Here is a 144,179-nt window from a genome sequence, read left to right as displayed (position 1 = left end):
ATTGCACAGAGACAGAAATTCAGTCTATGTCCCACCTCCTTCACACAGACACTTTAATCCAGTACTGTCATGCCCCAAGAAAACACCTTAAACATTCAAAATACCTACTTTAGCCTCTGAGAAATGCCAAAAGGTACATGTCAATGTAGAATAGTCACTTCGTAGGCTTTGAACATTTTTGGGACATTTTCCATGCACCTGTGCTCTTACTGTCTGTAAATGCTAACAAGTCTCTGACAGTTTAAACTACAAGAGAACTAGCACACGCTTTGCTGTGCCCAAATGTGCTGCTGAACAGGAAGTAGTAAGAAAACAATGTTTTAACAGCCGTGAATGTGGCACTTTTATCTGCTTACCAGATACTTCTTTAAATAGAGATGCAACCACAACACTGTTAAACTGAAAGGTTCAGTAGTTGAGTGAGCTCAAATTCACTACTTCAATGCATTGCTGACCACTTTTCAAGGTCATTATTTCACAGTCATTATTTCAAATCTTCCTCTTAGCCTACACGCACACTACTTAGATTTAAGCAGTCATTCAGCTGCACTGCAGAGATAACTTATTGGTAAATACATGCAATCACAGATTAAGTTGAGGCAGGCTCATACACTTTTATATTTCCTTGGCAGACGTGCATGACTTGGCAGACATATGCATGACCTGCACTTGACTCCCAGTACAGTGGTTCTCCTACTGCCCTCTGGCAATTGTGTCATGCTAGAGGAACTGTGTCCCTCTGGGATAAAATGCAGAAAGGATTTTAGAAGAGAAAACCATGTAGTTCAAATGTTTTTACCTGCACTGTCATGGCAAAATGAGGTGGGAGCAGACACATATGCATCAGTCTGACTTCTAAGAGAATCCCCAACAAGACGGCCTAGACTAGGTCTCCATCAGGTTTTAAAGAGCTCAGAATTTCTCTTGTACCCAGAAGGATAGGCCAAGGTCCAGTTAAGACCCAATATGAACCGTACTGTGTTAATATAGGCTTCATAGAGACAGCATTCTGAGTCACAACAAGTCATTAGCTGTGATACCAGTAGTTCAGTAGAGCACAGGTTTTGTTTTCCTCAAAGCAAGGATTATTTTCCTTCCGAATTGTAACTGGGAACACTTCACTCAAAGTATGACTCAGAATCACAGAATATTCTGGAGCAAGTTTAACTCATTGCAACACAGAAGACAAGCTTCTGACATTCTCTCAGCCAAACGCTTAAGCCAGAAATAAGGGATGAAAAAGTCCACTATGAAGACTAAGCTGGTTAAAGGAGACATGGCAAAACAGGAGTCAGATTAATCACTTTAGTAATGAAGATGATTGAGGAGTCAGGTTTATTAGCTCAGCCTTAGTGCTATAGCAAGGGACTTGGTCTGTTCAGGGTGATTCTCCGCAAGGCTCCAGGCGATGTACGCATGATTTTGGATTTTCTACACTAACTCTAACAGAGCCACATAAACAGAAACCATGGCTCCAACAGCCACCAAAAACTTTTAAAAGAAAAAGCTCATTATTTTAGAGGTACTATCTTGTTCACAAATTCTTCTTGCACTCTGGTCAAAGTTTATAGAGTTGTAAACTTGCTAGCAAGCACAGAGTTGAGCCTACTGGCTTCACTGGGGTGTCTCACTTGAGAAATAATTGCAGGGTCAGGTCTTTGGTTGACCAGGTGAAAATATGCGCCCACACTCTTTGTATAAGCGTGTCAAGAGGGAATTACAAAAATCCTAAACCCAGGTAAATGGATTATAGCCACTTTAATGGGAAATTCATTCTTCTTGTAGCTATTGAAAGAAAAATCACTAGAGATTGCACCTCTCTTGAGATACAGTGTCTATCTGAACAGAAAATAAATTCTATTGAAGTCAATGGAAAAGCCACACTTTATTTGTGCAGGTTTTGGATGAAGTGGCATCTGTTCTGTTTTCTCTCTGCTAGACATGCAGGGACTGCTCTGCTGTCTCACAGCATGTAACACAAAAAAACCCCACCCAAAGCTGCACAAATGTTCAGTGTTAGCTTTCAATGGAAACTTTTCAGTGCAGAATTACCAAGATAAGAAATTTTGTCTTTACAGTCCCTGATAATATGGTTTTATAGCATTCAGAAAAAAAACCCCTGTGGTTTCCCCACAGGAAACCCATCATACTCCTTGTAATAGGAGCCATAATTTCAAGGGCAGTTAATGAGATAACATTTTACTTAACACTGGTTTAAGCAGTGAATAAAGACAGCACTTTTTCTACAAGGCACAAATGACACTGATTAATTTTTTAATTTTATCATTAAGCACAATATTAATCATGAGAGTCAAAATAGCTCTCTGCAGCCTTGAAAGGCCTTGCTCTTTCTGGCGGCTATTTTACACCAATCTCTCTCCTGTGGCACCATTTCTCATTTGTGTTCAGTGCACAAGGAGCAGCACCAGGTCTGCACCTGCAATCTAAGTAAACAGCCACATGCTAAGCTTAAGAGTTCTACTTCTCCAATATATTTGTGAGGTTAGAACCAGAACAGACTCCACTTCAGCATAAGCTCTACTCAAAACATGTCTGCTGTAGTTACTTTCTCCAGCAAATCCTGAAGTTTCATTATAAAAATATAATCCCACTTCAAACAAATATAATTTACATCTTCCAGGAATACCTCCACTTTTCAAGACTTTTACTACAAACAGTGTCTTTTTCATTCTTTGCAAGGGGGTTTCCACTACATCACTTAGCATTGAAAATGATGTCATTTTTCAAAGAAAGGTTGTAATTTGAGTAGTAATAGAGAAAGCAGGCATTTGAAGCCTGATTCTGTTGTCAACCATGAAACTTATTTCACCTTCAGGAAGATAGCATAAACATTCATTCTGTGGTCTTAGGAAAGCACAACTTACTGGCTACATGCATACATTACAAAAATGTGCTAATGTACTCTTTGACTCTATTTCAGCCCAGATTTTGTCTTTCATATACATCTGTGCACACACACTTTCTCCAAGATCTTAAATAGCCAGAGCTATTCCCAGCCAAGTCAGATGTCCACTTGAGACAGATTCCTATCTTGGGGATACCAGCAGCATATATTTACCAAAGATCATGTAAGTAGCTAAGCAGTCAGAGGTAATTTCCCAGAATATTCACCCAGCAGTTCATATCTTTGGGACTTGCAAAAGAGGAGGAAATGTCTTTGTACGCAATAGATGGGGATGGAGTAGTATTACCTTGTGACTTGTCTTTCTAAATATAGAAAGGCATGATTTGTCCTTGTCTTTGTTATCCTGAATATAACAGCACTTTGAGTACTGGCTCACTAAGTTTTTTAATGTAGTGCTGATACAAAGGACAAGAAAAGAAAGTAAGAAGTCTTATATTCACAATGGATTTTACAGCCTGCAGCGCGTATTTTCTTGCTATCTGACTGAGCTTTCAGTCTCTTGCAGGCTGCCCAAAATAGCATGCCAAGCTCACGTTCAATCCAATAGACTTTGGTTCTGCAGCCAGTCAAAGCTGATATGGTACAGCAATGATTTGCTCCTGGAGAGCAGATTTATTAACACACCACCAGGACTACAAACCCAGAAATCCCCTGCTGCATTCTCAGCATTCACCTTTCCATTATGCCCCTAATTATCTCCAAAGGAGTTTATTCCTTGTAAGCTTCTTGTTCAGGCTGATAAGCATTTTATTCTAAATCCTCTGCAGATTTAGGATTTACTCCTCGTGCTCTTAGTTGAGAAACTAAGCAACTGTCTCCGTTTGCACAATGTACATGTCCCACTCTCTCCAGCTTCTCTCTCAGTTCAGTATCCATTTATAAGAATTCCCGCCATTTTCAGTATTTTTATATTAATTCCTCATGCTCAACTCACTTCATTATGACAAAGCTTTGAGTTGTTAAGGGTCTATATCACCCCTGGACTCAAATAGAAGGGTATGTATTAATTGAGACTAACCTGTTCCTTCATGCTAATCCAGTAAATTATTTCTTAAGCATTGATCTAAGGCAGTTAAAATAAAATAATATTCCAAAGTAATAGCATCCCAAGTAAACATACACAGCACAGGACATTTTCTCACATTAGAGCCTTTCTTGAAGAGCAAAGTTTTACATTGTTCCTTAGGCTACACTGAGGACTATTTCAATGTACATATTCCAAAAAGACAAACATGTTCATGTGATTCACTTTTTTTCATAAGAAACCCTTCCTACTTTTGCGTTATGCATAATTGGACATAAAACTGTTAGCTCTGAAGAAAAACCAAAGAAACACACTAACCCTAAAACCTCAGAAGTTAGCAGAAAGCTTCTTTGGCAGTGCTCAGACTGCAAGCTTCCTCTGGAAGAAGCTACTCCAGTTCTGAGAATAAAATGGCTTCTCTACCAAAACACAGACATTTAGTTAAATTTTAAAGATAAATACACACAGTAAGCCACATGCTGATTTACCCTTTCTTTTCAGAATGGAACTGGATCGTGGGCCCAGATTAATAGACTTTAAAGGATGGAGGGACCATATTATGTTATTCTAACCTGACCTTCAAGAGCTGGCGATGTTATAATTTCTTCATCATGCCTGTGATTCCTGTCTTAGCTAAACTGTAGGCTCTCAGCAGTGCATTTTCAGACTTGGTTCAGAAACCTCAAGAGATGAAGAGTCCCATAGCACTACTAGGTAAAATATTTCTGTAATTTAGTTTAGGAGGCATTTAAATACTTTTGTTGAATTCAACACAACATCAAAACCGGGAAGACTTAAAGTATGGATCTCATATGAATATTACAAAAGTAAGTTTGTATCACATAAGTGGAACTAACAGTCCTGTAGATGTTCTTCTGTGGCAAGACAGATGGATAATAAATACAAGTGCACACATAAATATTTTAATTCTCTCTTAGAGGCAAACACTGAAGGAGACTGTGAGTTTGCAGGTGAGCTTGCAAAAGCCCAAACCACATTTCCTGTTTGTAAGAAAGAAGGTGAAAAAAAGACTGGGGGCCTTTAAGGTTGATGGCAACTCTGGAGGCAGATCCATGCTGCCAGGTCCGAAACCAAAGAGCATCCAAGGTCTGCAAACATAACTTGATTTCCTGTTGGACAAAGGGGCGGGGAGTGTTCCTAGAACCAACAAAACCAGGTAAGCCCTATCTTTTAGTTATAAAATTGTAAACAAAAGAGCAGTAAAACGACATTACGGCAGATTACCAGCCTTGCAAGAGGGTTGCTCAGGGTTTTAAATTAAAATTATTAATAACATCTTAAACCTTCATTAATTAAGACTGGTTAATGAAGACTAAGCATTGGCATTAGCTTTTTGCTGAAAGTACTTACTGTGCTGTGGGCCTTCTTATTTTACAATACACTGTTTCCTTTCTGAAGTATGAAGTTCATATTTTATAAAGCAATTAGTTGTGCACTAATTAATTGCAGTTTAAGGAATCTTTTCCAGGGAATTAATCCTATATTAAAAGCTCATACAGGTGGAAGCATCTTTAACACTAATTTAATATTCATCAGTCTCTTAATGGGTTTCTTTTTCTAAGGGTCATTAGTACAAAATATTATTTATATCAACATTTAATTGGAAGGGGGGGGAAGACAGTTTTATCTCATCTTTGACAAATTTGCAGACAAAACCTACAGGAAACAAACCATTTTGTGCTCCAGAGCATCAAATCTGGTAGTGATTAATCTGCTTCTATGAATGACGAATTGATACCATAAACGGCATGTCCAGCTGGATGGTATCTATATTCCTCGCCTCACATTCCTTTTCAGTACAAAAACCTGGTAGAAGTATGCTATCCTCCTGTTATCCTCTGTGATGGATTCTCTAAACAAAATACATTAGAACAAGAAAGAACGAAATGTAGTACTCCTGCTACCTATTCCTATGTTGTTAAGAGGACAAACATGTAACGTGAATTGTTATATCTGGCCCCTTTTCTCAAAGGTAAGTACATGATTATGTCCACTCCTTTGAGTTGCATTAAATTGAACTGCAGAAATTCATTCAGGAAAGATTTGAATGTTTTGGAGACTTTTGTTTGTTTGGTAAGGTTTTTTTGTTTGCTTTTCCCCCCTCATACCCCTGCAGTTACAGTATAATGAACCCTGCAAAGAGAAAACCAAAGAACAAATAACCAACATTCTATTTATTACCATATCTTGTCTCTGTTGGTGGAGAAAATTGTCAACAGATTTAAAAGAGAGAAAAAGCACATTTAACCATGTATTCATAAAGTCTTTTGCTTGCTCATATGTTTTGGTGTGAATATGGTACCTTCAGTTTATAGCAATGTAAAATGTACTAAAAGGAGGTGAGTAACCCTATCCCTAAAGTCAGAAAAGTAAAAACATAATTCAAATGAAACAAATTACCTAAAGTAGATGTTCTATTTGGATGCAACTCCAAGTTTAACCTGCTTTCCCAATAGAAATGGAAGAACAGCAGCACAGGAGTATATCATTAATACTAGAAAAATTCCGATTTTAGTTTTTCCAAATACTGTCATCTTTATAGTCATTAATATACTACTTCCCCACTCACACATCCCAAATTCTTCTAACAATGAAACAAGAATTGTTGTCCCTCTTATAAAACCTTTGGTTATATGATCTTTTTTCTTTCACAGAGCAGCACAATACTTTAAGAATAGCTTCGATATTATTTCTTGTAACGAAATACCACGACTCTTAGCTTTTCTCATTACAGATTATTGCAGAAAACCCTGATGAGATTTGAGCTTATCCTATTAGAATCATAGTGTACTATTCCCAAAGGAATAATTTTTCTATATGACTTTTTTCTGCAGAAAACAACATTTTTAAAAATATTCAAATTGATGGCTTGAGTGAGAATGCCTCTGAACACAGTTGCATGAGTTCTTTGGAATAACTATATACTATGCAAAAAATAACAATCTGCTTTTGCTACATCTGAGAATAGATTTTGTGAATGAGAATTAAAATTAGAGAATAGAACAGAATACACTATTTTCAGAATAGAATAAATAAAAAGACACTATTTTCAGAATGGAATGTAATTAGTCAAATAGACTTCTCTTTCTGCTTATTTCTCACTCACCATCCACAGTCTCCTTATCTTATTTTTTTCTTTAGCACAACCAGTTAACTGTGACAGGTTGCATCTGCTGTTATACATATAAGGACAGCGGTTTAGTTATCTGCGGAAATAAATAGTCCTTCTCAGTTATTCAGCTTTCCTTCTACTGCTGCTGCTGTCAAACTAGTTGCTATTTAAATAATTCAGTTATAAATATAAATAACTAGCGTATTGGTAACAACAATAAGAACAAGAACACCTGGGAAAGACCTGGGAGTTGTATATCTGTAAAGCGAAGATATAAAATCAAAATTTCTCATATTTTATGTCTAGATAGTAAGATTAACTTGAAACTGATATTAGAATGGCATAAAATGCTCAGAACTGCACACTTATGTCTCTGATCAAGGTCTTTACTATGGTTTTATAGGGTAAATTAAAACTGCTGTTGCTTCCATAATATAAGTAGTCTTGTCTGAGAATCAAATAGCTTGTATTGCAAAGAGAAAAAGTTTAAAAAAAAGAAGATATTGAAATCACGTATATGTTTGTATACATTTTACTGCAACAGAAGCAGATGTTTGACTCAGAGTTGTGGAAAATAAATTTAAAAATAAACTAAGCAGTGTTCATGTAGGAGGAAATTTAAATGTTGGTTTCTTAGTCTCCCCACATCCATGAAGTTTTCTAAGTCATGCTTAAGAAAGAACTATAATTGTGAGATTTAAAACTATATGTTTTATTAGAAATCAAAGTTTCATGTCTTTGGTTTTCCTAGAATGTTTTTAAAGTTCTAGAGAAGTGGGATTGCTCAAATACTGCAGAAGTTAAAATTGAAAACTGAAAAGAGAAATAGTTTTTTCCAAACTTTACTATTTTCCAGATGATAATTCCAATTTAAATCAGAAGCTGAAACAGGAAAATAATACTTGTCATCAAAAAATGGGTCTCCTCCTGCACTTCAGTTAAGGACTGAAAACATTCAAATTGAAACTATGAGTTCTCCTTCTACCCTGGAAACATCAGGGAAAAATAGGACTCCTGAATAAGAAAGATAAATGACACCACTGTGTATCAAGTTAAAGGAACAACCTTAGATTGGAACTGTACTTTAGGCATCTGCTCACTGTTTTTATTCTAATGAATCACAGGCTTGTGGCTTCTATCACAGTTACACGTGCTTCCCTTCTCACTGCTTTTGCTCCCTGGTAAAAGACTTTGTAGGAAAAAAATACAAAATGAACATAAAAAAATGGAAAACAATTACATCAGAAAAGAAAAAAAGGACAGGAAAGAACGAAGGATGAATGATTATTTAGGCACAACATTGAGACTTGAAATTTCTTGCCTTTGACAGACTTGTAGTTTTGGACTAGTAGTTTTGTACAAAGGATGCAAATGTTGAGTGACCAATTGTAGAGTAACCAGGTTCCAAACAATGCTGATTCTTGACTTATCTTGATAACATCTTCTCTATGTAGGACCTCCCTTTCTTTTAATTCCTTCTCTGAAAAACTGGAAAAATATATAGCTGCTTCATGGAGGTGGTGTCTCTCCTCATGAATATCTGTACCTCATCGCAAAAAAGTGCCTCTCAACGTGAAAAGTAGTATTGCAGTGACAGAGAGCCCTCAAGTGCCTTTGGGAGAACTTGAGTGGGAGAAAAGAAAGGAATGGAAACTGGATGTTTAGTTTAAAAGGAAGGATAAATGGCCACTGGAAGTACCAGGTGGAAAAATCAGTTACAAATCTGCCAGAAAGTCACAGCTTAGTTGCTCTGTTCTGTTCCTTTTAAAAGAGAAATCTGAGACCTGCATCCTAGTAGCCCATGTGATTTGTGACTTTTTACTATCAAGGTTTATCTTATCTTGTTTCATCGTCATAAAAACATCTGGGGCTTGAAGTAAAACAAATCTAAAATAGCTTTTGCAACAGCATAACGAGGGAACAAAACCTGTAAGGAGCAGTTCTTAAGATGAGCTGGAGCCGGTCAGCCAAGGAACAAAGCTCTGTGTCCTCAGCAGGAGCAAATGCATTGCACCCATCCCTGGCCAGCAACATGGAAATGTGTATTCCTGTGCTCCTTTGCCTCAGATTTCCTTTAAGAAGCAAACAAAATGTCAGCCTCCTGAAGGAATCCACGTATGTCCAAAACAACTGAGTGCGTTAAGGATCAGTGTCATCCAATCCCTCCCTTTGACTGCTCTGCTCCAGCTAGACTTTTTTATTCAGTAGAGGAGGTCATTACTTTTTGGGCACCAGGCTTTATTTCAAACACTCCAAATCTAGTAGAATATGAGACATGCCTCAGGGGGAAAGCAAAGACTCTAATTGCAAGCTCTTTTCACTCGTGTATTTGGCTCAGTGTTTCCTCTGTCAAGGAGGGTTTCACTGGCCATTTGCAGCAATGCTGAAAATTCTGGCCATTAGACCATCACAAATAAGCTATTTTCTTCAGCATGGTTTGTGATGGAAAATTCGTATGAGCTAGATTGATCGAAGAATTAATTAAATGACGAAATAGATTCGATGCATGGGAATTCTTCCCTGTGCTTACAACAGCACTCCGAGGAGAGGCAAGTTCAGTGCTAAAGGAAACTTTGTTCAATTAAATTGGCCCACCTCTTACAAGGTGATTTTCCAAGAGCTGTTTGGGCTTTTCTCTGCAGAACTTCTGGGGCGTTCACTGATTCCCAGCTGCTGCTTATCCTTTATCACCACTTCCTCTGCTTTCTCAAGCAAGAAAATGAGTACAAGTAAGGGGTTTTAAATAATGGCCCATCTTCGTGAACGAAGATTTGGGGAAAGGTCTTTTTACCTTTCCAGCCTGCGCAATGGATTTTTTAGGTGAGACACAGCCTGCGCTGAACTGAGCCCACCCTTTAATCCTAAGGTTCATCTGCCGGGGCCAAGCAAGCTTGGACAATGGCAGTGAGGTCCTCAGGACGTAGGTTTGTTTAGAGTGTCCTTCTCATAGATGGATGGCCACACAGGGCTAACGACCTCCATCAGGCCAGGAGACTGGGATTTGAACCCGTGGTCGCAGCAGTGAAAGTCCTGCACGCTAACCACTAGGCCACCAGGGGTTTTAACATCAAGAAAACAATGCAAGAGAACAACAAACTTTTGATATTTTTCTGCAGGGATTGTTAAAACCTTATGGTCTTAGTATTATTCAGAGATATTTCCAGTGAATTTGTTTTGACTGAATACAGAACTACACTAATGAACTCTAGAATTTAGCCAAAAATTTACTGCAAAAAGTTAAAGACAATTACAGAATTAATTTCAAAGCTATTCAGTAAAACAACTTTTTTCTTTATTAATTTATGATTTTTATTGTATCTTGCAGGCAAACCTTCGAAAGAATTCCTATGAAACAGTAGTTCTGCTAACAGCTTATTGATCTTGCTTTCTTGTTATTTTAGCATCTGGTTTTGATATTAACTATTTAACTTGTATGGCAATGGCTGTCACAGAGTAAACACCAAATAGCAGCTTCAATTACAGAAAGTAAAAATCAACCAAGAGCAAAGAATATGGTGAAACTATAAGACAACACAAATGATAAAATTATTTTCCTTCAGTTACAGAAATGGGCTGCCATTTTTCTGTCTGGGGAGTTTTGGCCTTCCTGAGTTTGGCTCTCATTGTTTCATTGACACTGAACATTTTACACTATTTGAAAAAGAAGAGAGGTAAGAAACATTGTCTCTTTATAAGGAATGGAGTTTCAATATTTAAATTGTCTGTAGAGAAAGCCATCACTGCTCAGAGATTTCAAGCCAACAAATTGATTAGTTTGAAAAGTTTTCCTTTGGCAAGAATCATTCTAGTAGAGAGCATGTAACTTTTAAAAAATATTAGGAGAGTCAGGTACAATTACAGAATGATTGCTAACTGCCCAATCTGCTGCTAGAAACAGCCACTCAAGCCCATTCTTTGAAGACAAGCCAACAGAACATGTACAAGGGAAAGAATTTAGTTCTAACTAATTTTTTATTTTTAAATTATATTTTTAATACCTGTAATTTTATTTTTTTAAAGTGTACTTTTCATATAATTATTATTTATCCCTCAATTTGAAAATTATTTTAAGTAGCTCCTCCCCAAATTCTTGAATGCTCATTAGAATTTCCGATTTCCTATACATTTTATGCTTAATCTATGTATTTTGGAAAAATATTCTAATTGCTTTTCATAATGGGATTCTAATGGAACTCTTAAACCAATGTGCCACTCACAATAAGAAACTAATTTGTTTATGTTGGAAGGTGACTACAGTCATACTCCAGTTTTGGTTGAAATTATCTATGACTTTTTTGGTAGAATTGATTATGCCAGTGGAACCTCTCTTATGCATACAAATCTAGGAAATGTTAGGAAGTTGTATAATCCTCACCATTCCCTTAACACAGGGAAAACTGCACCTGTGCTATACAGGTATGGGTGGGCAGGCAAACATTGGTGGCTTCAACTGCACTAAATGCACATACATATATAATCTACATAAACAGCAGGCCTTTGCTTATAAACTGAATTCACCAAGTGTAAGAGAATCAGGATATTAAAAGAGCTGCTGGAGCATTTTTGGATGGGTGGGGGGAGGGGTGTGGGTTAGGCTCTTTAGGTTTATTTTGTATTTTAGGGCCACTATGCAGATATTTCCATGAGTTAAAAATCACAGTCATTTACAAAACTAACCTTGACCAAGGTTTAGGTTGGATTAGCTGATGCTGCACTGCTCATGGAATCGGAGCTTACTGTGGTAAGCAGAGGATAGAAAGTCAGGCGTTTCTGAGTTATGAATCAAGCTCTAGCAACAAACCTTTGTAGCCATTGCCTCTCTGTTTCATTTTCTTCATCTGTGTGAATCACAAGATACCTTTCAGAGATACAAGAACTAGTAAAATAAATACACCTTCAATTGTAATATAAGCACACGACACACCTGCCTAGACAGAGAAAGAGATGAGGTAGACATAGAAGGTGGAGGAAGAAAACACGTGTTACAATACATTTTTAGGATATTGTAACCTAATGTAGACTTTGCAGCCATAGTACAGGGTGTTAACACAAACATTTCTTGTATTAGACAAAAGTATTTGAGAAAAGTACAGGGACGACTGAAGAGCCAGAACTTTCAAATGTGTTTTCTAAACTGAAATCAAAAGCATGTCCGCTGAGGCAATTATCTGAAGTGTTCTAAAATAGCACATTTCATATTCTCTTAACTTCTTTTTTTTTTAAACAAATTTTCCAGCTAAAATGCATAAAGACTACAAAGAGAACAATCAGAGGTAAGTTGGATAAAAAAATTTTCTTTCTCTCAAGGGTGAAATAAGCAATAAATAAGGACAGATGGCTTTGGAGGGATGACATAGAGGAAAATTCAGTATCTCTTGGAATCTGCCTGGAAATTTTGGAGAGAATAGCTGTGGAAAAAAGTTTTCCAAAGAAAATCGGAAAAAAAATTTATGTGGGAGGTACATCCTGCAGTCATTTTATCAACAATGAAATAATTGCATGCTAATACTATAATTTTGTCTATTGAAGGGAGTGCGAGATACTGAACTAAACCACCATTTACTATCACTTAACCTCAAAATCCCATAATAATTTAAAAGAACTCTCAGAAAACAATGATAAATTATAGTCTGATAGTTAATACTTCTGGAGCAACAAATTAGTTACGTATTTACATTTCATAACCATCTTTTACAAATGATGCCCTAAAGCAATGAAACAGAAGTTGGGAAGTCTCTGTCTATTGCTGCCTGTTTAGCTGAAAAATACCACTGAAGAAGTGGTGTTAGATAGCATGGCTTCATTCCCTTGATGAGACACAGTATAGGGATGCAATAGAAAAAAGTGCTTCCCACTAAGAATTCCCATTTTACAAACTTAGAAACATTTTCAAGGAACACAAGCTGAACTGTGCTTTGGTCTCCTCTGTTTGTGTTGACATAAGAGTGTGGACCTTTCTTAAGAACATCAACCCAAAAGACACATGCAGTGCTTTAGTTTGTATTGCAGAGTGGTCTCAGAGGACATGAATTGGGTTCCTTTCAGTGATCATTAATATTTCTAGACCTACATGAAACAGTAGCTTACTAGTCTTGAGATAAACTTTTTACTCACCTAAGCTACAGGAAAAAAGAGTTCAATTATTGGCTAGATAACAAATCTCTCTTCAGAATATGCACATTGCCATTTCTGCCCCCTCCAGTATTTTTGGTCTTGTTTATTAGATCATATACAATCTGCTATGGAGATATATGTGTATATCTCTCTCTATATAGAGATATAGATATATATATACACACACATACATGATCTAGATATTGGTACATGTGCATTAAATGTTTATTAGAGTAGAATAGCGGGGTCCTAAATAAAGCATATTCTGTGAATTAAAAGTATTTTTCCATTCCCTCTGTAGCTATGATGACGATCCCACAGAAGATTACCCAGTTTATGGCAATCTCAATCAAGATATTTTAGGTAAGATGAACATGTGTCTATTCAGTGGCTATAATAAATATAAGATTAAAAACTGACTGACCAACATATTTTGCATTTCTCAAATGCCAAGCTTGAGAATCTACATCTTTTCAACCATTAATATAATTAAAAATATTACCACCTACTTGGGATAGAAATGCAAACCATCATACTACATTACTATTTGTAAGAACAGATCTCATACTGAATTTTATTTTTTATGGTTCAAATGGTCCAGTTAAGCGAAGTATCTCAAAACAAAGAGCTTGTATATATGTAAAGCTGCACCAATTGAAAAACCAGCTTGATCCATGCATGTTAAAGCAATCTAGACCACACAGCACTCATGGTCCAAAGCCAATGTTCCCACAGAAACAGGCAGAAACAAACACATACCAGTTCTCTGCTGTAGCTATCCAAAGACCATCAGCAACATTGACAAATATGCTGAAGCCCAGTGGCTGAGTGTTGGGCAGACAGCTTTGCTTTGCTTTACTGTGTTGAAGTTGATAATCCTTGGCAGAGAGATACCATAACAAAGGCAGTAATATCACATAACTGCAGCTAGAGCTAGATATGCTGAGACTATGTCTCTTGAAGCGCTTATGGTGTTAAAGCAGTATTTAAGTAATATGAACATAACTTTTTTGCAAGCCTTATTTGGGGTTAAGCAAAACTAAAGTACTGAGCTGCAGGGAAAAAATTAAAAAAACAAACCCAACGTTTTCATACATGGTTTGCATACATTTATCTAAGTCAACGCTCAAACGGATTGACATTGCAAAAGTCTGAAAAATGTAAGGAAGTAATCTGCTTTACTGATGGCTAAAATGAGATATGAAATAAGAAAATAACTTGCATGAAATTTACAGAAAACTGGAAGTAAATTCAGGAATAGAATTTAATCACCAGCTGTTGCAAGTCACAGCCCCTTTCTCAGCCAAAGAAAGGCTGCCTATGCTGAAAAATACACCAATATGTGGTTGACCCTTAAATTGCAAGAAGTCTTCCTAGCACTCTAAAATGATGCCCACTTAGTGAATTATGAGAAACCTCCCACCCATGAACAGAAAATGATTTTCATTTCCACAGTATGTGTCTGAATTTCTTAGCTATTTGCCTGTCTATACCTAGAGGGAGAGATCTGTGTGTGACTTCAAAACAAAACAAACTTCTACCAAAGAAAACTGGGGGAAGTGAGTTCTGTAATGGAGAGGATCTGCTGATCTGATCTTTTAAGACTCAGTAATATAACTTAATAACTAAAACATTTTTCTACTTTGATAAGTTACAGAAGAATGTTGTTATGAGCAGATGAAGTCCCAACCTCAGAGGCCAGTTAACCAGCCACAGGTATTTTTAATTTTAATTTTGGATTTCTGAATTAGGGTGCTGTGGTCTGTCTCAGAGTTCCTGTGTTTATCCCATGACAAAAATCTTGACACTATCACAAAGATTACCATGCATTATTGTCTCAGTTCACCAAGGTATTTTGGCACAGACTTGATCCTTCAATCTGAATCATTAATGCAGACGCAGGAAAATTATGGACAGCTCCAGTCCACGCATATGGCATGATAAATTTCTGTCACAGACATGCAGATCAGGTTGAATTAAATTTGCATCTACTGCCATGGCGTATGAAAAGAATTAATTTTATTTATTTGTGATATCAAACTGAAAACACAAGCTGTATCACATGATACTCATGAATCTGAGTGGCTTTCTCCTGTCCAGCACAAAATCTATATGCCTCAGCAAGTGAAAATAGAAAATAACGGTTTTCTATTGATTTGTATTTTGTTGAGATACCTAAGAGCATGGAAGCTTCAACTGAAATTTGCCTGTAGTTGAAGCATTCCCAGTATCAATTTCCTGAGTTCCATGCATTTCGCTAGGATCAATTTCCAGCCTCTCTCTCAGGATATTTCCAGCAGGTAAAAATATCTTTTCTAATCTAGACATTTGTTTTCATTAACTTCATGAAAACAGAATAATCTATGAAAATTTCAATGTCAATAGTTATAGACAGTCTGGTTTGAAAACCAGAGAAGCAGGGAAAAGATACAAAAGACATACATTTTGCACTGGAAATGAGATCATCTGTATGGATGAGAATCATCCAACTTTGGTATTCTGCAGAGGCAAAACCTGTGAATAATATTGCTAACAACTGGATTCTAACTAAACAAAAGCGAGAAGAAAAACAGATCTAATCATATCTTGCATCCCAAAGAACTTGGACTGATTCATAACCTACCCTTCTTCCTAATGAGAATCTTTCCTATGATACCTTGAAGAACTTTTCCTTATTGTCACTATGGGCCATTTACCATTAGGTTATGTTGATGTGTTTTCTAGGCTCCCACATCTTAATCGTTTGTACTTTTAATGGCTTGTTTTACAGCTAGTTTGGGCATATTTCAGCCACTATTATGATTACAGTGTAGACATACTCATAGTCTTACGTATAATTTTAAAGCAAGGATAACTACTGAATGTTAAAGTGAATTTCCTTTCAGGTGGAATCTGCCAGTCAAATGTGTTATGCCTCGCTTGATCACAGTGTCAAGGGAAAACGCAGAAAACCAAGGAGAAAGAAAGATCCTTCATTAGAGGAAGATGAAGAAGAAAGATCATCTAACCCCACCATGATGGCTTCCAAAGTGAGCATTTACCTCAATAGTGAGCAGTTGGCTGCTGAAAACACAGCAAACGTAGAAGCCATTCATGATGATCCCATCAGGTTAATGAGCTTGATTCATACAGCAAAAGGAGTGGCTTCCTGAACTGAAGTGGCTTCCTGAACCAAAAATGTAATCACTAAGTGAGATGTGCTTTTTCATTCTGGAGGAACAGTGAATGACTAGAGATCGTCAAACTGTCAAACTGTCATACCAAACAATGATTTAAAATGGGTAAGTGTTCCAAAGTGTCTTCCAAGCATATTTAAGGACTAAGCAAGAAATAAGAATAGGTCCAGACTGCCGCTTTGAAGGATCTGCCCTTCTGAGGACAATTTGAAAGAGTTGTGGAATCTGATATTTCAGCAAAAAATAATCCTGTGTTCTAAACAAACATCAGCTTTCAAACAGTCCCAAAAGACCCACTTATTGTCTGTAGAGCTTTAGCAGAGTACAACTCTTCTATATAGGTTTTATCAATACTTTTGAAAGGAAATTTTTTTCATACTTGCACACTTGGTGGTTTAGTTGTTTTACCAGTTAAAAACTGATCTGCTGTTCCATACTGTGTACTTTCCCGCTGTGACTGGTTTATGGTAATAACACAATCTATCTAAAGATAATTGGAGAATAATTTAACAGCTTGTTTAAAGTAGTAATTGTACATTTCACAAGATTTAACAGTATCTTTATATATCTTCAGTTTCCTTTAGAAATACCACTATTAGTCTCAAATCTCAACTCCTCTACTAACTGCAATATTGTATCCAACTATATTCAAGAGTCCACAAAGATATTATCAAGTTATTTGTAAAAATAAATCACCTAGTGAGGATTTCTTCCTTCTAATACTCTATGTTATGTTTACATTCCTATTGGGTTTTACATTGCCATTCTTACTAACTATTTTACAAAAGCAGAAAGAGCTTTTCATTTCCCCAAACAATTCACTTACTGTGTGCACATTCATCTTAAGACTTTAAACTCATTAAATGGTTTATATGGTTTATATTAAATTTTATATTCTAGGAGTCATTAAGTAGTTGTAGCAGAAAACAGCAAGGCACGTTGATGTAATATGCCTACCTCTAGGTGTCAGACAGTTCTGTCTTCTCAAAAATAAAGGATACTAGTGCCTTTAACATCCACACAGAGCACGTGTCAAGGAGCTTCCAACTCTCCAGCACATACAGAACTCTGCAAGTGTTTCAGGTACTGAAAACAAACGAACAAAAGGCCCATAGAAGCCCAACACCTCTTCTAAAAGCAGAAGTGGATGGACACATACAGCAATGAGACAAATTTATGAAGAAGAAAATCAGTATAAAAGGAAATCAATATAAAAGAAATAGTTCTTTGACAGCCTGGTTAACATTCAGTTTTGTTCATAGTTAAGGGTCTTACATAACAAGCTGTAACTTCTATGCAAAACCAAAAGGAAGGGGCCAAGTCCTGCAGCCAAAGCTGCCCCAGTGTCACTGCCTATCTTGTGCTGTTGTGTGCAGAAATCAACTCAGTATATTTCGCTGTAACATCCCAGAAAAAAGGTAGATTTTGAATGCAAGTAACTGTGTTATCACAGTCTTAGCCCAGCTACCACTGGATAGACAGAAACAAGTACTGTTGAAGAATCTACAAAAACCACTTTAATGGAGAAGCAGATTAAACGATGGCCCTAAGGTCCTATGGGGGAAAGGAGGAAGAGAAATCCAAAGCCAAATATCTAAAGCTAAACATCAGTGCATGAAGCACTTACTTAATTTGATTAGATTGGAAGGAGTTATATTTTGTTCCATCGTAGGAAGTAAATAAGTAATAATATACATTTCAACATATGCTTGCTTAGACTCACATCAAAATAGTTTGAATAACAATAATATGCAAAATATTCACATAAAGTGTTTTAGTGCATCAGTGAGATGCAACTCTTGATTATGGCTTAAATTCACAAGTTAAAGAACTTACACAAGTTAACTAAACTCAACCTGCCATTTCAATTGGATCATCAGTTTAACAGAAATGAAGTGCACACTTCTCTCATTGAGTGTAAATGTAGCAGTAAGTCCACCTCATGGGATTTAGGTAAATCTAGTTTCCTCTATCTCAGTCGTCATTGTTTAGTCCAGCTATGCATTTACGCTAATTTTCATCAGCTGCTTTCCCTTGCAATGCACCTTGTTAATAGAGCAGGGCATTCTTGTAAATATTCTCCTTCAATATATCCTTCCTCTTCACATTTCATGCTTCCATTAAATGACTGACTGTTGCTTGCTTGCAGACACTCTACTTCAGGATAATCTTTAGTGACTTATCAACTGTTTCCAAGGCACTTTTAATATTGCCACATTCAGATTTAGCTTTATTTCTCCAGCTCTTTAACCTCCATCTGCTTAAGTAAGCAGCTGAGTGACCTAATTTTTTTTAATGACTTCTGGGATACTTTTTCAAATGACTATTGAATTCTTACATGAAAAAGCACGTTCAATATTGCTCCATCTTCAATCCGTCAGAGAAAGATTGACATAAAGTATCATATACTAGTTAAATTCTTTATGTATAAAGCAAGTTTCAACTAATTACAACAAAATAAGAAAAGGAAGTGCTATGTGTAGGTTTATACCCTGTATATGTTGTATAAACAAGCTTACCTTCCTACCTGGATGAGCCTTCAATAAAGTTGCTGGGTAGAATTCATATTTAGTCAGAACAGGTCCAAAACCCAATTCCAGTCTCTCAGTACTGGTGTACAAAGAAATACTGGGAAAGAATTACCTCAACTAATTCAAGGAGAAGGTAGGGAATAAAGCATATTTCCTACAGTGCATCCATGTCTGAATAGGAAGAAAAATGAGCCACAAAAGCATTTCTAAAAGAAAATCTTTTGTTGATGTTGTTGAAGGAAACATAATACCCAAATTATGAGGGAATATAGAATGTTTATGCACATTGCAGAAGTTCTTACTGCAGAGAAAACCTCACTAAAGCTGGCTTCTTGTGCCATTCAAGAACAGTACTTAAGATAATAGGATTTTGATTTTAAGAGCTAAGATAACACAAAACACTACTGTGTGCCCAGAAATGAAGCCAAAGAAAAACAATTTTTTCCTTTTCTGGATCTCAGAAAGCTGACAAGGGGCAATGCTGACAAAAGAGAGTACTTGACCTGACACCACTAATACAATCCCCTTGCCGAGGAAGGCCACAGCAATGAAAACCTGTGGGACCCTGACGTCATTCTCAGGTATTTGCTGTAGGTATACAAACTCCTCCTGAGAATTCCCATACCTGAAATAAAAATGTTGAAAGCAGGTATTTGTTCAAAATAATTTTTTATTTAGAATATAAATTGTGTCAGAATACAGAACATAACTTTACCAAATCCAGTAAAATTTATAAAATTTCATTGAACAATCAGCTTTGGTGAGCTACTTATAAAATTTTAACATTAATATGGCATAACAGACAAAAATCATAGCACATAATACCAAATTTGGGGGTGTACTGAGACATAGAGAAAGCATGAATAAGCAGGAATTTAGGTGAATGAGCTTGTTCCTTATCTTAACACATTAAGAATAAAAGCTTATTAGCAGATAAAAGATAATATAGATAACATTCTGTTATTATAAGCACTTAAATACACAATTCCAACTTAGCCATAAATTGAGTAAGAAATGCCCTGTCAAAAGGCATAAACCCGTTCCTGAAGAATTATATTGCAAGGAAGTATATATCAGAACTAGATGTGTATTACAAACATACTTGATTCTTGGAAGAAGAAAGAAAGCCAGATAAAACGCAAACTTTATAAAAACTACGTTTTATATTTAGCAGTCTATGAATGCTCCTTGATGAGTTTTGCCGGGGAAGTCAAAGGTATTGCTGGGATTTTGGTCTTTCCCATCAGTGTAGCTTAATTTTCTGTATACCCTATGAAAAAAAAAAAACCAATAACCTGTTTAGATGATAAAGTAAATTACACAAAAATACTATGTTTGCTGAAATTCCAGTGAACAGAATGAAATTGAAACAAGTTGCCAAAGCAAAATAGCTGAACATCTTAACTGTGAACAGCAGCAGGACTCTTGTCTGAAATCCTATGTGCTTTCAGAGAGAAAGCTTTTCATGCTGTCATTTTAAAGTCTCAGTAATGCTACCACATCAACCTAAGTTATATATACTTATTAAACTTCAACATGTAATCTTTGAATGTATTCACAAATAACTAAAAATTAAAGACACAAGTGAGAACACAATTATTTCCTCGCATATTATTTAAGAAATTGCATAATTTTTTTCTGTCATCTATTTTAAACTAATTTTGTTTACATCTGACAATTAAGTATAGCAGTGCAGCTGTAGGACAGCATTCACACAAGAACTGAAGAAAAGTTCATTAGTTGTGAACATTTCTTTATCAGAAATATCTCTTTCATAATCATCTAGATAAAGGCAAACTAGTTCCAGACAGAAAGACAATATTCCTTTTCTTTTCAGAACTATTCATTACAACATAGAGCATTTTGCCACATGGCTTCGGCATAAAACTTCTGAGGGATCTGAAGCCATTAAAGAAGAGCCTCAATGCTGGGAAACATAGAAAGCTAAAAATATCACACCACAAGCCTAAGGAAACTTGCCAGCTGACAATCCGTTTTGGCTACAAATCAGCAAACATGTATTTGTGTAATTAAGGAACAAAGAAATAGATTTTATTCCAGATGGTTTGGCAAGAAAACGCTCTGTGGAATCCTGATTTCTCTACTTACATGCATTAAGGAAAGAAAAACCATTTCCTTTAGAACAATCACTAATCTTATAGGGATGGCTGTTTTGTATGGAGCCAGGAAAAAGTAATGAGGAAAACCAGAAGGAAACCCAAGAACTGAGCAGAACTATACTCAGCTAAGTGGACATACTCAACATCACATATATATATATGTATACTCATCAGCTTGTCTCCAATCTTCCATTAAATAAAAAATAATCCAAATATAATCTTTATCTATAAGGTATGCATTTTTAATACAACCCTTTAAGTTTTAATTCCATCTTTGCATAAACTGAAACTTTTTTCTTTAAATCACGAAGCCTCTTTTCTGGTTAAGTTCTCCATACAAGAAGTTTAAAAATGCTTTCAGCTTCCTTTGAAGTTTTAATTCGAACATTGTGAGTAAATTTTGATATCAGTTGTATGATCTTCTCAAGCACAGTGAAAATATTTCTTGACTGAGCTTGAGAAGCCAGTATATTTTGTGGTGACAAATCAGATTTTGTGGCAAAAAAGCACGTAAAAAATGTTTTGGAAAATAAAATGAAAAACTGTTTAGAGAGCTTTTAATGCTTTTTAAAAATTTTGTTGACTATTAAGTGTTTGTAATTAAAAATCCAAGAGATCTGAAGCTTGACAATATTTTAAAAGTTAAATATTTTGTAAGAAAAACAGATGTAGTAGGCCAATATTCCGTGAAGTGTCCTCCTTCCAGAGATCTAAACACACTGCCAGTAGTGATATCAGCAGGAGGAGAGGATCTCTGATTCTCTTCCAAGAAGAGCCACTGCTTGTATACAGAGCTAAAATGCAGGTAATGACGCCCAACTGCACAGGGGCTAACTTTTGAAAGTCCTTTTAAATGGCAATATACTGCACTCTCCACAGTCTATGGATCTGAGAGGACTTGTTAGCTCAAACACACAGCCACAATCAAAACAATTCTCTAGTGTAGCTAATAGAATAAATGCCTCCATAATGAACACAAAATGAGGACTACAGTAAGGACTAAGGCCAACTTGTGTTCGCTGGCTATCCACGCTGGAGTCTGGCTAGTTTTGTCAACAGACATCTGCCCTTTAGTGTCCAAGTCTGCAGCTTAGCTTGGGCTCTCCCATATTGATTTTCATTCCAGAAGCATGCATGAAACCTCCATACCTTTCATATAGAAGCAGAGCAGCAAGAATTAATCTTGAAATCTCTTTGTTTCAAGAAGCTCTTACCTTTGGTGACACATCTGCACCTTTCTGGGAGAGCTGCAAATCATCATTGTCCTGGGCCAACCAGAGCGGGCATACGTAATCCCAACTTCTGACGATGAAAAACAGTGGTATGAAAAGGGCAAGAACAATGCTGAGTAGCATGAACACTACAGTATGTTGTTAAAATATTAGTCTAATCAAACACTGGAAATACTTCATTGGAATACTTCAACGAGCAAATTTCCCTGTGAAAATAGTCTCATGGAAAAGGTCCCGGCAAAATAATTTCAAATACATTTTTAAAGACTGAATATATTTAAGTATAATTTAGGTTTCTGGAAAATGCTAATAATTTGTCATCGGTTGAAAAATGTATAAGGAACTGTTGATATCAAAAAAATTTAATACATAAGGTATGAGTTAATATTTAAGGAAAGCAAAATAAGACAGATGGGATAAGTTAAGCTCAAATAATCAAATTCTGCACAATTAATCAGTAATGAAAATTCCACCAAGCAAGAACCATGCAAACAAGTATATTTCATCTGCCATTTTCTACTTGTGTGCCAGTTGACAATATTTCAAGTCACCTTCTGTATATTCCTTTACATGATAGTTTTTGTCTTGATGACAAGGTTTATAAAAATAAAGTATGGAAAATAAATATTGGTGATTTTACTTTGCAGTACAAAAGTTAAGATTATGTTATATACATACAGTAACCAAAATCAGTTTTTGAAATGGAAACCAAAACATTAGCATTTAAAATTTTACACGTAGGTGTTCTGTTTGTTTTTTTTTTTTGGTTTAAATAATGAAATTCTACTGTCCTGATTTAGCAAAAGTCTTTATCCAGATTAATAATCTAATTGATCTAAGAAAGCATGATAGTAGCCATGCAACAACTCAATTCCAAGTTTTTGTAAATATGAAGAAACAAAACAAAAGCATTTAGTTATTCAAGCGTAGGATTAACGAACTACTCATTTCCTGCTGAACTATATAGATACAGAAAGTAAGTGAACTTTAAATAAAATACAAAACAGGAAGAAAGAAAACTAGCGGATAATAAGAAACACTTTGGTAGGAAAAGTCCTAGTTAACATAAAGCTTCTTAAAGAACATATGATTCAGAAAACTCTTTTGTCTACAGATTCCTTACTTAAAGAAAGAAGCATATCCAATTATTACTAAGGAAGAAGAGCTGTCACTTAGACAGTTGTGTATTGAGTTCTGTAGATTTACCATTTGAGGAAGTGTTTGTGATTGCTAAGGTAGTAAAGTCAAAGTGTCTAAAACTAACCTTGCAAGGAAGTACCAGGAATATCAAGAGAAGTTTTATCTGAAGAATCACGAAATCCAGAGTGCTGAAAATAAAGCATCAACAGATAACATTGATGAAAAAAACTCCTATTATTTCACAGCTTGCCCCAGAAGAAATTACTGTGAACCTGGAAATAAGGGTCTGATTTAATATTTAAATCAGCAAGTCTAATGATTCCAGTGAAACCCAGTAAAGCCTAATTTGTGTCTCATCTTGTCCATCTATAAAATTATTAAAATATCATTTCAGAAGGACAACACCTCAATTAACAGGGTCATTATTTGAGATTATTTTAACCAGTGACATTGTCTATTAAAATGTAACAAAATCTTTCACTGAGCGTTTTATAATCATTTTCAAGGTTATTAAATATAGTGAGCTTCCTCACACAATCCAGGAGACCTGATACAACTTATATTTAGGCAAATTAATATCCCCAAAGCCATAAAATATCCCTACTGACCAAACAGCACCAGAAGTATGCTATCAGTAGTTCAAACAGCTTGCAGCTTTAATCCATTTTTAAGCCCTTCTCCAAATATCTATGAGTGCACAATCTTTTTTTTTGTTGTTGTTGTTACAAGGTCCTTAAGTACCTGACTCTGACAGTTGTGATCTTCAAAAAAGCTGGGGTTGTTGCCATTATATGTGCTCAAAAAATCCACGTCGACTGTCTGAAGATTAAGCTTTTTTCTGTGAGAAATCTCTTGACATTTTGTTGAAGAAAAATAATGTTCTGGTATATGTTTCAGTCGCTTTACTGGTGAACAAGGAAGATCATTTTGAAAATTTCCTAATCTTTTAACTCTGGGAATTGCAGATAAAGTGCGAACAGGTGAGTTGACAAGAGCATTCACAGTTTCAGACATCTTTATTCCTTCATATTTCCTTAAATTTGAAGCTCTCTGCAACCCAGGAAGTTTTGGAACAGGCTCACTACACAATTGCTCATAGATCCTATCAAATTCTCTATCGTACTGTGTTCTGGGCTTCACAAAAACACTTAGATTACTTTTCACAAATCTTCCTTTCTCTTCAAGGTTCTGTGAATTTGAAAGAGGTCTTCTCAATACCAAAGGCTTTTGGATTTCTTCTGAACACACTTTGTAGTAGAGTTTTTCAAATGCATCTTCGTATTTCTGGGGCATCTTTGAAGGACTCTGCTTCATAAATGATGAGGAAAATGAGTGTTTGTGCTGGAAAGAAAATTGTCCTTCAGAAATTATTTTTTCAGGATTTATGAGCAAAGTATTTGATGGTCTCACAGAAGAATAGTTTGTGACAGGTGCAGAAGTGTTATTACTGCCATAGGAACTGCAAGCAGATGAACATGAGTCTGAGGTACCACAAGAAAAGTCAGTTTTCTGAGTCTTGCTCTCTTTTACAAGATGAAGCACTGTTGACTCTGAACTGGCAATAGGTGTTACAAAATTGTATTCTGAGGAACATCTGTAAGCCAATTTTTCACTTTCTTTGTATTCTGAACTCTTCAATGAGGCAGTAGTCTGCAACTCATCTTCAACTAGAAATGTCTCTCCCATTCTAGCCATAACATTAGGAAAAACAGTCTGTTTGGAGACTTTTTGGCCTTTTCCAGATACAAGATGATGTTCTAAACTTGAGTCAGAGTAGTCCATTTTGAATTCATTTGTATCAGTATAAGGTACCAGAGCAGATGAATTATTAATGAGGCGATTATCATAACAAAATTCTCTGCTCTCATTTCCAAAGGCTGAATTCTGATTGTCTTCACTTCTGCTGCTGCATATGCTGTGTAGTCCTTTCTTTAGTTTAAAAGGTCTGAACCCTCTTATTTTGTGTACAGTGACATTGATCTTCGGTCTTCTAGAATGACATCTTTTGGACCTTAAGTGTCCAAGCAAGTATTTTAATACTTTTCTCTGAGAGTGCTTTGTCATGAGCCTTGTAAATGTCTCTAACATCACCGGATACAAGTCTGCAAGAGTTGTATTGCTCAAGGAGTACCCCTCGCACGCAGACTGGCATTCTTCAAAGACACTGTCACAGTAAGTTGTATTCAGTTCTGTAGAAGGTTGGTGCGTGGGTATGGTTTTTGTATTTGATGGAATGGGAATACCAGAATATTGTAACTGTAGAAATCTGGATGAAGAACATTCATTTGACAACTCTAGTTTCTTTCTGCAAACAGTAGCTTGATTGTCTACTAAAAAAAACAAATCTGAATAAGTCAAGAAACAAAATCAGAAGAAGGAAAAGATTCCACATCTATTAGGGCACTTCCAGTAATGCATTGTATGACTTAGAAACAATGGCAGATGATACAGGCAGTCTTACTGTAATAGCATTTTTCATTAAGCTTTACTGCCAGGCTAAATGGATAATTAATATACAAACCATTGTGAAAAAAAACTAATACTTTTCCTAACCATATGCAATTCACAAGCTATAGAGGATAGAAATTGAATGTGTTGGAAAAGGAATCCAATATTTTAAAGTAGCATAATATAGAGATATAAAAAAATTTTAATTGTAGAGGAAGACTTCTCTTTGCCCTCTGCGATTTCTGACCAGGAGAAACAGCCTTATCCAACAGGTTTTGTTCCTCTATTTCCATGTTACTTGAAAGCTTTGTACTTGGCTAGTACCATTGCAGCTTTACTTGCCATAAACCATGATGAAAGTAACGCTTTTTGTAGTTGTTAACTGAAATATTTACACCGAAACTCTACCTTAAGTTTGCATCAAGTCTGGAAAGCTTTTGAAGCGAGTTTACTAGCAAAGTACCACTTTAAGTACCAGTTATCAGCAGACCCAAAGCCATTCTATTACATTCCTTGAATTTAAAATAAGGAGAACTAAAAAATCATGCTTTCATTTCAAAGAGCTAAATGCTGCTGAATATTGTAACTGTGCATTTTTTTTCCTGGGGCTATTTAAGAAAAGCTGGATTTATGTATACAAATTATTTATTTTCTGATTTTCATATATATTTTGCCCCAAGCAAAATCATGTCTAACTTTCCTTTGAAATCCAACCTATTTGACTTTTCTGTTGGATAAATAACACTTCTTTGTTTACAAGAAATTTAATATATTTTCTAATAAATTTTAATAAAACATATTTTGTAACTAATATATTTGGCCAACAGACAAAAGATTTAGTTGTACCAATCAGTTCTTGCACAGACGAAGTTAAATGAAAACCTTTCGGCAAACATTGAGGTGTTACCTGAAAAACAAACAAAGGAAAAGACACAATCTCATATTTTGAATTTTTTGCACGTTAAAGGTAACATCAAAACCCTGCTTGTGACTCCATCTCATCTCTCCTTGCTATAGTAGGTCCTGTATATTTGTGGTCCTAAGGGGCTTAGCTAAGTTCAGGAAAAGTGGAAAATATCTAGTCTAAGACTTCAGTAAGACTTGTTAAGACTTACAAGTTTAATCTTGGAAAGCTATTTATAATTTTTTGCAACTTATAGATTATGTATCATATATTAACCCCTTTCCCAAATATGAAAATTCATACATGGATATATATATACACACATATATATATATATACACACACACCTGGATAATCTATACATCTGTACATCTCTGGCAACTCCAGCAGAAAACAGAAGCTGTACCATGTAACATAACAGTTCACCTCCAGTCTCCCTCACCCCTAAAACCCAAACAAAGCTAAAACCTTTTTTCACTACAAAGCTCAAATTTGGAGTTTTCAAAAAACTTACCGATCAAAAAATTGACTTGCATATCAGGGTTCAAAGAACAAAGTATAAAAGTAAAAAAAATAAAAATAAATTTGTAAATTGTTTGTTCTGTTTCTTACAAATCATTACTGCCAGAAACCTGAGATGATATAATATTTACACAGACAGCAGGCGGGAGAGGAACAATGATGAAACTGCAGAGAAGTTCTGTTAGAATTCATTGTGCTACCCAGTTGCAGAGTTCTTATTTTATTCTAATTAGCTAATAACTTGCAGCAGAATAGGAGAAATATGTTACCTCAATCCATCTGGGAATTTTTCTAGCATCATCTTGTACTATCACATCCACCGGAACTTTTACTTTCTCTTGAATTCTTTCATCATCTACATTTGGAATCTTAGAAGAAAACAAAAAAAAAAATTAAAACACATAGAAATTATAGGCACTGACAAACCCAAATGTATTACATAGATTTGTTGCAAAACGCTATTTATCTAATAACTGATGGATGCCTTTGAATTTTTAGGATTTTTAGCTTTTTGTAGATTTTAATGTAGCTGAGTAGTCACTCACACTTTAGCATAACAGTTAACACTTCCCAAATCCTATTCCCCCATTTCATATAGAGTTTTCTAAATTCTTTAGGGTTGTTTAGGCTCCTTTCAAGGCAGGACTATAGTAAACATATTCTGTTTAAGAACATACGCCCCCAGGCCTGAACAACGAGAGACCATCATAGCCAAAGCCACCTTCAAGAACCTTGGAGAAGCTCCAAAGACAGTACATGCCATGAAGAAGAGGAAGATGAGGAAGAAAGGGGGTCTTAGGACCTCCGACTCAATTTCCAGGGAGGCGTGGTTCGGGGGCAGGTCGGGGGGGTGGGTGGTTCTCGGATCAGACCATAAATTGTGTAACCCCTGGAGACGGGGACGTGTGCTTTTTGTACTCCTTGTGCCAAAAGGCCTTCATTAAAGACCTGCTCTCTTATCTCTACTAAATTAGCCTAGTGAGTTGTTTTGCTCCCAATTTTAAGGCAACATAACTTAGAATGGGAGAAATATGTTACCTCAATCCATCTGGGAATTTTTCTAGCATCATCTTGTACAATTACATCCACTGGAACTTTGACTTTCTCTTGACTTTTTCCATCATCTACATTCAGATTCTTAGAGGAAAATAAAAAAAAATAATTAAGACATATAGAAATTATAGGCACTGACAAACCCAAATGGATTTGCTGCAAACTACTGTTATTCAGTATATGTTTTTTGAACCCTGATATGCAAGTCAATTTTGGAGGATATCCAACAAGCATAAACATATTTTTAATGTATACCTTTAATGTAAAAAAAAAGAAAAATCCCAAGAAGTAAAAGCATGTACAGCCTCTGAAAATCCACAGATAAAAACAGACAAACAAAACACCCATATAAAACAAAAAAAAGAGAGAAAGAAATTAGAAAGCATTGGTAATGACGGCTACAAGTCTTTACATGTATTTTCAAGATCCCATAAGAATTCATATGCAAATTAAGGGCTACTCTGTAACTCACCTCTATGTAAAATCTAAGAGTATTTCATGAGAAATGGCAATTCATTAATGAAACTCTCGCTTTCTGAAGCAGTTTGTATTAGCTGTTGTCAGAGACATGACACTAGCACTATGCTAAACGAGTAAGGAAAGTAAATTCCACTTTTAGTAATGGTATTTGAGCAAGCAGAACACAGGATTAGAATGGTTGCACACACAAAGTCCGTGTTATACTTTTCTTCATCAATATAAATACTGGATAGTCTCAATACCCACAGTCTAGTTTGGGAAGCAACAGCAGAAGATTCCAGTCTTCTTCTGTTGTATCACCCATTATTTCAGATTTACTTTTTGTTTTAAATCATGTTACCTACTTTTGTTAGACTCTCAGATGAATGATCATATTTTTTATGTGTTTTCACTTTACACTTCATCCGATTACTCTTTTTCCTCACCTCTAATAGCCTTTCTCAGGGTTGTCTGTCACAATAAAATGTATAGTTTTCTCTGGCATACTAATATTACCAAGACAATAATATTACTTCATACTGGTCTTTACGACATTATTTATCGAACCTCTCATTTGCTATACTTACTAAAAATGTGTATTAAGGTGCAGACTACATAGAGTCTTCTGTTGACTACATCAACTCATCAGGCACGTGTAATGTAAGCTATTCAAATAATTAATAATTTCTACTGAACACAAAATTATTCCATTACATTAGACACCAGAAATTTTTACCTGGAGGTGAACGTCTTCAAATTTTCTTCTTACTGAAACCATTTCGACATCACTCGCTTCATCTACAGTTTGAAGATAAATATTAAATATAGTTGCACTCAAAACCAAAAGAGAAAGTTTTTAAACACACACAAGTTATTCACTACACTAGTTTCATTTTAGAAAATGATTTTCTACACTAAAGCTCTATTACATTTCCATTTCAAGTCCAATTGAAAAGTATGGTTTATGGGTTCATAAATGTCTTGAGGGGAACAAAAAAGAGTGAAGATAACTTGTTTCTTTCCAGTTCTTCAAGATTTATGTTAATTGTTTCAGAGAGTAAAACATTTTCAAAGCTCTTTATTTTCTTGGTCTTCAAGATTCACTATTCATTAATGCATAATTCCCACTACATTCCTAAATATCCCAACAAAGATAGTAAGGACCTTCTACCACACTTCATTTTATTAGTTTCTTTTCGTCAAGACTGCCTTAGAACTGACAAGATGAGAAATAAGACAGACCTGAGAATATGAAAAAGCAAGTCACAATATTTAAACTCAATTTTTAGGTAGTCTATGGGTATTTTTGTGAATGAAAAGCAACAAAACTTTTTTTTGCTAGATATAGCCAGACCTTCCAATTCATCATTAGCTAAAGTGACTATCTTCCATGATCATAAAACACGTGACTGCATTGTAAGTCCTGATTTCTGAATCTCCCTGGGTTTACCACAGAGAGGGAAAAAGGAGAGGAGAATAACCCTGAAAAGGAAAACAATGAGTGAAAAGAAATCTTGCTTATGATACCTACCACATCACTGCCTCATCACACTATCCCTAAATTGCTAAAACCAGAATGAAAATCTTTTCCAGCTCATCCCACCTTCCCTTTCAGTTCCCTGTCAGTGCAATCATCACCTCTGTGATATAGAGCTATGATAAAGATATGTACAAAAGAAATGCTGTCTTTGTGGAAGACAACACAATTTCACATCTTCTGATGAAGATGTTGAGCAATCAGAGGGATGGTTTTAACAGTGTACCTGGCCCCAGAAGAATTACTAGAACTGAAACCCAAAGCTGTCAGATTATCAGTTTCTTCCCACATGACCAATGGAAGACAAATTTGTGGTCATTTTATTCACAGGAAATCATTTACTAAGCGTCAGTAGTGGAGGAAGCAATAAGAATATTAACGTTTTAATTGAGAGAAGTTTCAGTCTCCAATTTCCGTTGTAACAGCTCTTACTCTTCCTGCCATTCAGTCTTCTTCCTTCAGTAGAACTGGGCAAAAACCTCAGATTGCTTCCTAAATGTTCACCAAGACAACCAGACTAGACCACTACAAAAACAGGAGGTTCTTGAGATAAAGGGAACTGCTGCTGCACCAATGGTCAACTCCATTGCCAATGACAAATTATTAGAAAACAAGCTTGTATCAGAGTGAATTGATCCGTATGCAAGTTGAATATCTTCTAAGTATGAATCCTCACAAAAGGGTAATTTTAGTATGTCTTCAATGTACTGTCAATCATACTTCAAATCACTAGAACGTCATTTATTAGCAGAGGGTCATGGCACAGCACAGAACGGAAAAAAAACCCAAAATATCTTCTCCAGGGAATCTGAAAGTATTTTTAAAAGGCCAAAGGGGAAATATGGGAACACCTTTGCACCTCAACGCAGAACAGAGAGGAGAAGTGAAAACTCATATGTTTCTCTCTTGAAAATTTGACTTATAATACAGAAAGCTGTTTCTCTAGAGATGCACTCAAACGCTATCATTATCTAAAAGTTGTAACTTATTTACCCCTTTCTCCAAATAAATTCATTTTTCTGTGATAATATCCTAATAGATACAAGATATTGTTCAGAAATAGAAATCACTATATTCTGCCATGCTACTTCCTGTGAAAGCAAAGAAGGTAGCCCTAATTTTCCCTATTAAGGACAGAATAATACTTGCAGGTATAGGTGAGAGCTGTTTCACTATATTTTTACCTGTTGTTGATAGGTTTTGCATACTTTCAGAACAAAAATACTGTGTAATACCTGGAAAAAAAGTCTGCCTTCACTGAGAAGTGTGAAGCATTCTGTATGAATACTAAAAATGGAAAAAAACCTGCCAAAACCTAAAATTTTAGCTAGAACAGCTAAAGATATGCTTTTTTCTTAAGTTAACGTGCCCTATTGCTAATCTTTTAGATATTAAAAAACCCACAACCACCAAACAAAAAACACCGAAGAAAACACCAAAAACCCCCAAAAATGCCCAAACACCAGGCAGAATTCCATTTTTATGTGAGGAATCCAATCCTATATCTCTAGAGAATCTAATTTCTACATCTTACGGTATTTGGAGATAGCTGGGACTCACCGAGGGTTCTAAAAATCCTCGCCAGTCTCTTCCTAGAACATTCACAAGAGAAGGAGGAGGAGTGGATAATAATATTATTGTACACTGCTATGAAGATACCAGAGTCTGAACCACATCACTCATTTATCCCACGAGTGCAAAAGACAAAGTTCACTTAGAGAAGCTAAGCTACTACAGATGCGTCTGAAATTTCTTTCCTATATTTCATGGAGCAGGTTGAGAAAACACAAAGTCACGTTTTCTAAATTTGCAGAAATTATTTTATCATTCAAATACATATTTGAAATTATCCTCTCAAATGATAGGAGGAAACATTTCAAATTGCTATTTTCTATTTACACTCAATAGAGAAGTAATTGTCTGCCTTGGAGACAGCTATATATTTATATGAAGTACCTAATTTAATACCAGAGTATTTAAACACCAGCAACTGCTCTTTCAGCCATTAACTGCTGTTTACCACCTGGCCATAGATTAATTTATGAAAAATAGTAAGTTTTTATATGCACAAGAATCAAAAGATGTTGAGTAATATAAGTTTTAAATATTTAAAAAAGAGTCAAAGTCTCTTGCCACTAGTTCATACAAAAAATTATTTGGGAATACAAGGTCAAAACCTCCCAAAACTTTGCAGACAAGCCACAAGACTGATGCCGAAACCATAACAAACACTAATGAAGAATTTTTGCAACTGAATGCAAACCTGTGTTTATCCCATCACTGGTATTTAATGCATAATTGCAATTATTAATAAAACTTCTATTGCCACCTGGGCTGACGTTCCTGTTTCACTGTTCCTTTATTAAGGAAAGGCAGTTGAACATATTCCACACTGGCTTTCCAACATATCAGGGATTCAAAACTGAAATTTTAGAGGAACATGTATATTGATTTCACAGTACTACCAGTACCTCAGGCTCTTCCTATTCACTACTTTCTGAAAGGGTACAGAACATGTATTAAAATTATTTTTACTATACTAGAAAATGATGAAAAAGTTATTTGCAATATTTTTCAAAAAGTTAAGAAAAAGATAGCTAAATAGTAAATTAAAAAACCCACCTATATCAGATGTATCCATTTGAGTGTTCTCAGGAGATTCCTTAAAAGCACAATGAAAGGAATTTTAATACCTGGTAGTGTAAGCTATATTAACTAATCTCTAGAATTATCTGCTTTCACTACTTGCTCAATTGTTTTGGGGGGGGGATCGTGGTGAAACAAATGCAGTCATATTCCACAAACTTCGTCTAAATGACACCATCTTTATCCACAAATCTGTACACAAATGTACCTTGACTCCTATCTCAGTAGTCAGTGGGGAAAACTGTTTTCTTCACAGCTCTTCTTTATTAAGACAAAGAATGCAAGAAGTAGCTATTATCCAACAAGCGCAAAAAACAGCTGAGAGATGAATTCTAATCACCAAATTAACATGTACTGGGGATTTTCTCCGTGCTCCAATGGATAAGGAAAGTTTCTTGACTGCTTACTTTGAACAATGCTTAATTGTTTACTTCAAACAATCTATACATAATATTTCAAAGAGTTTTCTTGCTCTATTTTGTAGAAGTCTTGATAGTGGCATAAAATAAAATGCATAAATACTTACCATCTACATCTGACACCACGTTCCTCAGAATTTCTTTTTAAAAAGTCTAAATCTATTCTGTCCAGCCCAATCATAAAATTAATTTATAGTGGGTTAAAATGGCATCAATAAAATGAGACAATTTTAACTACTATCTATAGAGAACAAATAATTATGAGTGCCCAGTGAGATGGCCCATATCACTCTTCAAATGCTGAATATTTTCTCCTTAAAAATTAAGGAGTCAAAAGAAGCAATTCTAGACTACACAGATTTTACAAGTAATAATTAAAAAAGGTTGACCCACATAATGAGTAACTAAAAAGACATTAGATGGTTAAAAGCCTATATCCAACTGCTCTCTCCCTCTTTAAATAGATGGAAGAGTAGAATTCAGCCGAAATCCATGGCTGGTATCATTGTACAGGACCACCTGCTCATGATTAATTTCTTAGCTTTTGACTACGTAGATACGTTTTCCCAAAGAGGCTGTCATAGAAGCATAGAATGGTTTGGGCTGGAAGGGACCTTAAAGACCTAGTTCCAACCCCTCTGAGATGGTCAGAGAAACCTTCCAACAGAACAGGTTGCTCAAAGCCTCATCCAACCTGGCCTGGGAGCACTCCCTAAAAGCAGATGTAACGTGGTACCCATACCTGATGTACTGATGAATGTCCACCTTCAAAATCACTGATCCGTTGCTTTGATGTTTCTTAGCATGAACATGAGGAAAAAAAAAATTCTATTACAATTCCATAGGTATTCAATGTGGTACCTGAACTCATTAATTCTTCATTTGTATATACTCTATTTTAAAAATATTTAACACAAACATTCAACAGAGAACATGCATGGGACTGAAAAAAGAATAGGCAAGTGCCAGAACGTGTTTTTGGCCAAATATGGGAGACTAATTCTGATCAGATGTGCATCTACCATATTGCTTTCTTCTTAAACTCTGAAGCACCATAGAAAATAAAATTTACTCCTTTATCAGGTGGTATCACTTGAACAAAAGGAAGACAACTGCAAACTTTTTGTGCATTTTCCTTGGCATATGTTGAAAAGGAAAAGAAAAAGACTACTCCTGAAGCCTGAGGATAGAGCCCCAAAACTTTATTGCACCTTTTAGTTTTTGGTAACAGAGCCTTCTAAAACTGCTGTCTGTCTTCCTGCACAGATAGACCCATTCACAATCTTTGTGTGTTGTTTCCTCCCACCCCCCATATTTATTTCATAAGAAGTAGGAAAAATAAGAACGGTAAGATCTGTCTAATTTGGCTGAGATCTCCTCTTTTTACATTTAAATCTATATTTTGTTCTTCTTTAGTTATCAAAAGTCAACCAGATATAAATAAAACCCAAGGCATAGATCCACAGAGAAGAAGATATCTTCACATAAATGTGATTTCCACATAAGGTCATTTCACAATTAGCTGCTGAGCTAGATATTGATGCCACTAAAATTACTCAGACTGAAAACCGTTTTGGTGTTGCCAAAAAAAGTTTTATTTGTAACCACTGCTTTGACAGAGTTAAAAAAAACTTATCTATAACAAGTTAGAACTTCTCAAGTTTGTATACAGAAATTTAACCTTTATCCAAAAAGATCTGTATGTCCAAACACAGGACTCTGAAGGTACTAAAGCTGTAGTGGGACTTCTCATGATTGGATGCATGTGATAAACTTGGATTTAAATAACAGAAATAATACACCTGCTATAGCAGGTAAGTTTATCCTACTTGAGACTGTCATTAAACAAGTTTCAGTTTCATGCAGACTTTGTTATCCTTGTTTTTTTTCCATATTTCTGCTTCCAGATATATTGATGTCAAATATCACAAGCCATTTACTTTTTTCAGTCACATGGTGAGAAAACTTATGCCTAACTCAGGCTCAGAAGTATTATTTACTCCTAGAAACACTTTGCATTATTTAATAGGTGCCAAGAAAACACCTAAAGATTTCCTGTTTTCTAAAGGCTTAAAGCATATGGAAAGGAACCTAAAGATGTTATTCATTGCTTCTTACATTTTAAAGCAGGAACAACTACAACTAATGTATCTCCAGAAGTCTAACCCATTCTTAAGAGCAACTCCATCTTCAAGAAATGGATTTTGGGACTTCCTTATGTTTACATTTGAAAAGCTTTTATAATATTTAATTTCTCATTTTTTTTTTATTTTTTTTTTAGTTATTTTATTTTTCACTCCGTTTATGTTCTATCACCAGTGGCTCTAGTAATTTGTTTCTTTTTCTGACCCACTCCAGACAGTCAGGCTACTATGAAACACAAACCAAAGCACTCCACCACATGCTTTACTGCTGTTGAACAAGGCAGAAAACCTGTTTTTTTCTGTTTTACATGCTAGGCACCTGTGCACATCTTCTAGCACAGAGTATGCTATTTTTACAACAGAGTGATATTCTCAGTTGGTACAACCAGCTTTCAAAATTATCTCTTCCTGTACTTGATTATTCACAAATAAGTCCAGTACTTGAACTTATTTGCATGAAATTACACAAAGTTTACTTTAAGTTTTAGCCCACAGTTTTCAGACCATCTTTCCCAGGTGTCAACCTGGGATGATACTCGGGATGATACTTGGTATCATCTGAGACTTAAATTAAGGGTATCCTCTCCTCTACTATTTACTTAAAGAAAGATAAACTAATAACTTGCACAGGACGAATCCTGGAAAAAAATTCTAATGTTTCCCTTCAGTTTGGACACAGACCACTGATAACTATTCTAAGTACAGTTTTCCAACCAGTAGGAAACTGGGCTGTAAAACTACTCTCTCATATAAAATTCATGAAGCATATTATATAACTAGAAAGCTCTGCTTCAGGTTGTAACCTTCTCTGGAAAGGTCTGTTCACTATTTTGCAGAAAACTACAGTAATGCTTCCTTTAGAATATATTAGCAATGCATTATTTCAGAAGCTGAATAGTGCATTTTCCAAACATTGTGAACACAGGAAATTAGAAGAACACAGTATTGTCCAAGTGAAATCATTTACTGAGTAAGATGTCTGAAACACCACAGAGGGTGCTGTGTTTCAAAAAAATTTTTCAAGGGAAGAAAGCCTTTGAAGGGGCTAACATATGACAAATATTGCTGCTCTTGGAGGTTGAATTTCAACATACCTGGTCCTCCCTTATTGAGAACTGCCATATAAAAAAAACAAAACAAAAACCAACCGCCACTCAAAGGATTGTAATTTTAATCAGTGAAACTTTGCTGGGGTACTGGACATTTGATCCAAATAGTAAAACTCGATTCCAGCAAAACTCAGAATTGTAAGTTGGAAAAAATAGCACAAGTTGTATTCCAAAGGGAGGGGTTAATTGAGAAGTATTTGGGTCTTACAAAGATTGCTTAATGTTCACCCTTAAAGCACAGAACTTGATGTATCTTAATTGAAAGCACTTATCAGGCCCACCTAAGAGTATAAAACATGAAGAGGTAAAATTTACACATTAGCTTTAATAATCCATAGAAGTATGGGAGTTTTTTTTCCTTGGTTTTTGGTTGGGGGTTGTTGGCACATGAGTTTTTTGGGGTTTTTTTAAAGCTAGCAGCAAACACAATCAGCCAGTTCAAGTATTTACTCGTGTACTTTTGTGTTTCAAATTAAAAATATCATTGCAAGATATAGTTTTCTTAAGCTGAACAAAATCTATGAGATTCTATCTTTTATGGCATATGTAAATATAAATGTATCAATACAAATCAGTGCAAGGTTTTTTCCCTAAAAGCTGTTAACACTATAGCTATTCACCCAACTTCAATATTTAGATATTTCATCCCTTAGATAACTTAAATACAATATTAAAGACATTGCTCAAATTATATAAAAAATTGGAAAAATATATATTATCGATTTTTCTGCTTGTCTACCTCATCTGTAATGCAACACAATAAATTTAAAATTAATTAGATAAGGCCTTCATAGCATTAAAGAACTCAAAAAAAAACTTCTAAGGCATTCATTCAGACCCTCGGTCAAGACAAAAAGATTAGCAAAATATTTCCTGTAAAAGATTTCAAATACTATATCTTTGAAAAAACTAACTTTCTTTTTGAGCTTTACTGCAGATTACAGACAATTTTTTTTTGTACTTTTCAGCTCCATCAGCCAAATGGGGCAATTAGAGGCAAAAGTCTGGACTATCTGAATCTTTTTGTACCAGACCCTTACTTCCCAGCTCTACATTTAAATTTCTTAGGTTGATTGAAAGGCTACACCTGAACACTGTACAGAGAGAGGTGCTAGGCCACATTTTGTCCTCAGGTGTTCAGTATAGAAGTTTCTCAGGTGACTGTCATAAAATAAGCAACACTGAGAAAACTCATGTCAAAACCTTAAGAAAATAAAGCCCAACATACCTTCACTGTATTACACATGACAATTTCCCCCCATCACTTATCCCAGGGATATATTTTATTGGAACACACAGCTCCTTTTCAGAACAGAGAAAAAGTTCACATGTCACACTAACCCCCCCGCAAGAGTATCATATTTACATTTTGTTGTGCAGTTTGTCTTCCATCAATGATACTTGATCTCTAGTAAAGTAACTATACTCTGCCTTTTCCTGCAGGCAGCCTGATTCATTCAGTATACAGAATAATTGGCTAAATTTTTGATAGCTTTTCCTGCAAATTCATGAGATTCTTTTAAGACATATTTTTTTATATGCCTATTTATTTAGTTATTTTCAAAAAGCTAGCAACATTCAAATTTATCCACTTGTACAAAAGTCAGGGCTGGAATTTTTAGATTCAATGAACATCTGACAAAACTGACAAGTACAACAAAAAGCTCTTTGATTAATTGATAAAGGGGAGCTTATTTTAATCAACTTGTTATGATGGCAACATCAATTATAATGAATTTACTCATGTTGAACATTTTAAATTACATTTCTGAACCCTTACAAACATAAATATTGTTGATTTATTGAGTGGTTTCACCGCACAAAAAACAGTGAGTATCCTAAAGAGTTTAGCATAAATCCAGAATGTCTTCTATTAAGTCAAGACTCTTTGGATAAGATGTTTTATAGCACCTTTTTTTAACCTTTACCTGCATTCCTTTGACTTCTTCTATTATGCTGCAATTAGAAATAGGAAAAAAAGTCAGAATAATCTTAGAATAGCAGAATTAGTTTAATCATTGCCTTTATTTTCTTTGGTATATTCCACAACTAGACACTTCTTAAATAACCATTAAATTTCCCTCAGATTTCTCATGGCCTTGCCAGAAAAGCCACAAGTATAGAGTAAAACTTGCCTGATCATTCACTTTTTTCCTATCTGTTGCTGTTAAAATCAATACAAGAACATAACCTTAGCCCACATAAGAGGCTAAGACAGAGAATTTCTCTTGCAGTCCTTAATGGATTTAGACAGTAAAGTTGTGCAGCAGTGCTTAGAGTTTATGCACAAGGTATTGCCAGGGGTGGAAAGGAGAGGGAATCATAAATACAGCCCCTTTTTTGTCTCCCTTAAATCCACTCTTTTTCCCTAAGACTGAATTTCATTCCTCACCCCCTCACCCTGTGGGCTTCAGAACAGCTCCTGCGTAAACTACCAAGGCACACTACAGAGGTAGTGCCTTTAGCCTGATGCAGTGAGTGGTGAGACTGCAAAGATACTTCAATTACTTTAGCATTATTTTACAGAGAAAAAACAAAAAAGAACATAAAGGTGAAAGCAGGAAGCCCTGAGGAATTGAAGAGCTGATTACCTCAACCGAGATAAATTGATTCAATGTATTACCTTCAATGACAACCTTCTGATGAGATCCAAATGTACGTGTTCCCAACAGATAGCAATTTAAAAAAAAAAAATTTCCTGGTTTACTAGTTGTGCTTACCACCGATAAATGGTCATCTATTTTAGTCTATATGATCTGAAAATCTTAACCAAACTATCCTAAATCCCTGTTATAAAGCAGATGTTGATCTCATTAATTAATACCTCTTAAAAATATTATATGGCACAGCAAGATTAGAATGTAATCCTAAATTATATATAAAGATATGTTTTTATATATATAAGAAATATCGCTGCATTTTGACTGCATAGTAGGTCTATATTATTAGATACCTCAAGTATTTCCTTTCTCCATTTTTTAATATTCTTGGTTGACACATTTCCCCATTTTTTTGGTCCTAGAAATAGCAAGAAATATCAATATTAACACCATCCATACCAAACATCACTGTAACAGACATAAATATTTAAGAAGAATATATGACAGAGTAACAAAACATTATCAAATCTGAACAGCCTCCAACACAATTGCAGAAATAAAAACTTAAGAGGAAAACAAACCAAGAGAATATGGTAATTTCAAGTTAATTGTGAGGTCAGGCAAGGAAAAAAAATAATCAGACACGCTGAGTCTAAAAACCCTGAGCTAAAATTCAAAGAGCATTACAGACAAATTCTTTTACTTTTTAGATTTCATTTAATGAATGCAGACTAAATGGTATGTGAGGTTACTTGAAGCCATAATGAAGGCTTTACAAGACTGAGGTTCATATTAATTCCATATTGAATAGAGGTTACTAAACCAAAAGCATAACCAAGCTTTTACCAATCCAAAACTGTTTATTACAGTACTGTATGAATGTTTCCTCCCTCTCCCAGTGCAAGCTTCCCAGTTTGTAAAAGCCTTTGGTGCACTGTTAGTACTTCCTGTGCATGTCCAGTAAGTCCTACTCTACAAGAATTAATAAGGCAATTTACATATCATAACCCTCACGTCAGTGATAATAAAAACTGGCAGAGCATTCATTTCATTTCCCAGTAAAGCCACCAAGATCTTAAGTCACAAGTCCCACTAAAACCTTGAGCAATATATTTTAGAACAACAGCTTTTTTCACAATAAGCTTTCCAAAAGCCTTACCTCTCTGTAATGGATCAACTATTACCATGAGATGGCCCAACATGGTATAGATTTATGCTGGCCACATGGGAGCACTCAATGAAAAGTTAAAGATGCTAACTTCCTAGTCCACCCCGACCTTTGGCATAACAGAAATTTGTCAGAGCGGTATTCAGAATACTAAGTGGAGATAAAACTACAGAATCCATTCATGCACATCAACTCCTGCTAATATTTCCATTCCTTCCGTTGTCTTCTCCATTTTGATTATTCTTCTTACAAGCCATCCAAACATTAACCATTTTTATCCAGAACTTTCCTAATAACTCTCTTCTTTTCTAAAATGGAGCAAGCAATGGACTAAAATGGCACATAAAAGTAAACTCTTTACATGTGTACCAAAGTTTACATATGAAATGTCTTACCTAAGTGAACAAAACTGAATATCTGTTGCACTTAAAGGTTCTATAGCTGCCAACAGCTGCATGCTTTAGCAAGTCTAAATACACAGCATATAAACATTGAAGCTTTTAGAAGTTCTTACCATCAGGTGTATCATAAGTGAGAGTTTCCATGGAAACAAGGTAATCATCTTCAAAAGGATGATTATACTAAATAAAAAGGACCATTAAATATTAGAATAAATGATTAAAGTGATGGTTTTAACACGCGTTATAACAATTGTTTTTAGGACAATTTTGTTTTATCCAAAACAAGAAATTATCAGTGCGCTGGTTTATTGGCCAAAGTCAGAAGCTGGCAATTTGGAAATATATAATTCCTAGGGGAAACAGGCATGCAGGCCATTCAATTCCAAGGCATAGCCAGGAATGACAAAAAAGGGCACCAGAGATTTCTCAAAAGGGGTTAAGTTCCTGTCATACAGTTTCCTCCAAACTTGGTTTGTAGTGGCTGAAAGCAGGCCCATAGAGCTACAGCTCACGACATGTAAAAATATCCAATCTGACAGGCGACGAGGAAAATGTCCTAGAGCCAGACCTGGCCACGTGCCAGCACAGAACATTTCCCTGCTCAGGGAAACTTACACCCCTGGATAAACACAGGCATCTCTGGGTGGAGGCGTGCCATTCCCACACCTTTAACACAAAATAGCTCTGAAGTGAGGAGGATTCCTGGAGGGAGTCTCCCACTTCCCCTAGCTTCATTGAAAATACCTCGTCTCGCGCCAGCGATTTAGGGCGAAGGGCCCTGTCAAGTCTGCTCGCACTTATGATTAAGTCGCTCATCCAAGCCTGGCAGCCCCAGGTTTCAGTTTTATGGATGCATTGCGGGAGCGGACTCTTGGCCAGCCCCCTCCTGCCAAGGCACAGCGCAGATTTCACAGCTGCTTTTGCCCCCCGCCAACGCGCCAGGGCCGCCCCCGCCTCCCCGCCCGCCCCAGCACGCCGCCCGGAGCCCGCGGCCTCCCGGGCCCAACGGCTTACCCGCTCCAGGATGCGATTCACGGAGACCATGAAGCGGGCACTGCTCTGCCGCAGCTGCTCCTGCAGCTTCGCATCCACATGAAAATCCATGGCGGGGCCGCTCCCCTCACGACCGGAACGGGGACGGGGACCGACCCCAGCCCCGCCGTCACCGCGGGACGCCCGCGCCGCGTCAATTCAAACCGCGCACCGCCCCCTCCGCTCGCCGCCTCTCATTGGCTCCTGCTCGCATCGGTGGGCGGCCTTCCTCATTCTGATTGGCTGCCGGAGCTGCCGAGTGCCCGCCCACCACTCCCCCTCCTCCGGGCGGTGGGCGCAGGGCTCGCCGCGGATTGGGCGCCGAGGTGCTGTTCTACCTGGCAACGGCGGCTGGCAATAGTTCCCATTGGCTGTGGGGCAGCGACGGCCGGAGCCGGGAACGGGAAGCACTTCCTGCCCCGCGGCGCTGCCCTGGCGAGGGCACAACACCAGCGTTTAAAAAAAAGGGATGAGCCACTTCATGTGAAATAGATGTCAAGGTGCTGCCTGCGGTCAGGGTGCCTTGGGGTCGCCAAGCGTTGTCTTCCTGTCAGATTCGGCAGAGACGGTCGAGGGCTCGGGGCTGGGGAATTTCATGTTAAATGGCTGCCATGAGTCACGCCCTTCCCAGTCACTCCAGCTGGTCCCGTAGTGTTCCAGGCTGGAGGCCACTGAGGAGGAGTCAAGCCTGACAGAAGCGGTTGGATGATACTCTCCTGGGGTCAGATTCTGTGAGGGGCACTGGAACCGGCACCACCAAAAGTGTGACCTACCCACTAGCATTGATACTGTGGATATCATCCCGTTCCTCCCCAATATTTTTCATTCCCTTTCTATAAATAAAGATTTTAAAAACAACAAAATGCCACCAGCACATCAAGTCCCCTAGAGCCTCCCATTATGAAGACATTCGCCATTCTGCAGATGTAAAGATAGAGATGTGTTTTTCATAATGCTTTCTTGTCTAAAGCTGATTTGTATTTATCTACTTACACCGCCTCCCTAAGATCCTGCTTTATGTTGAACTTGCCACTGGCTGCTGCAAGAGAGGAGCCCCAAAGAAAAGATACAAGGACTCCCTGAAACAACATCTCAGCCTTGGCCATATTGATCACCATAACTGGTCTACTCTGGCCTCCAATCGGGAGGTCTGGAGCCACACCATCTATAACGCTGCTGATGCTTTTGAAAAGCACGCAGGATCACCCTTGAGGAGAAAAGACAATGCAGAAAGAATTGAGCCTTGCAGAATATACCATCTAAGGAGTCTTTCTGCTGTGTCTTTTGCAACCGGACATGCCTATCTTGTATTGGCCTTTTTAGCCACCAACGCGCTTACAGCAAGCGTGGGTAGAGCCCTTCCCAAATCTTTGTTCGCGAAACCTAGCCATGATGATGACTTACTGTTTATTCAGATATAGGAAATGTTATTTTTTAAATGGCAGAGCTAAAGAGAAATGTATCAGTTCATCCATTTTTAAGCATTCTTATGTGGTTTGTGAAGTTTTTACAGCTGACAAATTGTGTACTGAGGCCTTACCTTATTTCTGTTAGGTCTTGCCCTTTTTCTGGTTCTGCGTTAAGGCCTTACCCTTTTTCAAGGTATGATTTTTCTGCCACCACTGCACAAACCCCTGTGTTCAGTGGTTAAATCACGTGTGTGTGGTGAGCAAGCCACCCAGAACATTAGTGAAGTGTTGATTTCAGCTTGCAGGAAGAGGAGAGATGAGTGTGGTAATTCCAAGCTGACAGAGTAGATCTCACTCCTATATTTGTCACTCTTCTCCCATCATGACGAATGCAGGACAAATCATCTAAAAAAACCTCCAAGAATCTCACTGATGATCACCTAACTGCCTGTTCTTTATTTTATTGATACCCCCTTGTCAGTGTATTTGCAGAAGCTCTCAGCACTTTATATTCACTTTAATGGAAGCTGCGCCTTGAATATATGAAAAATATATTATAAACTCATATAAACTTCCTAAGATTTGAAAATAATAAATAAAGTGTAACTACCCTGAATAAATCAGAATTTCTGTATCAGAGATTGACTTGACAAAACTGTGGGCACTTTGTAGTTTGAATTGATTCCCTATAAGCTTTCCTTTCCATAGGTAAAATATACTACTAATTTTACTCCCCTGAATACGGGAAAAATAATTTCTGTGATACTTTCAACATTGGCATAGTTTGGAATAGTAGTGGGAATTTTATTAGTAGACAAGTAAGTCTCTATATATATTCAGGGCAAGCTTTACATGATATGAAGAAAAAAGACCTGATGCCTCACACTTAAAGAAGGATAAAATAAAGTATTGGGTAACCAACTATTCAATTCTTTCAACAAAGTGCTAATTGCATGGAAAAAATACACTATTAAGTTGCTTGTGGGGAAAAAAAAGCACATTGTAATGTTTCTGGGTTTTTTCACCATAGGATTTAGGGTCATCATGGCCTTCATTGTGGTGTTTTATGATCCCCTTGCAGTGCTTTGATAACTAAAGATTGAAATACAATGCACACGTAGGATGTGATGAATTACTTTTCTCTGACATTTCCTGGCTTAGGACTCACTCATTTTACAGCCTTAATGTCTTTGAATTCCTTAATATGTACTTTTATACTAGAAATAATAGAAGTATCCACCGATGCATTTTATATTTGAGGTAATCACCAACCTGTTATGTCAGTTTTATTGGTAGAAGATCAGTCTTTTGGCGAATCTATCCAGGAGATACTTTTGGCTGTTTTGAATTCATGCTACACCTCAACAGAGTGACAGGAGCACTCAATTGCAAAGAATTTCTTCTACCACCCCTTTGAGAAAATGAGAGTGACATTCAGCAGTTGTGCATTAAGACTATCCTAAACCAGCAGTAACTGGTAGATTTGATAAGATGTAACCGAAATATTTCAAACTCTATGACCTTAGGAATCACAAAGTCAACAAAGACTAGCTAATGCTTGGGTGCATTTATGTAGACTGTGAAGCAAGGTAGTGCATCAAACTTTAGACAAGCAGAAGAAAGAAAACAAGGAAGAGCTATAGTGTTAAAATCTTGATCTAAGGTCCCTACACATCCCTATAGGAAGCAGCAGCTGTTAATTTGTCTTGTGTGACCAAAATGGTCTATCTTTTCTTAACATTCCTCTGTAGTCCTTTGTGTGTCTGCTGCTTGTCATCCCTTGCTTACTTGTTGAGATTGTAAATTAACAGGGACTTCCCATTTGTCTTGTGTTGATGCAGCACCTGAGACAAATTCTTTTCCTCAGTTCTGCTCCAATAAAGATACTTATCATTAAACTATTTCCGAAGTCATGAATAAGCTGAGTACTGGGAGTAGTAGTTTGCAGTCCTCGTTTGAGTGGAGGTGACTGTGCTGTACAGGTGTAATTGTGCTATGTGCCATTGTCAGAGACCGGATTCATATCTCACCAGATTATTTGATTGATGGGTCGAATAAACCATGTTGCCTGTGTGTGTGTTTGGGAGGGGGGGAAGGGCTAGGATTAGGCCTGGAGCCAACATGGTGCAACCATGCAGAGCACATGGCAGGGAAAGCCATCCAGCTGAGCTGTCAGTAAGGCTGCCTGGTGGCCCGCCCACATCACACCCCCTGGAACCTCTAATTGTCTGTGGCACCCCTCACTTTGGCTGGGGGGGCAGTGAGTGGCAGTGAGCCAAAGGTCCTGCCTAGGGGGAGTGGCCACAATAGCCAGAGTCTCTGAGTAGACAGGCACGAGGTGTCCATCCCCCTTGGCTTCTGCCCTCCTTACCTGTCAGGATGTGACCTTTGTAGTAGTAATTGTGTTTTTCTCTTCTCTTTCTCTATTCTTCCTTCTCTTAATCTCTCTTCCTTTACTCCTGTGGGCAACTTGTCTGTATTTCACTTAAGTTATGGGTAGTTCACTTAAGTTTGTGTTTGCTGGGTGTAACAAAGGTTCCCTTGCTATAGCAATGCTTGGTAGTTTCAGTAACCTGTTGTAATGCTTTTGTGAAGTTGCATATTATTTCTGTTAAACCCTTTTTGCCAAAACCTCTATTTTTTCACCAAATTAAAAGAAGTCTCTTAGAGAAAAGTGTGTAGTTTTTCTGCATATGTGAAGTCAAAGTACCAAAGAATCAAAAGCCTGAAATAAAAGTGTAACACCTGGTAAAGCATGGAGCTTCTAAACCGGGTTGTAACAGCCAAGAAGAAGCAGGGATCTTGGACAGTACCAGTGGAGAGATGAAAATGTCCCGGTCGCACAGTCAGTACACAGCCAGACTTCTGACTCTTTGCTCTTAGATAGGTTCTCGCTCTTGCTGTGCCACTGGGAAATGACACATTGCTGTCAGCAGGAAATTTCCTACGGCTTGAAGACAGTCACCTCTTTTAATCTTATGACTAAGTAAACAGTGAACATTGTGCCATTATAAGAGAATATGTTAATAGGATGCAGAAACACACACATATCAAGAAGAAAACTTCCTTGGTGCCTGTGTAGTGCTAGAAGCTTGTTTTCTGTTCTGTCCATCTTCAGCACTTCTATTGAGTATGTCTGTGCAGAAATCTTTGACAGGAGATTTAACCTCAACTATTCTTTGATTAGTTTGACTTGTAGAAGATAATTTGTAGGACTGAGTTGTGTGTGCCATTGTTTACCCTATGGTTTATTGCCATATGTAAGTGTTTTATTCATGCTGTTTATTCATATTTGGAGAGGGCTGTGTCCTCTCCAGCTCATTACTCAGTCCAGCCTCAAGCTGTATTTTATCCCTTTAATCTTTTTTCACTTTTTTTATAGGTCAGAACATCTGCACTAAGTGATCATTTTTAGTATTCTGCTCTGAACTCTCTCCAGTCAGTTAATATCTATGACTATGTGGGCATCTGGAATAATAAATAATTTTCTGAAAGCTACCTCTGAAGAACCATATAAAAAACAATTTACACATCTATTCTCTGTAAATGTTGATCTTCAGATACAGCCAAAACATCACATTGACTATTGAAATGACAAACTCATCTTTCTTCAGTATATTTCTTCTGGATTGCATGCTACTCTCACCCTTCGCACAACAGAGTATGAAAGCATAAAATAACTGCTGTTTTCCAGAACCTCCGCTTGTGTCAAGTCAGTGAATACAATTAGGGATTCAGAGACTTTACAAAAACACTGAGAAGTGTGGAGGGGGTAGTAGCTGTAGGCATACAGAAGAGCTGGCTGCCTGTGTAAAAGGGAAGCATGAGCATCCCAGGAAAACACCACAGTAAACGAGTCAGCACAGGCCAGGTGCTGCAGCAGTCGCTGTGTACCATCACCTCTGTGAGGGCCTTCCCTGCTCTCCAAGAGGTAGGAGAGAAAGCAGTATTTTACTCCTCCTTGCTCACAACCCCGTCCAAAGTCATAAATTAGTTTCCTCACATAAGGCAATCCCTGCATGAGTGTCTGTTAAACAGACAAATGTTTCCAAACCTTATCATAATTAAACACACCCAACCACTCCATAACTCTGCTTATATAAAGCATAGAAGAAAACAAAACAAAAAACCAGACACAGTTGGCCATCAGGAAGGCATCAAAAATCTTGCCTGTCAAGCCAAATACTTTACTGAGTTCCCAAACACAGTAGTAGGCTGAGTAACATTATTTAGCTCCCTCTTTCTGAAAATAGTGCGCAGACCTGCTGGAAGCACATTTGAGCAGGCTCTATAAGACTGTGCTAGCTGGATTGCTTGTTTTCTGAAGGCTGTGTACTGCCCTCAGTTGTCAAGAGCATATGTAATTTTGTTTCTGAGTAATTTTATTAGTTCCAGTCTAATCAGTTCTCTGCCAGAATGGGACTTTGCTATTTTAATTTTTTTTCCTAGTATACTGGGTTTGGCTGGGATGAATCTAACTCTTCACAGCAGCCCTGTGGTGCTGTTTTTTGGATTTGTGGCTAAAATGGTATTGGTAAGACTTTTATTATGTGGCTGTTGCTGAACAGTTCTTGCAAACACAAGGCTTTCTCTTTTTTTCCCCACTGTGCTGCTCCTCCCCCACTCCAGTGAGTATGAGTAGGCTGGATCTATGCAAGAAGTTGGGAGGGGACCCAGAAGGACAGCTGACCTGAATTGACCAAAGGGATATTCCATGCCATATAGCATTACGCTCAACAATAAAAACTGCGGTAGAGGTAGAAGAAAATGAGGGATTTTTACTTCCATGTTGGCCATTGCTTAGAGACCTCTCTTGTGGGAAGTAGCGAATCATTGCCTTTGCATCACTTAATTTTCATGGGGTTGTTTTTCCTCTTTGCTTCACCTACTGAACTTTCTCTGTCTTGACTCATGAGTTTTCTTACATTTCCTCCTCCTACTCTCTCCCCTGCCCCACTGGGGTGCATGTGGGTGCTTGGCTGCTGGTGGGACTCAACCTACAGAATCTGGTTATTTCTGAAGCCTTCTGGTCACTGAAATATGTCTGACTGTAAGCTCATTTATAAAGGCAGGTCCCACGTTCAACCACCATGTCTGTGAATTGAGGAACAAGCAATTACTAGGACAGCAATTACCTTGAAATGGTCAATGGTCTTTTCCATCACATGTGGGAATGGAGAAGTGAGAACAAATATAATTTTTAATCATTGAGGGCTCAGGACACAAACCTCAGGAATCTGACCTAATAGCATTGTACTGTCATTGAAGCAAAGGATGAGAATTTCCTTGAAAAGGAATGAATGATTCTTTTCCCTTTCACTACTCACCACTTTCCTCAGTTCTCAGCCTCTGCTGAAACTGTCTGGATTAAATTTCGCTCCAAACCCTTCACTCTCTCTGGCATTTTGTGGAAGTAGCTCCTGCTTGGATTGGCAAAGAACTGAGTGTCACCAATGTGCTGAACAAATGCCACAACTCAACAGTCACATCATGTCTCTTGCACAGATGTCAAACTGTTTCACAAAACATGGCAAGAATTATTAACCTCGTTTGAGAGATAGAAAGCCCAAGGCACAGAGCTAAGTGAATTGCCCATGGTTTTGTGCATGCTGGTGGCGCATTGGTGAATAGGCTGTAAGCATATACGCAATTCTAGTCTAGCATCCCCCTGCTTGACAGTATTAACATCTAAATATTCATAGCCAGTTCCCCTGGGTGCTTTCACACGCACCAGTGTGGATTTATCCTCAGGATGCTGGTCCTCCAGAGGCACGCATGACTGCCTGTCATGTCCCATCCCATCTCCCTTTGAAGGAAGGGAAGCAACCATTGCGTGTGACCTCATCCATTCCTGCCAGCTTGCACAAATGAACGATCGCAGTCAGATACATTGGAGGTGGTATCAAAGCATGTCCATCTGTAAGAGAAGCCACTAAAAGATGTGCTGTAATCAGCACTGCTACCTAACCTGTGTCCTGCATGAGCAGATTAAATTGTTTTAAAACATTTGAACACAGCACTCATTGTGATCAATGTCATTCTGTTGATCAAATCAGTGGGAGTGAAGAATAAAACCACATTTACTCAACAACAAATATTGGCAGTGCTTCCGAAACAGGCCAAGGGCTTATTGAAAAGAATATTGATTGAGCCAAGAAAACATCAAGCAGTTATAAAAGTTTAATCATATTCTCATTCAAGCCTGCCTTCAGTGCCAGGAATTAAAATTCCCCCATCTCCTGAGGACGGAAGATACATTTCCATAATGTTCTGTAAACTTCCAATGCTTTGCATCTGTACCAAATGGTGGAATTATTCATTGCAAATGATTTAGCTGAGATACATGGCACTTTCTGCACTGAGTGTACAAATTATGCACAAACAGGCTGTGATTTTTTGAATGTTTCTCATTTGCAATCGTTTAACAAAGAGCTGGGCAAACAAGAGTTAGCCTCGAAGGTATTTTTGAAGTGGTCAAAACAAATATTTGGTCTTCATGATTCAACAACATATGCCTGGTCCCTCGAATCAGATGAAATTAGAACGATTCCTCAGCTAAAAAAGATTAGTTTCATTAAAAGAATGTGTCTATGTCTTTATTAGAAAACTGCTGATAAACATTTGCAGTTGCCTGAGAGAGCTACTGTGTGCAGAGAGTGAAAGGCCACATTCAGAATGGCATATTTTGGCACAAGTGCTGCGGCAGTGTCTGGTTATAAAAGTTGTATGGGGTCTAAGATCACAGAAGAAGTTAGTATTTGCCAGGAGAAAACAAGAAATAGTTTTCCTGGGCTGCAGTTTTGCAGACTCACACCTGTCTAAGCTAAGCTCACTGCTGTGGAGAACAAAAAGAAAATAGAGCTAATGTTTCGCTTACTCTTTCAGTCCTCTGCCTCTCTTACCTCTGTGGCAATCTTTATGGACATCAAGTGTTGCTGGGTCTGTCCGGCAAAGGAACATGTGAACATAGCTGGGGTAGCAGTATCTCAGTTGGCTTTGGCTTCCAAATGACTGGAACTGCAGCACTAGCAAGGGTGGTAGGGTTCCACAGGGCATGGACACTCCCTCTACACATGTGTGGGAGTCCTCAAACATGCTGCTGTATTCTCAAGGATTTTAGTATCCTTCTCCAAGGATTTTTGGCTCAATTAGAGTTGTGTGGCATGTACACCCATGTGTTGTAAAATTGACTTATATCCTACCCAGAATAAGGTGTGCTGGGCATCCTTCCCCCATTGCAAATCTTATAAGAATTCATGGCGAAAAGGTCAGTGGGCGGCAGAGATATGTCTTGATTGTCTCAGACCCTGACTCCTGATGACTGTGAACTGCAAAATGAGGAGTTAAACCTATCTGGACTTGTAGGCTTCAATTTTCTTTGGCTGGCCTGTCACTTCTGAGGTGCAAAAGACAGTTGCATTGCTGCATGGAGTTCGGAATTTCTGCCCTTCCTCTTTCTTGCACTCAAGTGTTCAGTTGATTTCTTCTGTGAGATCTCTTCAAGGATGTAGGAGGAAATTTCAAATATGAAGAATATTTTACAATTAAGATAAGGTCTTTTTGAAGTTGACTGAAGGACTGGGGTGCAGAAAGAAAAATAAAATCAGAAGGGATATGTAAAGACCTGGCAGCTGGTGCTAGGGTAGAAAATAAAAACCTATGATGCATTGGTAGGGGTAGCTTGGGTGCAGATGGATACAAATAGGAGCAAGGCCAAGAGGAACAGGGAAAGCCTTGAAAAATTTCTTGAACCATCAACAGATGCACACAGTGTGGATGCCTGGAGGCCCTTTTCTCAAAGCAAGAAGGAGAAACTACATTTCTCTACTTGAAAACAAAAAAACCCAACCAACCAAAACAAAACCAGCAAGAAGATATAAACTAATTCTTCTTATGATTTATCTGGGAAGGAAACAGTCAAAGTGGCAAGTGCAGAGCACCGGGTTCTGCAGAGCTGTTTTGTCCTGAGGCACCTTGCCTAAATTGACTTATCCAATCTTGCATCTAACACTCATGGATTCATAGTAGAATACCCCTAGCTGCAGCTGTACACCTGTTACACAAGCCAGTACGATGCTTCCTGATGGCACCTATGCTTAGAAATGCCCCATTTGAGGACAAGTTCCCAGCCTACAGTGTTATACCCCAGTCCTTCACACATCATCCAGCAGCACCCCTAATGCTTATTGCGTGACTCTGAGCTCTGTGTGTGTTCATTGTGCTGCTTTGACGAGGTGAATGTTGTGCTCCCCATCATTTAATCCGACATTTTGAGCATCATACATCACCATGCTCAGTTAAAGATTCAGTTTGCTTTTTGGCACAATTCAATCAAATAATTTAGTAAGAAAAAGAAAGTATTGCTTTGCACTTTTTTCTGCCTTACTCTTATGATGCGTGAGGTTAAGATTTATTTGCTTAGACATTTCTATGCAATTAGAGAAGGTCTGGTAAGGTGGACACAGACCTATACTGTGAGGGGGGGGTAAGATCATCTCAACAAGGAGAAGGGTGCTGGGAGGGAGCAAAGAAGCTGCTAGTCAAGGGATTGTACCTTTTGCTTATGTATTTTAAAGGTGATACCATACATGGATTAGCAGAGTGTGGAAAAACAACAGATGATGAGGAATCATTTACAGATACAGAATAAGATTACTTTTAGAGGGGAAATTGGAGCTGGATTTATAAAGCTCACTGCGTTCAGTCCCCCTATTACTGCAGAGGTTGTAGTGAAATTGACTGCACAAAATCTCCTTTAAGAAAAGTTTGTGATTATTCAGGCTGCTCTATCTCTGCACTCTTTTTGGTATCACGGAAACATGGAGATTGATCTGTAGCCAAATACTAATCTCATAAACTCCACAAAAACTAACACCATCTGTGGCAATTTTTACTGCAAAATTACTACAACATGTGAAATGCATCTCTCAGTCTGATAAGCAGAGCCTTGTCATGGGAATAGTGTCACAAGGCCTCCTTGTACCATGGCTCTCATTTCCAGATGTCTCTGTTTTAGATATATAGGGAAATATGCTCTATTATATCTCTTCAGTAAAAAGGAAAGTTCATCTCCTCAGTGTGCCTTGAATGTCAATGCAAAGCAGAAATGAAAGAAATTAAAGTAAGCAGCACAAGTAGCACATGTGTAAGTAAACAGTTTTCTCCATCGCAGAGCTACTCAGAAAGTACTTTCAGATGCCAGAAAACCATTTTTATCTGTCCCCTTCTGCTTGTTCTCAGGGTCTGACTCCCTCTCCCTCAAGCTTGCAGTAGTACTTTCAACAAGTAGAAGAAAGCAGAAATTATTTGGAGGGGGGGAAAAAGCCAACTCAGCCACAAGCAGACCGAACAGTGGGAACAGGAGAAAAGACATGGACAAACAACCCGTCATAACCCATTCATATCTGATTTTCTTACTCATCACATAAATATTCCCTCCTGCCAGCAGCAGACTGGCTTGCCATAAACATGCTTTGCCATAACGACTTTCAGGAGAAGTCCAGAGGGAGGGGCTAGGAGTTTGACTTCAGGATTTCTCTTCTGTCTGAAACAACAACATCAGTGGACAAGGGAATGGCTCCAGATGTCATTTATCTGGATTCTGTAAAGCTTTTGACATGGTGCCCTACAATATCCTTCTCTCTAAATTGGAGAGAGATGGATTTGATGGGTAAACCATTAAATGGATAAGAAATTGTTGGGATGGTTGTATCCAGAGGGTAATGGTCAACAGCTCAGAGTCTTAATGGACGTCAGTGACAAGTGGTGTCCCTCAGGGGTCTGTACTGGGACAAATGTTACCTAATATCTTCACTAATGACGTAGATGAAGGGATTGAGTGCATCCCCGGCAAGTTTGGAGATGACACCAAGCTGAGAAGTGCTGTTGACACACCTGAAGGACAGGATGCCATCCACAGGGACCTGGACTAGCTCGAGAAGTGGGCCCATGGGAATCTCATGTGGTTTAACAAGACCAAGTGCTGGTACTGGGTCAGGGCAACCTCCAGTATCAATCCAAGCTGGGGATGAACAGATCAAGATCAGCCCTGGCAAGAAGGACTTGGGGGTGCTGGTGGATGAGAGGCTGGACATGACTCAGCCATGTGTACTGGGCTGCATCAAAAGCAGGTGTGGGCAGCAGGTCAAGGGAGGTGGCTCTGGTGAGACCCCACCTGCAGTGCTGCATCCAGCTCTGGGAGCCCCAGCACAGGAAGGACATCTGCCTGTTGGAGCAAGTCCAGAGTAGGGCTACCAAGTTGATTGGAGGGATGGAGCACCCCTTCTATGAGTAAAAAATGAGAGAATTGGGATTGTTCAACCTGAAGAAGAGAAGGCTTTGGAGTGGACCTAATTGTGGCCTTCCAGTACCTCAAGGGAGCCCACAAGAAAGATGGAGAGAGACTTTGTACAAGGGCGTGTAGTGACAGAACAAGGGGGAATGGCTTCAAACTGAAAGAGGGCAGGTTTAGATTAAATATTAGGAAGAAATTTTTTACTGTGAGGGTGGTGAGACACTGGCACAGGTTGCCCAGAGAAGTTGTGGCTATCCCATCCCTGGAAGTGTCGAAGGCCAGGTTGGATGGGGCTTTGAGCAACCTGGTCTGGTGGAAGGTGTCTCTGCCCATGACAGGGGGATTGTAACCAGATGATCTTATAGGTTCCTTCCAATCCAAGCCATTCCATGATTGTATGATTCCACGATTTGTTGAACAGTTTCCACCTAACTTTTGTACCTACTGCTCACATTTGGCTTCTCTTCAAAGATGTGGCAGCATTTGGCATTTCTGGAGAGGAGGCAGTGAAGGTGACAGCAGAACACATCCTGTATCTGAGTGGGCACGAATGTGCTTTCTACAACAATCAAAACCAACAGAAAATAACAAGGTAAGATTTATAATTTTGTTCTCCAGAGGCATTTACTAACCCTGGCAGGCAGAACACATGTTTTTGGGAGCTTCCCTTTTTAGGGAGCAGCACTACACCTTTATTTTTTGTATCAGCTTTTTTAGATGGTAGATCTCATGTGCTTACCTTTCACTACAAGAACTTCCTCTTCCCACTAACGATCTAAGGAAAATCAGTTCCTAATTTGGGTCCTTGGGAATCTCACCATCTTAGATACAAAAAATTGACTGATAATTAAAAAGCTTGGATTTTTTTGTGTGTTTTTTTTTAATTACTTAGAAGATGACTAAATTATTATATTCTTTCCTAGAAGCTGATTGCTAACTGACACTGCCATTAGAGGCTGAGCTGGTGAACAGGATATGAAAGGGAAGACTGACCTAATTAAAAAATAAACGAGGACAAGGGAATTAAGATTCTCTTTTGATATAAGCACCCTTAGTATAATAAAGGAACAATGAAAGAACAATAAACCCAGGTTTAATTGCAAATGTTCAACTTTTTCCTCTGTTAGCAGCTTTTTAAAAGTGAGCTGTGTTTTAAATCTGAGGGGATTTGAAATCCTCCAGGATAGAAGCAGTTTGTCAAATATTTGTAATTTAAATAAAAAGAGAAGAAAAAGTGCAAACTCTTCCAATATTGTCCAGAACCATTAAAGCTATGTGCCGGAGGTATGCTGCCAGTGTAAAAAAAAAAAACCCACATAATTTTTATTGCTTTGGGGACAGGGATGGAAGGAACACGTGAACGGATAGTAAGAATGAAAAGCTCTGCCTGAAGCCTGATGGGAGTTTAGTTTCTTTTGATACACTCAAAACTGTGTCAACCCTTTCCATGAATATTTCATTGGTTTTTAAAAGGGAAATGATCATGATTCTAATACATCACTTTTTTAAAAAAAGCGTTTTCAAAATACTTATTTCATTCCTTCCCTACATCCTTCTGCAATAGCCCACAGAAATGCTGCTCTACATAAAAGGTTAATAAGAGTCTGAATAAATCAAGAATTTGATATGTTCTTTAGATGTCAGTGTGAAGAAATTCTGTTCTGGTTTGCAATCAATGGGATCATTGACTTATATGGGACCACAAATGGATTGTAAATTCATATTCATTTATCATTCTGAGTGTACTTTGAGTTTTCCAGGAAAGGTGGAATCTAAAAAATCTGTAATTGCTATGTATATTCAAAATGCCAGAAGACTAGATGGCTCATGGGATAGGAGAATAAAATACTAACCATTTTCTCTTTAAATTCTTCCTCACAAGTCACTAAGTGTTCTCTGAATGGCAATTCTCAATAGAGTCTGAGCAATTGATGTACTGTGTTTCCTAAATAAACAGTTTTTCCACAGCATGGAAAATTCTGCATGCCGATGCACCCATTTCTACCTTGCTAACTTGCATGGATAATGAAAATAAGACAGAAACAATCAAAGGTGCTTTTATTTTTCTGAATAGTTGAACATTCTCAGTGAATAAACAAAAGACATCTTGAGTGGTTAGTTCCCTTGCTATTTGAGAGATCAGGTGCAATACCACCAGTGCCTCTCCTCAGGTAGAAGAAACTTCTGGCCAGATTATCACTATTTCAGATTCTTTATTTGTAACATTGTTAATCTGATTGTTTCTGAGTGCTACACAATTTCAGAAGACAATTTTGGTTTGTACCTTTGCACAAGAGGTGATAAGTGCGTCTGACCACTTTGGGCACTACCTTCAACAGTGCGTTGTTGGAAAAGTTTTGCAATTCCATTAGGGCATCAAGGAAGGCCAAATCTCAGACAGACCCTCAGATTAAATACTATATACTTTCTGCATAAGGTTTTGTTGCACACTAGTAGAAGCAACTGAGTTGTCAAGTACTGTCTGAGGTACAGAACAGTCACAACATGAACATACCTCTCCATAGCCTTTGCCTCTTCTTTTCCTCTTTTCCATATTCTGACATTCAGACTTTGACTTTTAGACATGTCCCTGAGGGACAGAGATTGTCACACCATGATATCCCTTTCATGAGGCTTGATCTTTGCTACCTCCTCTCCCTTTTAAGGTTTCTCCCCCTGCTTCTTCTTTCCTGTGGTCTTTTTGGTTGTTATGTGACTCTGTCCAGTCCTTCCTCCCAGCCTCTCCAGTATTTTGCATGGGACATGAGTTAATCTATGGTTTTTGTAAACAATGCAGCTTTAAATGAGACAAAAAAATTCAGGCCTCACTTTCAAACTGGACCAGTATCATTTGATGGTTTAGCAATTTAAAAGCTAGCGTTCATTGCAGTGTTGTTTGCAAGCACAGTAAAAACTGCCTAGCAAGCTGTCTTAAATTTTCTTACAGGTTGTGGATTCCCCATCCCTGGAGGTGTTCAAGACCAGGCTAGATGAGCCTCTGAGTAATCTGGTGTAGTGGAAAGTTCCCTGCCCATGGCAGGGGGTTTGGAACTAGGTGATCTTTAAGGTCCCTTTCAACCCAAACCCTTCTGTGATTCTACTGCAGAGGAGGAGTAAATAAAAATTAAGTAGTGATACAGGAACACTTTTAGAATTTCTGTCCAAGTTATCTTTGATGGCTGAATCTTCTCTCACATGGCTGATGTAAGGCAAAAATCAGTGCAGGTCTAAGCAGAAGATGGCACTTTTCAATTTGATCCATGTAATCTAACACGATAAATGTAGTTCCATTGAAGTTCAACTGCTGGCCCTGCACAGGACAGTCCCAAGAATCACACCATGGGCCTGAGAGCATTGTCCAAACTCTTCTTGAACTCTGTCAGGCTTAGTGCTGTGACCACTTCCCTGGGGAGCCTGTTCCAGTGCCCAACCACCCTCTGGATGAAAAAACTTTTCCTAATATCCAGCCTAAATCTCCTCTCACACAGCTTCATGTCATTTCCTCAGGTTCTATCCCTGGTCACCAGAGAAAAGAGATTGGTTCCTGCCTCTCTGCTTCCCCTCATGGGGAAGTTGTAACTGCAGTGAGGTCTCCCTTCAGTCTCCTCCAGGCTGAACAGACCAAATGACCTCATCTGCTCCTCATATGACTTCCCCTCAAGGCCCTTCACCATCATCATTGCCCTACTTTGGGCGCTTTCTAATAGCTTTATAGGTTTCTTATATTGTGGTGCCCAAAACTGCACAAAATATTCAAGGTGATGCCACCCCAGTGCAGAGCAGAGCAGGACAATCCCCTCCTTGCCCGGCTGGTGATGCTTTGCCTGATGCCTCCCATGACATGGTTGGCCCTCCTGGCTGCCAGGGCACTGCTGGCTCATATTCAATTTGCCCTAGACCAGGACTCCCAGGTCCCTTTCCGTGGCACTGCTTTCCAGCATCTCATTCCCCAGTCTGTACGTACATCCAGGTTTGGCCCATCCCATGCAGAATCTGGCATTTGCATTTGTTAAACTTCATACAGTTGGTGATTGCCCAGCCCTCTAATTTGTCGAGGTCTCTCTGCAAGGCTTTTTGCCTTCGAGGGAGAGACCTGGAGAGCTACATGTACCATCAGGAGGTCTGGCTGGTTGGAGGCCTCTGACATGGCTGGTACAGGGACTCCAGCAGCTACAGGGGAATGAGCTCTGCAGTGTGTCAGAACCATACCTGAGGGAGTGTGCACTACTAAGATTGGGGATAAAAAGATCTCTTTATGCCCTTCTTCACCAACTACTGGGTCTGTTCACTGCCTCTGTTGGCTGCTCCCAGATGGTTGGAGGGGAGCCCTTCTTGCTCGCCCTGCCTGTGTGAACCCCCACATTACACCCTGTTGCCACTCTGTTCACCGCATTCCCTACGGGCCCCTTATGAGAGAGTGGGAACAGCTGACTCAGCCCATGCTGAGGGAGTTGCTCCAGGGCAAAAGCTGCCGGCTCCACATGGCTCTTGGCCATCTCCTACAGTTTCCCTGGCTCTAGAAATTCCCCCTGCTTGCAGTGATTCCCTGCTCCGCTGTGCGATGTGCCTGCACTGGAGCTGTTTGCCTTGGTGAGTGACCATTACTTAGGGGGGTTTTTTATGTCAGATATATAATAAGGGCAGGTCAAAAAATACAGTGTAAAACTACATACATTTCCTAATTTTTTTTTTAATATTCTACTGTATTTAGCAGCAGTTTTCAAAACAGCATTTAAAAACCTCTCCCTGATATCTTCAGCAGGTTCTATAATTGTGCAAGGCTTCTAGAAATCTCTCCAAGTAAATGGACATATGTCCTTGCACGCAGGGAACTCCAGCTTTGGGTGTTTAGCTGAGTTTTTAGCTTTTATGGTCTGTATGGTACAGCTAATCTTACATAAGAGCAAAAATTAAATGCAACTATGAGATCTCTTCCACATCACAGCAAGCTATCATCCCATTTTGTCATGGATGCATGACTATAGCGTAAGGTTTAATCCTGCCTGTTAATGCTAATTTCATATCTACTAGCAAAGGCAGTTTGCTTGTGGCTTTGAATTCCCATATTCTCAGGAAAAAAAAAGTACCTATTTATTCTCTTAGCATACTTCGCCACTAGAAAAGGAGATAATTTTAGGATAATTAGGAATTGTTTGAAAAAGGGGACTGTCAGGCTAATTACCGCTAGCTGTTTGGATGCAATAAAATGTAAGTCATAAGGATTTATTAACATTAAAACAGCTTGTATTAGAAAAGAAACTATCAATTACCCTGTGGATTGGCAAAGCTCACCCAGCTACACAGAGTGAATTTAAAACCTGTAATTCTTTCCAAGGTGAGTATGGTGACAAAATGATTAGCTATTCTCGGTGCACATCCATCTTAATTAAAGCCTACCCCCCTGTGATGATGATGCAGGCAGTCCAGCTTCTCCAGACACTCACAGCTGCTGTCTGCATCAATCTTGCTGACAAAGACACTTCTTGAGAGCATCTGCTATAATGTCTTTTTTCTCCCATGTGGGGCTTCTGCGCAAAATCACTCCTGTGGGCTCTAGCAGTCCTCAGGATCAACAGCTCAGCACTGCCCTAAACCACATAAGTATTTGCTAAGGTGTGTACATAACATGATCCAACACTGGGTTTCTTTTTTCTGCTGTCTATTAAACTAGTAATAGACATTCTGATGGTCAGGTCAACTTACAGCTTACCCTCGTGACTACAAAGCAGGTCCAGAAAGATGAGTTGCAGCTTCACACTTGACAGGTTTTCTGTGTGCCACCTCATTCCACTGATACACTTGATGAGCAGATGACAAGTTTATAGGAATAAGACCAATAGAAATTGTGGCCATGATGCATTTATCTCAAGCAGCTGTTTATCAAATTGTGCTTAAGTAGTAAAAGGAGATGAACTTAAAAAAAAATTATAAATTAGATAGACTCATGCATAGTCCCAAACATGCAGAATTACTGTAGGTAAATAATTTTTGAAATGATGTGCCACAGTGTTTACATTAAACTGCAAAGATACTTGCTTCTTAATTACACAGGCTTCTGCTAAATGATTTTTAGATTAAAGTGTAGAAAATGAGCATGTCATCTACACCTTTAAAATTTAGTTTAACAAAATATGGCAAAGAATTTCCTTATATTCATCATTTTTTAATGCAACACAACACTCTCCTTGAATTGGTAATTCACTTCATATAATTACAGTTACACAGAAAAATTAGGCAAATTTAAATGAAAATACTTTTTTTAAAATCCCCTATAAAAAAAAGTCAGTGTACGTAGATAGTAGTCATTTTTCCAAGTCCATCACTTCATTAGTTTAAAACCAAAAGTCTAAAACACAGCTGCCCAAGCTGCTTAGACTAGACCATTTTATTTTACATATTGTAAAGGCAATTCTGAAGGACACCACCCTCATCGGCTTTAATTAGAAAAGCATGAGATTCACAAAGTCTAATGTGAAGTCTGGGTGTGAGAAAACTGATACTGACAGTGACATATTAATGTGTCAATGATGAATAAATACAAGAACTTAATATTCAAACCACCAGCAATCTCATACATCACTCTCTCTCTCTTTTTTTTTTTTTTAAGGATATAAAAGATTCAAATGTCAGAACTATAATGTCAGGACTGTTTATAATGTCAAGTGATGTATGTTGCATGCTCTTACTATACCCAGAACCTGGGATAATAATGGTAGATGATGGAGTACATTTCATTTGCAGTGGACATGGATTTGAAGTGAATTTGGAAGAAAAACATTTTTGTATTGAAGTCTTAAAAATTGTTTTGTTCAATTTGCACCAATCCTTGCACAAATTACTTTGTATAAAACTGATGCTTCTAACAATAACTAGTATTAGTGTGATGCCTACAGGGCACTGTCAGCCAAGGAGAACTTAGTCTTATAATATAGTAATTTGATAAAACTTGTTACAGACTTGAGAATCAATCCCAATAGAACCAGAAAGAACTATAGTTTTCCCTTTGCAGATATTTCATGCCATTCCATCTCAGCTCATAGAATTAATCTTATTATTTATAAAGTAAAGTTGTGTTGTTTTGAGCCTGGTTTCCTAAAAAAATGAGGAATATGTGATCATACCATCTGCAAATGCCTTCCCTTCACTCCTGACAGCTACCACCTTCAGAGACAATTGCAACCCAGTTTGAAAGGAGGTAAAAGTCTGAAAGAAACTCAATTGCTAAAAGCTTTCACCCAGGTATCTGGGCAGGACAAAGATACCTAAATTAGTACTCCCTGTCAGGGAAAGGCTGTCTGTTTTGGAGAAGCCAGCAGTGTCATAGTCAGGGGAGAGCCCAGTGAAAACAAATTGTTTTTCAAAGGAGCAAATACAAGTCAAAGGACACAAATCTCTTGGAGTGCTTGCAAAATGATTTAGGTTTTAGCTATTCTTTGAACTTCTAATTTTGCTCTAGAAAGATAAAAAATTTAATCCCAGCACTTTTGTACAAGGTTAACTTGAAAGAACAGTAACTGAACCCTGAAAGAAACAACAAAATATCAAATTATTTTAATTTATGGATGTAATAAAATCAAGAGTTGTAGAAGGCTTGTTAAGGATGATACACATCTTGGGAATATTAAGCTGACTGAGGTGTTTCCCGGAGACTGTAATCCAATTTTGAGTACTGATTAGAGCAAATGTTAGGTAATACAAAGTAGGCTTTGCTCTTAATTGACCTGGATAGAACCCAGTCCTACCTAGAAGTTTGTGTCCACCCTTTACGTAGTAGGGTTAAAAACCCCAGAATTAAAAGAAGAAATTTATTAACTCTGTGTCATCTAGAAAGGTTGCATTTTGCGTTATTTTCATTATTTTATTGATTAATCTGACCAGAAGAGAATGTGCTGGTTTCAGCTTGGATAGAGGTAATTTTCTTCATAGTAGCTGGTATGAGGCTGTGTTTTGGATTTGTGACCAAAACAACATTGATAACACAAAGATGTTTTCATTACTGCTGAGAAGTGCTTGCATAGCATCAAGTCTTTTTCTGCCTCTCACCCCACCAGTGAGAAGGCTGGGGGTGCACAAGAAGCTGGGAGGGGACACAGCTGGGACAGCTGACCCCAGCTGACCACAGGGATATCCCACACCATATGATGTCATGCTCAGCATTTACAGCTGGGGAAGAAGAAGCAAGGGAGGGAGTGTTCAGAGTGATGGCATTTGTCTTCCCAATTCACCATTATTCTTGATGGATCCATGCTTTCCTGGAGTTGGCTGAACACTTGCCTGCCCATGGGGAGAGGTGAATGAAGTCCTTGTTCTGCTTTGCTTGAGTGCACAGCTTTTTCTTCACCTTTTAAATTGTCTTTATCTCAGCCCACAAGTTTTTGCACTTTCACTCTTCCCCATCCCACCGGAGTGCAGTGAGCCAGCAGCTGGGTGGTGCTTACTTGCTGTCTGGGGTTTAACCACAACATGCTCATAGAGACCAAGTAAGTTACTTTTACTGCATCAAATACCTTTTCTATTATAGGCAGCCGAAGTTGTTTTTTTTTCCTGTGGCTGCCACAGTCATGAGCAAGGAAAAGAATAAAGAAAAGAAAAGGAGATATATGAAGAGTGAAAATTGTTACTCCTGGAGCAGGCTGCTCGCTATTGCCCGAGCAGGATTTAACAACATCAAGCTCTCTGAATATATCAAATATTATCTTCCTTGAAATGATGACACAAAGGCCACGTCTGTCACTGGATCCTTCAGACGCTGTTCCTCCTGCCGTTCTGTATGACTTTGAGTACGTTGGAAAGGTCAAAACTTTTCGAAATCAATTCCATTAGGTCCTCATCTTTTTCCACACCGTTGATAAACTCTTCCAAAGTCAGTTCCCCTAAAAGAAAGTAAAATACTCCTTAGGAACTGAGAAACCCAGCAATCATTCTCCATCCAACACAAGACCATTCATGCCAGACTGAATCCCTTAGGAAGGTTTCTGTTCTCTGCTGATAGGCAAATGCAGGTAGAGCATTTGATAATGTTTTCCTACTTTGCATCAGTCAGATCCCAGAACTCAAACTCACTTTTTTTATGTTAAAACAGGTCAAACACCACTTTCACTGAAGTCTGAGACGATTGTAAGTGCTCATAAATGTGTGTAACAGGGCACTAATGAAGCCTGTATCAAGGCTGAATTTAGATTTATGGACCAATTCTCAGTGAGCTAACTGGAATTTATCCTATAGCTGGTTTTAACAGAGATTAGAGTGTGATTTGCCGAGGATTACTAGGCATAGTACCTGTGTTGACTACTAGGATTATTTAGAGCCATGATGGGATGTGCTAAAAAAACCTGGCTAAGTGGTTTGATTGGATAAATTCTTCCAGGGAACTGAAATGGTCATTTAGAGTGTGATTTTTTGGGCTCATGTCAAAATCACCTAATGACTTAGAAGGTGCAAGACAACTTTAAAATCTCTTCTACTGAAAAATCGGAATACTGTTTTACTTTGAGAAGGAAAAACAAAGCCTGGTTTAATAAGAAAAGCTTGATTCTTTCCTCTGAGAATGATTTAAAGTTTCTTGTGAAATTCACAACAATGAATGATTTCTCACTAAAATAAAAAATGACAAAAGGCCAGCAAAGGAAAATAGCCGGATGAGTTAAGGCCCCAGGGTGCAGGGGAGCAGGAATTCAGGTCGTGTACATGTCTGGTGAATGCTTAGCTAGCTGACTTTTGGCTCTTTTCAGGTTTAAGTATTACCTGTAGGGATTTTCTTTAGTGGTTTTGTTTTTGTCCATGGCAGCCTTGGAAACTTCATTTGATGTGAAAAAGGAAAGCGACCAGCATTTGAAAAATGTGAAAACCACTTTCTACCCATAGTCAGTAAAGGCTGCTTTCTGTTTAGTCGCCTGTCCTTGCTACACCGGTGACAGGCTCATATAAAGAGTGAGGACATAATTTGACAGAAGTCCTGGCTCTTAGGCTTTAGTGAAAGTACTAAGACCCTGTCCAGGAGCTGGCATGCAGTGCCCTGAGATTGTTTGTGCTGCTTCTTTCAATAGAAGTCCCCTTATATAATCATCCTAGAAGCAGAGACAGAACAAGCCATCTCTGTGTGCTTGTATGCATCCCCTGCTTTGCCACTCGTCCTCTCACTTCCGCTGAACTCTCCTCCTATCTCAGGCATTCCTTTCCATTCCCCTCCCCTTCCCTCTGTATTGCCTCTGACTGAGGTCTTTGGGTGGATGGGGTTCCTGGACTCATCACGTGGACATGTGGCATCATTTTCTTGTTTATTCAGGTCAACTGGTCTTGAATTCCTTCCTTCTGTTCCCAGGCTGCACATTTCCAAGCCCCAACAGCAGTGCACAAGAGTACAAACAGCACTGCAGTTGCCAGTGAGATGTGGCTACACTGGCAGGCCCAGACTTGCTGCTGCTGCCGTGATGGGCCTCAGATTTCCTTGAGCTAATGAAAATAAATTGCAAAACCAACAGGAGGTCTGTTTTAAGAATTGTTCTTTACAACCATGGGATTATTTATTGCTATTTCATGTAAGGAAGAACCTTGCAACTTATTTGTCTGTTTGCACATTTCTTTAATAAGAAGCTACAGAGAGGCAGCATAGTTGAAGCTAAACTAGGTAAAACTCGGCCCGTTCCTCAGGTGGAGCTAGTCCTGTTGCTCTGCAACAATTAAAAAACTAACAAACTATGGAAAACAGTTTGAAAGAGAATTATTATGAAGATAATTCTAAATAAATCATGTTCTGGCTTTTCCTTGCTAAAATGTATGACACAAAATTATTTTTCCAGCTGATGTTTTAGCTCAGATACAATTGTTACTTGCATTAAACATTTGGCCAAATTGGGGAATAATCGTAGAATTTAGGTTTAGGTGCTAGATCCTGACTGTGTTGTTTGGAGTCCTTTTGTAATTTGTCTTCACCCAAAGAATGGGCCAAGGAGATGGGGGAAAAAATCCTCTACTAGTGCATCCTCCATATGTGCCACAAGATCACTGTTTATACTCTGATTATATATTGTAAACAGCTTTTTAAAAAAATAATGTTAATACACCAAATAAGACCATAAAAAAAATCCCCCCCCAAAATGCCCAAAATTCCTGTCTGTGACTTGACTTTGTTCTGTAATGCTTTCCTAATATTCCTAATTTGTCAATGATTGCAGCAATTGATGTGAAATGTAATTGTCAGTGGAAGGAGGATCTTCATGATTAGAAGTTTGAGGGGAGATATTCACATGTGAGAAGTTTTCTGTTAGAAACAACTCTGAAGCAGTGAACTGAAGTCTTAGTTTACGAATGCAAGTCTAATTGGCTTAATCTAGCTATCTTGAGGAAAAAAACAGTAGCATGTGTTTTAGAATGTGTTTACAGTCAGCCTTCAAGGGACATCCAATATGCTGTCCAATCTTTAGAACATGCTAGAGCATGTACAACCATGCATCTTATTTGGTTTTTTTAACAATTTTAGATAGATTAAGCCAACACAAATACACTAAAAAAACCCTCAATCACACTTTCATTTTGCTGTGCAACCGGAGAACTAGCATTTTTGATGAACAGTGCAAGACCTCTGTGCTTTAGCACCTACTGCATGTAATTCCTATGTCATTGATTTACACTTCACTGTAAAGCTGAAATAATATGAGTAAAAAAGAGTTTTGGCTTTCAGTTAATCTAAAACAGTCAGTTCTTCAGTAGTGTGTGCAACTCCCTCTCTTCCAGAGGAAAGTCCCTGCCAGTGCCAACAAAACCTAGATTCTTACCATCATTGTTCACATCTATCTTCTGAAATACCATGTTTGTGAACTCTTCAGCACTCATGTTGGTGTAGCCATTTATAGCCTGGATAGCCTGAGGGCAGAAACACAGAAAATTCTTTCAGAGTTTTTTCCATCAAGTTGCAAAAACAATACACTGGCAGCACCAGTAATTGCAATGCAACTCTTTAGTTTGCAGACCCTTTCAAAAATCACTAAATAAATAGCTATTTCAAGTAAATCTTCAGTAATGAGGATTGGAATTTAATTAACATAACACAACCTGAAGATTGCAGACTAATTTACATATCTCTGAAAGTCTGAAGAACCATGTGGCACCTCTGCTCTGTAATACACTTTAGATTCCACACCAGCATTTTTAACTGGCCCTAGAGAGTTCTGTGTCTTCAGAGAGTGCCCTATGGTCTATGTGATTTTAATACAGTACTATTTTTCACAGCTGAAAGCACATGCAGAGAAAGCTTAAGTCATTTTTCTATTAAGACATGTTTAACTAAGTAATCACAAACAAAGTCAGACCAGCAGTCCTGGAATTTGGCAGAATGTACTTGACCTCCAAAGAAGTTAAGAAAACCAAAAGTATCCCCTCTAGTTTGTTTTTTGGTTGTTGTTGGTTTTTTTTTGTTTTGGTTTGGGTTTTTTTGTTTTGTTTTGTGTTTTTTTTATTTTGTTTGTTTTTCTGTAGGAAAAGGATTCAATGTTTGGAGTAAAGGTATAAGTGAATGTTTTTGAAAAATTGTATCCCATTCACTGAGACGGTAATTTTTACACTGTGGTGATCATTTGGGTTAATAAAATAGGAGCCTCCACGTTAACATCCAGTGGTTCAGATGCAACAAGGATGTGTTTACAGAGCTAGATTCAAACTCAATATCCCAATTAGTAATTGACTGGGAAAATATGTGCATATATAAACATGCATATATGTTCTATAATGGACATACTGTAGAATTTGTTTTTCTACACTTGAATTATCTTGAGGTGAACTGTGTTGTGTAAGAAAATTCACTGTATGTGCCAGTTGTTTCTTTTGGTATTTCTGATATTATAGTAGAACTCATTATATTTAAATAAAATGTAAGTTAAACCTATTCAGCACTGATGTGAAATCCTTGACTGTCACTGTCTTTATTTTACTTTACAGCTTTTTAAAAACAGTAACCTTAATACACCAAATAAGACCATAAAAATGCCAACCCCCCAAGTGCCCAAAATTCCTGTCCATTTCAAAAGGAAATGAGAATTTTTGCGAAAATGGGTACATAAACTTATTTGTATTACTAATTCATACTTTTGATACTTTTGGTGTTTTATATGTCTGACCTTGCTTCAGAATAAAGTTGTACTTTTGCCACAGTTAAATTTATTGTAGTGCTAAGAGTAAAGCAGTGGTTCCTGAAGTATCTGAGTCGCTGTCTACCGCAGAATCACCTTAAATAGTAAAATAAAATAACTGGGCATTGAAAGGGTGCATGATTATCTGGAAGGAGTTTTGATAATGATTTGTTGGTCCAAATTTTGCATAGCTGTAGAGATAGATAAAGTTTTAATAGGAGTTCTGTGATTCTAAATTAATGTCTCAGATATGACATATCTTTTTGGACAAGGTCTTTTTTACTGACATTTATTGTAATTCCAGGAAAAGTACTTTCCTTGCTTATGTTGTTACTTTGATCTGTAATGACTCCTGTACATTTTGGGAGCAGGATTAAGCCATACATATTTGCAAGGAACCCTAACATACCTTTTGGATGAAAGCAGCTACTGAAGTTCAAAATATTATTTCACTAGAGCAAGTGAAAAATACAGAAATAATTTTAAAGAAAGAATTGCACTGCTTTGCTTTTGTGTGTTTGAAGTGGACCCATTTTCTGCAAAATTTTGACAATATTTTTATCCAACTGTCACTATATGATTTAATAGTAAAATTATATTTCCCTGACTAAGTTTTAAAATGGGGTAATGGCAGTTGTAGTAAACAATACTAAAGGCCTTTCAAAAAATTAAAATATTGCAATATTTTGATGACATCTATATTTTTCTTGCAGCAAGCTCAGTTTGAGAAGCCAGTTTTCCACAACGGACTGGCACATATACTTGTAACCATCTGTTTTATTCATTATGCTGCTACAGTTCTACCCTACCTTATAGTATAGTTTATCAATCACAGTAATGCCTCTAGTGTTTCTACAGTTTTTCACTTTCAGTAAAGTATTTTATCTGTAGAACTATTGCTTAAAGTAAAATACTATTTAGATGTGCTCAATAGGGAAGAAACTAATGGCAGGAGTGTCATTAGCCACTGTAAATTCTGGTTTTACAACTGTAAAACATTAGGTAAAGTACAGACAATCCATTTACAGGACATGAGGAACCACTGTTTCAGGGGCAATGCACTATGTCAAATGTTCTTGCTATTGGTTGTAACTTGCTTACCGAGAATATGCTTAGTAGTTCTTTTTTGTCAATACATCCGTTTCCATCAGCATCGTATAGCTTGAAATACCATTTCAATTTTTGGTCAATTTTCCCTCGTATAACCAAATTTATTGCAGCTATGAACTCCAAGAAGTCTATAAATCCATCCTAAGAGAGAGAGAGAGAGAGAAAAAAAAACCCAAACACCTATTTAACAATGCTGGTTTTCAGTTCATTCTGGCGATTGTGCAGAAACAGGTCATCAAATTCACTACAATACACATTGATTTATGAAGCACCTTAAGATAGAAATCTCCTGTGGTATTAAGAAAAAGGATACACTCAAGTGGAAGACCTATAGGAAGAGGTGCTAGCAAAGACAGTTTTGTTCCCCCCTAAAAGCTGGGGGCAGTGTAGGCGAGGGGTAAATCTCTTCTGAGCAATTGTTATTGACAGGTTTTGAGAAGAAAATAAAAAAACAGTTTTGTGGGAAACTGCCACATGGGAGAAAGGGGAGTCTGGGATATCTGGTTTGGTACTAATGAAGTATCTACAGCAGAGTTGTTTACATCCATACTGCAGAACTACGTATGATTTCCAGTACAACAGAGCTGTCCCAGGTGTTATTCATCTGGGAGATCATGTAATAATAATAATCTGGCATGAACCCCATGTACTGGGGTTTATCCATATAAACATCAGGTCTCTCAGATGAATACATTTTGCATGGAATATAAAGCCTTCAAAGCATAAACTAGGCTCTAAATATTGAGGATTGGGGATATTCATAGGGAAAGAGCATTTCAGATTGATTTAGTTCTGACTCCTCTGAAGCTGTCAAGGACAGGCCTCTATAGTGAGGTTCTTCTGTTTCTGTAAAAAAGTGGTTAGGATGGAAGAAACAGTTGCTGAATTTGGATAGTACTTGCTCCAGCTGTTTTCCATGTGCATATAAAGGAATTAACAGCTGGCAAATTTAGTCTTGTGATCTTTATGTTGGTCAGAGTCCAATTGCTTGGAAATCCTTGGAAAGACGGTAATCAGTTTCAGAGGGCCTATGACTGGAAAGAGAAGGTTGGATGAGTGTCTAGTAGGTTTAGCATGTTGCTTATTTTTATTGTCATATATAACACACATCTTGCCAGTTGACGTTTTGCAATCACCAGGCATTATTGTATCCTCGGTATTGTACTGAAGGAAGAGAAATCCTGTAAGGTTGCAGTGTGACTCATTGCCATAATGAGAATCCTAGACTCACTGAGGTTGGAAAAGACCCTTAAGATCATCAGGTCCAGCAGTTAACTCAGCACTTCCAAATCCACCACTGAGCCGTGTCCCTAAGTGCCACATCTGACATGTCTTTTGAAGATCTCCAGGCACTATCAGTATATTCTAGTGACAAGGAACGAAACACAAAAGCATGCAAAAAATGTCAATAAGCAGGAATTTATAAGGACTAAAAGATACTGAGATTGAGAGCTCTGCTGTCTACCTTCAGTTGAGAACAAACCAAAACAAACATAAACCTGTCCCCACCATACTATCTGCCTAGTGAATGTGAGTTCTCAAAGGCTGAATATGTTTTATAAATAGGGGTCCATCCTCTTTTTTCTCTTCTTCATTCTCTTTTTAGATTCCTCAGAGTTCTGACCACATGATGCTGATCTGCGTCAGAGCTCCTAGCAGCAATTTGTAGTGCTTGTTTTGATTTCTGTGCAAGGCTGTTGGCAGAGTGGCACCTCAGAGATAAATCTAATGTATTCAAACACACTGGATTCAGTGTACATGCAGAAATGCTGTGTGCATAACTTGTGCACACTGACTGTTGCTTCACAGACTCTCTGCAGGTTCTGTTGTGGTTGCTGGTTTTACTCTAATTGCAATCACAGCAAACACAGCAAAGGCAAAGACACCATTCAACCACTGTTTGGGATTAAATGAAATTTGACAGTAACTGCATGTAATTTTCAAACAAAATTAGGCCCAGTATTAAAAGCAGATGCTTTACCAAACATGACATGTCACGCACCACAAACTTAATGCTTCTTTTTGGCACACTGGCCTGAATTTCAATTTTTATTTCAAGAAGGATCTCATAAAGTATTTTGCTGGAGGACAAAATGTAGTTTGCTGATTACATTTCCATCATCTGATTTGATGTATCTATTAAGAATATGGTTAGATGCATTTCACATTGCTGCTTTTTTATTGCATTTCATACTGCTTATTGAAACTACAGATTAATTTTAGGATTGCTGAATGTCCAAGACTAGATTAATTTTGTTCTTTCTCCCTTACATTTCACTTGGGTTTTTTGAAAATATTATTTTGTTTGCTTTCTTTCTACATTTTGGTGTCACTATTGTTGTCCTGTCAAAACATCAGAAATTTGGACAATGTAATAATCAGCTTAATGTGTTTGGGTATGTAATTCTGATCTGGTGGATCATATGGCCTGTCCCAAACAAGAAGGGACTGAAGGGCAAGGTCAAAAAACTCTCACCTCTGAAAAACACCTGAGAGAAACGGTAGTTGCCAAGAAAGCCCCAGTCACATTCTGTAGTTGTGCAAAGACCACTGGCAACGTGTTAAGCAGCAGTCAGTCCACCAGGAATAGAAATACTGAGAAGGTAGGAATGATTGTCTACATGATGTGGAACCAGAAGCACTGCATAAAAGCATTGATGAGAAATGTATTGGTTTTCCTTTCTACACTAAAAAACATACACTGTAGGTAGAAAAGGAAACATTTATGTGATGCAAAAGGATAGCGATCTTGTTGCACGTATACAGAGTTTTCTCAGATAAATACTGTACTTTTTACAGTAACATCTCAAAATAGTACATTAAATAATGAAAAAATCATAAAAGTAACCTATGAAGATCACCCTGTGGTTCTGTGAGTACAACAAATAATGCAATAAATGTGTTATGATGTTATTAAAAGAATACTGCTGTGCTGATTTACCTATCTGCTGCTCTATAATCATTCACAATACAAGTATCTGGGTAGGTCCTTATGTATCTCTGGGCTCTGTAAAACATCACTGTGCAGCATGCACAGTAAAGTATCTGTTGCTCGTTAGGAGGTCATTAATTCACAAGGAAAGGACTACTGTAAAAATACTAAAATAAATAGTAAGAAAATAAAATTTAAAAACAATCCCAACAACATAATAAGCAGAACTGATTACCAGTGGTGGATTATATAAATAGTTTACTTTTGATGCTTTACCCTGTTATTGTCTCAAAGGGCAAATTTGTAATATTTTTATTAAATAGAGCTAAACCTGCTTGTTCAGCAGCTTAGGATACAGAACAAAAGAACAAACTTGGATGATGGATACATTTATTCTGTGTGCGGGCTTCTTATCAGTGCCTGGGTGGTGCTGGCCCTCCTTTCCTTGTCTGCAACACATCCCACAGGGATCCCATGGGCATCTTTAGGGATGGTGAAGTCCTGCACCGTCCCCTGCCCGAATGGGCAGAGGCAGATGGGGTCAAGTGGCCCTCTGGGTATGGTGTAAAATAGAGGGACAGAGATCTTCCAATGCAGTTCTGAGGAGTGGGGTGGAGAGATAAAAATAAAAATGGGTTCAAAACTTCTTTTACATGCCCCAAAGTCTTCTGGACTTTCTTCTACACATAGTAGGCCTAATAAAAACATAGACTTATAGTAGGCCTAATAAAAACATAGACCTCTTTTTATTCTTTTAACATCTTGACTGGATGAACTAGAAGCATTAGAGTCATGCATGTGTTTTTGCCCTTTGATACTGTGCTTTTGTAACTTGTTTTGCTCTCGCTGATGAGTGATTTTTTTAAGCCACCTGCAACAGTTTGAGTCACACAACAAAGACAAAGGGAGGCTCTGAAAATGACAGGAAAGTTTACTGGTGATATGAAATTGGTCCTCAGGGCTCTGAGGGCACCACTGGCTCTGACTGCCCCTGCCTGGGGTCCAGGGCCTATTTCAGTTTTTCATTAGTTATTGGATCTCCTGAGGAGAAAGGAATTTAATTTTATCATTTTATGAGAGGGTTTTGCTTTGGAATGTCAGTCTACATGCTGTTGCCGGAGGCTGTTCACCGTTATTGGGTGAGGACAGAGTTGTGTGTCCTCTGAGGGCAAAGCTGGACTGTGAGGGACCGTCATGTTACATGACGGCCATTAATACCCCAGCCCTGGATCTGTAGGAGGGAATTACCCTTCCATTCCCAGAATAGCACTGCTAATCTTCACAGATCCTTAAAAAACTCTTATGACTGCAAACTATAGAGATTAAAAATAATTGACTTGTCAGCTATGAGTATATAGCTGATATGAAATGGCATGGTTATCCAAGCTTGCGCCAGAGTGATCCGAACTTGGTGTTTTGGCTGCCTAGCTCTTACCTGACTGACTTCCTGGCAGTGACAATGCTAGGGGGATAGTCAGCCATGTCCTGCCACACACGGTGGCTACGCATGTGGAAAGGGACAGTTTCTGTCCCTGCAAAACCCTCTGGTAAGTGACCTCATCGTCTTACTTGGAGGACTCTAACAAGAGTCTATACACAATAAGCAGCATCTTTTTTCCAAAATTTGCTCCTGAAAAATCTCTAAACTCAACCTGAGACCAGGAGAATAGCTCAAATGGTTTATCGGGATTAATAAGTGTGCAGATATAGATGGTCCAGGTATTTCAAACCTATGGCTTAGGTCATTAAGCTACCTTCCTTTCCCACCCCCTGTCTTTCAGAATACTACTTAAACCTCTTAAGACAGAGGGAGGAGCCATAGATCAAACAGCTCAGAATAACTGTGAAATTTATAGCTAATCCTATGTGCTTCTCTTTTTCTCTCTGCACCCGATTTCAAATATAACACTGCTTTCTCTGCCCTCAGAAATCTAAAGGAGGATTCATTTCACTCCACTTCATCTTCCCCCATTTCATAGAATCATTTTGGTTGGAAAAGGCCTCCTAGATCATTGAGTCCAACCATCTGTGCTTTGTTTTTCGTTCTTAATGCTTTCAGCTGTTCCTCAAAGTTTGCATACACATTATTGAAAAAATACAGAGCTACTTGTACTTCTGTTACTTTGACACATCCCTAGGGTCTGATATTGGAGTTTGGGACTTGGACAGAGCTCCAAATACCCTACAGGCTATGGCCAGACTCACCAGTTTTATAAGCAAATAAAGCTGGCATTTGTCATGGGGTGGGGGAGACCTCAGCAAGCAAAGGCTATTAGAGAGGGATGAAGAACAGAGCAGGGAATTGGGAGCTGCAGACTTGTTAAGCGGTTTTGTAATCATCACACACCAACAGTTATGTAAAGAGATGAGGCTGTATTGACCAGACTGTTACACAAGGTTCTGCTTTGCCCAGATGAAGAGGACCTGCAAGGTCTGGCGACCTGGAAATAACCTGGACCTTTGTGTTGGAGGAGTTGGAAATGCAGAGCCAGCTATGTGTCCTGGCTCCCCTGGTAAAACCTGGTGAAATCCTAAATGTTAAGATGACAAACAGTTTTCTTTCTTTAAAATTAACCACTACCCCCAACTCCCTACCATCATGCACAATTTTCTTTCCAAATTACTGGAGAAGCAGAGAGACAGGGAAGTCACCAAGGCATTGGGCTGTGCCCTCTGCTCAGCCTGCATCATGGCATAGTAGTGCCCAAGAAGGCTGTACTGGAAATATCAAGCCCTTTCCCATCCTCTCCTGGATGGTGGTGTTCAGCTTTCTAATTTTGAGCCTTTACCTGTGCTTTTAGGAGCATCTTTCCCAACTTACAACAAAGCAGTAGGCAAAAGAGAAAAAACCCTACAAAAAATATAACCATGGTAACACATTTTCCAGCAAATTTCTTGCTGAGAATTCAGGCAAATTTTTCTTGTTTGACAAACACAAAAATGTAACAGGAAAAACTTCCGGGAAAAGTACATTGAACACATACACATCTTCTAACGGCAAAGATGCTCTATCTGGCAGATTACGTCAGGTGCATTTATATAATGCTGTTAGAATCTCAAGGGATGTATGCAAAAAGACTCCTAAAAGTTACACACATATACCTTCATTGCCTAAACTACTTAGTATTATCAGATAAAGGACCTCAGTGAAGTAAAAAGTTAGTTAAAACACATCATTCGATTTCTGCTGCATTTTTTCTGCAAGAAGTATTTTAAAGTGTTACTTACCAGCAACATTGTCACCAACAAATGTGAGTCATGTTTTCATACTTTTGATGTTTCAAATAAACACTTAAATGATAAAGGGGAAAAAGAAGAAAATGTAAACCTCTTACTGCTCTATTCTTAATTAATAAGGAAATAAATAGAAAAAAAAGATAGTTGTGCTTTTAAAAAATGCTTAAAATGTCTTTAAATAAAAGAAGCAGTATCCTGAATTTTTCATATTAAAATTACTTTCCCCTTTATATACATCATAATTTAATATGTAATATTTAAAAGTAATTATGATTAATTGTACAAAGTTAATCTTCATTGCCTATTCACAAAATTACAGTGACAAAATTACAGTGTTAGCTGGTAATGGTAGTAATATGCTCCAAATGCTTTTTAAGCTCAGTGAAAGCTGCAGAGTACAAGCTAATTTGCTTACACTTAAATTAAATTTTCAAAGAAACATGTTAGAAAAGTGTAGTTGCTTCAGTTTAATGAATAATTTTTGTCCCTGAGTAACTGTGGAGGAAACAACTCTAAACCCTTTCTTTTGTTTTAAAAACAGTCAGGAGTATAGGAACAGATGCAGCACAGCTCAATAGGAGATGGTGTAGACAATGAAGTTTACTTTTAAATAAAATTTAAATTCATCATTCTTTCACATTCCTCCCTTTCTATACTGACTAACATTGCGTTTTGCTACATTTGTTTCTGGAGGACATTCGGGAAAAATACATGTGATACACATTTAATCCATGTTAAAGAAAAAAACTAAAGCCAAAGAATCACTTGACCAAACCTCTAGGTGCTGGATTTTCACTGTCAGTACTTTTTGGCAACAATTCATTTTCTCTAGGTCTCTTGTGCAACGTGGTCAGCATTACAGCTTCATATGGGATCTGCAGGCTGGGCTTCCTTAACCTGCAGATCTCAGGTGCTGTGTCCTACTGTGAAAGGGGACCTGCCAAAGCATGGGTGGATGGCGTATCATGGAATCATAGAATCAGCTGGGTTGGAAAGGACCTCCAAGATCACCAAGTCCAACCCTTGATCCACTACCACTGTAGTTACCAGACCATGGCACTAAGTGCCACATCCAGTCTCATCTTAAAAATCTCCAGGGATGGAGAATCCACCACTTCCCTGGGCAGCCCACTCCAGTACCTGATTACCCTCTCTGCAAAAAATTTCTTCCTAATATCCAACCTTAACCTCCCCTGGCAGAGCTTAAGCCTTGCCCTATGCACAAACCATGTTTTTGGCTCAGGCATCCTCTACGGTGGGATGGACCCATTGCCAAAGTGTAGCAAATCTCTGTGGCAAAAGCAGTGAGCCCGGGCACGCCGTGCAAAGATGGCAAGGAAGAGGCTGTTCAGTGGGGTGGGGACACTCCATGGTGTGCACTGTGAGTGGGGCTGCCCCACCTCATAACCTAATCCAATCTAGCTACGCGTCAAGGCTGTGCAATGCAAGGAAACTTCAATCAGAATATTACTTAATAGGACCTGTCTATTTGAATATTTTGAAATTATGATTTTAATGAGAAAAATTTCTTTGAAATTCCGATTATGTTTTTGAAAGGCAAAAAAAAAAAGCCACTAAATTGTGCAATGCTGTAGTAGAAATCTGAGACAGATATCACTTTAATGTCCCATAGAATTGGCCTTCTATGCTTGATGGTGCTGTGGCACTATTGGGCATTTTTTACCTCTGGTCCAAAACTTTTAGATCATAACTCAAAACACATAATGTCAAATCCTATAGTCAAGAATTCAACTGTACTTAAATTAAGCAATGATTTTAATGATAATGTAGACTTTTAGCTGGTAATTACACATTATTACAGCATAAGTTTGTACTATCAGATCAGTGAGTCCTGTGCCAAACCACTAGGAAACAAAATTAAGATTATGAAATTGCAGCAATAATTGTGGTATGTCCTTACAAAGAATCAATATATAAAATTGAACATAAAAAGTGCTCAGAAGGAGAAAAGAGACATTCCTTAGACCAGCCTATAAATAAATAGTGCTTCCTGGAACCAGGTGAAATATTCATAGAACATAGTTCCTATTGCATAGAATTTTTAGAAGGGGTACTGCACCTTTCAAAGGCACTTAAGCATGCTGAGAAAAATTATATAACTACACTGCCTTGAATGTAGCAAAGCCCAATTTAACCTCCTCATTTAATCAGGCTAGTTACTTTACATTTAAGATAATTTTATGCAACATTACTCCAGATTAAAGAGAAACAAATGATTTGGCTTTGTTGTTTTTGTTGCTTTTGTTGGATTGTGCCTGAAACTAATGGGAAAAGGATTTGTATATGTCATCTTCAAGAAGTCCAAATATTTCAGGAAGTAAGAACTGTAGGTTTTTGTTACTTCTGACAGAATTATTCTTTCTGGCTAAGATATCTCTGGATTCTTATTTTCTTCTAACCCTTGGTTTAGAAGCTGATTCATTTTTTGACACAGTTTTTTATTGCTGTGACTGTCATGAAAAGAAAATAAATTTTTTAAGCATTTCTTGTTGTGAGAAATTATTGGAGGCAATTACGAGAGTGAAAAAGGCTTCAAAGTAAGAAAAAGCGAGAGTTAGACAGCTCTGGGCAAAGTGGTAGTGCTACATGTGCTGGGCCAACACAAGAACCAATGAAAAGGAATAATGTAAAACATAGCCTGCCTTGACACAAGATCAGCTTATGTGGCTCTTGGCCCCTCAGTGTAGCGTGTAATGCAGATGTTGCTGCTGCAACGTTATTGCCTTGCTTAAACTGGCTGGTTGCAGTAAGCTAAGAAAAGTGTCCAGGGAGTCGTTTCAGTCATCCCTAATGTTATGGATGTTGCTGAACTTATGTTTGCACAACTATTCAGTGACTTAGGATACAAAAGAGGAAAGCTGTTCAGGAAAGTTTGGAAAATATTTCTCTGATTGTCATCCTTACCCTTCCTGCTTTGCATAACTATTAACTATTTCACCCAATTTTATTGTATCAACTTTGGTTATGTCTGCAAATATATAAGGATGCAGCCAACAGGAGGCAGCCTGAAAATTCATATCAAAGCAACTATTCCTGGTTCTGAAGACACATCAGATCAAGACAATTAGAGAAAGAAAGTCCAACTGAAGACAATATTTTCTAGCAATGGAGAGTTATCAAAGATGACCTGAGCCATTATAGTTAATCCCACAAGAGGTGGAAACACTTAAGATTTAGATTCTAGGTAGTTTCTGAAGCACTGCTCACCAGCACTCATTTTATTTAATCCTTTAAAGGCTCTTCCTACCTTCTGTGAATATGTGGAAGGCAGCTAACACATAGCACCAGCTTACTCTTGCGAAGTTGGGTCATGTCAATCTTTAACAAAATAAAGTCTTCACTAGAATCTCTAGACCAATTGCCTCATATAAATGAAATTAATATTCTTCTGTCTCTCACAATTCTTAAGAAGAGGGAAAAAGTGGAGGGAGAAAACAACTGAAAGTCAAATGAAGAATAAGTTACAATAATCGACAAAACACCTCTGAGAAATATCACATCTTTCTGTGAACATTTTCATGCTTTTCATGGAATATGAGGTGCAGCCACTGCTTTCACAGAGAATTTCATGGCCAAATGACTCTCATGTCCTTCTACTACAACACCAAAGAAGATGTACTTGGCTAATCACATTCATACCCCTATAACCAAAGATAACATCTATTTATATCCAGAACACAAAATCGGGTGATGAAAAGTCTATCTGAAAATCTAAACTATAAAGACACAGCAGGACAGTGGCGAAGGAGCTAGGATAAAAAAAAAGGAAAGATAGTCTACCTCCCAACACTTGTCAGGATTGTGCAAAGCACATGGAGTGAAGGGAAACAATTATTCTTCAGGAAAAAAAAAGGTAGCCTGAGATTTAGTTTACATTGCCCTATAGTCATTTTGACACACAACGAAGATCTATTGAAGTGACACATTTTTGCTTTCCTTATTATCTGTTCTACATCAAACAGCCCTTTTAAACTTTATATTTTAACATTGATTCCTTTTAAAATATTTTTTATCATTCTAATCTGCATAATTATGTCAGATGAACTCTATTTTATCAGAGAACTACTTTAAATTTTAAATGAAAAGCACAAGCTAGAAAAATGATTAAAGATTGACATCAACTGGTGCCTTATCTAAAGATTTTTAAAACTGCTGGGGAGTGTCCATTTTTGTGCATCTACCAACTTTATCTCTGCATACGAAGTTTAGCAAAAAATAGTGTTTGTGGTCTGTCCAATGCTTTATAAATATTAACAGAAAATCCTTGAACTTGCATAATTTTCCTTCAGTGCCGCATACCTATTAATCTTCTTTGCTCTTCACAGTAATCCTACCTTTTAAAATCCGATTTTCTTACAAAGCAACTGGCAGATATTCCTGTAAGTAGTTTCAATTAAAGAGAAAAGAAGCAGTAAGAGAACTACAATAGCACATCCCATTTTCAGTAGGTATCTTCATGTTAAATGGCTATGCAAATTTTGTCCTTCACAGATCGTAAGAACACAATCAATCAATTATCACAGTATTCAGTTTTTATTTTTAGTAGTGGCAAAACCTATCTGCAAGCCAGTGAGAGTGAATGACAACGAACTGGGTTTCTGATTTAAAGAAAGAAGGTATTTTAGAATAAGTGTTAAATAGTAGCAGTGCCGACTATAGAATTTTTCCTTAGTTCTGCTTAGGATCAACTAACACTTCCAACTATATTATGGATACACCAGATATTATTTTCCTAGATATGTTTTCTCCTTTAACATCAATGGAACCTCATTTTGACAGATATAATCACTCTGAAATACGATATATATTCTCATATATACATCAGTATATACCCAAATATACATCAGTATACTTGGCAACTGCTGAGGTATTTTAGATAAACATAGCTGTTTCCCCTCTAAAATTCATTGGTAGGATGCATGAACTAGGACTGCATGACATTATGTGAGGACTGAGATGCAGAGGTAATAAACAAAGTAGGAAGAATTAAATTTATTTGTATGTGCTTGCAGATTTATCATTTTTGTATTACAAACAGCTTAAGGGTGAAGAAGACTGAAATAATTTTTCCCTGAAGAGGGACTCTTTTAAAATCTAATAAAGGAGGTCCTTTAAAAAATTAATTTGAATGCACTCGTATTTTAATAAACATATTATTTTTGAAGGTTTTCATTGGAAAGCTGTGGCAGAAGATAAACCTACCATTTATTATACTGCCAATGTCATTATATAAATAATGCTTACAAGTATTAATGTATGAGTCATCAATAAAAATGTTTGCTGAAATGCTACCTCCTGCACTACTTGTGATAATCTCCAGGAAAGTTAACTTTGCAATTACAGTTCTGAACATTCAGCATCTTTATTTTTCAGTGCCGCTAAGAATGATGAAGAAAACAACTTTCAAACTTTGTTAGCATACTTGTTTGCTTGTTTGTTTGTTTAATTATTAGCAAAACATTCCACAGAGGTCAAATGAGGGCTGAAAAGTCTTCACACATAGCCCTTGTTTTTAAGAAATATCGAAAAATTGAAGACATCTGTGTACTTGGTGTATAAGGTCATTTAATTACATATCTGCTGGTGATCTGCACAAGAGACACACCAGAAATGGTCAGCATTTATTTAGTACATTCCTGAGAAGAAAAACTTTTAGGGCATTGCCTTAACCTCCCATAGAAACAGGCCCCGACTGGAAATAGCCTTTGTATATTGAACAAGTGCACTCTGTTGAGCCAGAGGTGTGATTCCCTGTACAGTCCTATGCTCTGACACATATAAGCACAGGAGCTGAGTCCAAGAAGCCATACCACCACAGCAGCATTTTGGCATGGTTGGTTAGTGCAATGCTCTGAGCTCACGCGATCTGCCTGCTGCCAAGACCAGAGCTGACCTCAATCTCTGCATGGTGTTGAATTGCCCTGTGAAGATGTTCCCTTCCCTGTCATACGTCCACTGGCCATAGTAATTTGCATGAGTGGGGAAATCTCCAATCTAAAGAAATACAGGGAATGATAAGGCTTGGCTTGCAACTAAATTCCTGTTGGTATTTATCTGGATGGCTTGAGTGAAGCAAGTTTTGACTGATCTTTCAACCTATCACAAATTGTAAAAAAACCTTACTGTGCTGCCATAATTCCTTTTTAGCTATTTTCAGTTTACTGGGAAGTTGTTTTCTTTTTAAATAACAATCCTAAGAAGGAGAAGGATGTCTGTAGCAGGCTTCAGCTGGAAGCAGGAAGGCTAATGAGGAGGTGAAATGCAATTCACAACTGTAATTACCTCCCCTTGCCACAGTCCCATTGGCATTGCATGATGCATGTTAATATTCTACACCTTACATGCTAGAGATTTTTAACTGGGCATACATGAAACACAGAGGAGAAAGTCTATGCACATTTCCATGAGTGTTTTATCATTTTATTCTATGATGGAATACCTCCAAGCATGGATCTCCCCAGCTTAACTCAAGAGGTATTAGGCTGTTATAACAGGAATTGTAGATTAATCTCAGGGCTAACCCTATATAGCAGAGCTTTCTGAGCAGATTCCTATTTTGAGGAAACGGAAGCTTACATGAGAAAAGTATCTTTTATACTGAGAGCAGAAGACCATATTAAATGACTCAAGTTTTCCATTATGAGTTTCTTTAGATTTAGATCAACCGTTAACTAGTCCCTAAACTATATGCTTTTATGATAAGCTTAAGCAATAGAAGTCATAACAATTTTAAACAGTAAACCCTCACTATTAAACCATGGTTAGAAAAGGAAGAAAATCAGCTCATATATCTACAAAAAGTAGCTGGAGAAAGCATGGGAGAAGGTTCAAGTTTGTTCAGAATATTCTATGACTGTGACTATGGTAGCTGTCTAACAGCACTTCTATATGAAGGGTATTATTAAGAGGAAGGAAATAATTTCTATCAAGAAATTTTGCATACTTTGCCACTCACTGGAATAGTGACCCCTTTATTAGAAAGCAAAAACCAGACAAGAATACAGTAGCAAAGGAAACAAAATTCTAATCTACTTGCTGGAGAAGTTGTTATAGTACTGAAGGAACTGCATGTAAGCAAAAGCTCAAATGTCCAAATTATTTCTGAATTTGTGCGTCGTGCTTGCAACCACTTACATCCGTTAATTTCTGTGGCTTCGAGATGAAAGGTTATCATCTGTATAATACTGTATAGTGCCTAAATGTTCTACATAATGTCAAGGAAGAATATTGTCCCCTTTGTACAATCATAGCTGCCATTTCAGAGCCCACCGTGTGATACTCCCAGTCAGCCATCCATTGACCACTCTTCAACTGTACTTAACTAAAAAGCATTTTTCAGGATCAAAGTCTACATTTTTGCCCAAAGTCCTAGGGAGGAGAAAAAGCTGTAGAAAGGTTATAGGACAAAAAGTGAGTGCACAGAATAAAGAGATCATCGTATTTTACCTCATCAACAACATAAACCACTCCTTTTTTCCTGCCCTGAGAAGCTGGACTTTGCTACTTTATTCTCAGCTTAATTAAATAAAAATCATCACAGCCCTGTACTTGAAAAGTGTTTGATTGATGCTGGTTGTTTCTAAAGGTATTCCTGAAACATAGTGGTCATTAGTTGCGGTAATAAAGGAAAAAAAAAACTAAGAAAACAGAACAGTGTTAACAATGCTAGAAAAAGAAAAAGGTTATATGGCAACAGGAATATAATCATTGTACTGAATAGAGATTAAAATACAACAGACCTGTAAAGCTCTGTAAAAAGCTGTTGTGAGCCCAGGATATAAATCTTACATCTTAAATTATTCCTTTCTGGGGTTTTTTTTGTGTCTTGAATAAACCAGTTTTAGTTTTGTTTGTCTGACATCCTTCCCTAGCCAGGTTGATCCTCTAAAAACCTAACACACCTTTACAAATGCTCACAGGTTAGTGATCTACCTGAGTGATGACTGCCTGCAGAGCAGGGCGACACAGCTCTGTAACACCAGACAGAGAAGCAACAATTAGCATATGGTTCCTATGTTAAATGTGTTTGGCCACTGCCACAGCAACTAAAGGTGAGCAAATGCTCTTTCCCTCCACAGCCACATAGACTAAGGTCTTCTACATCTAGTGTAAGGTGCTACAGGGAAGTACCAGATGACCATGTCTTCAGCTAAGGAAAATACATGTTGTCTGCGTGGGAGCCAGCTACATTACAGAGAGCTGATCGCAATCACAAGCAGTTATTGCAGTAGGAGGGAGGCTAAGTTAGAAATACAGCCTGGAGAAACTACTTGATCTCTTCATTCAGTAGTCTGTTTTGTCTTCTAACTTGTACGCTGTGTGCGATCACCTCATCTGAGTTACATTTTCCTCTCTGCCGCAGGTTCAATATAGTACTTTGGGAAAATCCATTTATCTACCTTGCACTTCATCTTCAGTTAAGTGCAGACCATATTTCCCCTCTGTCTAACATTGTTGTAAGAACCTAGTAACTTTGAGCACAACAATGTTTTCATATGCTTATATACAAGCACAGGATAAGTAATGGATAGAAGAATAACCAGTGAGCTGGAAATTACATCTCATTTTCAGAATTGTTTCTTGACATTTTTTAAGTGCCCCTGAAAAGTACCAACAAAAGTCCTGTTCCAAGCCCTCACATCACAGTCCCGCTTCTTCACCTCTAGTACACCATAATGACAACCCTGTCCACAATAGCAGTTTTGGGAGCAGAGCACAAAGAAGACCCTGCAGGCTACAACTCACAAACAAAGAAATAGTATGAGATAAAAAATAAATAAGGAAAAGAAGGCTTACGTGGTTCAGATCAAAGATGTCAAACACTCGTTTAACGTATAGATCAACCTGTGGATCCGTCCCCTGAATATCCAAAAGTCTCTTGAATTCATGCAGACTAAGCAACCCAGATGGACATTCTCTCATAAATTTGCTGTAATAATGGTGCATCTGAGCAGGGGCATCTTTTGGTATAGATTCTTGGGCGCCCATGTTATTACAGAGAAACTGTCTCTATTCACATTTCTGTCTGCCAGGTTCAGTCTTGTTTATGACCACAACTCAGGCTAATACAGCTTTTAAATGGTCACGTTAAACATCTTACAGTGATAAGTTTCTATTTTTATTTAGCGCCTATCGGTGCTTGTGAGAGATTACCTTTAATGCCCAGTTCTAAAATAGATGGGATTTCACAATCTGGCTCAAGTAGAAGCAAAGACCACCATGCTCAAATTGTAGTTCACCACTCTCCCATTGACTACAAACATGCATGTTATGAAAAGAAAAATGAGGAGACAAACAATTAGCAATACCTGAGTCTAATCCTAGATTGCCTGTAAGGGATAGCTATGATTTTTGCTGTAAATAAGGGTGGAAAATGCCCATTATTACATCCTCTTTGTTTTAAGTGTATTAAGCCTTTCCAAAAATTGAGCCCTTTGAACTTCTTCTGAGGTACTTTTTATCATAAACATGCTCTGTGGTATCTGGTATTTATATGCAATTGCACCCTATTTCCTCCCTCTCAGCATGGGTTCCTAGATACAACACACAATTTTGGTCACCAGCCTCGTGACAGAAACTGAGTGGAAATCTTTTACTGTAACTTCTTTCACAGGAATCAACTTAGTCTGATACATGAATTAAAAAAGGTTTCGTTGCTATTGGTCAGTGCTTTTTATTTATATTTTCAGGAGCTGAATTCCTTCTTCCTCTGGAAGTTCAAGGAAGGGGTTAAGTATCAGTAATACTTCTGTACTGATTAGCTTTTATACAAGGAGAAGAGTGGCTCAGGAGTATTACTACAGGACAAAGAAATTTGGAGCTGTAAATACCAGTGTAAAAATATAGGATGTTAGTGATGCAGAAAAAAAGACACTGTCACTCATCCTTTTCATTTATAATCATACCGTGGAGTTAAAGAGGAAAGTCCTGTGAGGTGGTGAGTGCCCAGGAAAAACAGCAACTGTCCTCCAGCCTGACTTCAGCCAGAGAACAATAAATACCTTATAAGATCAGGTCAGTTTTTGAGAAGGACTCCCATACTCTTAGTAGTCTGTGCTACAGCTGTCTCCACAAGGACATCATTAAGTTTAATATTGCATACTTCAAAATGTGGCAGACAAGTAAGAACGCTTGAACACTCCTCAGGTGCCCATGAACTTCTGAGGATTAAACAGAAAAATACAAACACTGACTGGTTTAGTAGGCAAAAAACAGAGCAAACTGGGTATCTGGAGTGTTGCCTTTCCCCCAGAGACCATGTGCCAGCCCTAGAGCTTCTGTGTGATCCCAGTGACTGAGGGAGAGTGAAAACAAATCCCACACAGGCATCTTTTCTGCAGATGAGTGCTGTCTGGAGCAGCGAGGGTAAATGAAGAGGATGTGAGGACAAGGGACGGGAAAGGAAATAAGCAGACAAACCTCTTAGGGATGAACAGTCTGACAATAATCCTGAATTTTCTCCTTCAGCCATCATGCCCTGCTCTTAAAGAAATAACCAGTCCTTGTGTCAAACACCAGAGAAAGACAGGTGGTGTGGTTTAAGACCAGCTGGCAACTAAGCACCAGGAAGCTCTGCTCTCACTTTCACTCCTGTCCCCAGCCCTGGTGGGATGGGGAGGAAAATAGGAAAAAAAAGGTAAAACTTGTGGGTTAAGAACAGTTTAATAATTGAACTAAAATAAAGTGAATAATGATAATAATAATGCAAGAAAGGAATAACCCCCCCAAAAAAAACAAGTGATGTAAAATACATTAGCTCTCTACCCACTGATCAATGTTCAGCTCATCCCTGAGCGGCAGTGGGCCCCTACCAGCCAACTCCCCTTAGTTTATATACTGAGCCTGACATTCTATGGTATGGAATATCCCTTTGGCCAGTTTGGTTCAACTGTCCTGGCTAAGGTCCCTCCCAGCTTCTTGTGCACCTCCTTACTGGCAGAGCACGAGACACTGAAAAGTCCTTGACTTAGGATAAACACTACATAGCAACAACCAAATCATCAATGTGCTATCAATATTGCTCTCCTGCTAAATCCAAAACACAGCATTGTACCAGCTACTAGGAAGAAAATGAACTCTATCCCAGCTGAAACCAAGACAACAGGGTATCAGGAATGTGATGTGAGTAGGTTAAGAACTGTCCATCAATAAGTCACCCAGTGCTAGTCATCTTTTATCTCTTTCACTTCTTTCACTTGGGCAAATCTCTCTCATCTCTTCCCATGATCTTGTGCAAACACTATTCACAGGATTCCACTTAGGCACAGGGAACTTGGGAGTTGCTCACATATACTGATCCCTCTCCCCTTCCTCTTCTCTCCCCCTGAAAAAACCCCACACACTCCTTCTTCTAGTTGCTTCCAAATAGCAAGTCTTGGGAAAATATACCTATGGTGAGTGAGGCACATGAAAAATTACTGTGTTGCCTTAAAGATAGGGCCTTAGAAGTTGGATTTTTGTCAGGTTTTGTAGATTCTGGTAAAAGACTTCTAAGAGAATGTTAAGTTAAAGTTTGAATGCTTTTAAAGTAATACCTGTTTTCAGAATTGTTTTAGCTTAATAAGAATAATTAAAGTACATGTAAAAGACAGCAAAACTGCCTGGGTAGAAAATGATCTCATTTATAGTTTATTCTCACAGCATCCCTCACCCCTCATAGGGGACTGGAACAGTATATAATAGCTAATATAACAGCTGACATAAAAAGAAAGGTGAGTTTTATGGAGCACAAAAAGAGTAAAATTTATAACCTGCTGTGTAGTTTGACAGCACTTGATAAACTCGCAGACAAAGCCTGTGCTGAGATAGTAGAAATTCCATGGAAATCACTTGTTCCAGAAGCCAAAAGCATTGGAGCATTTCTACTTTTATAAATAAAAATAGAAAAATTGATAACAATGTGGAGCTGAACTGAATAAATTAATATAGCAAAACCATTTCACAGAATGCTGAAACAATGGGTATAGAGACTAGTTTGTATATAGGAAGCCCAGTGAAGCAATTCCCAATGAAATATCTGTACCAAACTAAATTGATTCTAAAAGATGAAGATAAAAATACAGTATCTATTGAGATGCCAAGAAGCTTTCTGGAGTCTGTACAATATTCTGGGAATTAAGAAAAAGATACAAACAGGCAACAGTGGGACTATGCACTTGCACTGAAAATGACAGTCCCATAATAAAGATTGCTGCTTCAGGGACAGACTGTTGCTAAACTGCAAGAACATGGGCACACAGGAAATGCACACTGCAAAACTCTTTCTGTTGGGAACAATAAGGAAAAAAAAAATCACATTCCTTAGTTCTGCTCTGGTAATGGTATAAAATATCTCAGTTTTGGAAGTGATGATGTAATTCAGATTTCTTTACAAGGAAAAAAAGGTAGTCTTTTGATAGCGTTTGAAAGGAGAAGTTGAGCCTTTTTAAAAAAGCACATCACAACAAAACAAAGCTTCCCAGCAGGATGATCAGGAACTCCCTTGATACATAAAAAAGCAGAAAAATAAAATAGTAAAGATGACATTCTCTTTCTCTTGGGTATTGTGAAAACAGAAGTAACTCGGCTGTAGGCAGCAGATATCACATCTCTGTGTTGTGAAACTCCGGTAGATTCAGCTGAATGATACCTGCTTGAAGTGTGAGACAAAAAAGAGAGCTGCTAGTGGTTGAAGTTCCAAGTTTTAAATGCATTTGCATAAAAAGCTAATCCACAGGCTTTTATCTAAATTTGTGTCACCTTTGCAATTAACTTTTTGCATCTGTCCAGCTCAGTCCAGCCCCACTTCCTTTTTCCTTACTTGGTAATTTCTATGTTGTGTTTGCTCTGAAAAAATGCCATTTCTCTCTCCTCTGTGACTCAGGTCACGCTTCTGGATTTTGCCCCATTTCTCTCTTTCTCCATTCCCTTTCTTCCCAGAACTCCACTGCAATCAGATGCTGGATCCTACTGGTGCTGAGTGTATATGGAGATCTGCCACTGCTCATTTCAGCTACAGAGGGGAGCTGTGTGGGCAGGACCAGAGAAAGCATTCCCATGTCCCTGACTAGCCATCTTTAGAGCACAGTTTCCTTCCATCTCCCTCTATTAACTACCTTGCCAGCTTCCCACAGGCATGTGGCTAATCATCATCTGTAGCCAACTTCAGTGATCATTTATGTCTCTTAAGGTAGATGCAACCTACCTCCCAGCTAAGGCAGACCTGGGTGGGGTGTTTCCAGAGGGACTACCTAGGCAGCCCAAGTGAGTCATCCGGACAACATAAAAAATTGTGGAAAGAGGAGGTTATCCTCCAGGAAGAACTAGAACAGCCTATCCTATTCAGAAAATTTACCTATGAAGGCTTTAACAGTTTGAGGTTTTTGTGGGTTTTTGTTGTTTGGGATTTTTTTTAAGACCCCAGCTGTGAGGTCTCAACAATCACCATCTTCTCTCTATGGACCACTCTACAGTTTTCTAACTATTTGAATGAGTGTGTAGCTTCTCAATTCCACATTTCTCCTCCTATGCATATTACAAAAGGAGGAGGACCGAGCTGGCCTTTCCTTCTCCTATCTTCATCAGAATGTAGCTTGCTTTTAAGGATTGCTTTCCTCTCCCTCATACACCAGACAACTTTTACCCCAATGAGGCAAATTTGTAGTAGTACGCAACCCCTAATTTGTCTGCCTGAGGTGACAGGACTCACCAAATTCTTGCTAACTCAAGCATGGGGATGGGGAAAAGAGAGGTCATTGCTAATTTCTGTGGTATTTCAACCCTGGCACCATTGTGGGACACACAATTGCTTAATTATTCTCTCGCTGAAAACACTGATCAAGCACTGGCACAGCTTTGCTAGTTCACAGCCACATTCCTTGTGTGCCTGCTTCTGTAGTTCTACAAACAATGAACCCTTTGAGTTTGCATATGGATTTTAAACTGAAAAAAAAGGCAGTGACCATTTAAAAATATATCTATAGGAGCCTATTATGTCTGATTTCTTTTTGTACTACTGCTTGATTATTCCTGACATGGGGATTATGAATCTACCTCAATGATACGTGTCCTGGTGATGAGATAGTCAATTGTTCTTATCTTAGTTGAGAACAGTGTAGTTTAAGATGGTTTTTTGGTCATTAAGCCAATTACAGACGTGATTTTGTCAGTGTTGTTCGCCACATATGCTACAGTGCACCAGTATCTTTAAATAACGAGCAGACCATGCATAATGAAATAAGTCTTATACTTCCCACAGAACCATTTGTAGAGCAGTTGTTTTAGTTTTAATGATTATGGGAAGAACTCTGAGATACCAACTTTACATTTTTCATTTGGAGTTCAAGACTTAACACAATGAGGGCCCACTGCTGAATCTGTTCATCAAGGTTTCTAGTTGCCAAAAAGGTGCATCCTCCTTTGACAGGAGGAAAAGTCAGGAATACTTTGTTTTTGTAGCTATTGCAAATTCACTGATTTTCCTGAACTCATGATTGGCAAGAGCTTGGGCTGCACCTTGCCAGGTGAACATCAGGGAACTGCAAGTGAGAGTAGCAATCCATGGTTAAAATGTTATTTTTCAGTGGTCTTAATAGAAATGATGGGAAAGAGGCCTCTCATGCAGGGAAGATTTGAGAGGTCAACAAAATGTCCTGGCTTCAACTGGAAGAAATAAGAAGGAAAGAAATCCCTGAACTTTTGCATGCTGATAAACTGAAGGAGGGGTCCCCAAAAATCTTCATGTTGAGGGTACTATCTCCAAATTGACCCTGCCCCAACAACATTTTGATGCCACAGGCTATTTTCATGAAGGATTTCATCTTAGACAAATTGGATTTTTCCACTTAATAATATTACATGTAGATCCTTAAACAACTCTAAATCCCAGCTTCCTGTTTTTATCTACCTACCACAGCACAGGTATTTGGAATAAATTTTGATATTAAAGCATCCTTCTTTTTTTTTTTCCTTTTTGTTTTCTCCCCCCTGCCCCCACTACTAGCAATCAAATCCACTGAGTTAAGCACTTTGGAAAAGGGAAACCCAAGCCAATAGAGTCATCAGCAAACATTTAATTAAAAAGCGAGGTTGTCTTCCCTAATTAGGTACCGTTGTTTTGATTGGAGATGTTTCTTTTCTGGGTGCCTGAAGTCTTTCCCAAACTGAGCAGACACTGAGCATCTCCTAGTGGCCCAAGTTCGAAAGACAAGGGCTGGTTGTGGTTGCTAAAGATATTTCTGTCTAGTAATCCCCGTTCGAGTGCTTTTCTGGTCCAGTGGAGTGACAGGCCCTGCAGAGAGACACCCTGAGGGGCTGGGTCTTGTGACTGCCACTGCCAGCCTCCTCTCCCTCTCACTGCAGCGGAGCAAACAAACATATTTTTTCCCCGTGTTGCTTTTGTCCAAGTACCAACTCTGTTTCTGATGGAGAATGAATCTCTTGTTAAGATTTTAACTATCTTTTCAACACTTTTTCTCTGCAACTTGCATTTCAGTTCCACGATGTTTTCAATTAATGTACAAAGAAGGGATGAGACGCTGTTTCCTCCTTCCACTCCTTGAACATTTATTTCCATCTTGCTTTGGAAATGGCAGGGAAAGTAATTTTTAAAATGGAGGGGGAAGACAACGATATTCACACAACCTTTCAGTAGTGAAAGGGAGAACATGAGGGTTTTAAGACTCTCATCCAGCCCCATCTACAAGAAAACAAATTCACTTAGTAAAGTTTTGAAGAGCTTGTCAATAGGTGGGTCCTTCTCCGTCTGGAGTGAACTTGACATGTTCTCAGGGCTCAACCTGCTTTTGCAGGGATTCTCTTGAAGACAAAACATGACATTAGTGCTCATGTTTGTAAGAGCCTGTGTCAGGTTTGCAGCCTTGGCACTCTTACTAGACTCAAAATGCTTTGCACTAAAAATGCAGTAAGATGAATTTGAATGCTTCCCAAACTGTGAAATGGTGTTGCTGTGCTTTGCTTGGAGGACTTTGCATTCAACCCCTTGGAAAACAGGAAGAATCATAATCATAAATCCTGCAAAATAGTAGTGATGTGTTTGGTGACTCTGGTGACTCTGCCGGTAAGTATTCATCCAGATGAAGGAAAATAATGTACAAACAGACCATACAGTATCATTAGCATTGAAAAAAAATGTTCTGATCATCTCTCACAGAAAATATCAGGTTATTTAAATATAAGCAGTGCTGAAACTCACACAAGAGAATCTGAAGAAAGGATGTGAATAGGAACTAGTGAAATTCAAGAAGGGGACTTTTCACTGAGAATAGATTCCTCATGACTCTACAATTTAAACTACATACTTTGATTTAACATCCTATCTAAACTAAGCATAGGATAAGCACTTTTGATATAATCCTAAGGTTAAAAAGAACTAGGAATGTGTCCTTATGTATATAATTCTGAAACAGTAAGAGCATGGGGAGGCACTAAAAAGTAATCATAATTCTTCATTTGCATAATCCACTTAACGCATATGTTCTGTTCGTTCTGTTCACAGTCTCAGTGATGGATTTTCAGATAATACAGAGATAGAAATTTGAATATTTAAAGCATGACACTTTCAGTATCATAGAAGCTGGAAGATGACGGAGGCACCTTGAGCAATTCCAGGTTCAGGGAGAAGCTTGCAGATGCCAAAGTCTGTTTCCTTGGAATCTCACTTCCTAAATGCCAAATGCATGCTGCAAGAAATTAGATCCCAAATTCTTTTTCTCATCCACTAACATCAAAGATCTGGCAACAATTTTTACCATCATGGCAGCAGAAAAAATCTGATCCTCCAGCAGAATAAAAATAACACATAGAATTTGGAAGGGTGTAGAGGGGTGGGGAAGAAAACAAAAGAAAATTAACCTTGCAATTTTCAACTTCAAAATATAATTGCACTGCTGTGGGCAAGACAGTCTGAATGATAATAACTTTTTACATCTCTACATGTTATGCCATTTCAGAACCCTGATTTATGTGTAGGTTTTTTCACAATCTGTTTTTTCTGCTAAGAAAGAGTTAGTTTCCACTGACTAAATCAGATAGATTGTTATCCCACTGATGTATAAAGCAGGGCAGAGAGACTTGGTACATCTAACTTGAAAGGAGCTGAGTCATCTTGAAATAATATCCTTAGTCTCTGCTAAGCATGAAAAAGGAGTCTTGAGCTGGATTTTTGTATTAAGAGCAGAATCCAGAAGACAAATGCTTTTTTGATTGCACTGCACATAAGCCATGCTCTTGTTAGGAGTGTCGATGTAGTCAGAATGATCAAGAACAATATGAAGATACTGTTACTGAGAAAGCCAGTGCCAAGACATAAAAATCCCAAATGGGTTACTCTTGGCAAGCTGGTATGCCAACAGCTCATTCTTCTTCTTACGTAAACCAGTCCCCTAAGCCAGCCTGAAGCCCAACAGAATGACTTCACAGGAAACATAAATTACAACAGATAAATATACACATCATATCAAACTAAACAGACGCAGTGTGAATCCCAAAGGGGAGGCTTATGAAATCCTGGCATGTGGCTTGAGAGGTCCTGGTTCTTGTTTGCCACAGGGTTTTCAGTGAGGCTTTCACGAAACTTTATTCAAGGTAAGAGAAGAAAAAAACTGAGCTACAGCTTATCTAGATGTTATATATTGTACCTGAATCATGTAGTTATACTGTTCTCATTTCATTAAAAATTAGACTGTTACCATTTCATAAAAAAATAAATTTTTTCTATTATTAAAAAGGAAAAAGTAAAACATTCAGGTAAAATATTCCAGTTCACTTGATTTATTTCTCTAAGTGTTTAAGCCTTTCCAATGAGTAAATTATACAAATAGACTGGACAAATATTACAACTTGCCAGTCTTTTATCTGGGAGTGGATGCCACATCCTTCATTTTATTTCCATCTACAAATGGATATAGACTATACAATCTTGTGTATTTAACAATTCTAAATGTGCCATTCCTGTTCTGCCTTCTAAATAACTTTGCCTAGTCCTATTGCTACAGCTCAGCAACAGCTCAATTAAGAAAATACACAATAAAATCTATGCCTAAGATTACAGTAGCTAATGGACGATTGTTACAATATCTTGCAAAACTGGAAATGAATATCCGATATTTAGTGGGAGCTCATTATTAAATAATGAGGTTATAAACCTAGCATAAGCAGTTTTATAGTGGATTTTATGAAGCCCTAAAGGACAAATCATTGTTAAATTTCATTAAAATTGTGGGAAGACTTCCAGACGGATAAAAAATTGAAACATCTTTTCCTGTCTAAAATGTAACATTAATTAAACAAGCCCTTCTGGGAACAGAAAAACAAAAGCCTAGATTAGCACAAACTATGTCTTTTGTCCCCTAAATCCTCATATCCTGGTGCCCCAGCTCCTCCCTATATCCTCACCAGCCAAAAGGAAACAATTGCCTGATCATTTTGCCAGCCAACTGTTGCCCTAAACAAGGAATAAAAGCTGAATCTTGCATGAGTGGGGCATTCATCCTGGGTGTGTCCCTGCTATGCAGCTGCCAAATTTTATGAAAACATTAGGAACTAATAAACCGAAATGTCTACTCTTTGAAATTGGGTTGAAATATGCCAATTCATTAAAAAATTATGGGGAAACTGGAGAAGGGGATGAGAGATTGATTGGTAGTAAGAGTCAAACTCTGGTGTGTATATAACCTGAAAAGTTTAAGGCATATATCTTAATGTTCATCAGATAAATTGAGCAAACTGCTCCCTGGGTGCTAAGCTCCTTATAGTGGGGGAAGGGCCCTGTAATTGGTAACTTGTCAAAAACTAATGAACCAAAAGACACTGTCCCATTAAAAAACAATAACAAAAACCAAAACCCAAACCTTCAAGACCCCCAAAGCTCACTACCTTTTTGGTTTGGAGCTCTTTCTCCATTGAGACATGTCTCAGGTGCATATAAAGCTTGTCTTCATAGAAGTTACTAGCTGCATTTGCAAATTGGTTTTTCCTTAGAAAAAGGTACTCTGAAATAACCTTTTAAATACTAAATAAGTATTCTTCACAACTGTAACATTTCAACTGTTAGAATAAACAGTTTATATGTGCATTCTCAATGTACATATAAACAAGTAATATAAACAGGTAATATAAACAAGTGAAGAAAACTCTTACAATTTTGATTTCAAATAGTATTGCAAAGACTACAAATTGTGGAGAAATCTGAATGGGGCAAGCTGAAAAGCATCTGTGCCCTGAAGGTTGCTATCTGGTTTAATCTGTGCTATCCGCCTGTACTGGATGCACTATTTGCTGAGTACAATAGATATTTTCCAAATATAGAGACCAGTATCAGCAGTAGTGACAAGTTCTCCCAGGCTTTTCTGTTGGCACAAAACTGTTTGAAGGCTACTTACTTTCTTCCTCTCCCTCCAAACCCTCGGTTGTCTCATCTTGGCAAGGGCTCAATCTCCCTGTGCCTGTGGTCAGCCCTGCCCTGCTACACTGTCTTCTTGACAGAAGCCTGATTTCAGGAAGTGTTTATTTCATGGTCCAGTTTTCTGAAAAATAACTAAAACCAGCTGCAGGCTTAACTTTCTGAAATGTCCTCAAGTCAGTAGTTGCTTTGAAACTGTTTGTCTAAAATAAATTTTGTAAGTATTTCCGAATAATTTCGAGAGCACTGGTGTGTCAAGGGTTTTTTGCAGTACACTTTAGAGCTAAACTGGAAAAGATCCCAGATGAGCTCAGACAGCATCCAAGGGTGTTGTCCAAGGTTAGCATTGATAAAATTTTTCTATGGAGCTTAGCGCATTGATTTATTAATTGAAAAGAACACAGCAAGCTGACAATTTCTGTCAGTCAGGTTCCATGTCTGTGGACTGGAAGTTTGCTCATGATCTGTAATTAGCATGTTTATTGAGTTAGGTGATGCTACTTAATCAAATTCCGGTATGTTTAACCATCTGGTAATTGGTGGGGGGAAGAAAAGAGCACGCAATGAGCCTGATTTTATAGGAACAGTCCTTGAAGATTATGCAAGAAAGAATCACATAAATCCAAAAAATCAAGCTGAATTGGACGTGAAGGTGTGTGTGGAAATACGCACAACAAAAAAATGGTGTAACAGAGGTAGTCACTCTGGGAATTCTTAGTCTGCTGGGCACCATACAAGAAATTTAATGTTGGATGTAAGAGCACATGAGGTACCTTATACTCTCAGCATTTTCTGAAACAAATATAATTATTTCCATAATGAAGAACAGAAAGGCCATTTCTGGAACTGGAAACTGTCTGGAGTAGTTTTGGCTACTATTTGGACCAGTTTTAACCTATCACTAAAGTAATTTGTGTAGTGTAATAACACATTCTCCTTAACATATCTGAACTCTTTGAGATAAATTATATGGGTAGAGAACACTAACGCTTTATTATTTTTTTAAAATAATTTTTTAATACCATAGTGGGCTTATCTGGTCTATTATCTGAAAGCTGAGTTTGTAGTATTGATAATTCAGCCTAAACCTTATTTTAGCCAAGAACAAATACTTTTGTAGGAATTACAGATGACTCTTCACTTCTTTAGTAGCATTTGATAGAAAGTGATAACTTTGGCTTAAGGGGAAAATAACAAGGCACAGTCTTGTGGATGAGTCTTGTGGCTAGAAGGAACCTGTAGGAACACCGAGTATGAAGAACATAAGACAGCAATGCAGCTAACAGCTGCTGGATGTATCTTTAGGATGACCTAGAATGTTAAGCAGTAAAATTGGGATGATGGATCTAAAGCAGACAGAAGTGTCTGGAAAAGGGGGATTGAATTAAGCTGCAGAAGGTGCTCAGAATGAATCCAGCAACAGAAGAAATCATATGGTGTCTAGGTTGCATAATCTTAAAACATTAATACCTATGAATCCAACCAAACCAACTTACTGCCTTAGAAAGACTTTTCAAGCAGTTATATAAATAAAAATTTCAATTATTAATGTACACTGGAAATAATCATAAAAATCTCGCTTTCAAAGATGAGAAACAATCAGCATGTATTAGAATAACTATGCAACTTGCAAGTTGGCAAAATGTACGGGGAACAGAGCATTCGAAATTGTTTGCCTGCCACTCATGTTTATCTGCTCATAATTTTCTATTGCATCACCTGTGAATCACTTTCATTATTTCTGAGTAGGGAACATTGCCAGCTCTCTGAGACACATTGCTGAGTGCATCAAATGATACAGCCACAAGAAAGCCAGGAAGTCAGGAATGAATTCTTACCTTATTCATGTCAAAGGTGTGAAATACTTGTTCAACATAGCTGTTAGCTTCCGGAGTAAGTCCGTGTAGATCCAGGACATGTTTAAATTCATGTAGACAAAGTTGTCCAGATGGGCACTCCTTCATAAATTTTGTGTACCAGTGGTGAATTTCCATAGCATTAATGTCATCTGCTGATCCAGCAGCACCCATTGCATCAAACATACCAGGTAACTTTTTTCAGTATCTATTCATCCAAATGCTGATTCTTGCTTCCAAACAATGATCATTCAAACACCAACTCTGCCTTCGAGAGCTACTTTAAACCTCTTACAGATCGCTACCAGAATAGACTAAGTAAATATAGCACCTTAGCAAGATTACTGGCGGCCAGTTTTAGTGCCCCATGGTTTTATCAGCTGATTACAATCTTTGTGCACAGTCAGTCTGCAGAGCCTCAGATGAACTGATTATACCATTGCATTATATCTTGCATTGGCACCCGTCGTGCTAAAATCATTTAAACTGGATGGATATTGAAAGGGCAACATCTAGAAATATTCAGAGTAGTTTCTAAACCTTCATTTTAGTAATTCACGAAGTTTTAACTGAAACTTCTACCCCATTTTAATACTTGAATGCGTTTTGTGCAGCTGCCTTGTGGTAAATAACTTTTCATTTTTATTACTTCTGTATGTACCCTGATCCAAATCTTACCTCAAAAATCAAAACTGCAACACAATTTGACTTGGATAACTTGAAAAAACTGAAAATAGCTGTACGCTAAGCACAAAAAACTTGCCATTGTCTTTAGACAGCAGTTCTACAAGCATCTCAGTCTTCTGTAAGCTAATGTCCTAAAAATTGCTCCCCCACTGCCACTGCTCATTCAATCCCATCCTTTCCCTTCCCTTAGGCCAGCATGAATGTTTGTAGTTGCATTTGGGAAAAAGTATAAGAACAGATCCAGGCAAAAGCTTGAATTGAATAAACTTTGAATACTTTTGAATACTAATAAGTATAGGCTGAATACTAATAAATATAGTTAGCTTTGGACAACATTATTTACATTTTTGCATTGCCTGGTCTCACAAAACTTTGGGTTCTAGAGGAGAACAGATAAAACATGGGTGGAAAAGGGTGACCAGCAGTAGAAGGGGTGCTGAACTGCTATTTCTGCTGATTCAAATTGTTTGTGGAAACTTGTAGTGCCATAACATCTGTGCTGTATTGTGGTACATAGCACTGTACAGTTTTACAGCTTTAAGCATTACAGTGCATACTGTGGCATGCAGTAGTTGTGGTAGAATGTTAAAATACAACTGTTATGCTTCAACCCACTGCAAAGGCGCTGTCTCACCAGCGGTACTCCCGTGGTGCATCACAAAAGGACAGAGAGCACCACCTGAGCAGCATTTCTCTGCACAGTCTGGCTGCCCTGGGGTGCTGTGCAGCTGCAGGGGATGAATTTTCCTCTGGGCCGAGGTTCATGCTGGTTCAGTTGCAAAAGCCGCGTCAACGGTCGCGAGAGACAAATTTGATCTTAAAGCTGCAAAGGAACTGAACGCTGCTGTTGGACATGTCACGACACCTGTTTTACGGGTGCCAAAGGGATGAGCGGTGGTGCACCTGTGGGGTATGAGCAGTGAGGGTGGCATAGCCAGATGGGCAAGATGCTCACACTGCATGAAGTTTAGGGCAGGCTCTGTGCCGTGGCACACAGGTTCACGTGGACATTTTGAAATCAGTTGAATTCTTTAGGCAAACAAAGAGCTGTGACATGCTAATTATGTAAGATAAGAATTGCAAGGTATTCTCAGAAATGGGTATAAGCCTTCACTGCAAAAGGACAACAAGCTGGACTGTCACTGGAACAGACTTTCAAAACATATTCGTAACCACACTGCATAAACTAGAGTGTGCAGCCAGTCAGGGCAATGCTGCTGAGGAGGGAAAGAAGGGGGAAAGAAGCGCACTGGAGGACTTCAACAGTGACATATACTATAGCTATCACTAAAAGGTGATTTTTTCTAATCTCTAGTCTTCCCTTGCACCGCTTTCAACAGATTCCCCAGAGCAACAATGATGCCCTAATGTGCTGTCAGTTATAAGATCAAGACCTTCAACACTGAGAAGCAGCAGGGATTTTCTATATGATATACTGATTAAACCAGAATAAAAATGAAACATGTGAAGTGGTATTTGTAAACACTCCACTTCGAAATATCACTCCCAGGGAAAGAATGCTGTATTTATAATAACCAAGAACAGCAAGCAAAAGAAAGGTAGCTTGGAGTGTCAATCTTCAGCCTTTTATTGTTCATCAAATCTAAATTTTCAGTAGCTAGGAACTGGAAATGCCATCACAGAATTTTCCAGTGTATATCAACCAAATTGTTAGTTCAGTGAAAAGAGGGAGTTTTAAAAAACTCAGTTGTTACTCAAACTTCCTTTCCCTGATCCCCTGAAATAATAGCAGTATTCAAAAGAAAAAAATCAAAGGTTTGAACATAAGTTTCAGGAGCTATAGATGATTTTTTTTTTTTGGTAAATACAGGGGTCTGCAATAATTTTTTGTATGTTTTAATTTTCAAACATTCTTCTGAAAAAAGCAACAGCATAAATGCAAGTATCAAAATCTATGCCATCTCAGTCCCATCTCATTCCTTAAAAACATGCATATTTCTTTCATATGGCATGGAAGACTCTCCTAACTCTACTGTGATTGATCTTCTGGAAGACAAGGTTAAAATGTCAGAAAAATCTACATTTACTGAAATAACTCTTCAAGATAGTCATCAAGCTATTGTAAATTACCTATTTGATGAATCTGAAAAAAAACCCTTAAATTTTACACTGAAGCATTTGACAAAATAAGCATATGAACAAGCATGAGATGCTTATCAACAAAGGTTGTAATTAAAAAAGAAGTAAGAGAAAACAGCCAGAATATTTAAAGAAGCAGTGCAATAACCCAGAATAAAATGGAAACATGTAAGTTAGAATTAAGTGCAAGTAGGAGAAGAAACTGCTTGTAAAGGAATTTTTGTTGGCCACGTTCCTATTAGAATAGCTTTACTGAGGGATTATAGTGATGAAGTTCACACAGATTAGAAGGGCTATGCTGGCAACACTGTTCTTTTTAGCCATTTAAAATCCTCACTTTCACTCAGGAGAAGTTACTTCTCTATTTAAAGCACAGTTTTCTCAGATTTATTGCATCTCCACATCCAGGTTAGCTGGACATTACATTTCTTCATGTATATTACCCTCCAAGCAAAGTCTAGAAGTAAAATGAGGGAGAATGCAAAAGTAGAGAAGAAATTGCATTGTGGCTCTGTAGGCAATGTGATACAAAGGGGAGGAAAGGCAACTGGAAGAAGCAAAGAAACTGGTAGCAGAGAGACTGGCAGGACTTTGAGAATGTAAGGCATTTCAAGAAAGGATAAAAATTTTTTATATTAAATTCTGCCATAAACATGAGGTATGGAAAGAAGAAGCTGAAATGATACATCAGAGTAAAAACCAGAATTTAATTCTATAGACTTTAATCCAGCATCAACACTTGCACACAGAAACCTATTGCCTGAGTAGTGTCTATATCAAAGACACACTATGTGCTTATTTTCCACTGAATATGATTTGATAAACCCATCCAGGTCACGTGGAATCTCTCAGCACTGTACCAGATCTTCATATGTAATAGTTAGATGTACTTGCACCTTCATATGTAGTAGTGGGGACTCAAGGTTATTGACACATACTGTGAAGCAAAAACCCTTGAGGGTCTGATAAACCCTATCTAGGAAATTTCAAGTTTTCTACAGATGATGCCATAAGATATAGGAGAAAGTTTAATGAAGCATTTGAAACACAAAATTGCAGACAATGAGAACAATAATATCAGGATAGAGAAATCCACATCCATTTTAGAGAGAAGATTCAAGGGACAAAACTCTGTCCCCCACTTTTCCCCAGAGCTAAATTCTCCCTAAGTCTCTCTCAGTGTTGTGTATTAGCACTATCAGCCTCTACAAGCCACAGGAATAAGATATTTGGACTTATGGATGTAGGAAGACAGCACCATTTAGAATTTTTATTTGATCACTTTACTACAGTGACAGCCTTAACTATAGCTGTAAAAATCACAGGTCACTGAACTGAAAAGTCTTACTTTCCTTTAACCTCAAGACAGTCTTTTTTGAATTCTGTGAAATATTCCTGCAAAATAGTTTGAGAAAGAATCAGATTTCTTTAAGAAAAAAGTGTCTGTAATTAAAATGTGGGACTGATTAGCACAAGGTGGTATGGAGGCTAAAAGTAAATATGAGTTTAAAAAAAATAGATAATTTCATGGAGGAAAAGTCCATTTAACCCATTTGTGGAACTTGTTATTTAATTGAATGGTCATAGGCTGCTGGAAGCAGAGTGTGACTAAGGAATGCCTGTTCCCTAGGCATGTGCTCCTGGCTATTGCCACAGACAGGACAGTGGACCTGAAGTATCTTTGACCTGTCTAGCGAAGTATGGCTATTTTTATACGCCCGACATGACCCAGAGAGTGTTTAACTGGCTTATCTTTATTCAGCTGGTAGTCAGACTGACTGAAGATAAGTCATTTTGGAAAAAATGTTGGTGTTCTGAGGGTCCTGTCTTAGATGGATGTCTGGGTACAATGCAGGCAAACCCACTTTATTTGTAAGTTGCATAATTATCATAAAAGCATTGATGGTAAACTATATTTTCTGTACAGTTTCTATTTGCATCTTCCCATAATTTTTTTTTACACAGGCTTAATGCTTCTTTATTAGGACACTTTTCTTTTTAATTTACTTATAAGTTTTTCAGTGTACTTGTATGTGAAAATATGCAACTCTGAATACCCAGTAAGAAACCTTGTTATTGTGTTAGGTCCGATACCTGTTTTCTTAAGTGACAAAACAATACATATGCAGATATCTACTACCAAAGTCATGGAGCATACAGGGACAAAAGAGTGGTTCTCAAACTTTATTAGACGCCTTTTAAAATTAGTTTTGTAAGTGGTTTCTAATTTGCCGTTAAGGTTACTTAAGTAATATTCTAATGCTACTAAAGTCCTTTCTAAAGTATTAAGGTGACACCGTTAATCCATAATCTTTCTGGAACTCTTACACAACAGACACTGTTCTATCTAAAAAAAAAGGCAACTATCCCCTTTCCCCTACCCTATGTGGGAAAGAGAGATAGGATAAATAAAACTTATATCCTTTGGAGGGATACTAAATATCATAAAGTTCACCAAAAGGAATTAATGAAACAATTTAACAATTAATATCTGTAAAGTGGTTATACAAACAATGTGAAGAACATACATAACGTACTTAGTAGTATTAACCTTGAAAAGAAATAATAATTTGATTTGATAGCAGTAATTGCATGTAATCTGCCAGTCCCTCCCTGGGGTAGAGTCTCCATTACCTGAGCAGCAAGACCAGAGCAATGCAAACAAGCAGAGGAATTCATGGTGCACCAGGCACCATCTTCCCTCTGAGCACATGGGCACAGAGGGACTCAGTGGTAAACAGGAGCAGGTTCAACTCCAGTGCAATAGGGGATGTATCCCTACAAATAATCCATAGATAGACATCTATGCTGTCTGTATGCATCTGTGCTTATCGATGGACGTGCTCCTTACTCTGGAAGCCCAGGACCAGCCACATTTTTCTTATTTTGTTCAATAACAAGAAATATTTGAAAATCAAATGTAGTTTACCCTATGAAGGCACTGCAGTATTTCTGCCATCTTTCCCTTCAGGCTACTAAGTTTTCCTTGAAAAGCTATGTTTGGAGCTCATAGCTTTGCTGCAGTTTGTAAGCACAGTCTGCTTTGTAGATATGACGACAGATAGAATTTTTCTCCTTCATTTTTAAACAGTATGAAATAGTCTTTATAATCTAAACAGACTGTTTTGTTTTATATCATAGATAAAGGCAACCCTGAACTCGCTTTAAAATGTATTTCTGCTAAAAACTCCTATAAATATTCATCAGTGTGTAGAGAATTACTAGCTAGTTAACTTACCATGGTTAATAATCCATAACAGAGGACATGCAAACAGTGGCCTGTAAGGTTCATGTATGGTCAACAGCAACTAATGCAGAATGGATTTGTGATTACAGTAACTTTGTAGCATATCCAAAGCCTTAACCTTTGGCCAGCCACAATGCCAGTTTTTTACATTAGTGAGTTCAGGCTGAAAAAACTTGCGACTTTTGTCACTCCTGCTTTACTGTTGGAAGAACCCTGAGCAGTTGAGAGCAAGGTCTGTTAATAGGATAGGACAAAGGAAACAAAAAGGAAAACATCTTTTTTATCTTACTATCAGCATTTGGTATTACATCCTGAGAGGCAATACACAAAAATAAAACCAGCATGGAATTTAATTTAAATGAAAGATGCATGAAGACCTTTTGACCTTTTAACCTTTCATAGTTTATATTCCTCAAGAGGAAATTCATCACCACTGTACCATGCAGCACTGACTGTGCTCAAAAGTTGTTTCATGCCACCACAGCAATCTCAAGATAGTTGCTGGCTGCTGTAATTCTTGAGAAACTTTATGAAAAAATACCAGCAGGAACGACATTTATTCAAATGTTTTTTAACAAGTATTCCTCTGTGTTTTAGTCTGAAAACCTGACAAAACTACACAGTACAGGACTTACAATAAGAAGTTATACTCTTTGAGTAGGAAGGCACAACTTCAGTGCATTTAAAAGAGGAAAGTACGTGCTTAATCAGCACATGCAATTAAAATAAAGGCACAGGATGTCTGTTAGAGTTTGAAAAGTAAAGATCATTGTTCCTAGACAATTTTGCTGATGCATTACAGATTTCTTTTTTGCATTTTTAAAGTATTTTCATCATTATGTAACAGGTCATAATATCAGCATTCATTGTTAAGAGTAAACCTTTTTGTCTACTTCACATAACTTAAGGCTCTCTGAAGTACTAAACATACTTCCTTAATAAATTTAATAATATAAATCAAAGAATGCTCTTTTTTTTTGGAAAAAACATCCATAAGGCATAAAAATACCTATATAGTGGCACTTCATCTTGGAATAGAAATGAATTTTAAAGAAATTTTTTTACATGGGTGTAGCATGATTTTGACTTCTTTAATTGTTCAGGAGGAATCTTTGTTCTTATTTGAAAGGAAAAATAATTAGTATTTACATTGACAAGGTATTGAGTCTGTACAAAAGGATTTAAGAGGAGAAACAACTGAACAAAAGCAAATAGAGAAAGGAAAGAACACTAATTAAACTCAGGAGGGTAAGAAAGCCCTAACTGAGAAAACTAGTTTTTTACCATCAGCTGGTGAATAATGACATTTTCATGGCTGATTTGTCTTCCTATGCCTTAAAGGTGTCATTGGAGTATTTAAAAATAATAAGTCTGCAGTACTGGAGAAAAAGGCCAGGACAACTGATAAATCTGCCCTCTAGCGCTGTTACAAGTTTCATATCCTTTGATCTAAAACGAAACTCACCAGAAGAACCACAATAGGCTGTTTAATACTGTAGAACAGTTCCTGGAAAAGTTTGAAAAACTGAAGTGTATTGCTGAGAAAAACCTCTAAGAATGTGAATGTGCACCTTGGACAACCAACTGCTGGCATCTCCCAGTAACACAAGCCCCCCAGTAACTAGGCACAGGTAGAAGACTTTCCTGATGCTGCAAGACAGCATTAGGACAAAATATAAAAAGATTCCTGAAAACAAATCTCTAAGTTTCTCGAGCCCTTGATGGGGAAGCTATTCAAACTTTGCATGAAAATATCTGATCTTTGCTTTTCACATTAAAGGTGTCTGAAAGCTTTTACTTCTAAATTGAATTAGCAATACGGAGAAGCTGGAGAAAAGCAGCTTATTAATGGGGGCAGAGTGAGCTGCAGCTTCTCTGAATGGTGCTGTAGTCCTATATTCTGAGTTTATTCTACATCTGCACAGTTGTAGAAACAAGTGGGTAGCAATTTGTCCACAGAGGCAAAACATGGCAACTAAAGACACGTAACATGGAGTGGTAAAAATAAATCTGAGTAGCTGTACTTACCCAGAGTGACTCTTAAAGCGTAACAATTTCTGTTGTAAATGATTATGGTGGGTTGTCTCTGGCCAGCTGCCAGGTGCCCACCCAGCTGCTCTCACATTCTGCCTCCTCAGCAGGACAGGGGAGAAAATAAGATGAAAAAGCTCAAGGGTTGAGATAAAGAGAGGGAGATTGATTACCAATTACTGTCATTAGCAAAAGAGACTTGACATGGAGAAAATTAATTTAGTTCATTCTCAATTAAAATGGAGTACCATTCTGAAAAAAAAGACAAAACAACACCTTTCCCACCCCGTCTCTTTTTTCCATGCCCAACTTCACTCCCTCATTCCTGACTTCTCTGCTTCCTCCTCATGAGCAGTGCAGGAAATGGGGGCTGTGGTAAGTCCTTAACAGCTCTTCTCTGCCTCTCCTTTCTCTGCACTCCTTTCCATGGGCTACAGCTCTTCAGGATCAACCTGCTCCAGCGTCGGTATCCACAGGCCACAGCTCCTTCAGGGCATGTCCACCTGCCATAGTGTGGTCCTCTCCATGAGCTACAGTGTGGATACCTGCTCTAGCATGATCTCCTCCAGAGGCTGTCAGGGAATCTCTGCTTGGACACCTGGAGCATCTCCTCCTTCTCTGACTTCTCTCTCTGAAGAGCTGTTTTTCACATGCTACTCCTCACTGGCTGTGCGGTATTTTGCCCTTTCTCACACAGGCTTTTCCTGAGGCACTGCCATTGCGGCTGCAGGGTTCAGCTGTGCCCTTGGGTGGGTCCAGTGGAGTGAGCTGAAAGCGGCTGTGCTTGGCATGGGGCAGTCCTGGCTACTCCCCACCAGCCCTGCAGCCCCCCACCAGCACCCTGTACATTGCTTCAACCAAAATTTCAGTGCAGTTGAGGATGGGGACAAAAGCAAACACTGTCTGCACTGAAAAACAGGAGAAGTCAATCACTTCCCTTACAAAACTCATTGGAAAAATTTTGTCTATACATGGCTTGCCACAGTCAGAGTCACCGTGGTTTCCAATGAAACAGGAACTCTGCCTGCATCCGTATGTCAGAGAATGGGATATTCCCTTATTTTTTTTCCCCAAATTACACCACTCTGGATCTTTTATAGTTGAAGATACTTGAATTCTGAGTGAATACAGTCAGGAAGCTGTAGGTTCCCATACTGTGAACATAGATGTAAGACCCCCTGGGGGTGTGCAGGCAAGTTGTTCTCTTAATAGCTCATGCTTGGAAAAAAACTACAGCAGATGTCTAAGTTTAATGACAATAAAAGCAAATACACATCAGGGATGAAGATTTCTAAAGCACCAAGGCCAGGAAAGATGTGTCCTGGTCACTCAGACAGGGCATCTTTACTGAGAACCACAGTGCAGCTTTCCCCTGATAGAGTGGAGGGAAACAAACCATGTGCAACAAATGAAACCAATTCTTCTAAATGCCCCAAGGCTTTAACTTCTTGTAACTTGGTCAGAGCTTTTATGGAGAAAGATTAAAATCATACATACAAAGCGTGCTTACAAGACTTGAGTGCGCACCATTCCATTAGAAGAACTAGCAGAAAAATTCCTTAATGGGCAGTTTCTAAATAAGTACACTTTTAAGTAGCTGAAAACTTCTCAATTTTATGATAATTCATTCAGGTTTTTTTTAACCAGCTATATAAAATGGCATCTGGCAGCCATAGTGTATAATTTGCTGTGACTAAAATTAAGGAACTGGACTGCAGGCCAACTCTTTGTTGTCTTCACTATGCGTCTGTGATATCAATGTGTCTTCCACACAGTGCCAGCAGAAGAACAGAAAGCTTTTTTATTTTAATTTTACATCTGTGATAGAAAGAGTTTTTAAAAAAACCACTTCCTTTATTTCAGATAAGAAGTGGCAGCACAGAAAGAGATTTGTCTTAGAACTGCAGTGAAACTGGTGGGGCCAGAAGTAGTGTGTGCAGATCTGACACCTGACTTAGTCACTTGGCATCTTGTGGATGAGATTCCGTCCCACTTCTCTGCCTCCATCCTTGGAAGGGGTGATGAAGAGCTGCCTCCTGCTGTGGGGATGTGACAGCTTCCACTAAACAATTTACAGTGTATTTACTCATGTGACTGCATGCACAGTGCTTGTGAGTTCAGCAAGGAAGGTAAGGGTAGCGAAGGAGAAAAGGCTTGAAGGAGGAACTTCTTTCAGACAGAATATTCATGTTACCTCGTCTGCATTACCTAATAACCCTTCTCGAGTTGCTGAATGCCTTAAGATGGATGTAAAATAATCATGGATGTAATTTCAATAAATGAAGTGCAGCCACAATCACAGACAGAGGGTTAACACACCTGGAAACTGTACTGCAAGCTTGTGTGAGACTTCCTTATACATTCAGTTATTATGCCACTGCACTTAGAGAGTAAGGGAAGCCGCTTCTTGCAAGCTTAATGTTACCTGCAAAAAGTCTCAGTGGAAAGGCTGACACTGGTAGCATTTCAGATGCGTGTACTTCTGCCCTCAAGGCTGTCATCTTTTCCCAGAGAACAGCGTTGAAAGGCTGTGTTTAATGCATTTCTCCCTATTGGCAGAAAAGTCACTTTAGGGAGCCATTGGTATTTCTGGCAATTTTATTGAACATCTGGTCGGTCTCAGACACATAATAATGATAAGGCTGCTATATCATGCTTAGAACACACATTTGAAGATACCGTTTGACGCATGAACTAAAATCTGGCAGTTCAACTGCAGTGTGCTCTTGTTCTTTTACAAACTGTATCTACTGAATAAAAGAATAACAAAACAAAACACAGCAGCTTTTTCTCTATCAGTCATTAAAATGTTTTTGAATGATTTCAACATTTTTTCTAATTTAGAGATTGTTTTTCTTATCTCAGAAAATGACAGAGTAATTATATTAACAGTCTTACTGAGGTAGCTGAGCAGCTATATTCACTGGAAATGTCACCACTTTGCTAATAAATACCTGTAAAACTTCTTCATATCCCCACTTTTTTTACTTCACAAGTTGATAATTGTTAAATAAGAAACCTGGTTAAGTTTCAACTTTCTAATCTTAGTTCCTGCCTATATTTTTTCAATAGTTTAAGAAGAATATACTAAACTATACCTTATCCAGTGATTCAGTGTAAAACCTCCTGGAGAGCAGAAACTTATTATGGGACCAGGTGGTCTTTAGACCTAACTTTGAGCTTCTTAGTTTTAATGATCAATGTTAACAGAAGTGTGGAATATGTCCCTCATTCTATCATTTACTACTTCTTTTTGTTTAAGGAGATAATATTTTCAGGTTGAAAATATCTAAAACTCCTGCAGTAAAAAGGGAAAGAGAGTTGCAAAGAAAGTTTAATAGCACTGCTGCTGCAATGCATCCAGTTTAAATTCTAAGTGCAGTGTTTCAAAGTTATACTCCCAAATCCCAATTCCTCCTCCAAATCTCGTAGAAACACAGCATCTGCCAAAAACTTATGTATTCAACTTACACAATTTCCTGACTGCTGAGTTCAGCACTAAACCAAAGATTTCCTCCCTCATCTAAGGACAAACTACTTGCAGCTTCACTTTTAATTCAACTCGCTGTCCATAAAAAGGAACAGTCTTTCAGCCCCTGAAAAACAGTCCTGAACACCCACAGGGGGCATGGCTATTACTGGCTTCAGAGACAGACATAAGAAGTGGTAAGAGATAAAAATCCTCATTTCACCCTGCTAAATCCACCATTACACTATGGTGATGTGACAGGAAAAGAGCCAAATACCTGCCACTTTCATCCTGCTGAAGTGCTGAAACCAGGATTAGAGTTACGTAATGTTGTAAAATAGGAATTCAGCGTGCGAAGGGAGGAATCTCTCAGTTCCTTATTAAAATCACTGCTCACACAGCTGAACAGCACTGTCCCTATTGGAACAAACAACAGCCAAGCCCCCAAAACTGCAACTGTCACCCACACACCGACTTACAAAAGCACAGTCCAGGTGATCTCTGTGCACCTGAGGATTTCAGGGTACTGATTCCAGACTGGTGAGAACTTGATCAGAGGTTTGCTGTGTTCTGGGCATTTTGCACGGTGCTCAAACTTTCTTTATATTTGTGCATAAGACTCTGAAACACAAACTGAAATTGGATTCAAACTCACCAGCACACAAGATGAGCACAGCAGGATTGCTTAAGTATTCGCATAGAAAAGCTTACCTTAAATGACATTTTCAGCTCTTCCGCATGCACAGGGAAGATCCCAAGGCCCCATGAATGCTGTCACTGCACCAGCTTCCCATATAATGGTACAGACTTCAGTACATTAAGCAAGCAGAGAACAGAATAAACTTAAATAAAGTTAGAGGTACCCTTCCTATTGCCTTCTTAGCAGTTAACATGGTTAAGCTGACCACAGTAAGTGTCAAACTAAAACTTGAGATCATGGAGACCACACTATCCTTAATTTTGAGTAAAGGCTGTGGAAGCAGGTGAAACCTCCACTGGGCTTAGGGCACTGGTCCCAGGGCTGTGGACTGGGGAACTCTGGTTTTCTCCAACCCTGCAGCACAATTCTAAAGCTGACTTGGTCCTGAAAGCAAGGAGTAAGGAAGGGGTGGCTACCCCAGCCTCTTCAGCCAGCAGAAAAAGTGCATTTAGAAGTGTAAGAGTAAAGTGAAAACAAAGGGCTGACAGAAAGGCTTGCTAGTAGGGTTAAGTAGGTTTGAGCGCTTCCAAATGATGACAGTGCTAATACTTTTCAGGAAGAGAAAGGGTTGGAAAAGTTTGAAAGAAGTGGAGCAAAAGTAGCTCAGGTATCAAACATCTGCTTTTGCTTTGGGAACAAGAGTATATGCTTCTTGAAAAACGTGGTCTCCTTGACAGCCTGGCTGTGTAGGGTAGGGAGTGATACACACAATGTAAGCCAGGAAAATGTTGATTAAATCATCTCTTTTGCCTGCTGGAGTCTAATAGTATCAGTCAGGGATGGACAGAAGGCATCCTTCAACATATTCTTTCATCCAACAGGAGACAGGTACATTTGCACTATGAAGACAAGTGAACTAGGGCTGTAAATTTTGTTAAAGAGCAAATAAGAAGTGGTTGGTGAAGTGAAACTTAAGAACTTAATTAACTCAAACACAAAATCGAGCAATTAGCAGGTGAATAGGTACTTTTGCACAAAGATAAGGAAAATGGGAAACAGACTAAAATTTTTAAGAAACACCTAGTGTTATGTATTTGGATTTTTTTTAATATTGGATATTTTACACTAAAATATCTAGTATTTCAGTACTGACAAGCCAATATTCTGACTCTTGCCATCTCCAGAAAAATTAAATTACTTTGAGAAATCTGCTAAAAATAAAGGTTTATTTGATGGGCTTCCTTTCAATGACTTTTAAGAGAAGCACATGAGAAAATTCAAAGCAAAAATTCCTGGGTTTGATACATATTGTAAAGTGCAGAAATTGATACTGGACAGAGCAGCAGTTCAAGATGCCACATAAAGATAAATGGCTGAGGTACTGCTGAAAAATTATTTGTCCAGATACCGCCTCCTTCTGATATAACACCATTTTAGTACCTGCATTAGTGTTACTGAAGTGCCTTTTGCATTTATCTTACCTCCATGCAGGCACAGTCTATATGTCTTTACACACATTCATCCAACAAAGAACAAGACAGTTGGCTGAATGCTACATTACATTTAGCCACCCTGACAGGACCAGGGTCAGACATTCAACATCCCAGCCCAGGGAATCTTATTATAGCAAATTTATGAGAGCAGATGTTGCTACAAACCTTACAAGACTCCATGTTGTGTTTGGCACACTGGAGTTAAGCAGCTACATTTTCTCACAGCTGCATAAAGTAGCAGTTATATTGTTCTAACTACATACTAAAAATGTACCACTGAAGCTAAACTAGCATGATTAAGGGATCTGAAACCTTGGACAAGTCCTTGACTCTAATAATATGGGTGAACAGCAGGGTCTTAAAAAAACCCTTTCTGGTTTTTTTGGCAGTTTAGCAAATAGGTGTTTAATCACTGCTTTTAAAGTCTTCTTTCAGAAAATAATTGAGGCTGTGTTTTCATCAAGAATGTCAGATTTATTATCTTAACACTATATTTTTTAAATAAATTACCAGGAAATGAAGAACAACAAGAATAAACAAGAATTCTATAGATGTCATTTACATGAAGAGGCATTTATTTTCCAAAAAATGTTGCATGTAGAATTATTTTTAGTTTTTCAAAATTAGCTGCACTTGTGATTTAAATCTTTAAAAGAATAAAATAATCATTTCAATGGGTATGGAAGAAAAAATTCCATGCATAAGACTCAAGATCACATTCAAATCTAGGAAAATCCTCATGCCATAGTAAGTCTTCAGTCTCATCTTGAAGCAAAGTTTATAAAATGCCATTTACAATAAATTTAAGTTTTCTATGTGTTAATCTACCGAAGTTTTGATTAAAAACATGGCTTTAGCTAACAAGAGTCAGGTGCTACTGGTTCATCAGGTGCAACTGCATCCTACTTTATCTTTGCTTCTATTTTCATCAGAAACAGGTCCACTGATGTTATTGGGTTTAAAATGGCAGAGCTGAGGTGTAAATATTTCCGTAAGGAAATATTTACAGGTTATTTCCCATTTCAATCCAATAAATTTTCAGACACCAGCTCGTCATTATTGTGAAACAGATTATGATGCATTCTTTATCCTGAACCACAAATTTTTCTCATTTTTGCTGTTCCCATTCCCTCCTCCGGCTACTGGGGGATTGAGGTGGGTGAGGGTGTGAGCGAGAGGCTGGTGGGTACCCAGTTACTGGCCACAGTATAGAACAAAGATATATATATATAAGGTCACACAAAGCATTTCACCAGAGTTGGTGAAAAAGATCAAGCTTTTTGTGAGTTCTTTAACTTGACTTAATGATCTTAAATATGTCTATCTGCTGACAGTTAATAAATAACATCATAAGCAGATATAGAGACCTCTAAGAGAAGTGATTGAACTGATGCGAGCGGAAGAACCCTGTTCACAGCTGCTGTGAAAAGCTGACTGAAGCAGCTTAAACCTCCCACCCAACAGCTCAAGACAGCACCAGGTCAGCCTCTTCACTCATTCTGCCCTTCGACATGCAAACTCCAAAAGGAAGGAGAAGAAACAGGGCTGGTTTTGCAGGGAAAGTGCTCAGCGGGGTGCAGACTATCGGAGACAGAATTTGAATCCCCTGTTGAATCAGAGGTATAGATTCATACTAGCCTACAATTTCCTATCATTTATGTATAGCACATAACTGCTTCAACGTCCCTCTTTGATTGCCTCCTGAAAAGTGAGTGGGTAATTTCACACTTGCTCTTCAATATTAGGTTTATTATACCAAGTTTTATCTTAAAGTATACTTTGAGAACTGTTATATATTTCAGAAGAACAGGGATTTGTAACAGAGCTAGTGGCAGGCCTTTATTATAGAGGTGATAGGAGTTACCATCTGAGAATAGTAGAGGCTTTTTCACAGTGTAATTGGCATTGATTATCTTCTATCCATGTGCACTCTTGCTTATCAGTACAGATGCCCTGGAAAGATGGTTTTATGAAGTGTTTTTGAACAGTACTGTAACTTTCTTTGTGGTAAAAGAAAGTTGATTACCAGCTACAATGAAATCAGATCAGCCACAAAAGTTAATCATGGATCTATCTGTCTGGTATAGGAGTCATGGAAAGTCAAGAATTATTAGCTTATGAAAGGAGACAGGCAAGCTTCTAGCTTAAAGCAAAAAAAACCAAAACAAACCAAACCAAAACCCCAAAAAAAGCCAACCCAAAAAAACCCAAACAACAACATCAAAAAACCAAACCCAACATCAAAAATCCCACCTCAAGTTCCCCAGAACTAAAGAAGATGTAAGAAAAGAAACAAAATGCTCCAAAAGAGCAGGGTGCTGTTATTGGATCAAAAGGATCCAGCAAGATGAAGAACACTAATAGCCCTTGTTCATCTCTTATGGCCACGTTCTCAATTCAGTTTAGACAAGCCTTAGCTATGCCATTTCCCTGAAGTGTGTTGATGTAGCTAATGCCAATAGGGCCAAAGAGATGATTAAAGGGATGAGGAAAGGAAGCGATGTCATGCTTTCCAAGGAAGGAAAGGATCAAGACAGATGTAACTTACTCCAGTTCTCAACAACACATTCCTACAAATAGAAAGCAATACTGAAGCTATTATTGACACCATTCAGGCATGATGAAAAGTGTTAAGAGTAATGAACTATGTATCTGAACACATAAGAATGAGGTAAAGCAGGGTATAATGAGTATCACGCATGAAACAGGGATAATATGTGTTCTGGAAACTATCCATCAAACCTATCCTACATTATTCCACCTGACAGATTAAATGGCTGATCTCAGTGCATTTAAAATTGCCAGATATCCAAGAACTTAAGAAGACCCAGCCCAGTTTTTATGAAGAGCCTGGGCCTAGTATTAGTGAATATTACTACCTACTTTTATTCTGACAAAATGCCAGAGTTTGCACGGTTTGAAACATAAAAATGAGAGAAAGACCGCGTGCAGAGAGCTAGGCAAGGAAAGGCAAATCACAGTGTAAGAGGTGTATATTTGTTTTAAACAAACTGAGACAGTGGCATAAGAGCTAAAAGAAGCTCACATGAAAGTAGGAAAGATAAGCATTGTGAGGGGTGGCATACCTGAAGAGAATTATGCAGTAATTTTTAAAAGTTAATGTTTAAAGCATAACCATTTGGAGTGAGTTTATAGCTATTCATAATTTATCGGACAACCACAACGCTATCTAAGCAGAAATTAAAGACAGACTGGGGTCAAATGATAAATATTAGGTAAAACTGGTATTATGGTGGATCCTTGGTCTCTAAAATAATAATGTAGTTGTTTTAGCAATATTAGGTATGGTGTATAGACTCAACTTCTGCTTGCACAACAGCAACACAGGCCCTCTATTACAGAAAGGAAACAGCGAGTAGGTGATTTCATTCGTAACATGTCTTAGTAAGATCTGCAAACTTGGGCCAGATGATACTAATCTATAATCCAGCTGTATCATGCACGTTGCCTCTTAAAAATCACTTTATTTGCATATAACAGGTATTCAGTTGCAGGAAAAACATGGAACACAGTGTAAATGAAAGTAACAACAACTATGATTCATCTTGACCAAAAGGACTGCAATTTAAACAGCTTCCTGGGATATCACCCCAAAATGGATGAACTCCAAGATCTGATAATAAACAACATACACCCTTGGCTCAGTGCCAAACTTTGTATCCCTTATGAGAAACAGTTGTGTGCTATAAGCACTTGAAATGTTTCTGACATTTAGTTTAATGGAATTATTTTGCTTCCAATCAGCTCAGGAATATTCTGCTCTTAAATTGACTGCTAATTCCTAATGCAAGACTACTATCCATCCATACTCTGTTATAGAAACTGCTCCTTGATTTGAAAGTCATCCTCTTTCTCCACCAAAGGTGCCAGAAATTGGTGCAGGTTTCTTTTGTTCAATTAAAAATGACATTAAGATTTTTTTAATACTCTTTCTACTCTAAAAGTCCCATTCTGTACTATAGCAAAACTCTTCAACAAATTCATGAACATAACCAGCTAATACCTTCTAAGCTTTGGCTGATTTATCTTCCTCTTACGCTTCACCCTCTTGATTCTGAGGTGTTCAATTCACACTATTTTCAAGAAACTACTTTTCCTGTATTTCTTTATAATTTTGTAAATTAGCCTCTGGCTATGAAATTTTAATTTCTGAAAGCTAATAGATATAAGATGTCTTCACCTCCTATATACTATATCAGTAACTTTTTTCTTTTCTGTTGTTTGGTTTGTTTTTTTTTCTGGAAAGAAAGAGAATGAGAGAGAGAGAAAGAGAGGAAAAGATAAACCTACTATTTAAAGGGCTTAATATTTTTCTAAGTTGTTTATATTTGTGTAAATAATTGTAAGAAAATATTAATTGAAGTTATCATCAGATTAGTAGGTTGACTTTCACTGCATCCCCAACCTTATGGTTTCAAGAAGTAGTCAGCACTTTAAGACAAATGATCCAGTAGTAATTAAGGCACATGATATCCCAAGCCAGATATTTAGAGTGCTCAGTCACCATACTAAGAGTATTACTGGCTTTAAGACACTGAAAGTCCATCCATTCTTCTTTTCCTTCCACAGCATGGCCTTTAATCATGCTTTAAAAGAAACTTGGTAAATTCGTATTTGTGCACAACTGCTTTCAATCTGCAGTGATGGTACAGTACTATGAGACACTAGTTTAAAAAATGGTTTTTTTAAGCAGCAGGCGGTTTAGCATCATCCTTGTGTCCAATTTTGATATGATTTATTCTCGTACAACAGTTCTGGTATTTTAAATAAACTCCTCACAGAGATAATTTCTGGATCGCTGTTTTTCACATCAATTGTAACAGCATCCACGGTTCACAAAACAGGTGTTTTCCTTTAGATTGGGAAGAGGTACCTGCAAAATTATATAGGAAAGAAGCTAGGCTGGAGGTATTTTTACCTTAACAACGTGTATGTTGAATGCCTTAACAATTTGAAATCAATCCCTGGATGTCTCCTTCTGTGTCACCTTGCAGAATATGTTTCTTTTTGAAAAAGGTCTTGAGTTTCTTAGAGGACATTCCAGATGTGAGTTACACCTCTGTGCCAGGGGTGCATGGAAGAGATCTTAAATCGCACTTCTGGGGAACGAACATACCTCAGTGCTAAAGCATCCCAGTTCACAGTTCTGATTGTAGCAACAAACTCTCAGGATAGAGGCCTCTATCTTTAAAGCACCATTTTCTTGTGCAACACCCTGTTTGCAGTTTTTGTAGAAAAATGTGGGTGAAACTGGATGCTTTTACTTTTTGCTAAGTGACTGCTATAGAAAAAAAGTTTTCAATTAACAGCTTATAGACTGACAAGCCTTTATCTTCTTGATAGCACTTAGGTTAATGACAGGTTAATCTTCCTAAGACAGATCTGACACCTCTTTTTAAGGAAATCAGAAAACAAATAAAATTCTAATCAGTTCACACGTGGCCACATAATTCCTCACTACATCTTAATGTTAATATGAACAGGAATTATTTTATCAGGTTCAACCAATATTTAATGCAATCTTCAGCAGGAGTCAACAACAGGGGAAAGCAAATAAACCAGAAAGCAATTAAGATGCTAATGCTCGATAAACTTGCAGTGAAAGGAGGAAGAATGGGCTGTGGGGGCATACCTTTTTTCCCAACCTTTTTGAGTGATCAATGTGCATCCTGAAGCATGAAGACTGACAGCATCGATAAGTTTTTATCCCAGCCAGTTTAACTAAAACCATTACTCATGCCATGCCTTATAATTTAGACTTGTACTAACATACAGCTTTATTTACTGCTTTCTGACATTCTATTTATTCTAGCAAAACACAGGAATGTTGGGCAAGTTGAATTATAGGAGCCATAACATCACATTATTTTCCCAATTTTGTATACATTAACATTCTGAATGAAATCTGTAGTGCTAGAGGCCTGGTGTCTATCCAAGGCAAACCCATTTATTTAGTTCACACATACACCCTTCCCCCACCTTTAATCTTTGAAGATGTATGTGGGGGTGGAATTTTCAGCCATCTGAAATAAAAGTGGTTCTATCTTTTTGACACTTGAGGGAATGCGAGAACAACTTAATTAAAGAAAAGTTAGTTTTTTGTTCTGAATAAAAAATGGTAAAAAAGTACTATGAGCTAATTGTCTGAAAAATGGTTTGGGTGCTATTTTAGTGGAAAAACATAAATATGAACAAACCTTCACAGAAACAATGCAATTAGTCCTTTTGTCAAAAGCATGACCTATAGTATCACAGTGTAAGAGGCTATTGCCAAATCTGAGAAGGTTTAATCCTGAGTTGATCCAATCACTGTAATAAAATTACCATCAGAGAAGAGAAGCTTCATCATCATTCGTGAGCTAAAAGATATGTAGAAATATTTGTGGTTCAGCATATGAACGTCCTTTTCCAAAGCACTTGCTGACTATACTGTATATACCAAACACATGCTCCTGAACCTGGTATTTCACACAACCAGTGTCAAGGGCAATTAAAAAATCAGTGTCTTGCTCTGAACTGGCAACTGGTTTCAAAATGAAGATGTTAAAACCTGTAGATGGTACTTATAATTACAAGAAGACTTTTCACTAAGACATGAAATACGGTAAAATTTAATCAGCATATTTACAATTCTTAAATCAGCATGCAGGGTAAAGGTATTAGGAGAGCAACTTTTAAAAAGACAGACCAACTTGTGTATGCTTGAGGGAAAAATAATAATGGTTCTTTGAATGACCACTGTGATAAAATCAGCAACAGCTAACCATGGATTTGTGTTTTGTTGTGCAGTAAATGTGAGTCAAACAAATGAAGAGATACATGAAAATAGGTGTTTAACAACAACAGAAGGAGTACACACTGATTGTTGGCTTTGAGATTCTTCCAGGGAAGTGTACCCATTGCAATGCTAAGGTATGCTATAATTTATGCATTAAAACCTAACCTAACCAGCTTAATATTAAATGTGTTAATTCTTCCTAGAAAGTCAAATGCCTGTTACAGAGTACAGAAGTTTTTGTAACTGCATCTGAGGCTGCTCTTTGCTTGATCTGTTTTTTTGAGTCTTCCCTGTGTGGTATTTAACAGAACAGATATTTTTTTTTTAACTGTGCCTCTTCTTCCATGTGCCTCTGTCTGTCATATGACAAAGGGAAAACTTGTATTTCAGTGACACTCCAGCCTGTGCACTCAAATGCAGATTCCCTGGGTAAAATCAATGGTTCCTTAATTACTTAAAAATTGCCTCAGAACCTGAAATAAGGTTTCTCATGTTGTCAGAAAGGAAAACACGAAATCATTTACTGTATACACTCCAACAGCATTTGAAGGCCAGGGCTGTTTTTTTTTTTTTTCTGCAAGAACCCTTTTAAAAATACCGAGAACAATTCCTCCTTCAAGAACCTAGTATTCAACGTGTCTAAAGCAAGCAGGATTCAGTACTACCCCCTCACCTCAGCCTCAGCCCTATGATAAACACCTATTGGAGGTTTGTCTTGCCTTAATTTCTTGGTATTTAGCCCACAGAGCTTTAGTGAAGCAACTGCTTGCTACCACGGTGGCACGACAGCTGGTCCCTAGAGAGCCCACAGGCAGCTGCATAAAAACCCAACCCCGTGTCAGCCCAGGAGACAGCCGTGGCTGCGGCATGGGGACCCGGGGTATTGTCACCCACGCTTCCCAGGAGATGTATGCATCAGCTCTCACACAGAGGTGACAGGGCTCACAAAGAAAGAATAAATATTTACTTCAAACTAGGTCTGGCAAATCACTTTTGACAGTGTTTTCACAGCCTTCAATGTTTCTGAAAGTGCATTTGAAATTGCTTGGTTACAAAAGAAACACTTTGCAAACACACAGCTGGACGTAAGGTGGGGAATGAGGGACTGCAATACTGTACCTTACGAGCATGGGGATGATCCCCATGGTTCAAAAAGAAAATATAATATGCTCATCATACAGGTGATCTAGTTTTCTTCAGAGATGGAAGTCTCTGTCCTGAAGTATAGCACATTTAAGAGCTTGCTTTTTTGCTTGTGGCCCTTTTTTTCCTAAAGTTCTCAGGGCACAGAAACATCAGAACTGATTCCTCAGTATGACCATCCTTAGAGAAAGGATGAGGCCAGCTATGCTGAAACCTGCACCACCTCTTCTTTGGTTAGTCTACTTAAGAATTGTCTCTGATTTTACAGAGTAACTCATGAATAAGCATAAAGTTTGACCTTTTCTAGTTTTCTGCCAACACTAAATGGGTTTCCAATCAGGTAGACTGTCCCTGTGAGACACAATCTGACTTTTTCTGGGGACAAGTTTCTATTTTGCACAACGTAAAGCCAAAAGCTGACTGTGTGCATGGATTATTTTCATTTTTATTCTAGCACTGTTTTGTAGGTGTTTGTCAGAAAGCATGAAAGCAAACAGTGAAATACATTTGCTCCTGTGGCTCTGCTTCCTCCAGAATGAAAAGCTTGCTGTTTGTGGTCCTAATGAAAATGCCCTCTAGGAAAAAGGTGCGTGAAATTTAGGCACCTAATTATATATGCCTGTCATTGAATGGTAAGAGCTCACTGCATGACTGTTCAAAAGGTTAGCCACTGACATTTTAAGTTAATGCTCGGATTCAGCATGCCCCCTCATGCAGCAGCACAAAGAAACAACTACAGAAATAAGCTGCAACACCCCCTACCCTTTCAAAATGACTTCTGATTACCCTTATGAGCATATGGCAAAAAAAGGTCACTTCATCTGTGGACACCTGGTTTTTTGGAGTGATGCATCCTGGATGTGTTCTGGTGACATCACACCACCTCTCCCTGCTCCCATGCAGGGCAACCATCCAGACTGCATGCATAGCATTTCCTGGGTGTTACCAACCACCTGAACTCTCCATTTTCTGCTTTTAGGAAACTCAAGAAATGAGATTATGAGATGTCCATTCAGTGTTTGCTTCTCAAAGGTCTTGAAGTTGTGTGTTAACTAGACTCTCCAGAAGACTGCAAGACAAGCAGAATGCAAATTTATTAAATAAACCTATTTATCAAAAATGGGAATAGTATTATGTTTTAATATGAGCAGTTTGCTTAATACATTTTCATCCACTGCACTAGCTCAAAATCTAAACTGTAGCTCACCTTGGAATTCTTTAAGAGCTATTCTGTATACATTTTCAACACTTGGAAAACATGTTACATGCAGAAACTATTTGCATAATATTCTTTGCACAAAGAATATTGGCTTTGTAAAAGTGGTCACTCAGCATAAAATTATATTTGGACCTTTCTGATAGAATATATGGATATATCAATTTCCTAACTGTGAGACTGAAATACTACAGGTAAGTTGGTGACTTACTTTAGCCCAAGAGCCCACCTCAACACCTATTCTGATCCCAGAAGTGCTGTAAGAAAATGCTAAGAGAGAACAGGAACAGGGCAAGCCATATGTAATACCTCTGGAACAGCTTTCAGCTACTTTCAGCTGAATTTTTTTTTACATGAAATTCTTGTACATTTCTTTATAAATAGCTAAAGTATGTTTATGCATGAAAACAAACACAAATTTTCAAAAGTATGAAAGCATTTATACTTCCTTTCTGGAAAAAAAAGAATGTGTAACAATGACTATTGTCTCTCTTTTTTTTTTAAGAATAAATGTTCCTTTGCATTTGGAATAGTATATATTATGCATCCCTTCTCTTCATTGTGCTATCACTACATTTTAGGAATTCATTTATTATTCTTTGATAGGTGACTTAAGTTCAAGAAGCATCCAAAAAGAGCTTAACCCCTCTTCACCTGAAAATCCTCAAAAGATTCTGTAGTTCAAGTGAGAATTTTGAAAAAACGGACTCTAGTAAAAGCAATTATGCTTTACTTGAAAAGCTGAGTATAAAGAGGTAGTATAAAGCCACCATGGTAAAATTTGTCATATTTTTCAACATTCCTTCAGATCCATGCACAGCTGAAGTGTTATTCCATATTCATTTGTACTGTAAAAAGAACATTTATCTTACCTGCAAGAATCCTTTGAAGGTACTACCACCAAGATAAAGGCAAATTCAGAGGATGTAGTTATATTTAGATTTTTCAAAAGCATTTGGCAAGGGATTTCAATCAAAGAAGGTACAATAGGATATGAAATAAAAAAGCTGTCTGAGGGACAAAAAGAAAAGCTTCAAAACTGGCAGCTTTTCAGTTTGGCAGAGATGACTCCGGTGGCTGCACTGTTTCCACTGTCTGGAAGGGCAGTTTGAGGAGCTAGTTAGAGATTGCCCTCAGACTGCAAAGCCAATAGTTTAGATAAATATGGGATGTTATAAGAAACAATTAGTCAGAATGGCAGTGACATAAGTGTATCAAATTAAATTTCAAAGCAAAGCTTCAGCATTTCTATGTTTGCTGGTGCACAGCGACTTATGAAATCTTTATTTGCTTCATTTCTGGACCATCAGTGAATTCCTATATTCTATATGTTCTGAACTCTTAGCTTTACTAAATCCTTGTCTCATATTCCTTTTGGGAGAACTATCAACTTGGCATAAATGAAGCAGGATTAAGTAAGAACAGAAAGCATTGGGCTAAATAGAACATAGAAATTATGCTACAAGGCAATTAAATACCAAGATATAGAGAATATATATAACAAAACCAAGCATAACCAATGCTGTAAAAGACAAGCTTCAGAAAAAAAAGAGAACTAGATGAAGACAAGAGTAATCCAATTGGTGAGAAGGAACATTACGAAAAGAAATTTTAAGAAAATAATACTAAGAACAGAAGAGGTGTGCTAAAAGAGAAATTCTAAGTCACGAAGAACTCGACTTGTAAACTAATTTAATGGTAATTTCTGATCAATTTATCGACTATGTAGGGAGATGTAATCTGTTCTAGGAAAGAAAGAAAGTGGAAACTTTGATGTTTGATATTAGGGAACTTGTGTGTAAATCCCTAGAGAAGGACAGAAAATGGATCAAAAATACAGATGAGTTGAAGGGATAAAAGTGAAGAGTATTACCAGCTTTCAAAGAACATCACAAGAGGTGGGGTTGATGCACTTTCCTGTAGTTAAGTGATTCCAGTTTTTCTATTAAAAGCAGATTCAAAAAAATCCACACAACTACTGACCATCCTTGTGTGAGCATTTTCTGGCTGACAACTTTTGCAAGACTTGAGATATGTCCAAGCATCTGATTCTTATATAAACTGTGGTCAGAAATCCTTAATAAACCAAACAGATATTGCCCAGAGCACAGTGGTGAAATCCTAAACAAAACTAACTTCCCTGAAATGTAATGAGCTGAATGGAAAGTCTGATGAAGCAACATAGTAGACAGATGTCACTACACCACAGATGTCACTAAAGAACTCATGGGCTATGAAACTAGGACAGGCAAAAATGGATAATCCGAAAAATCAGGGTCAGCCAAAGATGCAGTTAACAGTGAGGCAGAGAAAAGACTCCATGATTTAGAAAAAAACCCTGATCTTCTGAAGTGATACATAATGGTGTGAATGGAGTTGGGAAAGGAAATGAGTGTGAGAAGACATCAAATCATACACTGCAGAACACCTGCAAATGCTGAGAGATGGAAGGATGGTGCACTGTTTAATTCCCACTTCCTCAAGGAGCTGGAAAGAAAGAAAACATTTTAGAAATACTGTGCAAAATCCATCTACTTCAACTATCACATGTGTTCAGAATGATAAAGCACAAAGTAGCCCCAGCAATGGAATAGGGCTCTTGAAAACAGAGTGCTAACCACTCTGGAAACTCTAGGCTGGAGAAGTCACATTTCCTGAAGGAAACTCCACAAGCATGCTGGGATGCCAGAGATCCACACTCATGGAGGAGTAGCCCTGTACAACTGAAGACCAGGTGGTCCCATGGCAAAACCTAAACACTGCAGCGTGCTCCAGCTGCTGGGATGGGGCAGAAGGGTGTGTGTGATGCTGTACAGCCTGTGAGCAAACAGCACAATGGACATGCAAGAACTGATTTCATAAGAATTACAGAAATCAGCTTAATATACACTTGTGAGGCTACAAAGACAAATAAAACCTGAAACAATTTCCTGTCCTTTTATCGCTACATAGCAAAGGCTTGGAATTACGTGAGACACTGTGTTTTCATCTCTGATTTTTAATAACAACTCTGTCAAACCTCTTCTCTGAAAATAGTGGAATAATTTGAAAAAGAGCATAATATGACAGAAAGATGGAATGAGGTAGTCTAAAAATGAACATGCTAAGTAATTTTTAGAACTATGCTACCACTGCAAATTTAGTCGATAAGGAAAATTTCAAATGTTAAGACAGCAATTAGAAATTAAATATATCCAGGGAAAGTCTTATGATTTCTTTTTCCCTCAAGACAAGACAGATTTAGAAATCAGGATGAAAAGAATGGTATTATGTATCACACAGTGATAACTTGACCAAACAGTAATTTTCTGTTCCTTAAATATGGCAGAAACAAGCAGATGTCCTTGTTATTATAAGTTTGTTTCTGAGAACAAGAACTTTGTCATCTGAAGAAGCACTGTACTATACAGTTTTGTGATGCAAATTCCTGTGAACAGCAGATTTTTATTTACCCCCTGCCCCTTGATCTAATGCAAGCAAGATTTCTCCTTGGAAACCAAATGCTGGGCTTAGGCTCAAGATCCTGAAGGACATACTTGCATTTGCACTCCTTTTGACCACTGTTTCCATGGACTAGGGAAGGCAATTTCTTAACAGCATTTAGCAAACAACTTGGCTGTGAACTACTAATATATCTTATTCCTAAGGACCTACAATTCCTGAACTTATTACTACTTTAAAGCAAACATTGATTTCTATATTTCAGGTTTAGGAGGAAGAAGGTCTACATCTTTCAAACTGGTCAACCTTTGTTTCATTCCTAGGAAATTTGGTGTTTTGCAAAACTTATAATTATTTCAAGAGTTATTAGTGTCTACATTGCTCTTGGATAAGAGTTTAGACCAGCCGATTCCAGGTTCCTAATGCCTACCTGAAAAACCCTGAGTTAAGAGAAACTTCAAAAAACACTCTTAACCTAAATGTTAGCATCATTGTTTTAATGCCTGTATGGTCAGAATATTTTATGTGAAAAATATGCAGATTTAGAGATTTTGTAAAATTTTTTTTAAATTATTTTTTCTAAAGTGTGTTCAATTAAATAACCTTTTAACTAGGCAATGGTAACCCAGTAGCTGCCATGGGACAAGTACCATGTGGCTCATAATCCCTTTAACCACACTGCTTTTTTATCTATTCTTCCCAAGAGATAGGGAGGGAAGGGAGCCCAGAAAACATACAAAAAAATCCAGCGTTCAGTTCTCAAATCCGGACTGAGTTCAGCAGAACTTTTCAAAGACTAACCACTGATGACTCGAAAGCTGGATAATCTTCAAGTAACAGCACACCTGGGACTGCAGATTTTCCAGTGGCTTTTGATGTCTCTCAATTGACTCTCATAAGATGATTCTTTTTGTCATTTGACAAATGTAGTAGTTTCTTCAAAGTGCTCAGAGGAATAGAGGGTAAGCACCCTGGTCTATCACACCTACAGTATAGAGCAAATCAATACATGAGAAAGAAGCAGCAAGAGAAGAATATTATGTGCTATCATTATCTTGCATTACCTGGCAAGAAGTTATCTTTAAGATTTAAAGCACAGGACTATTCTCATACAGTGCCGTTCTCCGGAGTGACTAGAAGAAAGGCTTTGTTTTATACAATAGATCCTTCTGTGAATGCACTCCACATCATTCCTGTTAACATCAAATGATAAAATAGGCATTTTTCATTTTAGCTGTCAGCTCTAGGAAGCATATACTGCTCAGAGACAGGCTAGTATACAGGATGTATACTAGCACTGCTTACTAGATCTGAAAAAAAGGCTAGTTGTTAGTTGCACTAAAGGCAGGTAAAATCCACTTTATTGTGAAGACTGCGCTAAAATCATACAAGCAGAAAAGAGCACGAATGGGAAGAATCTGGCTGAACATCACATGGACAGCAATATTTCCTTGTCACTTAGTTTCTATTAGTAGAGGAACCAGAAGCAAGGCTTCATTTGAAGTTTTGTTTGCAAAGTTAATTTTCAGACTAGAACTTTGCATGCAGGTCCGCAACAAGAAGAAAAGGGTCCCCAACTCTCTCTATGGAATGAAATAGGCATGTATGTCTCCACTGCATCACACACAGAACAGTTTTATAACATCCCACTAAGCTGCCTGGCTCTCAGTCACATATCCATTTGCCCTCACTAGGATGAGGCCCTGGGAACTGAAACCATGAACATGAGAGAAAGAGTGGGGTGACTCAGATGTTTAACTTCATTGTTAGGCTGGGTCCAATAGGAACATACATACCATCAATGTTTGGTGTATGTTTGCAGAGATGGAACAAAACCATGCCCTATTATTAGGTCTTGAGAGTGAACTTATCCTGGGAAACTTGCTGTCAGCTGTAGCTTGCAAAAAGATGCTATGTATTTTATTCTCTATAGCTACATGCATATGTGTATAACAGTATATTTACACAATAACAGAGCAAATCATAAACGCAAAAAGTGATTCAACATTTACTTTCTAGAGGTACTTGATGTGATTTATTACTGTAGCAGCACTGAAGGTAGCTAATGGAAAAACAACTATATCAAAAGGACTCGATGAATTGAAAGCCTAGTTTCCTCCCAAGCCCTGGGGACTTTTACACAAGTCCTTAGATCCTTTCCTTTCTACACTAGAGGAATATGTTTGAGCTCTCAATATAAGACATAGATTGGGGGCAACCAGAGAAAGTAGTTACCAAATTATGGTAAATGTGAGACCTATGTCTAACCCTGTGCCCCATTTTTGGATTTCTTCTGGATACTTAACCACATCCTTCATGACTAGTCATTTCTTGGAACTGGCATTAATTCAACATATCAAGACAATAGCAAGCAAACGGCTGTCGTTAAAAACAAAAGCAAATCTTCAGACTAGCCCATCACAGAGGGTTCTGCTTTTCATATTTCCTGAATTACCTCCACATCCCAGAATGGGTAACATTCAGGGTAGATGAAGTGCCTTGACTTGAAATGTGAGAGATGATGGCCCATCCACAGTAGGAATGACTGAAACCTGCTGTCAGCCTTCTCATTAAAAAGTCAGGAACTGGGACCATAAATCCTTCAAGGAGAGAAAATATGGTACCATAGAAATGACATGACATATAAAAAACTAGCTGAAGTAGTTCCAAAATGTTTCCAAGAGTGATGTCCCTAACTGGGATCACATTACTAAGGAAGACAACATATATAACTTCATAGCTGGTGTAGAGTAGCCCTGTCAGAGACTGAAACAGTTAATGATTTACACATTCTGAGATCACCAAAAGACTTTTGCAAACTGAAAAGAAGCAGCTGCTCACCCAGCAGAGCCCACTGTCCCTGAATACTGCCAAAGGACCTTCAGATCAGATATGTGGGTGCTATTGTCCATCCATCCTTGGTGCAGATGCCTGCCTGAGGAAAGGAAGAGAGTAAGAAGAGACAAGTCCTGCAAGGTGGGAAAATCCCTTTTCTCATGCCAATGTCCTCATCTAGCCTGAACTATGCATCTCAGATGTTGGACTGTTATTGATGCTGGCAGAATAGGCAGCTGCAACTGTCTTCAGGCCTGTGACACCATCCATTGTAAAGCTCCCCTCCTGACCTGGAAGTGTATAATAACTCATAACACCTCTAATACTGTGTGTGGGGCTCCCCCCACCCCAGTGGACCAAGACCACCACTTCAACCAACAAACATTGAAGCTGCAACTACCAAGTTTCATCACTGCATGGAGTGGGTGGTGACTATATACTTCTTTCCACCCTTATCCTTTCTTTCCTTTTCTCTCCCTTGTGCATTTCCTGAAGTGTTACCTTTATGCTTTATTGCTATAGATACTATGCTTTAACAATGCTTTATTGTCATAGATGCTTTAATATTACTATGCTTTAATAGTGCTATATTGCTATGCTTTAATATACAGATGCTTTAGTTTTAAAAATGCCATATTGCATAAATGCTCTAATATTGCCATGCTTTAATAGTGCTATATTGCTATGCTCTAATATTGCTTTATTGCTATAGATGCTTTAATATTACTATGCTTTAATAGTGCTATATTGCTATGCTCTAATATTGCTTTATTACTATAGATGTTTTAATATTCTGTGCTTTAATAGTGCTATACTGCTATGCTTTAATGTTGCTATATTGCTGTATAGATGATAACATACATATAGATGTTGTTTTGCTGTAGAATGATAACACCCCAAAATGGCAACATACCTGTTTACCTTTGAAACAAAATTGTTCTAAAACAAACCCTACATATATAGGTCTACAAACACCAGTTATTCAGTGTTGTTTCATTCTAATCCACCCCAAGGGATTTATTAATAAGAACCTGGGTTACCCTCCCCTTTCTGGGGTGGGTTGCAACAAGCCCTGGCATCCAGTATGCACTGTATTGCCATGCCAGCAGAAGTGTTGAGTTTGCAAGGCCTCAGGAGAGCAGCTTGTCAAATATACTTTTTCTCAACTTCTCTTGAGCTGCCTGCAATTTCCCAACTTTGCTTTTTGTTAGCAATTTTTCTAATGACGGGGTGTTTATACCTAATTTGCTTTATTTTTGCTCATCTTTATACAGTAAAATAATAGTTTCATACAGATACTCTTCCGTAGAAGACATGGTATGATAGGAGAGACCTCGGAAAGTGTGGACAGAGAAGGTGATCTAGAGACGTGAAGGCATGGGATGGTAAGAGATGGGTGGTAGGCTGTCATGGGAGGCCCCAGCATTATATATAACTCACTGATAGTCAGTTGAAGAAATGCAGACTCAGAGCTGAACAAAACCTCATTTAGAGGTACAAAGAGAACAGAGAACAAGCATCCAACTTGTGTGAAATACAACATGTGTAGGAAATTCTGTTGCACCATGAACTAGTCAGTAAAGAGTAAGCAAGGAGTTTGACACATTAGCAAACATAGAGGTATTACCTCAAGAAGCTCCTAAGATGAGAAGGGAGAAATCAACCATATATTCCTCATGGGTGAAGATTTGAGCTGCATGATTCCCTCTTCTTTCTGAAACCTTCAATGCTAGGACCCCAAAGGGCATTGGAAGACTGAGTATAATATCAGAAAAAGTAGTAGATACTAGGAAGTATGTGTATGACTACTCTATATTATTACACTTTTTCTTTAAAGTACTTCTTCTTTTTCCATAATGACTTCATGTGGGGTAAATAAATATTATTTAATTAGACTTTTAAGATTCCATTTAGACTTATATTCTTGGCATTACACATAACATGTTTCTCCTTTTGCCCTTAATAAAAAGGTAAGGGTAATGATACGTAGATACAATTATGCTTACAGAGGCCATTCCGTGACAGTATTTTGCATAATCAATATGTTTTATTCAAAACAATAATAATTTCCTTCCTTCACCTATCCAAATTTAAAAACAAAACAAAACCAGTCAACCATATGATTTGTCTTTCCTGGAGCAGTTTCTGTGAGTTCATTGATACTTAGCAGTGTTTGAATGTTTACACTCTTTTGCTTCCTACTTTGACCAAAACTAAGTTAATTTGTTCTTGTGTAATGTGACTTAAGCAGTAATAAAGCGAGCAGAATATTTTCTAAATGTTGCTTTCTGTGTGACAGAAATCAATATTTTTCTAATTATCAGTCCAATACCTTAAAGATACTTAAATGACTAACAGTACACTACTCTCAAAGTGTCATATTGCAATTCACATTGCTGGCTTTCATTTCCATTTTACTGAATTCCAATACTTTCAGTGTCAAAGAAGTTCTCAGGAATGCACAAAGAATTGTCCTACTTTTGTGGAAGAAGCAACTCTAGATGGCTTCAGCCCTGGCTAACTTCTTGTTTAACTGGATTTGCTCCAGAAGGTGATCAGTTATATTTGAATTGAAGTGCCCTAAGGAAGTCAGAGAGATATAAAATTTTAGGACTTTTTATTTATTTATTCAAGTCATCATGTCTTTCCAAATCTGAAAATGAGTACCTTTGCATGCTGTTTGGAAATGGCGCAGAATGAGGTTCTGATGATCTAAGGCAAATTTTGGCGAGCCCTGTTCACTGAATGTTTATCAATAGATTTTCTGTGTCACAGTGGAGACCTGTCTGGCACTAATCCAGGCTGAGCATTAAGTGCAAATGCAAGTGAAATATTCAGTTCTTCTGTAACAATGTTGCAATCTTCAGTGTATGAATATATATGTATCTAATGGATAAAGAAAATAATTTGATATTTCTGACTCTACACTGAAGCAGAGGAACATATCTGAGACAGAGACATTTAAAATTTCATACACCGTGTCTTTTTCCTTTGTAACTGTAAAGGCAATTTAAATGTCACATTCTTCACTCTTACTCTTATTATAGTAGTCTCTTTCATGAAAACAGATAACTTAATCAAGAAAATACTGTATTTCAGAGACACTGAGGGGAAAAAATGCCTACCCCGTTACAGAGGTTTTCCTTGAAGACACCTCTTATTAAATTTTGACTTGGAACATCTGTCTTCTCAGTTCTTCAGAATGACTTGTGCTGTACTTGTTTAACTGTATTATGATAAATTGAGACATGGGATTAGTTTCCTATTAGAAAGGCATTATATTATTTGACTATTCATTATATTCATTCACCTATTATTTGTCTATTATAAAGGGTCCAGGCTTGAATGCCCTGATGCCCAAGGAAGGGTGAGACAACTTTAATGGGGCATACTTCTGTAAAATAGGACTTGTAAAAGTGGTTTAGGGAGTTAATTCAGAATGATGACTATTGCTAGATTTAGATGGTTAGATTTAGATTAAAAAATTTGCCACTATTTTTCTTTTCTTGAAGTAATGAGTCCTGGTATGTTACAACGCTCCAAACCACTGCAGCCTCTGTTGTGTGTCTTTGGAAGTGACCAAACAAAAACTGACAATAATGAAATCAGCAAATCAGCCCTTACAAAATGTTGACACAATCTTTAGGCAAAGATGCAAGATGAAGTAAGAGAGCATTAAGAAATAAAGCATGTGTAGAAAGAAGCAAATGAAAGAACGACAGTATATTCTCAGAGTGCTGGAAAGAGAATGTTTTATTTTTATGACTTTTTGGGCATATTACCTTGCTAAATTCTAACTCTGTTTCACTTTATACAGTTCCAATTATATTGGCTCACCGCACTGAGCAACAATGGGGACTTCTGCTGCCTGGCCTCATTTATATTGAGTTGCCTCTGAGGCTTTCACGGACCATTTGTCACCTACAAACTAAACATGTTCCAGAATGAAGCAACCTCCTTTGGGCTTAAGGAAAAAACAAAACCAAACAAAAACCAGCCAGTTATCCTGTGCCTGTGCAACATGTTTGAGTAGTTTCAGAGTTTGCTGCTGAAGAATGTACATATGGGAAACAAATTTTGTCTATATCAAGAAGCACACATGGACAGGAGGCTAACTGGAATAGGCAGTTGTTGGAAAACAGGCCTGAGTGACATAATGGTGCCCTTCAAGGGCTTTTTCCAGTGGCCAAAAAAGCATCAGGACTGTCTCTTTTCAATTAACTACCTATCTGTTACAAGGGCTACAGTGAGATTGATTATTTCATTTCTGCTAAGTCCTCTGAAAATCCCTAAATGCACAGGAAGCATTTTTTCATCATTAAACTCTACTAGGTAAGTTGTGAACTCCTGTACACCTATAATTTGAAGACATGCTTTAAGTGCCTGATCTGTAAATAGAAATGGAGGTGTGTGGTTAGTAGAGCACTCTGAAGAAATGCATTTCTTTTTTACCTATGAACAGCTTTTTGACATCTTACCTATTCAAAAGAAGCAGAGGTCCTCAAATACTTTTTAAAATGAAAGCCATTCCCGCCTGCTCAAACCCCAAAATACAGCTGTAAGCAAAAGGAGCTACTTTAGCATCAATTTGTAAAATATGCTCCCAAAAAAGTCTCCAGTGCCATGGGAGCTTTCAAATTACATTTTAACTAAATCATTTTTCCTGAAGCTAAATATATTATAGTCTCCTATGATGAAAAACAGTGGCAGACCAGGCAAGGTTTCTGAACGCAGATGTATTTAAGTTCCACAAAACTTTACTGAAGCATTCAAAATACAATTTTAAGGAGTTCTCATCAATTTAATAGGCATGTCGATATCAAAGCAAATAATAATGCAGTCCTTAAAATATGTAAATGCATTGTATACTTAATTTTAGGGCTTAAATTCTACATATTTGAACTTCAAAAAATTTATAAACCTACCCACTAGCATTTAGGTTTGTAAAATAAATTGTTGAGAATCTCAAGATCACAGGGGAAAGGGAAGCTTACTGTCAAAAAAATACAGAGCTGAGTGAACTTCCAGAAAATATTTCTCATCCTCTCATTGTGCCCAACAAAATGAACAGAAGAATGAAGAGACAACTTTGTTTTGGTGAAACATGTGGAGCACACAGTACAGGAAAAATTGATAAGAATAGATGGCACACATGGGTATAACTTGTTTTCTTATTCTAGGTCTGAAGCTCATCGAGAGCTGCTGAAAATTCTACGCTGGTCCCAGGTGAATAGACTTGAATGCCCAGTTGTCTGGATGTCATGATCCAGGCAGTTGGGTTCAGCGCAAGAAGTCCAAACTGCTGAGCAGCATAGTGGGGTGAAGACAGGCAGAAAATTATAATGACAGCACACGCTTCCCCTGCAATTACCACCCGTGCTCCTTGTGAATGCAGACCCAGTGGTTCATTAACCTGATCCAGCCCATCTCCTCTTAAAACATTCGCACATTCTGCCTCTCACATCTGACCAGGTTAGCTGTGATCCTCAGTGCATCTTTAGAAATAGGGACTTTTGCTTACTTTTATGCTTTGCTAGAGCCAAATTACCTTTGAGGTGATCCATGCAACTCAGAAACTATCACTAGTTTTCTAAATCCTATAAACAACAACCAAACAAGCTATAGTACTGCTCCCATAGGTATTTGCAGCCTAAAAGGATCAGCAGTACCTTCTTCTCCGCTCCACATTTCTGTCCTTGATATCAGAGTATGTGCTTGGCCCAGGTGTCCAGTCTCTTAGAGCGGTTCAGAGTTGTGGAGAAGTTACCAAAAACTGGTTCTCCTGCACTGCACAAGAACACAAGCTTCACAGGATCCCAAAGACCTGAGCTCACCGACTCTGAACAAGTGGTTTGTTTATGCCTAACCACTGGTAAATTAAACACCACAGCAAAAGAGGGCAACGGAAGGAGAAGGAGAAGGAAAGTTGCACAAAACACTACAAGAAATCAAACCTACATCTCCCTTCATACAGGAGATTACCTGCTTGCTTTAGTTCATGCTTGGGTGACTCCCCATTTTCAAAAATGAGTGATTAAGTAAGCAGGTACCCACTTCAGCTTTTAGGGTTCAAACACTGGAGCGCTGGAAGTATTTTATTCCTTCCTCCCTGCAGCTAGAGTTGAGGCCAAGGCAATGACAATTATCTTTTTCTTTCTTCCTTTTTTTTCCAGAGTCAAACGAAGAGATGAATCTGTACAAAAGGAGAAAGGTAGTCAGCCAGAGATATAGCCTGGGCTCCGTTTAGTGGGTGAAATCAGAAATATGGAGACTTAAGCCTATCAATATATTTTCAGAGACTTGTGTAATAATAGCAATTGAGAGCTTTTATAGCTACACAAATCTGTCAAACACCACTTCAATGATATTTCAGGAGGGAATTGGGCAAAAAGCTTTTTACAGAGGTTTAGGGAAGTTCTGTCACACCTGATCTATTAGATACTGCTTTTAAGTATTGCAACAGCACCTCTGTGCCTACTGTAGAAGAGGGAGGGCTCTCAGGGAAACCTAAGCTGAAATAGAAAAGACAGCAATTCTTCTGAGGCAGACAAAAGCTCCTCCCCAAAAGCACACTTCTGATGCCAGTGTAGGATGAGGAAACTAGGTTTGACAAGAAACAGAGCAGGGATATCCAAGAGGTTCAAACTATGGAAAAATATTCTCTAAAACAGAAGAAAGTTTCTTTTTCAAAGTGACAAATTCATGTTTATATTAAAAAAAAAAATCATGACCTTCAAAATAGAACCTAATTATTCCAGCCACTAGCACAGAGCTGAGGACTTAAAGACCCTAAACAAAAGAGAGTAGCATGTTTTATTTATAAGAAAGCCATACTAAGATTGTTCATTAGTTTCCCTCCTGAGTTGTTACGAGACAACTCAGATTTTATTCACACTGCATATATTTGTCATACATACTGGAATCAAGAAATTGTACAATTTTTAAATTTTTACAATTTTTAAAACATTGCTTTTAGTTGGACACACCAAGGGTTTTGGCTAATTTGTATATATACATAGGCAGATTTTATTTAAAATTTATATCTTTCTCTATTTGCCTTTCCTTTTTTTCTTTCCTTCCTATTGGCACAGAAATGGCTTGAGTTCACTGATACTAAGCATTATAGGGTTGGGGAGGGCGTCCTGTCTCTCATTCTGGTCTTCACCTTTCTTCTCTCTTGAGTGAGAGTACAAATGGGCTGCCCTTTAGGATGACTCAGCTTCGACATAACCCAGCAGCCAGCTGCCCTTTTAGGTTTGTACCTACTTATCCCAGTCCTTCTGCTTCTTAAATTAAACACTGCTTAGGTCAAAAATAAACTGTCTGACCAGCCAATGACCTTGCTTAGATCTCAGTTTAGCTTTTGAATTGCTAATATCCTTCTACACAAAATATGCCTCTTAAGAGGTGTCAGGGCATTTACTGGTCTTTGTCCCTACATATATTCCCAGACAAAGTGACAGCTGCACAGCAAGCACATTAGTTCTCTGGTTACCATTTATGCTCAGCATGGAAAAATTATCCAGAAATTGCCACTGGTACTGTTTTTGACCTGTGCTCTCTCCCTGTGCTTCCCTTCTACTTTACCAAGTATGTTTAATGGATTAGCAATAACATCTAGAGAGAAAAAGCCCAATAAAACAATAAAAACAATAATCAAGGAAACCCTGTATGTCTGCTTATTGCTGTGCCCTTCCAATGTTCAACCTGAATATATTGAATGTGTGCCACCAAGGGGTTTAATTCCCAGTAAAAGTCTGCTTAGTTTGAGTTGTCCACATTAATTCTAAAGGCACGCCCCTCATAACTATTACACCAGCTACAAATCTGAAGAAAATTAGCTGGAACCCAAAGCAGTGGAGCTGTGGAGCAGTGAATATGGCAAGAACCTGAAAATGTGTTGCAGACGGGAGAAAGGAAGAGCCTTTGGAGTCTGGAAAAGTAACAGAGACATTACCCCTGCTTTTAGCTTGCCCAGGCAAAAACCTTAACTTAAAATAAGTCAATCTTTACTAACCAAGAGTAAACACTTTGTAGGCAGGATGACTTGGAAAAAAGCAAGACCAAGTTACTTCCTTTTTAGGTCTCCTGGCATAAAATTTTAGATATCTCAAATGTCAGAAAATATCCTGTCACCAACAAAAATTGCTGTTTCCTGGAAAAGCACAAATAAGTTTTTGAGCAAGGTCTAATTATTAAAAAAAAAAAAAAAGATAAATACTTGCTAAGATTGTGCCTTCTTTTTGGGTTGTAATTTCTGATCACACAGCTCTTGTTGTAAATTTAATATCCACCCTAAATTCTGTTCTCTACATTTATTCCAAACATTTGATAGCACTTCTTTGACTTTCTTAACTTTCTAGATAGTGAAAAATGAACAGGTTGTTTTTTAAAATTTTTTTATGTACTTTAGATACTTCCAGTTTAATGGTCATTGCCAAGCTCTATTTGGAAAGAATTTTTTCGTTGACATTCAATGACTGTAAATGTGAGAGAGAAAATAAGAGCAAAACCAAGAAAAAAATTACAAACCTACCCTCTCTTATAACAAAAAAAAGTCAGGGATAGAGAGAATATGAGCCACAAAAGAATTTTCTACTGCAATCTTGAAGATGAGAAGTCAAAACACTTGGCTGAAACAGAGGATAATTAGAGATTTTAACAGACAACTGAGGTAGCTTTTGATTTCAGTTTTTCTTCCAGAGAATAGAAAGTCACAGCTGGGTTTAGGAGGAGATAAATGGGCTGAGTGCACATACAGAATACTGGTATCCTCATCTGGTATTCCCAAGGATATCAGACCTACTCTGAAGATGATCTGTCCAGGGAAGACAATCTAGGCTCTCTGTTTCCTTCACATTTTCCAAAAGAATACACTAAATGGGTAAAAGTGTTCCTAAAATTAGGGATTACAAGCTAAACTGTTTTAATAGAAAGTTGCAAAGAAGCAAATGCAGGTTGCACCCAGAAACTAGTACAGGAAAATACTACCTGGAGTCTAACAGCAGAATATTCCTCTAAAACCCCCTGGTTTTATAGACTACCAACAGCCTTGTGTGTTCCACCCTTGCTGTCCCAAGTGGCTGAGTTGCACACAGGGGCTCCAGAACACCTACTTTGACACAGCTTTGATTTAATCTCCCAGGCATGGAAGAGATTTTTCTTCAACATTTCTAACAAAGGGAATCAGTATTTTAGATATTGCTTTCATTTATGCATTACAATTATCCCAGAGCATTTTCTTCCTGTCCCTCAGATGAAGGAACCAATCTTTTCATATTTTGCATCATGTCTTTGTTTCTCTTCAAGCTCCTGACACATTTCTTCTGCATTTTCATGCACAGATAGTAATACAGCTTAAGCAGTCTATTTTATCAGGGGAAGGAAAAGGAAAATAAACTTAATTTTGCATTAGGTAAAACAGAGCAAGTTACATCCTCCTGTAAAAGAGAAAATGGTCTGGATCTCATGCTGCTTGCAAAGCTAAGCCTTATTCTGAAAGCTGACTTGGTGCTTCTGCTTAATGTTTGCTCACTGGAAACTGAATCAAGGTAAGTTTAAAAGGTTGACAAGCCTTTGCTCCCACCTTTCAGCGGAGGAGATGAAGCTGAAAGCAACAGCAGCATCCACTGATGCTGGCCTCTTGAATGAATTTAGTGTCTACAGTGACAACATAAAAAGCAAAACCAGTCCTGGAAGATGAGAAAATGAGAAAAAAAATGAAGAAATAAAACCAATGACTTTGACAAGTAAATATAAAATAAACTGTAGAACATAGTTAGAAATGGCAGACTCCTTCCAAACACTACCGAGTGTGAACACTGTCAAAAATATAATTTAGAAAGTAATTTAGGTTCAATGGTTAGCAATTGTTTACCCACCTTTGTCTACTGCTGGTTCTCCTCTTCCATGTTTTCATTAATTCAGCAAAGTCACATACATTTGCAGAGGGAAAAAGCCTTGCTGTTACCACCCCTTAGAGAAGTTGCAGAGAGAATTCAAATCTGTGTGCAGGCAGAGACAGGAGATGGTAGAAAGAAGTAAGTGGAAAAAAACCCATTTATTTGTTGTCTCCCGTGATACAACTGATTTAAACATAAGGAAATATAAAAAATGCAGTAGATGTAAACTTAGGGAAGTATAATCAGCTCAATTGCTTAAAATCTTATCTTGGAGGATTGACAGAGTTTGATCCCAAAGCTACTAAATACTTCCAGCTTGGTAACAGTAAATATGTAATTAACAGCAAACTATTTGGTTGATCTTTAGAGGTGCCAGTGGGGTAATTGTCAAGAACCTTTCATTCAGCTTGTTCTTAATATGGTTTGGAACAATAACACTAAAAATAAACAGAATGGTTTTCCAAAAGTATGCCATTGTTGATTTTCCACAGGAATGTCCAGGGTCCTATAAACCAGGTGTTGCTGTAGCATATTGGAAATGAAAGGCAACAATTCAGAATTTGTATAAGTGATATTATGCACACTACAGTGCCTCGCTGATTCATGCAAAAGAGGTTCTTCCCAGCGCTTTAATTGGCACTTAAATCCTTTTACAGCTTGTTCACCGAGACAGCCTGCACGAAGTAGTCAAAGTGTAGCTGAGAGTATTATAAAACACATCTTTACAGGAAATAGGAACATTCATTTGATAATTAGCATGAAATCTTGGCCATATTAGATTTAAAAATCATTAGTCTCGCATCTGTGAGATGCTGAGTGCTTTTTGACCTCCGGGCATGCACAGCAACCAAGAGCACTGGCTAAAGCGCCTGGAGGCACCTGTCAGTGTGAGCTGCCTGGTGCTGAACCTGGCTCCAGCCCCTGTGGATCACCCTCCGAGCCTCAGCCACATGCACAACCCTAACAAAAATTACTCGGGGGTTTCTTGGAGTCAGCAGTATATTCACCCACTCATGTTACAAGGCGTCTCACAACAACTCCATTTCAAGTGACAACATACAGTTTGGTGGCAGACCTAGAGGTGCTGGAAGAGTAGCAAAGAATGCATTCTGCAACGAACAGAAAATACTTGTTCAACAAACCCAACATATTCCTTAGGAGCAGGCTGGCTGCTGAATCTTTTTGACAAAAGCAAGAGGGGAAGTGCAGGGGGATGGGATGGCAGGCCTGGATATGTACAGATGAAAAGATGACTGCCTCCCAGAGACAGGATTTCATGGCTTCCAGACAGTGCGGGAATAACGAAAACGTATTTTGGTTCACTTGAGAGTAATTGCTTCCTAATTCTCTCTTCTAGGAAGCTTGGAATTCAATTCTTAGCTGTAATGCCGAAGTAATAACATGTTTACTTGCAATTTATACGTGTCTATATACACATACACACAGACATATATACATATACACACATTTCAAAGAGAGGTACTTTTGAGTTTTGTTTTGGCTTTTTTTTTTTTTCTTTTTTTTAAGGATCAGAAAAGTGATTGGGAAAGAGAGAAGGAAATAAATGTGCTTTCACAGGAAGGAGAATATCCTCTTTTTAAAGCAGTTGTTCACTGCTGCTAATAAAATTCAGGTCCATTGCCATGGAGAAATCAGTTGATGAAATGGAAAAGTTTGCTTTTATTTTTTTAACTGAAAATGTACAGAACTGTATGACAAACTAATATATTTAGAAATTTTCATTTTGCGTTTATGCTTTACACTGAACCACTCTCTCCCCTCCTCTTGCACTTACCAGTCCCGTCAGCAATCACTGTAGTCTCACTTGCTAAGCAAGATTTTTCTTTAAAATAAGGTATCCCTAAATAGTGATCACTCATCACTATCGATGCTGATTTTAAACAGTCTTAAAGTCTGCAAGTATAGAGGTCTATGAACAAAGTGTGAAGATACACAATAAAACACTACTGAATTTTATTGGCAATTAAGCTTAGCTAGCCTTTGTAAACTACAAGCACATACTAAATAGTGATATGAGAATGCACACAATGCAGCAAAATAGTGCCAGCAGTTGATACTGCATATCAATCTTCAGCTACATATTTTCCTTTTAACTTCATTAGCCTTTTTTTACTGATGATTGAGAGGAAGGGATACATCCTGTGAAGGAGTACAGTAAATCGTTATAACCTTTTCTTCAAAGGGTGGATTTTACAGATTGCTCAAGACATTACAAGCACATACAATGTTTCTTAATACATTAAGGCCTGTGTAATGGATTACTATAGTTTTGATTAACTTACCTTCTGACAAAGCAATAACTCATGGGTCTACAATGCGCAGCACCTGCTATTTGGAACGTTAAATAAGTTCCTCAAAATATGGTCTGCCACCCAGTGCCAGTGTAGAATCCACAAGTTTCTTCTCATCTCTGAAGTACTGTTTTTGAAAGGATGACTTACTTGGCTTTGAATTGCATAAGACTGTAGCAAAGGAACCTTAATGTCTCCATCCAAACTATCCAGTATGCGTACCTAATAAATATCATAAACAAATACACCACAGCCACAAGCTGTTCTGTGATTCATACAAATGAGTTTGCTAATTCAACCTGACAACTCGGCTGATTAGACAAATAAAGTGTCTTCGATAACACCAGTATCGATAATAACATTTTCCAAATGGAACAGCTGTATTTCAAGCTGAACATGAATATACAATGGCAGACTGTTAAAGATCATGAAAAAGCTTGTACAAGAGATAACAGGAAAAAGCAGGTGTTTTATGAAAGACTGGCTCTTTTGTAGTCCTTGTTTGTATTAGTGGTTTCTGGCTGATACCGTAGTAAGGAGACATGTCAATGTACAGGGTAAACTTCTGAGCAAAGCACAAGATGTTGAGCTCTGCTGGGCATTTTAACTGTGGAAGTGGCAACACAGGCTAGCCAAGAGAGGTGTTAAAGCTGCAAATGGATCCTCCTTTCTCCATTCCTCTGACCTGCCATGGGAAACACAGTATGCCCAAGGGACAGGACAAGGATGAAGGACCAAGGCTGGAGACACTCACTGTGGCAGCCTCACCGTGCATCAAGGAATGGGAGGGTGTACGGGCAGAGAAGGAGAAAGTCATGGTCATTAGAAACTCCTATGAAAAATAAAATATAAAGACAAAGGTTAGGAACTGCTGGTTTATATGGTGCATTGCAAAAGGATGTCACCAGCCCCCACCAAAGAAGCTCTTGGAACTCAAAGGAGACAATCTGTAATGTTTCTGGTGCCTGTTTGAAATATTTAGCTGCAACTAAAGAGAACTAGAAAGCACTCAAACTGCTCAAGGGAGAATATTAAGATGAAAGAAGATACCATTAGGATAATTTTGCATACAGGAGATCAGTACAAGACAGCTCTTCTCTGAAAAGAAATAGCAATTTTGTGATCTTTAAAATTAATTTGGATACTCTCATTGCTTTTACAGGGAGCTTTCCACAGAAAATTGAAATGGGAAAGGGTTTTTAGAATTAAGAATGATTTGAGATGATGTGACAATGTTCAAATGATGCTGTTACATTTGAAGAGTGAATTAGTCTCATTACCAGGCTCTTCTTTTTTTCAGTAGCATAGAATTTTTAAGAGCAATTTTGCAAAAATTATCAGAAATGTCCATTTATATAATAGTTTCCTGTTATTTAAAAAGCTTTTATTGACACTATAAATTGTAAACTACTTGAGAACATGAAAACTAACAATTGGCAGTGGATTTGATATTATCCTAAAATTGAAAAAAATTAATGAGATGATTTCATGAATTCTCAATTGTCCCAAAGACTCTGTTTCAAACCAGCAACTAGCAAAATAAGAAAAATTTATTATGTTAGAGATTACTTTTTCCCAAAGCCCAAAATATTAAAATTGAGCCTAAACATGTTTTGGTTTCTTTTGAACAGTAGAAAACAGCCATCCAAGATCTGAAGTGTGCATATTAGAAACGGAGGCTGATGGTTTTTCCCAGCTAGTGGAATAAGCATTGAACTTGAGGTTCCTTTTATGTGCAATTTCAAAATGATGCAAAATGCCAACTTGTATAAAATGGATAAATATGTGCAGTGCTGGGAACCGAAAGTTGTGCTTGTCAGTGCATCTACAATGGTACATCTTGGCCGAGGAAAAATTTAAACGTGTTACAGCTCCACCTACTGAACAAAGAAGAAAGGATCTGAAGGGGTATAATTGGTGAATGTAATGAACTGGAGCAACTGAGAGTCTATGCAGACCCTGAGACAGATTTCTTATTGTTTTTGACACAGCTGTCTCATCAGCACTTACACTCCTGCTCAAGATCAGGTGGTATCAGATACAGTAAGCCATACTAAAGTAGTGGGAGTCAATCAACTTGCCCTGTTAGAAGCAGCAGCCTGTTTTTGAAACTCCCAGGAATTTTAACATGCTCATTTCTGCATTTGCTTCTCATCATTGACTAGCACAAAAGTCAAGGTTTGTATGCACAGCCCTCACTTTAGAAGGATGGTGCTACTCTGATGGTTTTGATGAAGCAACATATACTCTGTGTACTCAAGGACCACGAAGTGAACAAGCATTTGTTCCCCTTTTTGTTGTCCTTTTTTTGGTGTATGACAAAAACTAAAGAAAAGGTTGACCAACATGAAGTTCATTTTAAACTGCAGGAATAACACGGAGGGTAAAAAAAAAATCAATCTTGTAAAGAAATATGATCATGTAGTTACAGCTTTAGCAAAAGATTCACCTCTTTAATCTAATGACAGTAAGCCTGAGTCAAGGCTGCTATTTCTATGAATGCTGGTCTCATATATATGCCCTGTAGGTTCATAGAGTGGCTCAGAGCTAGAAATTCTGGGTATTGCAGAAACCTTTAAGACAACAGCAGGTCAGCCAAGTACTTTCCTACACCTTGGGACCATGTTGACAGTGGAAAAATAACTGAAAGATGTTGAAGCAAAAGTTCTTAATCAATAACTAGTGTTTAGCACTTACTAAGAAAGGTACAAAGGAATGTGGCAACATAGCAGAATAGGAAGAGCATGAATAGCATAAATCTTTCATGTCGCCTGAAAGATTATAATTAGTCAAAATAGCACTCTCTGACTCTGAAGGCCAGAACATTTAAGTACTGCACCTGAAGCAGTGCAGTGTTGAACAATATGACAGATATAGCAGGCAAATAATGAGGCATTTAGTCTAGAGGATTGCCAGAGTCCAAACACCCACAGAGCACTGGCAAGAGCATAGAACAAAACATGCAGAACCTGGAACGTCAAAACAGAATGATAATTTTTTAAAAAAAGAACCTGTATGAAACATAAACCAAACAAGAAATGACACTGATAATAACTGTAAATTGAACATATGCCTAATGTTTTCATGCTGTAATTAAACAACCTAAGTGCAGGAGAGATGATAGCTGAAAAGAAAACATTTACATCAGTGGGTAGGGAATGTGGAGTCAGACTCCTTGAAAGGTAGACACAATTGTGTGCATCTTGGTCCTGCATACAGTGTGCTTTGCTTGCCACTTGTCTGTCTAAAGGAATTTTCTTGACAAATATAGTCTGAAGTGCAGACTTGGATCCCAAGCCAGCAGGAAAGGCAAGCGTGGGAGGAAGGCAGCTGATAAGAAGCCAATCCTGAAATAGCCAGGAATGGATGAAGATGGCAGTTTCTATCGACAAAGAGAATCAAGACTTATAAATTGGAAATTTATAGCATAAACAACCCCTTTTTCATCTTTGATTCTTAGGGACTCAGTGAATGAAGAAAAAGAGATATAAAAGCAAGGAACACAAACATCACTATTAAGATTGTTGGACAGTAATGGCAGCATTCAGGACTCTTCTGAATTGATGTTTTGTGGAGAAGCTGAAGAACACGGAGAGCAGACTGGTTTTAGCTGACATGAACATGACTCTTTGTGACATTTTCACTATTGAACAAGTTACAAAACCAATGTATGAACTAAAAGCAATGAAGAATCAATAGGATTGATATTTTTTTGCCTTATAGCTGCCTCTCCCCACTAAATAAAAAGATTTTGAAATAGCACACATTGGTGGAGGGAACAAAAAGAAGCAGGTAAAGACCAACTGAACAAAGCTCTAATCTCTTGAGTGAAAGAGGTGATATATGGAGTTGATTAGACTTAATTTCATTCTAATATCACTTTCTCAATTTGTAACAAATGTAAGAATGTAGCAGCACATTATAAGATCTAAAGAGATTCTGATTTCATAAGAAAAACGAGGAAAAGCAAATACGATACATTAAAAAATAGAACTGGCAATAGGTACTTAAAATAGAACAAATTACAGAAACGTCCATTAAATATGACTAAGAACCAAGATAATGGGCTTAATATCTAAAAAGTGATTGAGCAAAGATGGAACATGCAAATGAACTGAATATAACCCAAGAAAGAGATGAAATTCTGAAAATTATGGGAAAACCGAATATTGTCAAAATACCACATATTTAGAACAAAAGAATAGTCAGTTTATCTTCAAAAGCAATTATAGTTTTTGGTAGCTCAAAAATTTTTTTAATATTTACCTAACATTGGCAGTGAGGGTGGTGCTGAATGATTATTGTTCCAGGAGTCTCTAATCACAATGCGGCGTGTGCTGCGGTGGCCTTGCAGCAGGGAGGGTCTCCAGCCTGATGAAAAATTACAAGTGACTTTCAGAGGTCATCTAGAAGTTACCAGTTAACTTGCTTTTTGCTGGAGAAACTGAAAGGCTTAGGTTCCTGCAATACTTTCTGATCCAGAGAGCTTTCCAATTCAAAACAGGAAACTTGCAGGGACTAATTTTTGGATTACTTAAGAGACAGACACCTTGAGACTTCAAGCGATGAAAAGCAACTCCTCAGGGCAGGAGCTAAGGATTTCACTATGTTAATACCACAACTCTTCAACATTCACTTTCTTCAAGCCAGTAGTCTTTAATGTGCCTCTTTATCCCTCTAACTTTGTGCTCAGCATTTCCCAAAATGTCACCCACACTTTGATATTTTTCTCCCTTACAAGTTTACCTTTCAAGTTTTATGTATGCCACTTTCTACTGGGCTCAACAGTTTAGATATCTATTTTTAGCTTAAATGTTTACAAAATTCAAACAAACACTTTGACAGGTTGTGAATTTGCCCAAAAAACCTGTAGTAACTGAATGAATTGTTTACAGCTTAGATTAGAAAACTTTGCCTAACAGGAACAGAGTACTTTATTATTCTTGAGCAGATATTACAAATGAACAGTTACCACAATTAGAAAAAGGAATAGGATAAATGTTAATAGTGCTAAATAGAAAATCATTATCATGATCCCAAACATTTCAATATAGATATCTAAAGCAGGAGAATTCCTTAAAAGAACTCTGAGTCAAGCCCAGCAGGATACAAAAATAAAGGCACAAAGCAAGAATGACTGATGACAGTAAAGCCACTGGGCAAACCTGAGACAGAAAAGAGGAAGGCCACAAGATTGTAATCCAGTTTCAGAAGTTTGAGCTCAAAAAGTGGTTTCTGTGATTAAAATCTTGTCTTAAGGATAAGCAAGGTCATCATCCAAAACAAAAAGTAGACCCTTGGTCCTTTCTGATTTATACTGTTGGGTTCATCGGCTTGCTGAGTTTATAAAACATCTACTACAAGGATTTTTATAAAAAAGTGCACTTGTTTGAAAACAGGTGTGAATCATTTATGACATCCAGCTGTGTGTACGACAGGTACAATCTGCACCTCACCCTGCAGCAAACAAGCAGATTACAAGTAGCGGGCAGAGGAAGAGCACTCTGCTGGCCAAACACTATTAACTTGAGAAGACAGAAATAAGGTCAAGGTTAAACACTTCTGAAAATTTTACTTCCGGACTCCACAGCTACAAAAGACACAAGAAAATGTGCACCTAAACAGCGGTAAACTTAATCCTGATAAAAATGAAAGACCAGACCAAAATAAAAATCAAGTCTTGCCATACTGGGAACATCACACAGGGAACAGCATGTCAACATTTGTAATTTATCACTGCTGACAAAGAGGACTGGAAGAAAGTCTTCCTAAGAACTTACTTAAAGCTCTTACAGAAGCTCTGGCACCGGCACTTACATGTCACAGACACAGGCTGTAAAGCAAGATGAAAACATATAAAGCTTTTTGTATGTTAGACCTCAATCCAAGTGACATAGGTGGAACACCCAGAAAACTGAGGACTACACTGTGCCAGTTGTCTGGGTCTTGAAGTTCCAGTATCTTCATTCATCTGAGCTGCATTTCACACTCTGGAAGTATTAACAGAAGCTTTAGCAGAGCCCTTTTACCCATGCCTCATCTACAATAAGACTCAGCAGCATTTTACATGTGGTACAGGGTGATAGGGCCAATGACCAGTTTTTCCATTGAGAACCTGTGTTAACAACTTAGCTGGTAAATAGTGGATTACTTCAGCTTGTACACTTACTTAGAGTTTCTCTATGGTGATATCTGAGAGAGCGGGATCAGGCCCCAGCAAGAGTGGGAATCTGTCCACTAATTAGGCATGGAAAGATTTGCTTCTGGGGCAATTTTATGTAAATGATGTGTTAGGAGGTTAAGGTTCTCTTATAAAAGACCTACATAAGTGACCTATAATCTTATATGGCAACTTTTATACACTTTGGAGACAAGAAAAAAAAAGGGCAATCTTAAGGTGATTATATTTTGTACTATGTTTGCTGCCTTAGGTTGCAGTGACTGCCAAGGCTTGCTTTTTGTCACAGATGGTTACACTTAAGCAGACTTGCCTGCCAATGCGATTTGAACTTTGCTTAAATTATAAGTCACCCCGCCACCTAAGTCATTTCCCACCATGACAAAAAAGGTTATTTAAGCTTTCAAGTGCATTGGTTTGAAAATTAAAATATCTAAGGGTGCAACAATAATGCAAATCTACTCACCTGCATCTAGAGGAAAAAAGAAAAAGGCAAGCAATTTGCGTCTGCCTTCTCAGCTTGAAGAAATGTTCTCAACTGTGGGTCAAAACACAATAATAGCTACATAGGCTTCTGCTGATTGTCATCCTGGAAGGCTGAAATATTTGACATGTAAATAAGTTTACCTGCAGATCACAAAGTGAAAACTCTATTATTATATGGAGAATATGAGGTGCATAATAAGCAAAGAACACACGAGCATCACAGAGTTATTAGACTAAAGTGTCCTGGGTGCCCTCCTCCTGCTTTGTGGAAAATAAGAGGATTTTTTAAATTTTCCTTGAATAAGTTTAACAGACCCTTACAAGGAAGCTTCAGTTGAACATTTTCACTAGGGTTGAATCTAACAGAAATAAACACTCACTATATTTGGCTAGAAACAAGATTTATAACAGAATACTGGGGCCGTGCAGGATGAAAATTTACCAGTTGACGGGATTTAATGACAGAAGGGGAGGTCCATGGCATGGTGGTCCTGCAGAGTTACTAAATCACAGAGAGGGAACTGCTGTCCTGCCTGAAAAGAGCTGTAATGAAGAGCAAGTTGGAAACAAGGACGAGTTGCTGGGAAAGACAGAGGTAGACTTGCTCCTCTACTCTGCTCGTGTTGCTTTGTTAGTCCTTTCCTGTTTGCAGTTTTTAGCCAAAGTCTTTGGGAGACTCTCATCACAAAGGACAATATTTGTTTCCTGCTCACTGAGTGTGGCTTCAGGGAGCTCTTCTCCCATTTTCAGAGACCTCTGGTCCAGTACTAAAATTAAACACCCTTTCCTCCCTGTGCTTTGTGCTCACCAGTGCTTCTTGCTGAAATCTGCCCCAAAGCATGGGAGGTTAGCAGTGGAGACTGTCCAGAGAACACAGCAGCTGCCACTGCTTTTCCATAGATCTGTCTTTCATAACCTCTATTCTTTTTATTTTTTTCCCAGCTTCCCTTGGTCACCAGTTACATCCTTGCTGTTTAGTC

General features: G+C 38.0%; 3 protein-coding genes and 1 long non-coding RNA gene across 10 annotated transcripts; 1 reads left to right on the top strand and 3 right to left on the bottom strand.

Moving 5' to 3' along the window:
• The first annotated feature begins 5,015 nt into the window (after positions 1 to 5,015).
• Positions 5,016 to 16,606, top strand: LOC113966646 (T-cell receptor-associated transmembrane adapter 1). Its single transcript, XM_027681570.1, has 6 exons — positions 5,016 to 5,127; positions 10,644 to 10,754; positions 12,320 to 12,356; positions 13,499 to 13,560; positions 14,855 to 14,913; positions 16,083 to 16,606. The coding sequence occupies exons 2-6, from the start codon at positions 10,652 to 10,654 to the stop codon at positions 16,347 to 16,349; spliced, it is 528 nt and encodes a 175-aa protein (XP_027537371.1). The 5' UTR covers positions 5,016 to 5,127; positions 10,644 to 10,651; the 3' UTR covers positions 16,350 to 16,606.
• A 2,991-nt stretch (positions 16,607 to 19,597) lies between these two features.
• On the bottom strand, positions 19,598 to 41,991 carry HJURP (Holliday junction recognition protein). Of its 4 annotated transcripts, none has more exons than XM_027681556.1 (14): positions 41,821 to 41,991; positions 40,920 to 40,986; positions 39,591 to 39,655; positions 38,566 to 38,593; positions 34,127 to 34,182; positions 32,942 to 32,981; positions 29,519 to 29,580; positions 28,309 to 28,407; positions 27,540 to 27,638; positions 26,691 to 26,751; positions 24,138 to 25,726; positions 23,521 to 23,584; positions 22,239 to 22,326; positions 19,598 to 20,174 (listed from the first exon to the last, which is right to left on the bottom strand). In XM_027681556.1, the coding sequence occupies exons 1-14, from the start codon at positions 41,908 to 41,910 to the stop codon at positions 20,072 to 20,074; spliced, it is 2,511 nt and encodes an 836-aa protein (XP_027537357.1). In that variant the 5' UTR covers positions 41,911 to 41,991; the 3' UTR covers positions 19,598 to 20,071. The 4 variants fall into 4 exon arrangements, with proteins under 4 accessions (XP_027537357.1, XP_027537359.1, XP_027537360.1 ...); XM_027681558.1 differs by having other exon boundaries at positions 24,138 to 25,723; XM_027681559.1 differs by lacking the exon at positions 27,540 to 27,638.
• Positions 41,992 to 59,698: 17,707 nt separating this feature from the next.
• GUCA1C (guanylate cyclase activator 1C) lies at positions 59,699 to 104,031 on the bottom strand. Of its 4 annotated transcripts, none has more exons than XM_027681506.1 (6): positions 103,831 to 104,031; positions 103,283 to 103,380; positions 73,160 to 73,238; positions 67,767 to 67,916; positions 65,316 to 65,403; positions 59,699 to 62,414 (listed from the first exon to the last, which is right to left on the bottom strand). In XM_027681506.1, the coding sequence occupies exons 1-6, from the start codon at positions 103,840 to 103,842 to the stop codon at positions 62,284 to 62,286; spliced, it is 558 nt and encodes a 185-aa protein (XP_027537307.1). In that variant the 5' UTR covers positions 103,843 to 104,031; the 3' UTR covers positions 59,699 to 62,283. The 4 variants fall into 4 exon arrangements, with proteins under 4 accessions (XP_027537307.1, XP_027537306.1, XP_027537308.1 ...); XM_027681507.1 differs by lacking the exon at positions 73,160 to 73,238 and adding an exon at positions 95,203 to 95,372 and having other exon boundaries at positions 59,700 to 62,414; positions 103,283 to 103,387; XM_027681508.1 differs by lacking the exon at positions 73,160 to 73,238 and adding an exon at positions 95,203 to 95,372 and having other exon boundaries at positions 59,700 to 62,414; positions 103,283 to 103,384.
• A 21,917-nt stretch (positions 104,032 to 125,948) lies between these two features.
• LOC113966608 lies at positions 125,949 to 134,297 on the bottom strand. The gene is made up of 4 exons (XR_003533896.1): positions 134,203 to 134,297; positions 128,800 to 128,877; positions 127,447 to 127,547; positions 125,949 to 126,050 (listed from the first exon to the last, which is right to left on the bottom strand). It is a non-coding gene; the product is annotated as an uncharacterized LOC113966608 (long non-coding RNA).
• Between the last annotated feature and the right edge of the window lie 9,882 nt (positions 134,298 to 144,179).

Source organism: Neopelma chrysocephalum, unplaced genomic scaffold (assembly GCF_003984885.1).
Source record: "Neopelma chrysocephalum unplaced genomic scaffold, ASM398488v2 Primary Assembly neopelma1_60, whole genome shotgun sequence".
Lineage (NCBI taxonomy): Eukaryota > Metazoa > Chordata > Aves > Passeriformes > Pipridae > Neopelma > Neopelma chrysocephalum.
This window is presented reverse-complemented; position numbering and strand designations above follow the sequence as displayed.

Excerpts from the sequence above, each read along its gene's own strand:
- HJURP (XM_027681556.1), bottom strand. The coding sequence starts at position 41,910 with ATGGATTTTCATGTGGATGCGAAGCTGCAGGAGCAGCTGCGGCAGAGC. Across the intron at positions 29,581-32,941 it reads AATGGATACATCTGATATAG|ATGAAGCGAGTGATGTCGAA; the intron begins GTGGGTTTTTTA and ends TTCAAACTGTAG. Across the intron at positions 23,585-24,137 it reads ATCACAACTGTCAGAGTCAG|CACTCTGGATTTCGTGATTC; the intron begins GTACTTAAGGAC and ends CTTTATTTTCAG.
- GUCA1C (XM_027681505.1), bottom strand. The coding sequence starts at position 95,406 with ATGTTTGATGCAATGGGTGCTGCTGGATCAGCAGATGACATTAATGCT. Across the intron at positions 67,917-95,202 it reads ACACCTTTGACATGAATAAG|GATGGATTTATAGACTTCTT; the intron begins GTAAGAATTCAT and ends TCTCTCTCTTAG. Across the intron at positions 62,415-65,315 it reads GATAGATGTGAACAATGATG|GGGAACTGACTTTGGAAGAG; the intron begins GTAAGAATCTAG and ends ACTTTCTTTTAG.
- LOC113966646 (XM_027681570.1), top strand. The coding sequence starts at position 10,652 with ATGGGCTGCCATTTTTCTGTCTGGGGAGTTTTGGCCTTCCTGAGTTTG. Across the intron at positions 12,357-13,498 it reads TACAAAGAGAACAATCAGAG|CTATGATGACGATCCCACAG; the intron begins GTAAGTTGGATA and ends TTCCCTCTGTAG. Across the intron at positions 13,561-14,854 it reads TCTCAATCAAGATATTTTAG|AAGAATGTTGTTATGAGCAG; the intron begins GTAAGATGAACA and ends GATAAGTTACAG.